General features: G+C 41.3%; 3 protein-coding genes, 2 long non-coding RNA genes and 1 pseudogene across 13 annotated transcripts; 4 read left to right on the top strand and 2 right to left on the bottom strand.

Moving 5' to 3' along the window:
- Nucleotides 1–11,837: 11,837 nt before the first annotated feature.
- Nucleotides 11,838–47,952, bottom strand: PARP9 (poly(ADP-ribose) polymerase family member 9). Of its 7 annotated transcripts, none has more exons than XM_036443825.2 (11): nt 47,832–47,952; nt 44,052–44,154; nt 43,101–43,239; nt 40,208–41,055; nt 36,875–37,096; nt 35,132–35,350; nt 31,475–31,535; nt 23,912–24,283; nt 20,445–20,581; nt 19,652–19,826; nt 11,838–14,480 (listed from the first exon to the last, which is right to left on the bottom strand). In XM_036443825.2, the coding sequence occupies exons 2-11, from the start codon at nt 44,064–44,066 to the stop codon at nt 14,101–14,103; spliced, it is 2,568 nt and encodes an 855-aa protein (XP_036299718.1). In that variant the 5' UTR covers nt 44,067–44,154; nt 47,832–47,952; the 3' UTR covers nt 11,838–14,100. The 7 variants fall into 7 exon arrangements, with proteins under 7 accessions (XP_036299718.1, XP_036299723.1, XP_045439901.1 ...); XM_036443830.2 differs by having other exon boundaries at nt 43,206–43,239; XM_045583945.1 differs by lacking the exon at nt 47,832–47,952 and adding an exon at nt 47,573–47,684.
- LOC123652637 lies at nt 31,969–35,125 on the bottom strand. Its single transcript, XR_006742082.1, has 2 exons — nt 33,438–35,125; nt 31,969–33,370 (listed from the first exon to the last, which is right to left on the bottom strand). It is a non-coding gene; the product is annotated as an uncharacterized LOC123652637 (long non-coding RNA).
- On the top strand, nt 47,751–57,162 carry DTX3L (deltex E3 ubiquitin ligase 3L). Of its 2 annotated transcripts, none has more exons than XR_004988994.2 (5): nt 47,751–47,939; nt 49,144–49,349; nt 52,386–53,864; nt 54,240–54,568; nt 54,805–54,941. XR_004988994.2 is itself a non-coding variant. In XM_036443838.2 (5 exons), the coding sequence occupies exons 1-5, from the start codon at nt 47,765–47,767 to the stop codon at nt 55,698–55,700; spliced, it is 2,148 nt and encodes a 715-aa protein (XP_036299731.1). In that variant the 5' UTR covers nt 47,751–47,764; the 3' UTR covers nt 55,701–57,162. The 2 variants fall into 2 exon arrangements, 1 of the variants encoding a protein (XP_036299731.1); XM_036443838.2 differs by lacking the exon at nt 54,805–54,941 and adding an exon at nt 55,631–57,162 and having other exon boundaries at nt 54,240–54,457.
- A 5,185-nt stretch (nt 57,163–62,347) lies between these two features.
- Nucleotides 62,348–105,813, top strand: PARP15 (poly(ADP-ribose) polymerase family member 15). 2 transcript variants are annotated; one of them, XM_045583947.1, is made up of 12 exons: nt 62,348–62,552; nt 81,879–81,977; nt 86,316–86,552; nt 87,578–87,799; nt 88,075–88,153; nt 89,599–89,748; nt 93,660–93,722; nt 97,037–97,204; nt 98,807–99,016; nt 101,472–101,605; nt 104,923–105,097; nt 105,402–105,813. In XM_045583947.1, exons 1-12 carry the CDS (start codon nt 62,550–62,552, stop codon nt 105,689–105,691), a joined length of 1,830 nt encoding a protein of 609 aa, XP_045439903.1. In that variant the 5' UTR covers nt 62,348–62,549; the 3' UTR covers nt 105,692–105,813. The 2 variants fall into 2 exon arrangements, with proteins under 2 accessions (XP_045439903.1, XP_045439902.1); XM_045583946.1 differs by lacking the exon at nt 62,348–62,552 and having other exon boundaries at nt 81,231–81,977.
- On the top strand, nt 67,373–67,709 carry LOC118722410 (annotated as a pseudogene).
- LOC123652638 lies at nt 69,934–79,852 on the top strand. Its single transcript, XR_006742083.1, has 3 exons — nt 69,934–70,930; nt 71,756–71,994; nt 79,580–79,852. It is a non-coding gene; the product is annotated as an uncharacterized LOC123652638 (long non-coding RNA).
- Nucleotides 105,814–121,896: the final 16,083 nt, after the last annotated feature.

Genomic DNA, 121,896 nt, shown 5'->3' with positions numbered 1-121,896 from the left:
GTACTAGCACATTGCATCTTTAACTTTATTTGAGATAGTAGGCAGAATTTAAAATGGCCTCATGGTCTTTGCCCCTCTGGTGTTGCTGTATATAATCCCTACCCCTGTAGTGCGGGTGGTACCTTTGACTTTAGCTACTAGAATGGGCAACAATGATGTAATGTCACTTCCATGATCCCATTTCACATGTAAGTATCTCAGCAGCCTGGAGCTGGCCCTGGAGAAGTAGCTGTCTGTTGTGGGCTGCCTACAGGGAGGGTCACATGGCAAAAAAACTGTGAATGCCCTCTAGGACTGAGTATAGCCTCCAGTAAGAAGCGAGGGCCCTCAGTCCTACAACCATAAGGATATGAATTCTGTCAACAACCTGAGAGAACTTGGCAGTATACTCTTCCCTTGTCAAACCTCCAAATGAAAAGATGGCTTGACTTACACCTTGATTGCAGCCTTGTGAGAGCCTGAACGAGGACCTAGCTAAGTTGTACCTGGACTTCTGACCTGAAGAAATTGTGAGATAATAAATACAGGGTGTCCCCCCAAAATGTAAACTCACTTAAAATAATTATAAAGGCAGTGTTTTTTAAAAATACGTTTCATTTTCAAACTGTGATAGAAATCAGCTGTTCACACTTTTGGGGGACACACTATGTTTTAGAACACTAGGTTTCTAGTAATTTGTTACACAATAATATAAAACGAATATATTAGATATTACTGGATTATTTCACAAAGTGATTGTACCAGTTTATACTCCATAAGCAGTATATAAGATTCTTTTTTCTAAACATTCTTGGAAACATTTGGAAATAGCTGACTTTATTTTTGCCAATCTGATGCATGCGAAAATAAATAACTATGTAATAATTACACACTAATTAAGGACTAATTAAGCAAATAATGTGTGAGAAAAATATAACAACATTTTGTTTTTTCTGTACTACCTTTTAAAGAAGAATGTAAAAACAGTAGAACTAATTAAACATATAACCTATATTAAAGAATGCAATATGTTTCTATCCTATGATATAGTGGAATGTTTTTAGTCTTCCTGTTTCCTTTTTCATTAATATTTCCCTGAATTGCCTGGAGCCTTTAGGACATCTCTACTTTCTCCTATGTAATGGTCATTACAGTCAAATATAATGTTTCTAACTCTCTATCCCTCTCTCTTCCTCTTTGTTTTGTCTACATTGCACTGATTCTTTTTTTAAAAATATATTTTATTGACTTTTTACAGAGAGGAAGAGAGAGGGATAGAGAGTTAGAAACATTGATGAGAGAGAATCATCCATCAGCTGTCTCTTGCACATCCCCTACTGGGGATGTGCCCACAACCAAGGCACATGCCCTTGACCGGAATCGAACCCGGGACCTTTCAGTTTGCAGGCTGATGCTCTCTCCACTGAGCCAAACCGGTTTCAGCTGCACTGATTCTTATTGTTGGTATAAATGGTGTCAAGATAAATATTCTCTCAACAACCATGTTTGAGCATAGAATACTTACGATTTTATTCAGAGTTTCAAACTTGGAATTCATTTCCAACTCTCCAAAATGTCCACCCATTTTGTATCTACTGACTTATTTGGTAAACCAACTGCTTGTCAATCAGTTCCTTTGCATCTATAAATTAATCATGCAGGCTCTCTCCCATCATTTTTAAAGCACTCTGAAGCACATTGTAAGTCATATTAAGTTAAACTCTCTTACCTGGGGAAAACGGCTTTAAGGAATAAAGGTAATTTTCCCTAGCCAGTGTGGCAAAGCGTCAGCCTGTGGACTGAAGGGTCACAGGCTTGACTCCTGGTCAAGGGCAAATACTTCAGTTGCAGGTTACCCAGCCCCGGTGGATGTTTCTGTCTGTCTCCCTTCTAAACTCTCTAGAAATCAATGGAAAATAATCCTTGTGCAAGGATGAAAGAAAGAAAGAAAGAAAGAAAGAAAGAAAGAAAGAAAGAAAGAAAGAAAGAAAGAAAGTAGGTAATTTGGCTCTGGCTGGGTGGCTCAGTTGGTTGGAACATCGTCCTGTACACCAAAAGATTGCAGGCTTGATTCCCGATTGCAGCACATTCCTAGGTTGTGGGTTTGATTCCCCTGTCAGGGTGTGTAGGGGAGGCAACTGATCAATGTTTGTCTCTCACATCAATGTTACTCTCTCCCTCCCCTCTTTCTAAAATCAATGAAAACATATCTTCCGGTGAGGATTTAAAAAGAAGAAGAAAGGTAATTTGAACTTGTGAAACTGAAGTTAGAGTCCAGCTAAGGTCTCAGTTTTAATAAAGAAGTTCAGAAAGTTATTTTTTTAAACTAAACTTACTGGGTGACATTAGTTAATAAAATTATATAGGTTTCAGGGGTACAATGCTATAATACATCATTTGTATATTCTATTGTGTGTTCACCACCCCAAGTCAAGTCACCTTTCATCACCATTTATCCCCTCTTTACCCTCTCCTCACAAAGTTCTCTTTAATGTGGCTGCCTTTTTCTAGGGATTTTTTCTTTATAAGTTTCAAAAAAGTCTTACAAAAAATTAGTCTTTTTTTTTTCCCTGTTAAAGTTTTTGTCACAATCCACATATAGCATTGAATAACTCAGATGCAGTTAGTTGTTCCTTTTCCAGACTCCTTATGGCATCTTCAAAGATTATTAGACTGTTTTTGGAGAATCAACAAGCATATTTCTGTTTCACTGTAATCTTTCTCTCCATTCTCATCTTCTACATATTTCCAAGTTGGAGCAAGACATTCTTCTTGTGCCACACTTTGAAATATGATTTTATGGCAGGCCAACATTTTAACATCTTTTCCATGGCTGGCAGCAGTGATAGCCATCTTGTAGGCTATTTAAGAAATTTAAGAAAGCTATCTCCTTCCATTTGTATAAAGTAAAAAAATCATTAAGTGCTTCTGAAAGATTAGGGCAGGGCTAACTCCTCGAAATGGAAAGGCGGGACTCCTGATCCTCCATTTTGTGTAACTGGACCCTAGCCCTCACCCAACCAATCAGGGTCAGCCAAAGCAGTGACATCACCACCCCTATAAAACCCTTTGATCTGCTGAAGCTCGCGCTCTTCCCCCACTCCAATGTCGGTGTAAGTGGGACAGAGCCCATGCTGGCATGGAACAGGCTTTCTGCTATTGCGTCAGACTCGGCTCCCTCGTGGTCCTTGGGGATCACGAAATCTGGGCGTAACACTTCTTCACATTGTGAGGAAACTAAAATGACCAAAATTTCCTTATGAAAACCTCCATATCACAGTAATCAATCACACCCTGTAGAGAGCGCCTGGGAAGGTACATGGGCATTTCTTTAGTTATTGTCAGCTGAATCCAGTGGCATCTGGCAAAGCCACATCCTGGAAACATGCTTTGCCAAAAGGCAGGAGTGTTGTCAGCTTGACCTTCAGCCCAGGTGCCAGGGGGTGGGTTTTGTCATTTAAATCCAGCCAAGCAGCAGGAATGAATATGACTTGGGCCCACCCAAGAATGCACATAATCTCCTTTGTCTTGACTTTTATAATAGTAAAACTTTGTTTTTTTGCTATATAAAATAAACATGCTGTATTGGCTGGTGTCATGGTCTCTGTCCCTGTCCCTGTCAGAGGGTACTCATCTTACCCGGCCCCAGCTCTTCCCTTCTATCTCTGTGTCTGTCTCTTTCTTTCATTTTCTCAATCCCCAGCTGCCCCTGCTCTGGAACTGAACGGCTCTCTCTCTAGCCGTGCTGGACTCAGAAAAGAAATATTTACAACACCCCTCTTTTTTTAAAAAATATATTTTATTGATTTTTTTACAGAGAGAAAGAGAGAGAGAAGGATAGAGAGTTAGAAACATGGATGAGAGAGAATCATCGATCAGCTGCCTCTTGCACACCCCCCACTGGGGATGTGCCCGCAACCAAGGTACATGCCCTTGACTGGAATCAAACCCGGGACCTTTCAGTCCGCAGGCTGATGCTCTATCCACTGAGCCAAACTGGTTTGGCAACACCCCTCTTTTAATAGAGTTCTGTGTAAGGCATTTACCAGGTGAGATATTTTCACTTTCTTTGGTAAGAATTTTATAAACTGAATAGAATTTTTCAAAGTTAACATTTGCATTGAAAGCAGATAAGTGAGTCAAATCTACTTGGTCTTTGGACAAGATATGGTTTCATTTACATCTAAATAGATATCAAGAAGACAATTATAACTCAAATTTTTAAGTCAAATTACCTTATAAACTAGGGGAACACTTTTTTTGAATCAGGAAATGTAACTTTAGTTCCATGGAACAATCAAAGGTGTGATATAATAATGCATGTTGGTTCATATAATATTCCTAAGATAATTCAGCAGCCACTGTTTTTCAACTGAGCATGGGTGTCTTGGGGGGAAACTAAAAGACTTTTGATTGATTTTGAAGTACTTGTCTGTCTCATTCCAGACTTATAAATTTCAATCTCCATATGTGCTTTCACACCCCCTTCTCGACCATACCCAATCCAAAATTCTTCTCTGCATATTGTGCAGTATGCTCTATTTTTGTTCTTTATCTTCCTAATCTACAATACTAAAAGCATAATATGCTCATTAGACCAGATGTCCTTCCAGAAGATGCCAGGGCTATGAGGGAAGCCTGGGTCCCAGGTGCCTGGAAGGCCTACTCTTGCATGAATTTCATATACCAGGCCTCTACTCCAGTTATATTGTCCTCTGTCTGTTATTAATATTACACAGTTGTCTCTCTTTTAGTGATGTCTGGGTCATGCTGTTGGTATTATAAACATTCTCATTTTTGTTATCTTAACTCAATACATGGACACCATACAGTGTTAAAAATTCACCTTCCACAAGCAAAACCAAAGATAGATGCTAATGTTTATTATTACAATGTATTTAAATTGCATACTTAGTTGCTATCCCTCAGAATGATGCAACAATGGGTGATTATTATGAACTGCAAATCATGATTATCAATGTCAAAGGTCAGGAAAAAAACAATGACGGTGACTATACAAGTCAAATAATCTATGATATATCCATTCAACACTAAAAACAGTGTTGGCCCCTAGCTGGTTTGGCTCAATGGATAGAGCATCAGCTTGTGGGCTGAAGAGTCCCAGGTTCGATTCCAGCCAAGGACACAAGCCTGGGTTGCGGGCATGATCCCCAGTAGGGGGCATGCAGGAGGCAGCCAATCAGTGATTCTCTCTTATCATTGATGTTTCTATCTCTCCCTCTTCCTTCCTCTCTAAAATCAATAGAATATATTTAAAAACAGTGTTGCTTTTAGCCTCTATTTTGGGGGGCAGTCGTGGATTTTTATAGTTCCCCTTCCCCCACCTCCCACCCCCATCACAGAAGACCAGGAATTTGTGTGTGTGTGTGTGTGTGTGTGTGTGTGTGTGTGTCCTGGGAGAGTTCTCTGGAACTCTGAAAGAATTTTGGTGCTAAAATCTGTCAGGCAAATCAGGATAGTTAGTCACTTTTCCACTTGCAGTGGCCAGATGTATCCCCTTCATCTACCCAGTATACCCTTCCCCTACCTGCTGTGAGTGCTGGCTGATAACTCTCAGCTGCACCCTTCTCTGAAGAATTGCAGGCCTAACAGGGGCCAGCTTGCTAGAAGGCTCCCTGACTGCTTCTCTGGAGGCATGGGCCCTCAGCACTGGCTGCTGAGGGGGTTGTGAATCAGGGCCAGAGAGAGGCCTTAAGAGAGAAGCAGGGACTGACCTGTTGCCACTGTGGCAGCTTTTGATCAGCACTTGCCTCTTTCTTTCTCTCCCAGTATGGCCAGCAGCCACATTTCCATTTCTCTGCAGGCCTCCACTTGGGCTGCTGATCAGCCTAGCCTTTCTCATCAGGCCCCATCGATAGGCCCAGAGATGCTGACTGGCATAGAAACCAACCAATCAGAACCAAATTGGCTGGCAGGGGAGGGTAGTTGGGGATGAGATCAGACGTGCAGGAGAGGGCAGTTGGGGTGAGATCAGGTTGGCAGGGGAGGGCAGTTGGGGTGAATCAGGCAGGCAGAGGCAGTTGGGGGCGAGATCAGGCCGCAGGGGTGAACATCTGGCCTCCCCTGCCAGCCTAATCACATTTCCTGTGATTAGGCTGGCAGGGGAGGCCAGTTAGGGGTGATCAGGTAGGCAGGCAGAGGTAGTTAGGGATGATCAGGAGCCAGTGGTCCCAGGTTCCAAGAGGGATGTCCAACTGCTGGTTTAGGTCCAATCCCAAAGAGATTCCACAGGGCCTAAAACGGCAGTTGGACATTCCCCAAGGTCAAGGAGTACCCAATTGGAGAGGGTGCAGGCTGGGCTGAGGGAACCCTCCCATCTGTGCATGAATTTCATGCATCAGGCCACTGGTTAATAAATAAAAATATTAGACTAAACTCTGTTTTCACAACTGTAAACCTACTTTTTGAGATATATATTCAAGATACATAAATTCTCAAGTTTCCTTATTAACACAGGTCTGTTTAGAAGCTTTCTGTTCCATTTAGTTGGTCTGTTTATCTACCTATGTACTAAAAACACATTTAATATTTTTAAAAATATATTTTATTGATTTTTTGCAGAGAGGAAGGGAGAGAGATAGAGAGCTAGAAACGTCGATGAGAGAGAAACATCGACCAGCTGCCTCTTGCACACCCCCTACCAGGGATGTGCCCACAACCAATGTACATGCCCTTGACTGGAATTGAACCTGGGACCTTGCAGTCTGAAGACTTATGCTCTACCATTGAGCCAAACCGGTTTTGGCCTAATAACACGTTTAAATACTGTAGTTGTATAATAACTCATGCTATAATGTAGTCAAATCACCTCCACTTTGTTTTCCTTCTTTAAAACTGGTTTGGCTCTTTTCGGGCCTTTTCAATTTGTATAAATTTTATAATTACTCTATCAATTTTTATGAAGAAACTCTGGAATGATTTTTAAATTGTATTGAATTGATAAGATCAATATTTTGGAGAATAATCATCTTTATTATATTGAGTCTTCCTCTGAGTGGGAATATAGTATATCTCACCATTTATTTAGGTCTTCTGTAATGTCTTGCTGTGACATTTTGTAATTTTTTTTTTTATGAATTTCTACAGGTCTTTTGTTAAATTTATTTCTAGTTACCTTACTTTTTTTTGCTGTTGCTATGGTAATGGTAAGAAGAAGTCATTACATCTACTGTTTTTCATGCATAAGAGATTGATTTATGTGTAACTTCTATTTAGAACTTTTGAGAATGTTTTTAGTAATTTTAATCATTTGTCTCGAGATTTTCTTGAATTTTCCTTAGGCATTATATTTCCTGTGATTAATAACATTTTCCCCTAATTTTTTAGGGAATCATTTTAATGTTTTAGATGCTTGTTCTAGGTTTTTGGTAGACATCATTTTATGAATTGTTTAGCAAATGGGTTTTCTCTATGTATTGAAATGAGCATACCCTTTAATATAACAGTTAACCCTGAACGTAAGTTTGAACTGCATGGGTCCACTTATGTGCACATTTTAAAAATAAATACCTATAATGTATTCCATTTGCAGTTGGGATTTTGCAGATGTGGAGGGCCATCTATATGCATTGACCTACACCATTGTATATAGGGGAATTGAGCAGCCATGGATTTGGGTGTCCGTTGGGAATCATGTTACAGTGTATAGGGATTTTCAACTGTGCCGGGAAGCTGGTATATCTAACCCTGGAATTGTTCAAGGGTCAACTATGTTTATATGGTGAACTACTTTAATAGATTTTCTAAAGTTAAATTATCTTTGCATTTCTGACAGAAACCCAAATTGACCATGATTTATTTATTTATACAAAGCTGAATTATATTTGTTAATATTTTGATTAGGATTTGGGCATTGATTTACATAAATGTCATTAGTAAAATCAATTTAACCTGTTGAATTTACTGGTTTATTTGGTAGGGAAATTTTCAATTACTAATTCAACTTATACATAATTAAAAATTCAGATTTTCTATTTTTTCAGTCAATTTTGGTAGGTTATAGTTTGCTAAGAAAATCTAAATTTTTATCTAATTTTCAACTTATTAACATAAAATTATTTCTAGTACTACCTTTAGATCTCTAATATATTCTAATTATATCCTATTTTTATTTCTCTACTTCTTTATTTATACCTTTTCTTATTTTTTCTTGATCAGTTTTACCAAAGACTTGTCTATTTTTCAAATCTTTACAAAGAAATAGCTATTCATTTTATTCTATGTTGTATTTTTTTTCTATTTCCTTATTTCTTGTGTTTATTTTTCAAATTTATTCTGATCTTTTTTTCTTAGCTTAATTTGGATGTTTACTGGTTAATTGCTACCTTTATTTTTTAATATAAGCTTTAAGGTTATGAATAATTTAAGAACTATTTTAGCTTTAATGTCTCAAACTGTATGTCTTTATTATAATTTATTTTGTTACATTTTTATGACCCATGAAGTGTAACTAATTTGTTACATTTTCATAACCCATGGAGTGTTATTTTGAAGTATATAGCTAATCCCCATACATTTATTTTTGAGCTATTCTTTTATTGATTTCTAAGTTAATAGCATCATGGATGATGGTCAGAGAACACAGTCCAATTGAAAAATATCTTTCAAATTGTTGAACTTAGAATACGGTTAGTATATATAACTGTTCAGAGTTTAATTGAGAATCTATATTCTCTAATTATTGGGTAGAGAGTTCTAATAAGTACCATTAGCTAAAAATTGTGTTATCCAAATTTTTTATAGTATTTTTATTTTTTAAACCACTGATATAGTTATTCATAGAGCTATGTTAAACTTCTGATAGTGGAGTTGTCAGTTTTGCCTACAATGCTGTCAGTTTTTGCTTTATATAGTTTGGAGCTATGTTATTAATAGCATACAGAAGCATTATTATTATTAGAAATCATTTGTAGCCTTATCCAGTTTGGCTCAGTGAATAGAGCATTGGCCTGAGGACTGAAGGGTTCCAGGTTCGATTCGGTCAGGGGCACGTACCTTGGTTGTGGGCACATCACCAGTGGGGGGTGTGCAGGAGGCAGCTGATTGATGTTTCTCTCTCATTGATGTTTCTAACTCTCCCTCTCCCTTCCTCTCTGTAAAAAATCAATAAAATATTTTTTAAAAAGAAGTCATTTGTATTCCTAATAACACTATATATATATATATATATATATATATATATATATATATATATATATATATAATGTTATTGATTTCAGAGCAGAAGGGAGAGGGAGAAACACCAATGATGAGAGAGAGTAATTGATTGTCTGCCTCTTGCACACACCACATTGGGGATCAAGCCCGCAACCAGGGCATATTCCCTGACCGGGAACTGAACCATGACTGCCAGGTTCATAGTTCAATGCTCAACTACTCAGCCATGCGGCCCAGGCTCCTAATAAAACTTTTTAACTAACAGTCTATTTTGTTGTTATTAATAAAGGTACACCAGCTTTCTTTCGGCATTTGGTAATTACATTTTTCTATCTTTTTATTTTAAATATTTATGTATTTTAATGCTTCTTATATCTCCTCTAAACAGTATGGTTGTAGTTGGATTCCAATATCCAGTCTAACAGTCTGTGATTTAACTAGAAATTTTAGTCCAAATTACACGTATTATGGCCACATATATTTGGAATTACATCTAACCTGTTGTGCTATTTATCTCAGTTATTTTCCTGATTCTACTATCTGCCTTCCTTGCTTTTCTAGATGTTTTTATATGTTTACTAGAGGCCCGGTGCACAAAATCTGTGCACAGGTAGGGTCCCTAGGCCTGGCCGGCCATCATGGCCAATCTATGGGGTAATCAGTGGGTTGATCAGGGGGCCCCCCGCTTGTACCCATCTTGGTCTGGTGCTGCCTGCTCACCTGTTCCACCACCCCACCACAGGCCCACTCTTGTTGGGGCTCATCAAGGCCAGCAGTCCTTTTACTGCCACCCTTTGCCAGTGCTGTGTCACTGATGCCCACCATGTTCCATGCCGCCCCCTGGTGGTCAGTGCATGTCTAACTCCCAATCAGGCAAACTCCCACCATGGGGACAATTTACATATTAGCCTTTTATTATATAGGATTTTTAAAACTAGAGGCCTAGTGCATGAAATTCGTGCACGGTTGTGGTCTCTAGGCCTAGCCTGTGATTGAATTGTGAGCATATGTTGTGGAAGGGCAGGTCCCTGCTGACTTCTGGGCCCTGGGCCCCTAGGGGCTCCCCTCTGCCTGAGTCATGGTGCCCAAGTCCCTAGGTGGAGATGTGGTGAGCCTGGCTGGATGGCATGGACTGGGGCACGGCGTGAGCCTCTGGGCTACCCAGTGGCACTGTATGGATGCCAGGCGGGTATATGCTCTCTTCCTGCTGGCCTCGCAGACCGGCTCCTGCTTGAACCCACGGCGAGCCCAACTGGCCCCTGTGGTGTGGGTGTGGGATGGGCTCCTTGTGGGCACCTGGCACCTGAACCCTGGCATCCCATGGGAGGAGAGCAGGGGGAGTGAGTGAGCTTGGCAGACATCCTGCATTCTCACCGCACCTCCGTCCCCATCACCCCACCCCCAGGTAGCAAGTGAGAAGTCACATTGCAGTGCAGATGCCTGCTATGTTCCACGCCACCCCCTGGTGATGAGTGTATGTCATAGTGAGCGGTCTAACTCCTGGTCCTGGTCGAACTCCCGCCTGAGGGGACAATTTGCATATTAGGCTTTTATTATATAGGATTCCTTTTTAAAAAGTCCTTGCTGGAAGGTATGTTTTCATTGATTTTATAATGAGAAAGGGACAGAGTGAGAGAAAGGTCAAAGTGAGAAACATCTATTGGTTATTTCCAGTACTCGCCAGGACCAGGGATGGGACCCGCAGCCTGGGCATGTGCCTTGACTGAGAACTGAACCCAAAACTAGATTCCTGTTTTTGGGTCTACTATTTAGAAGTGAGATACTTTATTTCTCTTCTTATAGTATCTGTCCTTAAAAATTTTAATCTTTGTAAGAAACTTTAATCTCTTGAACAACACAATAACTTTAAACCCCTTTAACTGTAGTCATCCCTCCACCATTTTTACATGCTTCATTTTTCAATATTTTATTTCAATCTTATTTTATTCCCCAAACTAGACATTCCTATTACTGCTGTTTTATGAAGACAATGACTGTTTACATGTATTCATATTTACAATTTCTTTGCTCATCATGTCTTCTTGTAGCTTAGATTTTTGTTTCTTGCCCTCTTCCTCCTAAAGAATATCCTTTAAATTTTAAGTTTCTTAAATGAGAGTCTATTTTTGGTAAATTCAGTTTTGTTTTGTTTTATTGTCTGAGTGTCTTTATTAAAAAATAAAGGCAAAATAAAAGTTTAGCTAAATATTGAACTCTAGGTTAACAGTTAATTGTTATACTAATGTCTTAAAGTTTCCATTATTAATGTTTTTTTAAAGTGTATTAGTTTACTATTAATGTTATAACAAATAACCACAACTTAGTGACTTAAAAGAGCACATATTTATTGCCTCAGAGTTATGTCAGTCAGAAGTCAGCTATGGGCCACACTGGACTAAAATCAAAGTGTTGGCAAGGCTTCATTCATTTTCCAGGAACCTTTGAGTCAACTTCCTTGCTCACTCAGGTATAGGCAGAATTCAATTCCATGCAGTTAAAGGACAGTTATTGGTTTCCTTATGGTCTGTCAGCTGTAGCTGCCTTCCCTGCTAGTAGCTTCTTTCTGGTCCTTGTACATAACTCCCTACATCTCAGAACCAGCACAGGACATCAAATCCTTCTCCTGCTGCTATCTCTTTGAAACAGCTAGGAAAGGTTCTCTACTGTTGGAGATATATCGATATGTGATTAAATTGGGCCCATCTGAATAATCTGGCTAATCTTCCCGTCCGAAGGGTAACCTTAATCACATGTGCAAAATTCCTTCTGCCATGTAAGATAACACATTCAGATTCCGATCACAGTGTGGATATCTTTGCAATGGGCAGGGGGAGGACATCATTCTGCCTACTATAGACATGCACTGTCAATCTAATTGTCATTCCTTTGTAGATGATTTGGCTGTTCTCTCAAGTGTCTTTTAAGATCACTTCTTTGGAGGTGTGCAGTTTCACTGTTTCTTGGTATGGATTTTCTTTTGTGCTTATTCTTGTGAATATTGCCTCTCCTCCATTCTCTTCTGAAACCCATATTAAACATATACTAGTTATTTCAAAGCTGTCCTATTATCCTCAGATCTGTGCCATAGGCCGAATCCATAGACATATAAATATCTCAGCCTCATGTCCAAGCCCTATCTCTGCAGATTCAATATTGGGTTAGTAATAAGTTTGACCTTGACCAGAATCGAACCTGGGGACCTTTCAGTCCATAGGCTGATGCTCTATACACTGAGCCAAGTCAGCTAGGGCCCTGAGGCCATCCTTAATGCAGACTGTGACACTGTCCACCCTTTAGAGGAGAGATCTGAGAAAGATGTCCAATCAGGCCCTGTAAGTAGAGGTGGAGCTGTTTAGGCAGGAAATTTGGGGGTTCCAAGTACCTATTAGGTGGTTTAGGAGTGAGCTATGCAATGACCCTGTGGATCCCTCGCTTTGTGGAGGTGGGCACGGCTGAGGAAGGCCATAGTAGGGCCCTCTTGTCCATATCCAAGGGCAGTACCATGTGATACAATAAGCATTTTCGTTTAAGAGAAATGAATGCTGGCTACAATAAGATGAGAAGGAAATGTGTTCATGTAAGAAGTTGAGGATGTGAGAATCAGAAAAGTTTGGAAGTATAGAGAAATATGGGTTTCAGAATAGGCAAGAGTTGCATGGCGAAATTAGCTGGCCTCTACATTGCAGAACTGAAGCTAAATTTGGGCAGCCACAGAGGATTCAGCCTTTATAAGAACTCCTAGAGGTATGGGGCATGAAATTCATGTACTCAGGGTCTGGTGGGGGTGTGTCTTAGCCCTGCCTGTACCCTCTCACAGTCCGAGACCCCTCAGGGATGTCCAACTGACAACTTAGGCATGAAGAGCAGGCCTAAGCCATCAGTTGGACACGCTTAGCACTGCCACAGAGGTGGCAGAGGTTCCCACCGTCGCCACTACACTTGCCAGCTGTGATTCTGGCTCAAGACTTCTGCCTGAGTGGCACTCCCCCTGTGGAAGTGCACTGAGCACCATGGAGCAGCTCTTGCATTGAACATCTGTCCCTGGTGGTTAGTGTGCATCATAGTGACTGGCCGTTCTGCCGTTTGGTCAATTTGCATATTAGCCTTTTATTATATAGGATTCTCTCTGAATAAATACTCTTCTACTCTGCTCCCTATCTGCTGCATCCCTTACTTACCTGACTCTTACAACATTTTCAGGTCTCTCCTTTAGTTTCCAACCCATGGTCCCTCTCCCTCTTATATTTTCCCAAAGAATTGTAATTTCTCATTCCAATTATACTAATTAAGTTGTCTATAGCTGCCTTTCTAATTAGCCAGGCTGAAAGCGGTATGAAGACATTTGTCTTGTCCATATCCCCAGGCCTCATAAAGTGACTGAAACACATCTGGTAGTCAAAAATATTTGGTAAATTAATAATTTGGCCTACTGGTACTTGAGTTGCATTGCTTGATATGGCTGAATCCACACAGGTTATCAGCAGAATATCAGCCTTTCAATGTCCTCCCACTTCAAATAATTTCACTTAACATGTGATTTTTTCAAAGCAAAGGTGATTTATTTTGTTATCTAAAGCACTGTATAAGATTATCTAGAAAATATAAAATCATCCTGCTTTCCTAATATGTTACACTATCACCACTTTAGAAAATGGATTATATCTTAGAAAAGTCTCTTCATTGCATGCAAAACATTTTTCTGATGCCTATAGTAAAGGAGGTGAAAGAACAACTTGAAGGAAAGGGATCATGGTATATATCTATCCCAGCCCCAGGAGATAAAGACTAAGATGCTAGTAGTATGCAACTGGCCCCTTCAATAACTCAACTAGTCCATACAGACAACACACTTAACACATTCAAACCACGCTTTGAGTCATTGATGGTCACGATTGACTAGTTTCTCAAAGCAAGGCCATGCCAGTTGTTAAAATTCTATAGAGATTAATCAACAGGGCTACCACTTGAGTGTTCCCTCCAAGTCAACTGTGGATATGACTTCATTGGTTTGGATAAGTAATCCTGTGACCATACAGGCTCTTGGATGCAAGTCCACAAATATTGGGGCATAGCCTGCACACTATTAAAAATAACAAAGGTTTCTGGGCTGGAGACACTGTCAACTACACTGTCATGTCTATCTGTGCCTCCAGGAATCAATGGTGGTGGAACAATATTTGTCTGATCACCCAGAGAGAAGGAGCCTGTGAGTACTTCAGCCTCAAACACGTAGGTCAGCTTATCTGAAGCTGATGTTTTCTTGGCCTGATATAGTAAGTTTCTGAGGTTCTTGGTGAAATATATGCCAGCTCCATACTTTGGGTCTGAAAAAAGAAAAAAAAATATATAAACGGTAATTATGATCTGCAGAAACATATTGTCTATTTGGGTACTAATACATATTCGCTGTCTAGTCCTCCAAACCAAATAATCACTACTTTTTGGTTCCAAGTCCCTGTGTCTGTAGCAAAGATATCCAAAGTTGTTCCCTCACGACAAATTATTGTCGATGCCCTGGCTGGTATAGCTCAGTGGACAAGGCGTTGACCTGCAGACTAAAGGGTCCCAGGTTCTATTTTCGGTCAGGGCACAGTCTCAGGTTATGGCTTGATTCCCAGTGGGGACATGCAGAGGCAGCCGATCGATGATTCTCTCTTATCTCTGATGTTTCCATCTCTCTCTCCCTCTCCCTTCCTCTCTGATAGCAATAATAATAATAAAAAAGACAAATTATCACTGATATCATCAATATAATAATAGCTTACATTTAAATATAGCTTCCTTCTTTCCTTCTGTCCCTTCCCACCTTCCTCCCCCACCTTCCTCTTCTTTCTTTACATTTACTTGGGACTTAACCAAACACCGTGTCAGGTTCTAGAGCAGCAATGAACAATAGAAATGCAATGTAAGCCACACAAATAATATTAATTCTCTAGTAGCCACATTAAAAAAGGTAAAAAGAAACAGGTGAAATTAATTTAATAATAAATGTATTTAACCTATTATATTCAAACTAGAGGCCCGGTGCACAAATCCATGCACCAGTGGGGTCCTTCGGCATGGCCTGTGGATTGGTCTGAAAATGGCAGGGCAACACCACCTGCTGCTCCTGCTCATCCCAGCCCTGCTGCACCTGCCGAAGGCTCCGCCCAATCAGTCCAGATTGGGAGAGGCTTGTGCTGCTCCAGTAGCACTCACCAGACATGAGCCCTGCCTCTAGCACCTGTTGGTCAGCTGAGTGGTGCTCCCCCTGTGGGAGTGCACTTACCACCACTGGGCAGCTCCTGCGTTGAGTGGCTGCCCCCTGGTGGTCAGTGTGTGTGATAGCCACTGGTTGACTGGTGGTTCCAGGCGTTTAGTCATAACAGTCCTTTAGGCTCATATATATATATATATATATATATATATATATATATATATATATATAAAATCATTCCAACATGTAATCAATATCAAATTTATTAAGGAGACATTTTATATATTTTTTAAAATTTGGTAGTGGTCTTTAAAAACAGTGCATATTTCATACTTACTGTGTACTTCAATTCATATTAAACACATTTCAGATGTTCAACCACATGTGACTGGCTCATGGCTACCATATTGGACCATACAGCTTTAGAGCTTCAAAAATGACTAAGACATGATCCCTATTCTCAAAAGTTCACAATGGGAACTCCCCACATAAAATATAGTACAATTTCATGTGGCAAGCAAGTATTTTGAGATAAATATCAAAGATTTCTTTCCTGTGAGTTTCTTCTGGCTCTTTGTTCCTCCATCCATTGGATTCTTGCTACTTATACAGGGGCAAAATATATAAAGCTTAGAATATATTTGAATATATATGATACATATCATATATAATATATAATTATTTTTAATTAAAGCAGAAAATATGGTCTTGAAAGTATGGCCTTGATAGTTAGGTTTTCTGAGTGAGGAAAAGAGTTTTTTGAACCAAAAGGATAAAAGCCTGAAGGATTCAGAGCATGTATTTTTATACCACCTATAACAGAAAAGAGAACAATACAAGATATTCTAAGAGCAGATTTTTTCATTTACGATAAATGTAAGTTCTTTCTTCTACCTTATGGGAAGAGAAGAATCAGGGAGGACATAACTAGAACTCACTTCCCTGTCACACTCTCTCAAGAATGCCCTGGGAGTCAAGATGTTGAAAACCAACAGAAACCTCAGAAAAACTAGGGGGACTTCTAGAAGAGAAGGGACCATTGCATGACTCCGCTGTTTTCAGCCCCCTCATCCAGCCTGGCCCCCGAGTGGAAAGTATCTACCCAGGGAAGATTTCCAGAAGGAAATACCACACATTTCATCTTGGAGGATGTGCACGCTCCAACACTTTCCATGCTGTAGGAGGAACACAAACATGGCCTGGAAAGGAATTCCCTTGACATGAAAAACAGAGTGCCCTGTGTAGACACTACCTAAGAGCAAAGGGGACTGGAAATTTAAGTAAAGGAAGGTGCTCATGACCAAAGGTGTTTTTATCTAGTAGGACACTGACAGGCAGAGGACAGATGGGGCCATGAACGAAACCACCCTCCTTTCAATGCTTGTCCCATCATGGAGAACACTCTCAGAAGAGGAGAAGTAAAGGCAAAACCTTGCAGGAACTGAGCCTAAACTCCAAAGGGACTAAGGATACCCTGAAAACGACTGAGTTCATCTATCAAGATGGAGTTTTCCACATCTGTGGACTTGGGAGCAAAAAGGCAGGTGAAGTTCAATTATACAGCCATAAAGAAAACCATACCTGAATTTTGTAGGATTAAACTTGTCTACTTGTGAGAGTCATAGAGGCTGTAACAAAGGAATGGAGGGAGAAGGAAGCAATTCACTGGGTCTGCAGGAGTTCGGGTAAGTGTCAACCAGGAGATGCCATTTGAGCTATGTCTTAAAGAATAGGAATTTGCAGGGCTGAAAGGATGAAGAGGGAAGACATTCCACATGTAAAGGCACAAAGGCATGAGGGCATACAGCATATTCAGGAAACTCTAAGAAGTTCATGACTAGAGTGTTGGGGAACAGAGTGTTATGAGGCTGGTGAAATAACGTGGGGCTGGAGCCTTTAATACTTTGCTAAGGAGTCTGAGTTTTATCTTCTAGGTAACTAGGAATGTAGATGCTAAACATGCATATAATTTTTTAGCACGATAATTCTGGAAGAGAAAAGGACAGGTTAGCTGAAACCAGTTTGGCTCAGTGGACAGAGGATTGGCCTGCGGAATGAAGGGTCCCGGGTTCGATTCCAGTCAAGGGTCTTGGATGCGGGCATATCCCCAGTGGTGGGTGTGCAGGAGGCAGCTGAATGATGACTCTCTCTCATTGATGTTTCTAGCTCTCTGTCCCTCTCTCTTCCTCTCTGTAAAAAAATCAATTAAAAAAAAATATATAAAATATATTTTATTGATTTTTTACAGAGAGGAAGGGAGAGAGATAGCTAGAAACATCGATGAGAGAGAAACATCGACCAGCTGCCTCCTGCACACCCCCTACCGGGGATGTGCCCGCAACCAATGTACATGCCCTTGACCGGAATCGAACCTGGGACCTTTCAGTCCGCAGACCGACGCTCTACCACCGAGCCAAACCGGTTTCGGCTCAATAAAAAAAAAAAAAAAAAAAAAAAAAAAAAAAAAAAAAAAAAATGACAGGTTAGACAGGTGTTTTGAGGCAAAGGTAGAACCTGGTAATCATCTAGGCTTATGGGAAGGTAAACTAAGGCAGCAGGAATAGAGAAGTGAGGCTGTGCTGAGAATTTTATTGATATGTCACCAGAACTCTGTGATTGCCTAGATATAAGAGAGAAAGAAAGGAATGGAGGATGATACAGTTTCTACCTTAGAAGACCTCATAGATGATGATGGTGTCAGCCAGGTTAGGGAGTATCAGAAAGCGGGTGTGTGTGTGTGTGGTTGGTAATAGCCTATGTCTTGGGGGAAAATATGGCCAAGAAAAGAGTTCAGCTGGAGTTGGCTATGGGATCATGGGTAGAAATGTCCAAAGATAGTTTGAAATATGGACCTGAAGGTCAGGAGAGAGATAGGTTACAGATGGAGAGGTAATTAGCCATATCTGCCACAGGAATGAAGAGGGCACTCGCTGGATTTGGAAAATAGAAAGATAATGATGATCTTAGAGTAGTTTGAGTAGAAGGTGCTGATTGTGTGTGGAGGGGCGGGAAGAGTGGGGTGCAAAGAAGCCAGTTACCGTGGTTTAGGAGCAAAAGAAGTTGTGAGTTTTTAAGACTGCTAATGAAAGGACCATACTGATCAACAATTTCCTGATTGCACTGGAAGATTTCTTGGAGGGCATTCATTGATCAATTTTTACCTCCAGGAGTTGAGGTATGCTCTATTTTCCCCCTAGGTACTGCTTATATTCTCTCTGGGGCAAAGAGATTTAAAAACTCTTTGCTGTCCAGAAATCAAGGCTCATGCTACATATTTTGAAGGGTAAAGATGAAGAGCTCTTATGGACGAGGCAAAATCAAGCTGCATTGCTAGGTATCTCCCACAATAATTACAAAACTTCTTGGCCTCCTTTGAATAGAACTAACGGGGACACTATAGCAATGAAGTATGTTGTTGTTTTGTTAATCTTTACCCAAGGATATTTTTTCCATTGCTTTTCAGAGAGAGTGGAAGGGCAGGAAGAAGGGGGAGAGAAACAGAGAAACATCAATGTGAGAGAGACACATCAATTGGCTGCCTCCCACACGTGCCCCGACCGGGTATATATACTTGACCTGGAATCGAACCCGAGACCCTTTGGTGCATGGGTTGACACTCTTAACTGCTGAGCCATACCAGCCATGGCTGTATGAAATATTGTTGTACAACTGAAGAGAGACATGGAAGCCACACATAGAACTCTTATAGCTGAGAGGGATCTTAAGATGTTAGTCACTTCACCTGCCAGATGAAATTGAATTCATTCACCAGATATCAGGCTATAGGAAGTGAAGAGGATGGAAGAGAAAAGACCAACTTTATTAAGTTCAGGAAAATGCCCTTTTAATCAAGGGATTAGAATGGTTAGGTAGTGATAATAATTTGCTTGACATAAGTGGGGCAGGAGGGAGTGGGGGGAAGACGGGGGGGGGGGAAGAAAGAGAAAGTATAGCTCCAGGGTACTCTGTATATAAGACACATAAACACAGAAAGGAGAGAACCTGAACTGTACATCTTACTGCTAATACTTTCATCAACATTAAACCCGCCAGCAATAAAATATATGAAGGAGAATAAAAATAAGGACCCTTTCAAAAAAATGTATGAAGGAAAATAAAAATAAGAACCCTTCAACAAAATATATGAAGGAAAATAAAAATAATGACTTAGCCACTAAATCCTAGTTGCAAATGATCCCCTCACCACAGCAACAAATGCTATTTGTGGAGAGTCCTCCGCTGATGTCTGCTCACCAATTCCCCCCACAGTAACTCCAATAATGATGGGCTGACACCTACCGCAGGGCATGGAGTACATTCTTTGGAAGCCAACTCTGCATGCCACTTCGCAGAATTGCTGTGGGACTTGCTGAAACAACCGGTGGCTCACAGGCTTCCCAGGCATTCTCTCTTCCATCATTTTCTTCTTTCTTTGGAAGGCAGCCATGAGAAGCACGTTGTCTATCTTCTCTACCTGGAATCCAAGGGAACGAAAATCTGAAGAGAGACTGGAGATCTGCTACTTAAATGGCCTGATGCACTGCTTCAAAAATAAAGGCACTTAATGTGCATATAGCTTTGCAAACAATTTGATTTTCATTTCAAGTTACACAGGGGTCTCTCCTGGCCCCAACCCTCTCCTAACTTGATTTCTATCTCTTCAAAATTCCCTGTCCCTTCATTGATAAATTCATTTAATAAAAATGCACTCAGCAGTCCCTTTAATGAAATGGTCAACAATGTATTTACAGTCTTTGCCCTCTTAAAGGTCATAGTTTGGTGAGATAAAAATAGGTACAAAAATATAATAGTGCAGTGTGTTAAGTTCTAATCCAGTCCTTTTATTTTGCATCAACATAGGCAGCTTTTAATTGGATCTTGATCTATGCTTCTGTATATCCTGACATCATTTCTGCCTCTTATATCATGGTATCTTCCCATCTCTAGCCTCCTCTCCATCTTATTTCTGGGATTCCTGGTCAACAGCCATTAGCAGGTGTTGGGTTTTTTTGTTTTTTTGTGTTTTTTTTTGGCTATAGAAAAAATGGATTAATAGCAAGGCAAGTCAAATCTTTCATTTAATTACGTATACCTTTATAACCCAAAAACCACAGTTTTCAAACTTTTTCTTTTGATCCTGAATTTCTGGAGTTGAAAGCTTTAGACATTTCAGAAACTTATTTTCTTTCATTTCATCTTGGTGTATTGGTTGCTGATCAGTCCATTGTCCTAAAAATGAGTAACACGAGGCAATAGGTTTATAAAGAAATATTATGAAACAAATTAATTTGAAGGAATAGACTAGTCAGTTTAAATTGTATGCCACATATTTTTAAGAAAAGCAAGGAGAACTACAATACTGTGAGATATCATAAAATAATAGAGAGGATTAATAAATTTGTCCTCAGATGATTTGGATTATGAGGTTGAGGAGATGAGGAAAAAAAAGCATTAATACATACTCCCCTCATCAATGCTAGAGTGATGATATATAACTGTGTTGTTCATAGAAAATGTTTGTACTTCCAGTCAAGATGCCCATCAACAAAAAAAGAGGCATAAGAAAACATCCTATCTAATAAAGAGGAAATATGCAAATGCCATCGCTCAGTCACAAAGATGGCTGCACCCACAGCTGAGGCCAAGTTCCCAAAAGGAGCCTTAAAGAGCAATCAGCAGGGACCTGAGGCTATGCCCTCCCCACCCCCATTGGGCTTGACAGGGGACCTCAGGCTGTGCCCCCCACCCAGCAGAGCTTGATGGGGGACCTCAAGGTGCACCCCAGTGCTGGGTCAGGGGAACTCAGACCACACACCCAACCAGTGGGGCTTGATGGGGGACCTGAGGCTGCGTGCCCCCTCCCCCCCCACCTGGAGGGGCTTGACAGGGGACCTCAGGCTGTGCCCCCCACCTGGCAGGGCCTGATGGAGAACCTCAAGGCACGCCGCCCCCCTGCCCCCATCCTGGCATCGGGCCAGGGGACCTGAGGCTACACCCCCTGCCCAGCAGGGCTTGACAAGGGTGGGACTGGCCAGGTCTGGCTCTAGCCCAATTGATGGTGGTGGTGGGGTGGCTGGATTTGGGTCTCATGTGATTTTGAGGTGCATGTGGGTGGGCGGGGACTTGACTCTGGGTCCTGTGGTGAGCCCTATGACAAAAGGTTTTCATATACATTTTACTAATTTTCTTTCATCTCTGACACTTCTATTATAGTGAAAGGACAAATAGCAATATTAAATTATTTCCTCTATTAATCCCCTTTTAAGGTGCACAAATTTCAAGCACTGGGTCACTAGTTAAGAGATAATAAAAATTGATATGTTGTTTATATAACACAGCAAGGTTTTCAAAGATTTCGTATCTCTACCTCATATGATCATTATACCTCCACCACTGAAATAATCAACACAATTTTACAAATAAGGAAATTAAAACCTAGAGACTTATATAATTTGCCCAATATCACACAGCTAATAAGTAAGGAGATCCAAGTTATAAATTTGGCTTTCCCCACTGCTTTCTGGCAGAATATTTGGTATATACATCATTCATATGCCACTTCCAAGCAAGAGCAAAATTTGGAGATTAAGACTAAACTGTGTCATGTATTTCCTCCCTTTCTTCTTTAACTTACTTATTCCCTCCCCCCTTTTTTTTAAGTTCAAGGGACTACCTGTTATTGTCCAAATAAGCTCCTTATTGGACTAAATGCACAGGTGGACAAAATAGAAATTCCCCAACAGGCTTACTTTTCCCCCTGTTTGAGTTTGACTTTACTAGTAGACCACGTATACTAAAATAACCTAGTGCCCAGCACATTTCTAATGGAGTGGGCCAAATTTAAAAAAAGCAGATGATACATCCAGAGAAACTTGCTAGAGGGTCAAGTTGTAAATCTGGAAGACAGGAAGGACAAAACACCCAAGCAAAGGAACTCCAAAGCCAGGAAATCTCAAAGGAAGAGACTCTAAGTTAAATCTGGAGAGCAATAGCTCACATTGATGAAGTATAGTATTAAGTCCAGCTGACTTGAGTTCAGCAAATATTTATTGAATTATGATTACATGCCAGGCACTGGCGATTCAAAATTTATAAACTCTTGCTACCAGAAAAGTTTGCCAGGAAGGATTAAAAGAGCAACACAATAGAGAGGTGATGCCTAACTTCTATCATTTAAATTTTATTCTGATGGATAGTTGGTATTCTCTGTAGTAAGAGCTTGTTTCAGATTTATCCATTTTGTTAATGATGATCTTAACCTTATTAAGAGAGGATGAGTCTGTATAAGCCTCTGAAGTGTAGTCATCAGCTACTAAAAATGTCACCTTGCAGCAGATCAAGGAACTTATATGGCTAAATTGCCAGTAGCTGGAGGAGGGCTCAACCTTACAAATGCAGTTAAAGTGATGCTATAACCTTTACAGGACATCAATATTTCTTTGTCTCTTGTTCTCTTGAGAGGTATCAGTGTCAGTTTACATATTCACAAGCATTACATTTTAAAAGCTAATAGAAATCATAATCTTGGGTCTCATTCTTGCATATGATTTTTGTCCATGTTTTTGGACACTGAGTTTTCCGTGGAATGTGGCTACAACATTTACTGCAAACTCCCCCTCATCTTGACCATTTCTGCCTAAATAATTTTTATAAACACACGGTGAAAATAAGGTGTCCTTTAAATTCCTGCATCTGAGTTGCTGTACTAAGTCCATTCTCCACATTACAACCAGTGATCTTTCTGAAATACAAGTCTGGTTAGGGTGCCTCTCCTAGGTGCTCCCAGAGCACTTTCACCCTCTTTCCTAAATAACCTTGCTTGCTTCTCAGAATCCCCAATTAGATTCTTAGTGAAAACAATGTCCATTTATCACTGTATCCTCAGCACCTAGAACAATGCTTGGTACATATCACAGATGCAATATTCATCAGCTGAATAAGTGAATGAAATAACCACACCACACCTTAGGTGGTATTTCCAATGGTATAATTTCCTAGTTAGCTCTAGGACTATGTTAAAAGGATCTCTATAGACCCCAATTCCCCATCATCTTGATGGATTTTTGCTCCACAAAATGGGTGCTGTTTGCATATACTTAATAGTACCAATTAATAATTTATTTTAGTGAGAAGGCTCAAAGTAAGTAATTTTAGGGTTCCTAAGGTTGCCAGCAACAGATACATGTAATAAAATTCAATTTTAAAAAATCAAGTGGAATGTGTCTACATTTGAATGCTCCATCTACAGAATTAGAGATGTGCTTTCCCCCCCACTGCCTAGGAGTGGGTTACCCTTGGCTTTCCATGTAACTTCCTCTTAGGTAATCAAGTCATGATAAGTAAATCCAAGTGTGAGTGTGTGTTTATTTACTTATAATTAACCTTGCTGGTAGAAACAGAGCCCCAAAATGGTTATACAAGTTTATGGCCTAGCACAGAACCTGCATAGTTTGCTCTCCTTCTCTCTTCTGTTTTCTTATCCACACACAGACAGACATAATCATACCCAAAAGGACAGCAGGGAGAGCTGACTTTCCAACTAAATAGAAAGTTACTCACCTGACAAGCTACAAAGGGCTCGCTCCTTTTTTTTTGCTATTTCCTCTTGAACTTCACACAGCATTAGTTCAATGTTCATAACTACCTTAATGAGGTCAGCCTGGGCTCCTTGAATCTCTAAAGTTGCCTTTCCCGGACTGATAATCTCTGAGATAGAGACTCTTTCCTGAAGCTGAGACAAAATGTCATGTTCCTTTTTTCCAAGGAAGAGGATATGATTATTCTCAATGATGTGCTTATCCTGGAGGGTCAGCATTCTTTGGATCCATTCTTGGGCCTCACATATTTTTTCCCGGTTCAATCCCATCAGATTGACAGCAGGAGATTTAGCTTTCAGCTCCTTTTCTGGGTTCCCTCTGATCTCCTGGGGGACTGAAAAGACTATCATAAACAACCACAGAAGACAGGTGAGTTTTAAACCAGAGCAGAACAATACACCATGGCCAGTATTTGCCCCAGGATATTGTCACTGTAGCAGCTTCAATTAAGTACTATCTCTGAGAGCTCTGTTGGGTATAAAGGAAATCTAGATGTATAGTTTACAGTTTCCCTGAGTTGGGTTTATCAACCCCTGCCCCTTCTATGTTGCATTTACCAATTCACAGATGAGTTCACCTTGTAATCTCACTCTGGATGTTGACCAACTATTATTTCCTGCTGAATGGGATTTTCCTCCACCTCTTACTAATCCCAGGTTTAAAAATCAAACATCTCAGGCTGAAACCGGTTTGGCTCAGTGGATAGAGCGTCAGGCTGCAGACTGAAAGGTCCCAGGTTCGATTCCGGTCAGGGGCATGTACCAAGAGGCAGCTGATCGATGTTCCTAACTCTCTATCCCTCTCTCTTCCTCTCTGTAAAATATCAATAAAATATATATATTTTTAAAATCAAACATCTCAGAAGCAACAGAGCTTAAAGAGTAAAATTCTTTTTAAAAAACGTATTTCTGATTATAAAAAGAATAGCTGTTTATTATTGAAAAGTTGAAAAATTATCAAAGTATAATGAAATAAGGAAATACCCATAATTCCACTACCTGTGATTCTCATTTACATCTTATCTGTGTGTGACAGGACATTTCACCCCTCCACAAGCACCGGGAGCTTAGCAGCTCCTGCTGCTGGACACAGTATATCCCAGCAAAAAAAAAAAAGAAACAGAATTTGATTCCATCCCACCCACGTATACCTCTCTCTGCAACCCCCTCCACAAGGAGTAAAGATATATATCAAGTAGAAGAATCTCTGATGGATTAGGGTGGCTCTGAACCCAAATTCCAAAAAGAAAGAGGGGGAGGGAGGGTGGACCAGTTGAGAGAGAATTCATAGATGAAGCAGCACCTAAAATATATAAAGAATTCCCTTAAATCATTACTAAAAAGAAACAACCCAATAGCCAGCTGGGCAAAAGAATTCGCAGAAAAGAAAACACAAACGGTCCATATATGTGTGAAAAGATGTTTCTCTTCATTGGTAACCAGGGACATGAAAAATTACCCACCATGTTGGCAAAAATTCATAAGTCTGACAATCTCCAATGTTGGGAAGGACACAGAGCAACTGGAACTCCTAGGTATTTATGATAGATGTAAAATTGGAGCAACCACTCCTATAATTATATTATTTAGAAAAACTTTGGCACATGTGTATCAGGGGATGTGTACAATAAAGTTCACATTCTTGTTTGTAACAGGCAAGAACTGGAAAATATCCAGGCCCTTCAACATGGAATATTACTATAGCAATGAAAAGTAGTGAATTTAGCTACATGGACGAATCTCAGTAACGTTTTGATGGGAAAAAGGTAAGTTGAGCACTTGCTATATTCTAGGCATTATTCTAAGAGCTTTATATATTTTATTCAATCCTTACAACCCAATGAGATACTATTAGTATTAATAGTAGCCCCGTCTTACAAATGAAGACACTAACTATAGTTATTAAGAAACTTGCCACCCTAGCTGGGTTGGCTCGGTGGATAGAGCATTGGCTTGTGGACTAAAGGGTCCCAGGTTCAATTCTGGTCAAGGGCACATGCCTGAGTTGTGGGCTGGATCCCCAGTGCGGGCGTGTACAGGAGGCAGCCAATCAATGATTCTCTCTCATCACTGATGTTTCTATCTTTCTCTCCCTCTTCCTTCCTCTCTGAAATCAATACATTAAAAAAAAGAAAAAGAAACTTGCCAATGGTTTTAGGACTAGTCCGTGGTGGCCTGGGAGCTAGTATGTGTGGGCAGTCTGATTCCAGTGCTCACACAATTCTGCCTCCCAGTAAGTGATCTCAGGACAATAGTGGCAATTAACGTATTTTGCCTAATGTAGCAGTTGGGTGGTATTAGGAACAATGGAAAAGTATCAGGACAGACTTCAAAGTCGGGAGTGAAGGAGGGGAGAGGGAAGATGGCCCCCTCTGAATAAAAGTCAGTCAAAGTTTTATATATACAACACTAAGAACTGTGAGTTGTATGGGAGGGGAGTGGTGAGTGTTTCTTAAATTGGAGGCATACTTTTTTTTTTTTTTTTTTTTTTTTTTTAAACTCTTGTTCTGCTTGGGAGCTTACATTACTTTTTAGGAGAAAACAAAAACATGTGTTGATATTTCTTTAATCCATCATCATCAAGAAAGAAGAATTGGCCCTGACTGATTTGGCTCAGTGGATAGAGCGTTGGCCTGAGGACTCAAGGGTCCTGGGTTGATTGCGGTCGAGGGCATGTACTTTGGTTGCGGGCACATACCCAGTGGGGAGTGTGCAGGAGGAGCTGATTGATGTTTCTAGCTCTCTATCCCTCTCACTTTCTCTCTGTAAAAAAATCGATAAAATAGGAGGAACCAAGATGGCGGCCTAGGTAAGCACCTAAGCTGCCACCTCACACAATAATTAAAAAAACAAAACAAAATCAGAACGGATATAATTCAAAAAGACAGAAAAGCTGGCGGAGTGGGAAATCTACAACTAGAAAGAAGGAGAGAGGCTCACGGATTTGATTGGGAGCCACAAAGCGCTGAGGTAGGGTGACACTCGTGCACAGAGAGGAAGGGTGGCTGAATGCCTGGCTGGCAGGAAGGGAAAGGAAGTCCCCGATTGCACTGAACCCTTTCCGACTGTACTGAACCCCAACCCTGGCCAAAACCCTGTGGACCTAGGCTCATATGGGTGGACTCTGTAGAGAGAGGCACCCAGAGACCCAGAGACTCAGAGACTGGGACACCAGGGAGCCGGGAGCCACAGTGGGCAGGGTCTACGGTTGCGCGCGAGTGAGTACGAGCAGAGAGGTCTGACCCTGGAGACTGCCGCAGCCTCTCCATAGCAGAAAGAGTCAGAAGCTCCAGACTACAGAAACCCAACCCAATTCCGGGTGAGCCCCCTGAGGCACCCATGCTCTTGCTTGGGGAATCTGGGACAGTCAGGCGGAAACTCAGGGGACCCTCGGAAGGCAGATGTCAGGCAGAAACTCAGGCGAGTGCACAAGGGCAGGGCTGACTGGAAGCCAAGACTGTCAGACTCCGTCCCATCCAAACTGAGCACAGAGGATATTGCAGTTTTGCAAGTAGGATCCTATAAGACTGTCTCCAATACAGAAGGTATCCCGGAGAAGACATAGCTGATACTCACATTCAATTGGCCTGAAGGTCAATTCCTCCCAGGGATACCAACAACAATAAAGACTTACTACAAAAAGGCTGTACACACAGTCCCACAAGGGGGAGCACCAAGAGTGTCTACCTCAGGTAACTGGGGAGGCTAACCCACTGGCCCATATAGGACACCAAACACACAAAGCCATCCTACCAACTCTGGGAAGCAGTGAAAATGCTTCCCAGGAAATAGATCTCAAATGAAAGAGATGGAGGATATAGAGTTCAAAACCATGGTTATAAGGTTTTTCAAGAATTTCCTAGAAAAGGCTGATAAATTTAATGAGACCCAACTAAAAATTAAACATAAACTGACTGAAATGGAAAATATTATGTAGAGATCCAACAGCAGAATGGAGGAAAATATGAATCAGGTCAAATATTTGGAATACGAAGAGCCAAAAGACACTCCTCTAGAGAAGCAAGAAGAAAAGAGAATCCAGAAAGTTGAAGATAGTGTAAAGAGCCTCTGGGACAACTTCAAGCATACCAACATTAGAATTATGGGGGTGCCAGAAAAAGAGAGAGTGCAAGATACTGAAAACCTATTTGTAGAAATAATATCAGAAAACTTCCCCCACTGGTGAAAGAAACAGACTTACAAGTACAGGAAGCATATAGAACCCCAAACAAGAGGAATCCAAAGAGGACTACACCAAGACACATCATAATTAAAATGCCAAGAGCAAAAGACAAAGAGAGAATCTTACAAGCAGCAAGAGAAAAGCAGTTGGTTACCTATAAGGGAGCACCCATACGACTATCAGCTGATTTCTCAACAGAAACCCTGCAGGCCAGAAGGGAGTGGCAAGAAATATTCAAAATGTTGAATAGCGAGAACCTATAACCAAGATTACTGTATCCAGCAAAGTTATCATTCAGAATTAAAGGGCAGATAATAAAAGGCTAAAGGAGTTTATCACCACCAACCAGTATTATATGAATTGCTAAAGGGGGTTATTTAGGAAGACAAAGGAGAAGAAAAAGGTGAAGATAAAAATTATGATCAACAAATTCATATATATTAACAAGTGAATCAAAAAAGCTAAAGGAGTTCATCACTGCCAAAACAGAATCTAGGAAGAGGAAGAAGATAAAGTTAAAAATTATGAACAACAAATAAGTAACTATCAACAAGTGAATCTAAAAACCAAGAGAATTAGCCGAAGCCGGTTTGGCTCAGTGGTAGAGCGTCGGTCTGTGGACTGAGGGGTCCCAGGTTCGATTCCAGGCAAGGGCATGTACCTTGGTTGCAGGCACATCCCCGGTGGGGGGTGTGCAAGAGGCAGCTGGTCAATGTTTCTCTCTCATCGACGTTTCTAGCTCTCTATCTCTCTCCCTCCCTCTCTGTAAAAAAATCAATAAAATATGTTTTTAAAAAATTAAAAAATAAAAACCAAGAGAATTAAAAAACCTGATGAACAATATTAACTGTTGAATATAATAGAATCAGAGGTATGGAAGGGGAGTGGACTGACGATTCTCAGGGAAAAAGGGAGTGGGGGGGTGCAGGAAGAGACTGAACAAAAACTGTGCACCTATGGATGAGGACAATGGGAAGTGGGGAAAGGGCAGAGGGTGGGGTGGGAACCTGGTGGAGGGGAGCAATGGAGAGAAAAAAATAGGAACATTTGTAATAATCTGAACAATAAAGATTTATTTAAAAAAATGATTCTCTCTCATCATTGATATTCTATCTCTCCATCTCCCTTCTCTGAAATCAATAAAAATATATTTTTAAAAAAAGAAGAAAAAAAGAAAAAGAAATGTAAGACAGAGAGAGTTAAACATTCTCTAGCCTCCAATAATCAGGATTGGTTTAGTTCATTGATCCCCAAACCCGGTTCCACATCAAAATTGATTAGGGGGCATTGAAAAATACACATGCTTGGCTCAGACCCAGAGTTTCTGAATCAGAATCTGTAGAGTTAGAGCTTACTAGTATACATATGCTTGTTGGTGTGTTTGTTTTTTAAAGTTCCCATCATGATCCTAATGATTACTTAGGTTTGGATAGCATTGGGTTAATCCACTTATTGTTATCTGTTATTACTGAGATGTGTTTTTTATAATTATTAAAGAGTAACCCCATTTAGATGTTTGCTTATTCAGAGCAGAAAGAGTGCTGGCTAAGTCAGTTTGTGAAGGGCAGAACTTTTTTTTTTTAGAGAAAAATTATAGACAGTATTTGTAAATGAACTATCCACACTTTGAATTACCTAAGGCAACTTTGCCTCACTCTGCTCATATCATAAAACTGGACTGAACAAGAGCATGGTCAGGTATAGAGCAGGTTGGTATCTAAGCAGGAGCACAATGAGATATATTTGGCTTCTTTATTCTTCTTCTCCTCCCCTTTATTAATTTAGATGATCAAGAATAGAATGAGCTTCCTGGTACTGGCACAAGCCATTACACTCAATTAATATTTGACAAAAGAGGCAAGAGGATACAATGCAGCCAAAACAGCTTCTTTAATAAATGGTGCTTGGAAATTTGGTCAGACACATGCAAAAAAATGAAACTAGATCACTAACTTATACCATACACGAAATGGCTAAAGGACTTGAATGTAAGCAATATCTTTGTAGATACATGTTGTAGCAATATCTTTACAGACACAACTCCTAGGGCAAGAGAGACTAAAAAGAAAATAAACAAATGGGACTATATCAAAACAAAAAGCTTCTGCACAAAGCAACAAGAAAGCCCACTGCATGGGAGGATATATTTGTCAATGTTATCTCTGATAAGGGTTTAATCCCCAACATTTATAGGGAACTCATACAACTTAACAAAAAGAAGATAAACAATACAATTTAAAAAATGGGCAAAGGACCTAAATAGACACTTTCCCGAAGAGGACATTCATAAAGCCAAAAGACACATGAAAACATGCTCAAAGTCACTAATCATCAAAGAGATGCAAATCAAAACAATAACCACCTCACACCTGTCAGAATGGCTATCATCAACAAATCAACAAATGACAAGTGCTGGAAAGGATGTGGAGGAAAAGGAACACTCGTGCAGTGCTGGTGGGAATGCAGACTGGTGCAACCACTGTGGAAAACAGTATGGCGTTTCTTCAAAAATTTAAAAATGGAACTGCCATTTGACCCAGTAAAACCACTTCTAGGAACATATCACAAGAAAATAGAAATACCAGTCAGAAATGATATATGTACCCCTGTGTTCATAGCAGCACAATTTACAATAGCAAGGATTTGGAAACAGTCTAAATGCCCATCAGCAGATGAGTAGATTAGAAAACTATGGTACATCTACACAATAGAATAGTATGCTTCTATAAAAAAGAAGGAATTCTTACCATTTGCAGCAGCATGGATGGAACTGGAGAGCATTATGCTAAGTGAAATAAGCCAGGCAGTGAAAGAAAAATACCACATGATCTCACTCATTTATGGATAATAGAGAACATTATAACCTGATGTATAAAAAGATAGATACAGAGAAGCATCGAACAGACTGTCAAATTACAGTGGGAAGGCTGGGGAGTGTTGGTGGGGGGGAGGTAAGAGATCAACAGAAAGACTTGTATGCATGCATATACGCATAACTAATGGACACAGACACAGGGGTAGAGGGTGGGGTGAGAGTATGTGCTGGGGGTAGGGGAGGCTGGAGGAAGGTCAATGGGGCAAAAAAAGGAGACATGTATTACTATTTGTAATACTTTAAACAATAAAATAAAATTTAAAAAATTTTTTAAGGGGACACATACATTCAGACCATATCAAATTGTTTTAATATGTGTTACATCCACAAGTTTGTTCATTTAAGACACTTAAAGGATATACAATAAAAAGTATTTTTAAAAAGTACAAAAAAAAAGAGAGAAAAAAAAAGAATAGAATGAGCCTGGATGGGAGATGCTGCTTCCAGGTCCATGAAGTTCTTACTCACCACTGTAATTGTTGGGAAGCTGGTGCTTGGACTTAACCTTCTCCATTGCAGTGCTGAAAGCCTATAAGCAGCAAAACAGAGCAGAGCAGGGATTTTGGTCATTGTCATCAAAATCCCTCCCTCTACCTGTACACACCACACCTGACCTCATCCACTCTGTGAGTTCCCACTTCCACTGCCACAAACCTAAAGCAGCCTGTAGGAAAATCTTGGGGACTAACAAGTGCAGCGCCACAGTCTGTTAGAACATGGCCGAGAACCAAGTAGAGGAAAAATGGAAAGAAAACCATCAGGCAGAAGCTCTTATAGTTAATAAAAAATTGATTTTAAAAAAGATACACACACATTGCTTTTTCTGTTGATCGGATTAAATGATCAATTCCTATACAATGCTTACTATTGTATCTGGCACATAGAAGACATTTGTCTGTTTTAAAGAAACTCATCTCTCCTAGAGTTTGGAATTACCATATCCAGTGTCTTCCTTTTTTTTAAAGTTGATACAATTGGCAGTAATTACTTCATAAAAAAGATGGTAAAAATTTCTTAATCTCTAAGCCATTTTTCTTCATAAATTATATTTGCAGCTTCTATTTCCAGAGCCAAAGGCCTTCTATCTTATCATATTTTATATCTGGAGAGGTCCTTATGGGAAACTTCCCTGTACTCCCTTGTCCAAGAACTTGGAAATAAAATAAATGAGATAAATTATCTACTGATGAATAGATTAAGAATAGCTGCCATACACAAAATAGATAAAAATCAGCTCTCTCTCAAAGTCCCTTTAAATGTCAGTATGTGTTTCAGGATGAGAAATCAATTTGGCAAGGCTTTTGAGTTAAATTGGAAAGAAATCTATAACTTAACCAGCAGCAATAACTTAGAGGAATGTGTGGATACCAGGCAGATGGTCTGCAAGAAGTTTGGAAAAGTGGAATTTGGAAGTCTTTCCAGCTCTGTCCACAATTGACCAATGCCTAAATGGAAGAGTGCCACTACTGTGTTCCTTATTCTGTGACATACTGCCTGGCACAAGGTAGATACACAATAAATATTTGTTAAATAACCATATGAACGACTACCATTACCTTTTACAGATACTCAGCTCCAACCAGTAGTCTTTGTCACCATGAAATACTGGTGAACACAAGTATTTCAGTCAGCAGTGATACTCACTGAATGTAAGCATCACCCTATTGTGAGTTTAGTGTAGGTTGGTCTTCCTGCATCAGGTCAACTCTGAATGTCTGACAAATCCATTTTCTGAAATGTAGGGACTTGCCCCTGTAGGTAAGGCCCCTGTGAGAAATGTGTAAGTTGCCCTCTGATCTTTCTGAACACACACCCCTCACTGAGAGATGTATTTATCAGAAGGCCAGAGGGTATACATATGTGTGCACACACATCATGCCTCCACATGGATGTAATGTATTGTTGATATTGAAACAAACCTGAAGGGGTGGTCCATGTTAGGGTGTAGTGTCAGTTACTATGTAAGATCATCCTCTCCTTTGAGTTATAGAACTGAGAGATGTGTCATCTCTCCATTTATTTTTTTCCTGTTTTTCTTTAGTGGTTCAGAACACAGGCTTTTGGGGCAGACAGACCAGGTTGGAATCTTGGTTTGGCCATTTGACTAGCTGTGCGTAGTTTTCATTTGTAAAATGGAGATGACAATAGTGGTCTCACCACAGGTTTACGGGGTGAGAATGGAATGCGACAGCTTCTTAGCACCGTACTTGGCTGATGCAAAACACGGCAGCTATTTTTATTATTAGCCCTCAGACTGTGACTAGTCTTTCTGCTTTTGTTGGAACTGCCATGTACATTTTTATTGTAGGTTGGGAAGAATGAACTTTTCTAGACATGGTTCATTCTTCTTGTAGGGATATGGTACTTCATGAATAGTTCAGAGATATAACCAGGGCACAATCATAGTCCTCTGCTTGTAGGGATATGGTACTTCATGAATAGTTCAGAGATATAACCAGGGCACAATCATAGTCCTCTGCTTGGGGGGAACTGGTGAATTTCATTTGAAGGACAGGCTGATTCATTTTGTCAAGAAGGCAGGCTACCTCACAGAGTAATTGGCCACCATGTTCTATGGATGAGTCGCAGAGATATGCTGGCGCCGGCTGATACTGGCTTACAAGAGCCCATTGTTCAGGTACCCTCTCACCTCCACCATCAGTGGTGCCACATTGATCATTTGAAGTCAGCAGGGGAAATCAGCAGACACTACAAACCTCCTTGTGTCTAGTCAGGCAGCAAAAGGAATAAGAACCTTTACACTTGTTCAAGGAAAGAGCAAGCTGGAACCAATACGTCTGTTTTCTTGTACAAGGAGAAAAAGTGGCAACATCCCACATAGAGACAGGCTGGGGGTGGGAAAGAGGACTAATGTTCAGAGCCACGCTCTGGGCTAGGCCCTCAGAAGGTCCTTTATACCCAGAACCCACATACATCCCTGGAAAATCACACTAGCACTTTGATGCTGCTGTCGACAGAATCAGAAACCTATGTCTTCAAAACCTAGTGTAAGGTGCTGTACCTTATCTCGTTTCTTTTTTAGTCTTTCTTAACATCATGAAAGTCCTTCTGGAAAATGCCAGCTAAGTGGGAATAAAGCAAAGAGATAGTACTCTAAGGGCAGAACAGTACCACAATATATACTAATTATGCTGAATATGTCAGTGACCTATTCACATGTGAGAAACTCAGCTGATCTGGCCACTCAAAAACAAAGAGCTGAGATGAAGTGAAATCAAAAGGCACTCAGACACACAGACACAGTCCCCTACACCACAGCTGATTTCTCTCTGAAGCCACCTTTAGGTGAATTAAGAAACAATAGGATGAATTTGAGGACAGTACTTGGACATGGCAAAAGTAGTCAGATACACCCTTGCTGTTAAAAAATTAATCTAATTGGAAAAAAGATAACAAACAATTCACTTAATTTAGTATTCAGTTCAGAACTCAGTGAACCTTATCCCACTACAGCTAATATAACAATTAACTTTCAAAGAGGACTTACTGTACATGAGGTAGTGTTTTAAGTGTTTTACATGTTTTAACTCCTCGAGTTCTCACAACTGCTCCTGAAGATGGTGATTATTACCCCCATATTAACGCTAAGGACTTGCCCAAGGATGTTGATGGAAGAGGAAAAGACAAAGAATTTGTTTTAAATATTTCAATGACAGTTTGATAGCTGAGTGGAAATGAGAGAGGGTTGGTGATGTGGATCTGAAGTTGGCTCAGAAGATTGGACTCCGCAGAAGTTATGGCAGAAATGTAAGGATAGTTGTGTGCTTGGAAGAAGAAAGAAGAAAGGGGAGCATAGGATCCTACACTGGAATTAGGAATTTGCTTACCTTTAAGGACCAAAGGGAAGAATAAGTGCCAACGAAGAAAAAAAGTGAAGCAAGACAGTGGGTTAAACATAGTTTCTCTAATGGCATTCTAATGTCTCATACTAATACAGGAAGGTCTGAGGTGGACAATTTACGAAAGTTAAATTTCACCAAGTCAGAAAAATCACCATGCCATACAGCTTAGCCCCGTGTCTTACATGATTACTAAACAGATTTGAATGAATGAATGAATGAATGAATGAATTAACTGTAAGACATTTCTAAGATATTAACTTACCTTGTGTATGTCCCAGTCTGTAGGAAAGATCACAAAGTTTATACTCAGTTGTTTTTCAGGATAATGTTTGGCAAACTCTAAAACTTCGTCAAACATAATCTGTGCTACTCTATTGTTGTTAATACCAATGCCTCCAGTCCCAAGAGCAGGAAAGGAAATGGAAGTTATATGTAGGTCTAGGCATTTTTCCAAACACTTCTTCACTGCACATTTCAATCTCTGTAGCAAAAACACAATTTTAAGGTCAGCCTTCAAGTCAAAACTTACCCCTTGATCCTGTACATATTTAACAATGCTAATCTCCACTCTCCCCCAGGGTCATGTCCATGCCTCCTCAGAGAGCAGAAAAGGTCCCACTCCATTGGGAACCCATTATAGCTATAAGGTTAAATGATGATAAATGAAAAGGCTGAACAAATTGAAGTGATGGACTGGTCCTTTTTGTGCTATTCAGGACCTTTGGGCACCATGATTTCTCCCAGCTTATGTAGTCTTGTTGACCTGCCCAGGTCAGAGAGCCACCCATCAGTTTATCCCCACTCATCTGTCACTTCCAGGTCAACATAAAGAGCTCTTGAAGTTTAATAAAGGAGATAGAGGTTAAAATGAATACGCAGCATTTATTCAAAGTCTTTTAAGGTCTGCCATGTATTTCTCCTAGTATACTTGGCAGATTTAAACTTTCTATCAATGTTTCAACATCCAAATGAATACTAATACAGGAAGGTTGTCTAAATACTAATACAGGAAAACTGAGAAATAGAGATGATAGGGATTACAGGGCCCTCTAGCCAAGAAAGAACCAGAAATGGTGACAAAACAAAGACAAAGAAAGGCAGATGGGAAGACACCACAGGAAATAGATCTGACTAGAATGGTGCTAGAAGGGAAATCCAGGTCCTCCTGGAACTTAACAGTTGGAAGGAAACAGAGAGAGGCAGACTCCCAGGCCCACTTAGGAAAAGGTCTACAGGGTACAGTGTGGTGAGGTGAATGGTGTGCAGACGGATGTTTCTATGCCTATTTGAGGTAAACTCACTTACATTTAGACATGTGTTACGTAATATTTTAGATTAAACTTTTTTTAAAATATATTTTATTGATTTTGTACAGAGAGGAAGGGAGAGAGATAGAGAGTTAGAAACATCGATGAGAGAGAGTCATCGATCAGCTGCCTCTTGCACACCCCGTACTGGAGACATGCCCGCAACCAAGATAGATGCCCCCGACGGGAATCGAACCCAGGACCCTTCAGTCCCCAAGCCGACGCTCTATCCATTGAGCCAAACTGGTTTCGACTAGATTAAACTTCTTAAGATAACTTATTAAGACAACAACAGCCCTAGCCGATTTGACTCAGTGGATAGAGCGTTGGCCCGTGGACTGAAGAGCCTTAGGTTTGATTCAGTTCGAAGCACATACCTAGGTTGCAGGTTTGATCCCTGCTGTGGTTAGGGTGTGTGTGAGAGGCAACCAATTGATGTGTCTCTCTCACATCAATGTTTCTCTCTCCCCCTCCCTTCCACTCTCTCTAAAAATCAATGGAAAAATATCCTCGGGTGAAGATTAACAACAACAACAAAAAACAACAACAAAATTATTCAGTATTTCAAATTTTCACAGGTGTAATAGAAAATGGGGATTATACAACCTGATAATATTTCATTAATGTAATGATTCGATAGAAATTCGACAAAGACTTTCAAGCTACAAAACAAAAAGATAAATTTACTTTGAGCTTACCTGATCTGAGTAATATGTTGAAAACCACAACACATGGAATACATACTGACAGGCCAATTTAAATCCTTTTGTGACCAGTACTAACTGGGAATTTTGAGATGTCTGCTGCTTTTTTTTGAGAAATTCCACTTCTATTTCTTGTCCTGCTTGTTGTAGAATTGATCGCGATACAGGACCACTTTCAAACTTCCAATTAAATACAGAATTAACAATTACATCTGTCTGAAAAAGGAAAAAATGGACAGGATTCCTTTTCAAATTACTTTTTGTCAAATGACTAATTTTAGTCTTTAATTCCCTGAAGAGTTTTGAAAAATATTTCTGAAGACCCTAAGTCCACAAAGTATCATTTAATAATGGACAGAATCTCTTTATCTCCAAAGAATAATCATATGATTAGTCTGTTTATCCTATTCAGTAATTAGGCAAAGTGTGTGAATGATACAATTTTTAGTGCAAACATCTATCATCCCCTTGCTGGTGTATCCTTCCCATATTTCCAGATTCTGCACATTCCCTGTGATTTATTTTAAGCTTTATCAATGAGTGGTTTCATTCCTTGCCCCACTGTCATCTCTTTTTTCTATTTTTGTGTGAATTTTCTGTTTTGTTTTACACAGAGTGGAAATGAAATTTCTCAGGAAATTTTCGCCTATTTTGTTTAAAGGTGAGTAGTACATAGTTAAAGAAAGTACAAATGAGACAAAAAAGTCTTCAGTGAAAAGTAGGCCTCCATCTTGGTGGGGTCCTCATATCCGCTACTCACACACTTATCCTATAAATTTTTCATCTGTCCTTTCAGAAATGGATTGTACAGCCTGGCTGGCATGGCTCAGAGGTTGAGCATCGACCTATGAACCAGGAGGCCAAGGCACACGCCAGGGTTACGAACTCTATCCCTAGTGTGGGGTACACAGGAGGCAGCTGATCAATGGTTCTCTCTCATCATCGATATTTATATCTCTTTCTTCCTCTCCTTTCCTCTCTGTTAAAAAAAAGAAATAGATTGTATATTCACTTGGGCTGTATTTTAAGTAATATCACCTAGTTAGCTCTAAGAACTGTACTAACAGAGTTGTATCCTTTTTCCCCCTCATGCTCACTTCCCCTTATATCACCCTGATGGTTTTGGCTCCCTTTGGGGGTAACTTAGGTATTTCTCATGGATGTTAATGAATGCATCACTTTGAAAGTATTGATACAATCAGAATTTGCAATTTGGGGATACTGCTTCCTTTTGGAATTTCAAGGTTCCTAATGTTTTTGGCAATAGATAAATACAATAAAACTTTAGTTAAATGGAAAGTTATTTAACAAGGATGTGTCCACTTTAATTTTAAATTGACATATTAATGACATCAAGTAAATACAGTGGAACCTCAGTTCTTCAACTTAATTCATTCCAGAAGACTGCTCAAGAAGCAATTTGTTTGAAAACTGAATAATTTTTTCCAATAGAAATAATGTAAATTAATCTGTTCCAGACGCCCAAATGATTTCGTGTTATCCTTTCTTATATACAGTACATGTCTAAGCTCTATTGTTGTTCTCATAACTTTCTTTTCACTTTGCTGCTATCACTAACCTTCTTAGAACCCATGAGACTTACTGTACATAACCTATATGATAAAAGGCTAATATGCAAGTCAACCAACGGTGGAATGACGGGTCACTATGATGCTCACTGACCACCAGGGGGCAGATGCTCAATGCAGGAACTGCCCCCAGTGGTCAGTGCGCTCCCACAGTGGGAGCTCCACTCAGCCATGGCTGGTGAACGAAGTGGCGGTGGCTAAAGCCTCTCGCTCCACTGCAGCAGTGCTAAGGATGTGCGACTGACAGCTTAGGCCCGCTCCCCACAGGACATCCCCTGAGGGCTCATAGACTGTGAGAGGGTGCAGGCCAGGCTGAGGGACCCCCCAAGTGCATGAATTTTGTGCACTAGGCCTCTAGTTTAATAAGCAGCAACAAAAACAAAAAACACACATAATAATCACAGTTCAATTTCCTGAGATGTTAATAACTCAAGGTTTAGCAGTAAACTGACTCATACTCATGCAATCTCTTCTTTGTCACCTGACAAATGTGTGACTGAAAATACATGTATCAGCATGAGAGAGTTTTAGAAACGAAGTTTTGTTTGACAACCAAGACATTTTTCATGAACAAGTTGTTCTAGAATCGAATTGTTCAAGAACTGAGGTTTGGCTGTATTGCATTTTGTGGGCATCCCCTCAATCTCTTGTCTTGCAGGCAGTATATGGTATTTTTTCATGTAGGAATAAGTCTGTTTGATTGCAGCCACAGGAGAGTCTAAAATGTGACATTATTGATCCAGAAAAGAAAAAGAATTCTGTTGCAGATCCTGCTACCCATTTCCTCCTTTACTTACTCATCAATATTTTGCTCAACACCTAGAAGCAGGCCCAGACTGGGGTTCGGGGCTACAGAGTTGAACAAGCCATGATCCCCATCCTCAAGATACTCTCCGCCTAACAGGGGAGCTGCACTAACCCAGAAATACTTAAGTTCACTGCTACCCTGACTCCCTCCCCTTCCTTCCAGAGCCCTCTCCTTTGTGCCCAAGGAATCCTGGCTAAATGCTAAGTCATACTTTGTATCATCCATGGCCCATGGCACAGAACCATATACTCAGAATACAACTTATAGCCCCCCCTGGTCCAGCCCATTATTCTCTATCTATTATTCTCCTTGTCTCTCTAATCAAGTCATTCTAACAACCAGGCCACACCTCCTGCCAATTCATATCTATAACAACTTGAGATCAGATCCGAAATACACATCTTCTGAAGTAATCTTTCTTGGTCCACCACACTCTTTTGTCACAAATTGACCTACTCTTAAATATTATGAATTCACTGTATTAATGAATACATTGTTTACTATGGGAAGGTGGCTTCAGAAATGTTCAGATGGTTTGTCTCACAATGAGATTTTTCAAAGAGATTTTTTTTTTTTAACATAAAAAGAGTAGAACAGATCTTAAGTTCCTTGGAATCAAAAATTGTTTTATTTCCTCATGGTGCCTAAGAATAATAGCAATAATAGTTATAAATATTTGTCATGTGCCAAAATTTATTCTAAGCATTTTATGTGTATTAATTTCAATTCTAAGATATAAGTCTTATTATTATCCTCATTTTTCAGGTGAGAAAATTGAGGATCAAAAGATAAACTAGATTCATGTCACCCTGCTAGTAAATGGCTAGTATTCAAATCCAGATGGTCTGTCCTAAAGTCCATACTCTTATAGATAATAAACAATTCAGTGATCCCCTTTGGCAGTGCAAGAATAGAGGAACAAAGACTTACCTGCTGTAGTTCAATGTGTCCTTGGACAATCTGGAGAGTCACTCTGTTCACAACCATCGTATTGAAAGGAAGGATGGCTCCCTGACTCACTGAGGACCCCAGCTCGTTACTCCCTAGAATGTATTCTGAAGCAGTTTTAAAGGAAGCAACAGTGGGGTCCTCATTGCTTACCAAATGAATTTCTCTTAAATTACTGGCCGGTGGCCTCGTTTGGAAATAAAGCTTGATAGTTTCCACAATGATCCTTGTACACAAATCCAGAGGGAATCGGAAAATCCCAGAGCTGAGGGCTGGAATTGCTACTGTCTCAGGGGATGAATAGTCAGAGGTGAAACAATTCAGAATACTTCTTATGGCTTTTTGCAGATCAGCTTTACATCTCACTGCATCCCTCTCCTCCCACCGAGGCCCAACGGCATGGATAATGAACTTGCAGGGAAGTTTCCCTGGTCCTGTGATAGCAACCTCACCAGTTGGTATTTTACCATATTTGGAAATAAACATATCACTCTCCTCTTGGATTTGTTGGCCGCCAGCTTTCACCAGGGCCTGCGCCAGGCCTCCTCCATGTCTAAGTTCTTCATTGGCTGCATTCACCACAACATCAATAGCATGTCTGGTGAGGTCATCCTTCCAGACAGATAGCTCTAGTCCCGCTGTCAGCCTTTTTCTGAAGACTTGGTGAGGCACACTGTTACTTTCCCGGGCTGGAGAGACCAGGGTAGAGACACAGCCAAATTTATTCCGGAGGACTTCACACAGCAGACTTTCATTATTTTGTAAAAATTTGAAGTCATTGTGATTAATGGGTATTTGCCAACTACAGTTTTCTCCAAGAATGTCAGTCTCTGGAATAGGAGAGATTAAAACAAAACAAAACAAAACAAATCAAGAAATGGGTAAAAGTTCCTTTGAAAAGAATGTAATTCCACTTCACATCAGAAAACTAAGTGTCCCATATACAAAAGAGAGAAGAACTTCCTCTATCCCTCTCCCTGATTATCTTTCTCACCTAGATATGTAATTAGATCAAGAATGTCCAAGATTTTTCAATGGTAAATCATCCATGAAGAACTTACTATAGTGTCTGGCATACAGTAAATACTCCATAAGTGGTAGTTATACTCCCATGATACAATGATGGTGGTGAGAAAACTATGTGTATGGGAGCTCATGAATTTTTAAACCTGCATTAAAATGGCGAGTTTGGGAAGAACTACACTTAAGGCACAAATATAGGAAAGGATTCAATTATGAGTCAAAAATAAGTGGAGGCTTTATTGGTAACTTGTTTGCTTAATCTTAGTGCCTTAGTCTGGGCTCTCTTACTAGCAGAAGCAGACTCTGAGGTAAAGGTTTGAATGTAAGTTTATTTGGCAGCTGATCCTAGAAAATACCAGGAGTATGAGATGGGAGGGCAGAGTGGGAAAGTAAGACATAAAAGTGAAGGAAATGAGTGAAGGATGTGTTGTGAAGCAAATTAAGCAGTAATACCACCAGAAGGGAAAGGAGCTGGGATATTCATCCAACCTCGTATCAGTCATTGGTCAAGGATGCTCTGTGGGGGGCATGGGCCAGCAAATGGGCGGAACATCATATTCTAGTTTCATGGAACAATTTTGGTGGAATTGAAACTGACTGACTAAAAATTACTGTATGTGGCAGATAAATTGTGCTGTTCAGATCCCCACTCAATGTGGTTATGAAGGAGGGAACATGGTTAGCTGACAGCCTCCAGTTGTTAGCCCTCAGGGTCCATCTTAGCTTTCAGCTAGGGTCACACTATTCCCAAGGTGGCCCCCATCAGTGGCTGATCACAGCCATTTATGTCCAATGTGGGACTCCCCTAAAGGGACATCTCAGGCTGCAGTTTGATGGCTCTGTCTGCCCAATCTGGCTTCATCTCTTTTCCTTTCCCTGAACCTTTTGCATTCCTAACTCCATCTCAGTTTCTGCTTCTTTGAGGACCTAACCTGTGACTGCATTTCATGGGATCTAAGATGTCATTATTAAATGCCACTGAGTAAGGAAAAACAATGCCAATTAACACGTGGCACATTACCGGTTGATAGAGTAGTTTCTTTTTTTTTTTAAAAAAATATTTTTTTTATTGATTTTAAACAGAGAGGAATTGAGAGGGATAGAGAGTTAGAAACGTCGATGAGAGAGAAACATCGACCAGCTGCCTCTTGCACCCCCCCCACTGGGGACATGTCCACAACCAAGGTACATGCCCTTGACTGGAATCGAACCCGGGACCTTTCAGTCCGCAGTCCGACGCTCTATCCACTGAGCCAAACCGGTTTCGGCTGATAGAGTAGTTTCATTTAACAGATGTGAAAAACTGTGTGTCCTAAAATAGGTAAAATTAGTTATATTTTACTTCAGCTATATTTCTCATCTCAGCTACCTAGAAAGACCTATGATGGCTTCAATAAAAGCAGCAGCATGCATATATGCATAACCCACGGACACAGACAATAGTGTGGAGTGGGGCGGGGGCTGGGTGGAGGGGGGCAAAAAGAGGATACCTGTAGTACCATCAACAGTTAAAAAAAATAAAAAGTTAAATAAACAAATAGAAGAAGTAGCATGCGCTAGCCAGATTCAATTAGCCTGCACTTTGGTAGAAAATCTCAAGTGGGCCACCCTTAGGATTAACCTGTCTCTGACAGCCCTTACTGAGCAAGGGACCATCAGTTGGTTGCCTCTTCTGATCAATTCCTCGGGCTGTGGTCAGAAGAGTCTTACATTACTGTATGTGGCAGATAATGTGCAAAGAAGGGGATCAATGGGAGCCCTAAGAGAAGGTGCCTGCTGACGCACACTGCCCCTGAAGCAGTCCCCCAACTGAGGCACGGTCCGGGGGGCCACAGGTCCTGCAATTACACACCTGAACACTTGCAGGGAAGACAGTCTCCTTCTGCACTCCCCTTTCTCCACTGAGCACAGATATGAGTAAAGGCTTTCGGAAGCCAGTCTGTGAGTGAGATCCTACCTGATTTCTCATTGTAAGCTGCTGCTCCAGCATCCTGTGAAAAAAATGATGGGAGTGGTTTTAAAAAAATTAAAACCAAATGACTACAGATCACTGATAACAGATACAGCCTAAAAATCACAAAGCAACAGGTACTCTGCAAAAAGCCCTGGGTTTGAGGGGAGGGGGGACACCTAGAGGTCGGTCAATTTGTTTAATCTGTGTGCCTGATATACTTGAAATACTAACTATTCTAGCAAACACTGATCCTACCTCACTTCCTAGAGGCCAATCAATGCACTTCCAATTTAGGATAAGATGAAGGGTTAGAGATTAACACATAAAAAGGTCCAAAGGTCACAGCCCAAATTACCAAAACTTTCAGATAGGCCTCCAATTTCCAAAGGCTCTTGGGTTATTCTGTATAGAACAGAAGACATGGAGACATGAGCTCATCAGCTACACCTTCCCAGCTACCAGTAAGGGCCCACTTTCAGTTGCTTATTTCATGACCCAAGCCTGAAAGTAGAATTTTACGTTTGAACATTTTCTCCATTTCTTTGTTTTTATTCTTCCTCTATAATCCTCCTCCCCCATCCCACCATTCAGCAAAAGCAGAATTGCTAAATGAGTATATAGAATCAAAATGACACTGAGATGTCACTTTTACAAATCATCCATCCTCAGGCTGCCTCTGTTGATTAGATTAGCATATTCTGGATTCCCTTTGTCTCACATGGTACAAGGAGAAACTTTAATTGGGCTATTAATACCAAAATGAAGACCCAGATTTCTTGCTATTATGGAACTATTCATGTGCTGTTCAAAGTCCAGGTTTTATATATGTTTATATATAAGTGCCTTTACCTTAGAAAACTCCATCCTCTAGGACCCTGGGGTCTTCAAATGTTTGTACCCTGTTTTGTTTTTCCAAGCATAGACTGCTGTCCCCAAATATGATGATCCACTTCTAGGAATGAATACAAAGGATGCAGTAAGTACCGACCAGAGAGTCTTAGGGAATTTGGTAAGAACGCACCATAGGAAAACTAAACATGATGATTTCTGGTCATGAGTAGGTTTTAGTTTTACTAGTGAAAAAGCACTATTGTTTTGCTGCCATAGTTACTGTTTACCTTCTATCCTTTGGCTTCAGGTTCCAATTGAAACCATAAAGGCAGTTCAGAGAAGGGAAAGGGACATGTGGGCTACAGCAGGGAGAACTTTATGGAGGTGAGACTAGAACAAGACCTTGAAGGATGGAACAGGTTTTTACAACTAGAAGAGGAGAATGATACCAAGTGGTAAGACTGAGCACATCGTTAAAAAATAAAATAAAATAAAATAAAATAAAAAAAAAATGAGGAAAAACCAGCCTTTTGTGTGAACATGAAGAACCCTGGAGAGTGTTTGAAGAAAGGGTTATAGTTTTGCCTGTCAAGGGTATGTGTACTGAATTTGTGACAAATTCTTGATCTAATAAGGGGAATATCTGGATAAAAATCAGAGACTCTGAAAAAACTATTTTAATGATTTTCTATCTAATAGGTGGAAATGAAAATGCTTAATGACACAGTAGCCTACACTTGTTGTCCAGAGTTGGCAGCAGGCCTGTGAAATGATTTATAATGCCTTTGCAATAGAAAAAAAATTTGTGCAGCTATCTACAGCATCAGAGCACTATTCTTCTTCCATGTCAGGAAAAACAGCAAGTTCAGTCCAATCGTCAAGTCCCAGGAAAGATGCATTTGTGCCTCCAGAGGGCACTGCTGTTTTCATAAAAGAAGTAAGTCTTTGCTTTCGATAGTGTTGTTCTTGTTTGTTTGTTTTTCCCCCTTTAGGTAAGGCTTTAAAGGCGTAGAGATACACTTGAGGGGGGTGTGTGGGCGTATATATGTCCAAAGAAATCAGGAGCAGGGAGCATTTTGCCCATAAAACAGTCTCTTCAATTTTAATAATAACACCAATAGCAACTTTCCATCACTGGTTCCTACCGAGTTCTGTTCTCTGCACGGGAACATGAAGAAATGGACCCCTCCTCTAGCCAACTGCCTGCTCAGCCCACTGCAGTGGGTTCCTGCCTCACCCCCAGTCCTCCTCTGCTCATCAGTGTCCTCCGTGCGGTTAACCTCAATAGACTCTCTTCTATATTTCATTGTGTCCCAAAACTCTGCTTTCACAGCAGAAGCGAACCATCTTCACTTGGTTCTTCTGTTACCTTTCACTTTACCTTTACAGGATTCACCTTCCTACCCTCACCCGACTCCCTCCAAAGTCCATGCTTTCTCTCCTCGACTCCACAGTTCAATCAATGCTATACTATTTATCCCCTCGAAATCTAGAATCTTCTCTTCTGTCCCATAAACAACCCATCAATTAGGTCTAAACACCTAAGTCCTTGCGCTCCTATCCTTCTTACCCACTGACCACTTCCCTTCAGGGCCTCGGGGCCTCTTGCCTGAGCTATGTCAGCAAAGTCTCTTTAAAAATTTAAATGTATTTAATTTTACATCTTAGTGTTTGAATCGGTATTATGTTTCCTGGTTCAAATTTAGAAGTGTGAAAGGCTCCCTCCTACCCCTAACTGCAGAATCATAAAGTCTATGCAGTTGTAATTCTGATAGTACTGCCGAATTGCTTTCCATAAACACTGACCCATGCTGAAACCGGTTTGGCTCAGTGGACAGAGCGTCAGCCTGCGGACTGAAAAGTCCCAGGTTCGATTCCGGTCAAGGGCAAGTACCTTGGTTGCAGGCACATCCCCAGTGGGGGGTGTGCAAGAAGCAGCTGATCAATGTTCTCTCTCATCGATGTTTCTAGCTCTCTATCCCTCTCTCTTCCTCTCTGTAAAAAATCAATAAAATATATATTTTTTAAAAAAGACTGACCCATTTCCAGTATTACCAGCCATATGTAAAAACTTCATCTCTGGATTCTCTGCCTTCATTCATCCCTGCTTGCAAAAGTGTCCTCCACATGGTTGTCAACACCATCTTTCCAAAATGCACATCTGACAACCCTTCTGTTTCTTCCCACTGATCTTTAAGACTTTTCATCTGCTCACAACTCTCCCCTTTCTTCCCACTGATCTTTTCAAGACATTTTACCTGCTCACAACCCTTACGGTTCTTCCCACTGATCTTCATGCCTTTCACTGTCTAGCCCCGTGTTGTATGTCCAGAGTGGGCCGTTAGCCACAGGCAGCTCTTGAGCTCCTGAAGTGTGGCTAGTCCCACCTGAGATGTGTGAGATAAACACTGGATCACAAAGACTTAGAATGACAGAAAGTATGTAAAATATCTAATAAGCCAGTCAGATAAAGACAAGCAGAACATCATCTCACTCATACGTAGAATCTAAAGGACAAAATAAACATGAACAAAATAAATCCAGGGACATAGAAACATGGAACTGACAATGGTGAAGGCCTGGTGGGGAGGAGGGGACAGGCTAGAATGGTTCCGTGAGGGGGGGAAAAAAAAGGGTACATCTGTATAACTTCCAACAATAAAGGGAAATTTTGAAAACGTTTTTAACACTGATCACATGCTGGGTGATCAATTTAGGATATATATGATTACATTTAGGACCTATTGAGTTAAAGAACATCATTAAAATTGATTTCACTTGTTTATGAAAAATATGGCTCATAACATTTTAAACATTAAAATTAGATATTAATATTTGGTTCCATTTGCATGTGTAGGGACAGCACTGATCTAGCCCCTTCCTCCATCATGCCCCTCAGCCATCTCCTCTCCTCCAAGGCCCCAGTGCTCTCTGTGCCTCAGATGCCCCACCATCCCCTCACCCCACCCCCACCCCCACCTCTCTCTCTCTAAGATTTTGCTTCAAGTTCCCTCTCCGAAGCCTTCCAGAGGTTTGCTTCCCCAGTCCTCCTCCCTCGCCGAGCCCGAGTGCACTCTCATCTTTATTCTCAGAGGCACCCGGTTCAGGCAGCGGGCCCGGCCCAGGAAGGAGGGCGGAAATCAGGAAGCGCTTCGTCCGTCTGAGGGATCCAGGCGGAGGGAGGTGACTGGTGCTAAGTCATAGCGCAAGTGGAACCACTTCAGATTTTTTTTTTTTTTTTTAATGCGTGTATTAACCTGAATTCGGGACGGGACTGGCACATTAGCTGCACACAACAGTACTGGCAACGACAGTGAGAGTTGGGAGGCATCACAAGCTCAGGAGAAACTTCCTTTGACTTCAGCACCTGGCGGGTCTCACCCTCACAAGGGCGGCCTGCCCCCCCCCCCCCCCGCCTCCTATTTTCCCCCTCCGGCCCCCGCTTTCCCCCCGCCCGAGCCCGAGCCCGCAGGAGGGGACGCGGCCGTCGGTCCCGCCGCCCGCCGCCCACCCCCGGGGCCGGGACGGGAGCTACTCACCTCGTGGCGGCAGGAGCGAAGGCTGCAGGGGGAGGAGAGGAGCGCCGTTCGGGGAACCGGGAGGCACTTCGAGGGAAAGCGAAACTGAAACTTTGCGCCGGGCGGTGCGGGGGCGGGACGCACCCCCGCCTCAGCCTCAGTCCCGGCCCGCCGCGCCCGGAGCCGCCGCGCAGCCCGCGGACCCCCGCAGCCATGGCCTCGCCTCCCGGGCCGCCCTCCCCGCTGCTGGTGCGGGTGTCCGAGCCCGGCCTCAACTTACGTCGGAAGCTGCAGGGCTACTTCCAGAGCCGGCAGTCGGGCGGCGGGGAGTGCGAGATCCAAAGCCTGGGCTCCGGCGCCTACCGGGTGGAGTTCCTGGAAAGGGCAGGTGAGCTTCGGGCCTGGGGCCGGGGCCGGGGGGGGGGGGGGGGGGGGGGGGGAGGAATGTGTGTGTGTGTGTGTGTGTGTGTGTGTGTGTGTGTGTGTGTGTAAAGGCCTTAGGCCGTCCCTGGGGCAGGTGAGGTGCAGGCCGGGGGGGGGGGGGGCGGGGGGGAGGTGTGTGTGTGTGTGTGTGTGTGTGTGTGTGTAAAGGCCTCGAAAAGGCGGTCTCTGGGGCAGGTTAGCTGCAGGCCTGGGGCGGGGGGGGGGGGGGGGGGAGAGGTGTGTGTGTGTGTGTGTGTGTGTGTGTGTGTGTGTGTGTGTGTGTGTGTAAAGGCCTTGCAAAGGCTCCCTGGGGCAGGTGAGCTGCGAGCCCGTCCCTGGGGCCCAGCCTCACCGGTTCCAGGCAGACCCAGAGCCAGCTCACTAGGGAAAGGACTGGAGAAAGCTTGGCACCGCCTGGGGGAGAGGTGGTGGTGGGGACACAGGACCTGGGGTCTCTTCCTGCCAAGAGACTCAGCCCACGGGAGGATGGAGCCCACGGTCGCTGAGCTGGCCTGGCTGCACCTTATCATGGACACCTTCCAGCATCCTGGCCCTGACTCATCTTTCTCAGCTCTAACACCTTTCTGTCCCCCACAGGTCTGTCTCTCCTGGCTATTTAGTTATTCCACCTGTATGCTTTAAATAATTATTCCATTGACTTATTTTTGAGGATGACAAATGATGCCCGCCATAGAAAAGAGGGGGGGAAAAAGGAATAAAGAACAACACCTGGAGATAAGCAATGTGAACATTTTGGTATATTTCTTCCAGCCTTTTCCTGTAAATGGCAGTACACACGTGAATATTTACAAAATTCTGAGTCTGCACTGCCGACTCCCTGGGCTGTTGTTGTTTTCCAATCCACTCTTTATGAGCATTATCCCATCTGATTGAAAAAGGAAACCGAAACAGTTTCAGAGACATGACTTGTCACAAGTTGTCAGTGTTTTACTGCCCTTGAGCTTTTATTTGTGCAAGAAAATTGAAGCTGCCCGAGTGAGAGTTTTGAATAGTTCCCTCACATTCCCTAACATAAACACCCTCCCAGCATGCGGGGAGCAGCCCTCACTGGGAGGGTGCTTGGGCAGGGTACAGATGCCTGAATAGAGGATTATTTGAAATCACTCCCTTGTTTTTGTGTATGTGTGTGTTTAATGTCTCCACTGAAGCTAAGCAGAGAGTGTTGGAACAAAAAGAGCACAAAATTGTGGTTGATGACAAACGTGTGACCATTTCCCTGGAACCCACTGAAAATCCATTAGAGAAGAATGGAATGTCTCAAGTGCAAACACAATCACAAGAAGGGGCAAGGTCTGGTGAGAAGCATCCAAATGAAGAACAGAGTCCTAATTCTGTGGATTCCTGTGTCCAAAAGGTGAGTATTGAAAGGAGGTATGTGTGTATTTGCCACTTCCTCTCCAGTCACCATATATTACATTATTGTCTCACAACCATTGGCTGAGGACTCACTATGAGCCAGACACTGTTTCAGGTACTGGGACCCAGAGGACAAGTCCCTGCTTGGGGGGGTGGGGGGGGGTTGGGGGGAGGAAGGCACTACATAAAAGGACAATAAGCAAGTAAACCAAATAAGACAATTTTACACAGTAATATATGCCAGGGCGAGGAAGGAGAAGGAGGTCTTGCTACTTCTGACCAGGAGTCAGAGACAAAGTCTGAGGTGACATTTGGCCTGTGACTTGAATGAGAAGGAGCTAGCCGGGCCAAGAATCATTTGACAAATCCATAGCAACTGCCTACTGTGTGCCAGGCACTGTCACAGAAGCTGGGGACACAGCCAGCTACATAGCAGACCCTGCCCTCAGGGACCTTACATTCTAATGAGGGATACAGATCCTAAGAGTAAACAAATCCTCCTCCTATATAATAAAAGCCTGATATGCAAATTGACTACACAGTAGAATGAGCAGTCTCTATGATGCACACTGACCATTAGGGGGCAAACGCTCAACACAGGAGCTGCCCCCCAGCCCATAGGCCCCAGACCAGCCAAGGCAGGTGCCAGTGGGGCCCTCCCCACCCCCAATTACCCCGCAGATCAGAGCTGATCGCAGGCCAGGCATCGGGACCCTACCCGTGCACAAATTCTAGTGAGGGATACAGATCCTAATAGTAAACACATCCTCCTCTATAATAAAAGGCTAATATGCAAATTGTCCCCTCAGGGGTTTGACTGCCTGTTATGATGTGTGCTGACCACCAGGGGGCAGTGTGGAACAAACAAAGGCCCCAGGAAGCAGCCAGAAGGCCCGGATCAGCCCTGATCACCAGTCAGGCCTGGGCACCCTACCTGTGCTCAAATTTCACGCACCAGGCCTCTAGTAGATTTATAATAAAACTAGAGGCCCAGTGCACAAAATTCATGCAGAGGGGAGGGTGTCCCTGAGCCTGGCCTGTGCCCTCTCACAATCTGGGACCCCTTGGGTAGTGTCCCTAGGCCTGGCAATGATCAGGGCCTATCGGGGCTTTACTTCCCCTGGCTGCTGGGAGCTGGTGCCCTACCCCCCCCCCCCCACCCCCTGCTGCTGCCACAGCTAGGCATCTGTGAGGTGCTGCCTCCTCCCTCCCCTGCCACCAGTCACCTCCCTCTGTGGGCGACAGGCATGGGATGCAATTGCTTGGCTGGCCTGGGCCTCCCTCTATGGGGAGATTTCTGGCTGGCCCTGCACACCCACCATAGCATCACTGGCCGGTGGCCTGGGCCTCCCTCTGTGGGATCCCCAGACTGCAGGGCCCCCAGATGGATCACCTTCAGAGGGAGGCCCTGCCCACCCACTGCAGTGCCACCAGCTGGGTAGCCTGGGCCTCCCTCTTTGGGGCTATCGCTCACCCAGCTGGGCTCTGCAATCAATCGCGGTACAGAGGGTAGCACGGGCCTGCCTCTTTTGGGTGCTCACTGAGCCCCTCCTACCTCTCAAATCAATTGCCTCGCCTGCGCCTCCCCCTACGGGGTGATTATGGCCCCCCCCAGACTAATCGCATCACACCTCCTTGGCTGGTCTGGCGCTGGTGCGTGTCATAGTGTGGTCATCCAGAAGGTGGTCCAGGTGGTCTGCTGTTTGGTCGGTTCGGTCGATTTGCATATTACACTTTTATTATTATAGATGTCTGACAGTGATGGTGCTAGGAAGAAGAATAAAGCAGGGTAAATGATAGTGTGACAAGACCACTATTTTGGGATATCTGGAAAAACCTCTTGAATGAGGTAACATCTGAATAAAGACATGCATGGAGTAAGGGAGCTAGCTGAGTGGATATTGGGGGAAAGAATGTTCTAAGTAGAGGGGAGCACAAGAGCAAAGGAAAGATGGGAGCTTACATCCTGAGCCCAAAGCTTCAAGAGAGGAGGCCAGTGGGCTAGCGGGCAGTGAACAAGGAATAAGAGAGGAACTTGGAGAGATAACCAGAAGTCAGGTTTTTGGGGATGGAAGTAAGGACTTTGGATTTTCACTTAAATGTAAGGGGATTCATCAGATGGTTTTGAGCCAGGGGAGTGGAGTGATCTGATTTATGTCTCTAAAGGATCACTTTGGCTGCTGTGTGGTTCCCTAATTTTAGAAAGGGACTGGAGTGGAAGGTCAGAGCCCAATCAGGAGGAGTTGCTGTAGGCCAAGTGCAAGATGAGAATGGCTTGGGCTTCGGTGGTTCTAATCAAGCTGTAAGAAGTGGCTGGATTCAATAAACATTTTGAAGGAAGATCCAAAAAGAGGATGTTACATGCAGAGGAAATAACATGTGCAAAGACCTTGAGGAGGGGGGGGACATTAGAAATCTTTTTTTATTCCATTGAGTTTGCCTATATATTTTTTAGCCTAATTTGTTGTGCTTGCCTTATACTTGAGCTACTAAAGGCTCAGGTTTAGAGGACTCAGCAACATTGCATGCACTTAGGTGTTTAGTTAAAAAAAAAAAAAAGGAGGGGGGCTGAAGACTAGAAAAAACAGAGGAAAAAAACATCCTCCTCAGATTTATGGGTTCCTTCCTGGCTTACAGACTCTTTTGTGAGAACCACGGCAGCTTGCTTGAAAAGACAAAGTGCCTTCCCTCCATCAAACAGAGAGTGGCATATCCAGATTGCTTGTCCACAGAGCCTTTACAATATGCTCATGTCCAGGCTCTACATTTACACCAGAATCTCTGGAGATGTGCATAGGCCTTGGCTTTTTTGCCCCCCTCTCTTTTAACTTCCCAGGTGGTTCTAATGTGCAGACAGGCCGAGAACCTCGCTCTGGGCTATAGGGTGCTCCATCCTCTGTGAAAAGGATTTGAAACAACAAATCTTCTAAGGGAGGACATAGTAGTTATTTCTCTAGTCTTTAGACATTCTCCTTAGGCGAGACTGTAGGCCTGGATGTCTGAAAGATTTCATTTGCTCCTTTTAAATTTTCAGATCTTCCTTACTGTCACAGCTGACCTGAACTGTAACCTGTTCTCTAAAGAGCAGAGGGAACACATAACCACTCTCTTCCCCAATGTCAAAAGAAAGGAGGGCCACGATGGAATTGAGACGGTGCGTGGTGACTTCAGAGATATTGAAAAAATACATGACTTCTTGAGCGAGCAACTCCTAAAAAGTGAGCAGAAACAGGAATCAGCCCCTTTGGCAACAGAGAGGGAGCCACTCCATCAGCAGGACCAGGGGGACAGCTGTGTTTCTCCCACTGAACCAAGAGCGAAGTCAGAAGGAAAAAGCAGTTGTTTCAAAGTTCCCTTGCATTTATTTAAATACTTCACAGATACCTCCTCTGAAAAAATAAACTCGCTAAAGAAAAAATATGGTATAGAAATAAAAATCCAAGAGAGTTCTCCGAATGAGGTCTCATTAAACTTCATCTCAAGTCCATCTGGTGACCTCAGAGCAGCTAAAGATACTTTTGTCAGAGAATTTCAGGAAAGCATAGGCAATATGGAGCAGAAATGTGTTGCATTAGCAGACAAGAAGCAGGCAAATAAATTCAAGCAGGGATTTTCTCACCAACTTAATGACATTTCAGCTGCCGGACATTTTCTTGCCCCTCAAATCTCTGAAAGTCGGGTCAAGGTACCTGTGAAAATAATAACTCCGACGTGGATGAAGAATGGAATTGAGGTTGACACAGCTCACTACAAGCTTTTAGAAGCTGAATTATTCCAGGAGATATCAGAGATTGAAAAAAAGTACAACATTCAAAGTAAGATTTTGGGGAAAGGTCATAAAACCTGCCTTCTATTTGAACCTAAGGACAAGGAGTTAGATCTGTCTGTGCATGCTTATGCAAATTTCATTGATGCCTATCAGCATGTTTCTTGTCAGCTGATGAGAGAAGTTGTTTCACTGAAATCTTTGGGCGACGAGAGAAAGGTCTTCTATGCGATCAAGTTTGATGATAACCTTAGAAAAAGACATCCAGGTGTAGACTTTGTGGTAAATCAAGCATCAGTTACCTTTTTTGGATTGCCGAATCACGTAGCAAAGGCTAAACAATATGTCTTACAGACATTAGCTGGAGAGAAATCGAATAAGGATCATGAAACACCCATGGACGTTGATAGTAATGATTCAGAAACATTTTTACCAACATCCCAGCCCTCTGCCAGTTCTGGGGCATCAGGAATGAACAAGGAAGAGGATATCTGTAGCATCTGTTTGGAGTCCATTAAGAACAAGCTAGTTCTATCAAAGTGCAAGCACGAATTCTGCACCCCTTGTATCAACAGCTACATGACATATAAGCCAGTCTGCCCTTTGTGCCAGACTGTTTATGGTGTCCTAAAAGGGAATCAGCCAGAGGGAACGATGTCTGTCCGTTACACGAGAGATTCACTTCCAGGTTACGAAACCTGTGGCTCCATCGTGATTGATTATAATATGAGAGGAGGCACACAAACAGTAAGTGTTTCTGAGATCCCTGTGTTTCTTTCCACTGTGCTAGGATTACGCTGTTGCCAATTAGTGGGTTTCCCAGGGATTTATTTCTATGGTTATATTTCTAAGGCTTTAAGTAGTGATGAAGTTAACAGTGTTAGCTTAGAACTTACCTTTTGCGTCTGTTAAGGGGGAGGAAGGGTGGATGGTGATTATGTGTTAGGGTGGATGGTATTCCCAGCATGAATTTAGGGAAAGAGGATAAATATGAATTATTGGGAATATGAGATTATTTTTATACTTTTTTTTTTTTAATTTACTCTATCTGCAAATGAACACATCTATCCTGTATAGTAAAATTTAGACTCCTGAGTGTGACATTGTTCTGTCTTCACACAGGAAGAGCACCCACGCCCAGGAATGAATTATTCTGGAACACATCGAACTGCATTCTTGCCTGATAACAAGGAAGGAAAGGAGGTTTTGACACTGCTTCAAAGGGCCTTTGACCAAAAGCTAATTTTCACAGTGGGGGATTCTCGAGTTACAGGAGCGACAAATGTCACTACATGGAATGATATCCACCACAAAACCTCCAAGAGTGGGGGACCAGCAAAGTGAGAAGTTTTGAAATACAGGGATTGCTAAACAGAATTTAGAGGTTGTAAGCTATGGCAATTTGAGGATATGGCTGTAAGGGACTGTTTGTAGCAGTGGGATTGGATACAGTCTTTTTTAAAAAGATATATATTTTATTGATATTTTACAGAGAGGAAGGGAGAGGGATAGAGAGCTAGAAACATCAATGAGAGAGAAACATCGATCAGCTGCCTCTTGTACTCCTTCTATTGGGGATGTGCCCACAACCAAGGTACTTGCCCTTGACCAAAATCGAACCCTGGATCTTTCAGTCTGCAGGCCGACGCTCCATCCACTGAGCCAAACCAGTTAGAGACTGGATACTGTCTTTTGAGAGATGTTAATTTTAAAGCCAGACGATCAGTTCCCATCACCTTCTAACTGTATGATAGTTATTATACAGTTATTAAATTTTGTATCAAAAGGCAAGGGTCTTCAGAATCCAAGATCAATGATATCTCAGATGACTTGATTTGTGGTTTCCTGTTTTTTGAAGGGTAGATCCTAGGAATGTTATTTGCCTTTTTTAAAGATTGTCCTTCTACCCTCTCCTCCCATCGGTCCATAGAGGTCCCTAATTTATTTGGATGATAGTACTCAAGAAAAGCTCTTATTTAATGTTGTGAAAGTTGTATTGTAGGCAACCCAGTTGTTCTTAGTAATTTCAGATAGAGTATCTGTGATCCTTAATATTCAAAAGGGTTCTAAGGTTTTGCAAATTCTCCAAATTTGAAAATTCTGCTGTAGCATATACCACATATATATAATAAAAATATATATGTGGTATATGCTAAATAAAATATATAATAAATATATAAATAAAAATATAAAAATATATACTATACTAAATTTTTATATATAACATGTTTTAATACATTTTATATATTTATTTTTTATATAGAGTATAACTTTATTAGAGTCACTGCTTACCACAAATTGAAAATGAAAAGTCTTATTGGGAGGCAGATCCTAGACAGACAGCGAGGCTCACTCACTAGCTGAATGAGTCACATCTGCACACTTACAAGTGATTATAATTATCCGCCTCCAGGATTGCTTGTTAATGTTTGCAACACAATGCTAATGCCAGGGACCTGCTGTACAGAATCTTTAAAACCATGTGTGAAACTAAGGGGCCTTTCCTTTTGCAGCTATGGCTATCCTGATCCTGATTATCTGAAACGCGTCAAGAAGGAGCTGAAAGATAAAGGAATTGAGTAAGAAGACTGATAGAAGGATATTTGAGCCAAGCGCTCCAAAGAACAGTTGAAAAGGCAGAGTAAATACCAATCTAAATTTCAATGAAGAAACAACCTTTAAAAATACTCACCTCAAGGAGATTCGTGTAAGAGTAAGAATCTGATAGTCTGTCATTTCTGAATTGTCACTTTTTATGGAAGATAAAAGCCCCAAAGATCTACCAGTATGTGATTTTTGCTGCAGAGGTATTGTGCCTCATTCTTGTGTCATTGGTGGGGGGAATGGAGTACTTTGTGCTCTTCAGTTGAAATATTAGCTGCCAGTTGATCCTTTTTAAATTACCATCTCTGGGTGGTCCTTTAGTTTTTGTTGGTTGGTTGGTTAGCCCTTTAAGTACCCCAAAGGTAAAGTCCTAGTGTGAATGGTGGAGGGGAGATTCTTTGGTTAAGGAAAATTAATACACATTTCCCTCCCTGATGGCCAGAAAAATGGCCAGGAGTAAAGATTGGGCAACATTTGCTAATAAATAATATAAGGCTATTATTTTTCATGCTATAGAGCTTGCTATATACAGTTGGTGCATAATATATTTTTGCTGCCTGCCTCAGGATTCTGATACCCCAGCAGAGGGATATATACGCTCTCCAAATTTTTAGCAGAGGCAGGAGTAAGAAGCCATTTCTGAAGTCCTCACCACTGATTTGGAAAACTGAGTTTCTTATCTGGTTATCACATCTCAGCCTCTCTCTGAAAATGATGAACAAGATGTCTTTCTCTTTTCTTAAAGATACACACACACACACACACACACACACACACATTTATTTGTTGTGGACTTATTTTGTCCCCTTTATAAGATCTTTATATCTGTAGGGTTGATACTATTAGTATCCCTATTTTATAACAGAAAACTGATGAAAAGAAAGGCTACCTTGACAAAGGTCACATAGTTAATAAGTAGAAGAGCTGGGATTTGAAGGAGATAGTTTGTCTGCAAGGCTTCTATACCCCAGAGCTATACTGCCTCCCATAGAGGGACTTCTCCATGGAGTGACTGAGGAGTTCCTGTTAGTCTGGGCTTCTCTCAAAAATGCATCCTACACATTGCTCACAGCACCTTTCCTCCATAGAAGTCCTATTTGAAGAACTTAAAAATGCAGAATCTTTTCTTTTAGAGAGTTGAAGAAGCTTAAACTAAAAGATAGGCCTTTAAAAATATTAGATGATACATTGAATTTTTGATTATTCATTAAAGTCTTAACCATTGAGAGTAGTTATTTTGTATCTATTAAACTTTTAGCTAAATTTGCAAAAAACACACACAAAAGTTTGGTTCCTGCTTAGGTCTAGATCCTTGATTACAATGTAGTGTGTGCATTGGCATTTTAACAGTGTGAGTTGTTGGTGAGCTTAGATTGTTGCTTTTGCTCTGTGTGAGGTATTATCAGCTGTATCTGCTTCAAATAAAGTTACATATTAGGAACAGATGGTCTGTGTTCTTTCCTTACTCTTTCTTTTTCCTTAGGACCTAAGGCTTAGGTTGATATTCTGGTGGTTTCCTACAACACATACCGTGTACAGCAAAAGTACTTTGACTTCATTGCTGCCATTTTCAGCTGTGAAAAACCACATTTTTAAATAGTTTTTCTCTTTAACACAGAGTACTACGAAGGTAAGAGTAGGCTGCAGTTTCATCTCTTTTCTCCTTCTTCCCACAACCCCTACCCCTTGGATTCAACTAATTCGCTAGAGTGACTCTCAGAACTCAGGAAACCAATTTACTCCCTAAATTATCTGTGAATTACAAAAGGATAAAACTCAGAAACAACCGACCAGATGGAAGAGTTGCTCAGGGCAAGCTATGTAGAAAAGAGCAAGGGCTTCCATGACCTCTGAACATTCCATTCTACCAGCACCTTCACTTGATCCCCAACCCAGAAGCTCTCTGAACCCTGTCCTTTTGGAAGCTTTATTACATAGACATAGTTGATTAAATCATCAACCATTGGTGATTTAACTTCATTTCCAGCACCTCTCTCCTCCCCAGATGTCAGGAGTGGGACTGAAAGTTCCAACCCTCTAATCATGTGGTTGGCTCCTCTGGTAACCAAACCCCATTTTTAGTCACCTTGGTGGGGAGCATAAGACATTTTTGGGGGCTAGCAATCTGAATTTGTTCCAGTAACCTGCCTTCTACTGCACACTTTTGCTAGCCGATAGTGAACTCCATGTGTGAAAGAATGTAGGAGACTAGCAGCTGGACTCTGTACCTAGTTAATCAGTGTCCCTAATGCACATTCCTGAAGTCACTGCCCCTTCCTTAATTATCTGGTCTTGCAAGACCTATTTACCTAAATACTTCCAATTGACAAGGGCCATAAACCAAGGATGTAACAGCTTAACTAGAGGGAGGTCACTGGCACCATCCAGAATGGGCATTAGAAACAATCTAAATTAACCATTCTTCGAGGGGGGTTGGGCGAGTCCACTACAGAAGCTTGGTAGTTAGGAAACAAACTCAGAAATATATAAGGAGAAAATCTCATTGTCTAAATTGTTCAGAATCTGGATCTTTGAGTTCCCTGAACCAGGAGCACTGCTTTGAATAAGGGCTTTTCCTGAACCTCCGAGTGTCCAACTGTCTTCTTCCACGCCAATTCCATAACAACCTCATTAACATAAAATACATCTTTATGGGCTCTCAGCTTTTGGGAAATTCTAAGGATCTTAGGAGGTCTGCCACAAACTGGAACAAATACCAAATACATATTCCCTATTATAAATCACAACATCACAGGTGGTATCAAAGCAATCATTGGCAGAAAAATCAAACCTTTGTGCTACTTCTTAAATTTATCTTGGGGTGTAGTGCTGGTTTTGCTTTGATTGCCATATGGGAGTTGGGTACCATTGTCTTTTCTATTGGTTGGGTTCTAAGTCCTCCAAAACAGAGCCTTACACAAAAATCAAGATGTTAGCAACTTGTTTGGGAAGTGCAAACCCAGGTGAGTGAAGAAAGGATAAACAAAAAGGGAAGTGAGGCGAACTAAGATGTTATACAGTACAATGCCATGGATTATCATTCCAACCACTGCTTCACACAGAGCTTTGAAAAGACAGAGCAGGTCACTCTGAAAGGGCAGAGCAGGACTGACTCCATTTTGTACTGTGTCCTCCATCTTGTGTACCGTATTTTTCGGACCATAAGACGCTCCGGACCATAAGACGCACCAGTTTTTAGAGAAGGGAAATGAAGAAAAAAAGATTCTGAAACAAATAGTGTTCTAAAATATTTTATGTGCATTAAAACCCAACATCACAGTCATAAACACATGTAATCAACCCTGTAAAGTAAACAGCAGCATTTAGAATCATTTTAGAGCCGGGCAAGCACACAGAGACCACACAGAGCCGGGCAAGTAAAAAAACTTTTTTTTTAAAGTATATGTGTAGGTTATATTTGGACCATAAGACGCAGGGACTTCCCCCCCCCCCCCCATTTCTGGGGGGAAAAAAGTGCATCTTATGGTCCAAAAAATACGGTAACTATGTCCCCAACAGGACCCCTTTCCGAGAAAAAAACACAGAATGTGACAGTTACCCAACCCATCCTTAAATGAGCCAATAGAGACGCAGAGGGAAGTAACCTGGTGTAACTGGACACTGGCCCTCACCCCACCAATCGGAACCAGCCAACTCAGTGGTCCGAGCATCACCCCACCACCCAACCTGAAACCCTATAAAAAAGCTGTACTTTCAGAACTCGGGGCTCTTTCCATCCTGCCGCTGTGTCGGTAGAGGCGGAGAGACTGGGCTTGAGCTTGAATAAAGGCTCTTTGCTTTTGCATTGGACTCCGCTCCCTGGTGGTCTTTGGGGATCTTGAAATCTGGGCATAACAATTCCACAGTTTTATTTGCTTGGCATAGGAGTTGAAAAGGCCTGCAGAAATGGTGATTTTATAGAGGAGGAACCTTAGTTCCTGGGAAAACAGGCAATATAAAATATGTTACAGTAATAGTACATTGATATATAATCTTATTGGCACCTTTGGCTTTTCCCTCTTGTCCTACATGTCCATCATCACTTGTCCTGCCTCTCCACTTCAAATCTCACTACCCTATTGGCATTTTCATAGTTCTTTTACCAGAATGATTACTTATATAAAACTCTGTCCCCATCTCTTTTCCTCCTCCAACTGCAAACTACCTTTTGAGAAAAATAGCTCATCTCATTACTCCTCTGATAATATGCCATTAGTGATTCTCCAATGCCCAGAACAGTGCTTGTGAAACTTGATCTTGTGTCAGAATCATTGGAGGGCTCAATAAAATGCAGATTGCTAAGGCCCATCCCCAGAGTTTCTGACCAGTAGGTATGAAGTTGCAGCCATGAATGTGCATTTCTAAAAGTTTCAACTGCTGTTGCTGCTGGTGGTGGTTTTCAGTCCACAATTTTGACGGCCATTGGCCTAGAAACTCCCCAGCATGGCATCAGGGTTTCTCAGTCCGCTTTCCTCTGGCCCTGAGAGCACACTTTCTCTTTCCACTAAAAGCTGTGTTTCCCTGTCTGGAGCTGAAACTCAGAAGATGTCTCACTGGAGCGGAGTGGTATAGACCAGCACAGGTCAGAGAAGACTGGCACAGAAAAAAGCAGATGAGGAAAAGAGCAGAGCTATTTAGCTGGAGAGAGGTCTGACCCAAGGGCCACCTCACACCCCTGCTGTATCACAATGAGCTGTTTTGCATTAAATAGAGTTTCCTTCTTACTGCACCCCAAATTGGTACCACCAACCATCTGTTGACAATGCAGATGTGATGTCAAGATTTACTTACCGAGGTTTCTTGTGGTGATGTTGAGCATTCACTTCTAAGTACTGCAGCAATCCCATTCTCATGCCCTCTGATTACTGGCTGGGTTCGGTAAAAGGCGGTACCAGCAAGAGATTGGAGGCTCAGGGAAGAGAGTGGTTGGGGGACTCACTCCCTTGCTGTCTCCCAAAATCCATGTTTCTCTTGCAATGTCTTGCTCCTATAGGTATGGCTCTTCCCAGTCTTAGTATATACCTCCTCCTTGCCTTTTTAGCCTAGATGGTAAGGAGAAGCAGATTGGGAGGTGTTTCGCCATTTCTCTTTACTTTTTGGCCACATCCTTCTATATGATCCCTTCATCGAACTCTCCTCAATTACCTATTTTGAGTGCACCATCTGTATTCTGCCACGATACAGCAGGTAAATGTGTATTAGTCTGCTCTTTTGCTTTCTTCTCCTTGCTTTCAGGCTTGCCCCAGAGAAAAATGAATCTGCATCCAATTCATCTTTATAATCTTAACACAATGCCAGGCATATAAAGGGCTTTCGATACACGTTGGTGGAGTTAAATAATGTCTTGTTAGGCTAGACCTGATTCTGAAAGGGCAGGATAGGACCTACTCCATTTTGTTCTGTATCCTCCATCTTGTGTAACTATGTTCCCGACATGACCCCTTTCTGAGAAAAACCACAAGAATGTTCCAGTTACCTAACCCACCCTTAGGAATGCAGGGGGAAGTATCCTACCATCTGAGCAACTGGACCCTAGCCCTCACTCAACCAACCGGAATCAGCCAACTCAGAGGTCCGAGCATCACCTCACCACCCAACCCAAGCCCTATAAAACTGATGTACTTTTGGAACTCGGGGCTCTCTGCATCTTGCTGCTGCATCGGTAGGGGCGGAGAGACCAGGCTCGAGCTTGAATAAAAGGCTCTTTATTTTTGCATTGGACTCGGCTCCCTGGTGGTCTTTGGGGAATCTTGAAATCTGGGCATAACAACTCCAGCCCCTCTCAGTGCGTATGAAAAGGACTTAGGATATTTTTCTGAAGATGTGTGGGGAGACAAAGCAGGAGAGGTTAGGAATAGGATGCCCAGGATAAAGGGGAACTAATATAGATTATTTTTTTTAACCAGACAGCAGGGTTTTTTTGTGTTTTTTTTTTGAGGTGCACGCCCAGTGCCTGAGGTCCGGCTCTCTCCAACTTCCCTCTGGCTTCTCCCAGACCTTCACATTCTGGGCAGTCAATGTCTTGCCCTCACACTCAACTAAGAGTAAGGCACTGATGTTCTAGAGTAGGGGTGTCGAACTCAATCAGAGAAGGGGCCAAAATCTAAAATCCAGCCTAAATCGTGGGCCGAATGGTTTACTGAACAGTCATAAACTGTCATTGTGATGGAAACGCAGCGGAGTGCAGTGATGACAGCGCGGTGCGGGCCACATTGCAAGGCCTGGCGGGACGGATTTGGCCCGCGGGCCTTGTGTTTGACACATGTGTTCTAGAGCAAAAAATCAACCAACCAACCAACCAACCAAACAGACAAAAAACCAACCCACAAAAACAACACACACACACACAAAATTAAACAAAAACAAACAAAAAGCAGGACAAGAATATCATGAAGTAGTTATGCTGATGCCCACTGTACAGATGCCACTAAGAGTTTACTCCACTAAGAAACGATAGAGCCCAGGATTTAGACTCAGAATTTGTCTGACAGCAGCATCTGTCCCAAAATGATGACATAAATCCGAGGCAGCTTTTTGTCTGTTACCTCAAGATTGCAACAGAAGGCAGAAGCAGTTTTCAGAGAAATGAAAATGAAACATCTAGGCACTAGCCTGTTGGGTGGGGCAGATGGAGCTGAGGATGGCTGCACTCAGCCCCCAGCTGCTGGCGTGAGAGTCCTGGGGCTCTGGGACCCCATCCCCCCGAAGAACTTGCACACCAAGTTGCAGGAGGACTTCCAGAGCCTGAAGAGATCTGGAGGCCGGAGCCTGAGGTCAGCCAGGAGCCGGGCAGCCCGCCCCGCTTCCTGGCTCTCTTCTGCTGTGAGGATGGTGAGGGGTGCCTTGGGGGAGGGGAGTGAGGAGGGGGGTGATATGGACCCCACGCCTGGCGCTGGCACAGGCACAGCAGGACTGCCCAGAGACCCCATGTACTTCAGAACCCTCTTTTCTGGGGGTTTTCCATGCTAAGTTGCTTGGAAGAGAGTGCGGGGCATCTTCTTCCTCCCAAAGTTTTAAAAAAGCTCCTTATAAATTAGGAATATTGGTCCTTTATCTCTGGAATAAATTATGAATATTTCCTTCCAGTGTGTCCTTTGTCTGTTGAGCTTGCTTATGGTGGCCTTTTTTCCCTACGCAAATTTTTATTTTTTATTTTTATGTTGTAAAATGTACTGACCTTTCGCTTTACAGTATCTGGACTTCAGCCATATTTTAAAAGTTTCCCCCCACACCCAGGTTATCTATCATCCATGCCATCTCTTTTCATATTTTTTATATTTAGATCGCTGATAAATTTGGAATTTATTCTTGTCTATGGTTTGAGGAATAGATCTAATTTAATTTTTTTTTTTTCTTTTTTTTTTTTTTTTTTTTTTTTTTTTTTTTTTTTTTTTTTTTTTTTTTTTTCTGAATGGGTATCCAGTTGTCCCAAGAACCAATTCTATGAATCCATTTAAATCACTTCCTGTAGATCTTCCACTTTGTTTCATTAGTTAACTTTACTAAAAAGATTAGCATTGCCTCAATATTTGAGATGTCACTATTTCATTTGCTACATTTTTTTTTTAATGTCATTTGGCTGTTTCTGGAACTTCTGTTCCACTGACCTGTTTATTCCTCTGTTGCAGAGACTTCATTATATATTTTAATGTCAGGGCTAGTCCCCCTACTGAGCTCTTCATCCTCGGTGTTTTCTTAACTATTCCTATGGTTTTATCTTTTTTATGAACTTTAATATTAACTTATAACTTAGTTTTAATTTTAATAAATCTTTATTGTTCATATTATTACAAATGTTCCTCATTTTTTCTCTCCTCCATTGCTTCCCTTCACCATGTTCCCACCCCACCCTTTGCCCTTTCCACCCCCCTCATTGTCCTCATCCATAGGTGCACAGTTTATGTTCACTCTCTTTCTGCACCCTCCCACTCCCCTTTTCCCCCGAGAATCATCAGTGCACTCCCCTTTCATACCTCTGATTCTATTATATTCATCAGTTTATATTGTTTATCAGATTTTTTAATTCCCTTGGTTTTTAGATTCACTTGTTGATAGTTACGTATTGTTGTTCATAATTTTTATCTTTATTTTCTTCCTCTTTCTAAAGAACCCCCTTCAGCAATTCATATAATTCTGGTTTGGCAGTGATGAACTCCTTTAGCTTTTTTTTTTTTTTTATTTGTGAAACTCTTTAACTGGCCTTCGATTCTGAGTGACAGCTTTGCTGGGTAGAGTAATTTTAACTATAGGTTCTAGCTATTCATCACTTTGAATATTTCTTGCCATTCCCATCTGGCCTGCATGGTTTCTGTTGAGAAATCAGCTGACAATTGTATGGGTGCTCCTTTATAGATAACTACCTGCTTTTCTCTTGCTGCTTTTAAGATTCTCTCTTTGTCTTTTGCCCTTGGGATTTTAATTATGATGTGTCTTGGTGTGGTCCTCTTTGGATTCCTTTTGTTTGGGGTTCTGTGTGCTTCCTGGACTTGTATTTCTTTCACCAGGTGGGAGAAGCTTTCTGTCACTGTTTCTTCCAGTATGTTTTCTGTATCTTGCTCTCTCTCATCTTCTGGGATCCCCATAATTCCGATGTTGGTTCGCTTGAAGTTGTCCCATAGGTTTCTTACACTATTTTCAACTTTCTGGATTCTCTTGTCTTCTTGCTTCTGTGGAGGAGTGTCCTCTGGCTCTTTGTGTTCCAAATCTTTTGACTTGATTCTTACGATCTTCCATTCTGTTTTTAGGACTCTGTAAAATATTTTTTTTTATTTCAGAGAATGTATTCTTTATTTCTAGTTGATCCCTTTTCATATTCTCATAGGTCTTGTTTATTTTATCAGCCTTTTCTAGGAAATTCTTAAAAATCTTATAACTGTGGTTTTGAACTCTATATCCAGTTGCTTGTTGTCCTCCATTTCTTTCGTTTGTGATCTGTTTCTTTGTCTTGGCATTTTCGCTGCTTCCCTGAGTTGGTAGGGTGGCTTTGTGTGCTAAGGTGTCCTATATGGTTCAGTGGGTCAGCCTCCCAGTTACTTGTGGTGGACACTCTTGGTGTACCCCTTTGTGGACTGTGTGTACAGCCTTATTGTAGTTAAGTCTTGATTGTTGTTGATATCACTGGGAGGAACTGACTTCCAGGCCAATTGGCTGTGAGGATCAGCTGTGTCTATGCCGGGAATCAGCCTTATTAGACTAGACTTGGAAAATTGCAAAAGCCTCTGTGCTTAGCTTAGATGGGGCAGAGTTTCAGGGTGGAGCCTACAGCCTTGGCTTCCTGTCAACCCCACCCTATGAGGTTCCTGAGTCTCAGTGTTCCTCAGTGTCCTTTAGTACTTGCTGCAAGCACCTCTGAGAGAAAGGTGCCCTCAAGTTTCGCCTGCTACCAGACAGTCTAGTCTCTCCCCCAATGAGCCAGGAACTGGAGTTCAGTGCAGTTGGAAGTGGGGTTGGAAATGGGGTTGGAAGTGGGGGTCAGAGCAGTCTGGAGCTTTTGTCTCCTTCCAGCTAGGGCAATCCAGCGGCACAGTCAACAGTCAGTCCTATGCACACATTCACGTGCACGCCTCTAGAGCTCTGCCTTTTGCCACTCCCCTGAGTTTCCACCTTACAGCCTAGATTCCCTCTTTTGAGCCTGGGTCCCCAGGATCTCGCCCAGAACTGGGGTTCAGTGCAGTCGGAACTGGGGTTCAGCACAGTCCAGAGCTTTTATCTCCTTCCTGCTAGGGAATGCCAGCTAGGCTCTCAACCGCTCCCTCCTCTTAGAATCTGTCTTCTCCCCATGTGCGCACCGTGTCTCGGTACCTTAGGCTTTTACAGCTCCTCTGATTTTCCTTCTGGTTTTCTCTTTCCTTCTAGTTGTAGAATTTCAAGTCAGTCAACTTTCCTGTAGTTTTGGATAATGTCCATTGTGTATTTTAGTTGTATTTTTTGAAATTGTTGTGTGAGGCTGCAGTTAGGTGTTTACCTATGCCGCCATCTTGGTTTCCGAGTCTAACTTATAACTTGATATAAGATCAGTGTCAAAATTGGGGTTGCATTAAATTTATATATTACATTACAGAGAGTTATCATCTTGAGATGGTGTTGAGATGTTGTAACCAAGAACAAAGGAGGCCATTTCATTTGCTCAAGTCTACTCATTCCATTTTTAGAAATGTAGAAATCTACTGCCCTGGCTGAGGAGAGGGTCCTATACTCCATTATATTAATCTATCAACCTGCCTTTCTTGAGTATCTGCTATGTTGTAGATATCTTTTTATTTTTATTGTTTTAGTGTTTTATGTGATTCTATTTAAATTGTTATCTGTACATCTTGTTTCATTATTTGAAAATTTTTTACCTTGGTACAATTAGCTAAACAGATATAGCATTTCATTCTACTACTTTTGGGGTGTCTACAGTTATCAGTTTTAACCTATCAAGGGTTAATATTGTGTTTGGGTATTTATTGTGAAGTATGAATTGATATCTAATTCATAAAACTAACATTCCAACAATACTTATTAAATTATGATTCATCTCTCCACATTCTTATTCCTCTTAATACTTCATAGATTACACTTAAAAATATATATGTTATTGATTTTTTACAGAGAGGAAGGGAGAGGGATAGAGAGTGAGAAACATCCATGAGAGAGAAACACCAGCTTCCTTCTGCACATATCCCACTGGGATGTGCTCGCAACCAAGGTACATGCCCTTGACCAACCAGAATTGAACCCAGGACCTTTCAGTCTGCAGACTGATGCTCTATCCACTCAGTCAAACCGGTTAGGGCAGATTACACTTTTTGATAAGTTAAATATTATTTCTGGAATTTTTATTGTACTCTTATCTATTCTTAATTTGGAACTATTTAGTTTTGTACTTATTGTTTAAAATGCATTTTTAAAAGACTATTTTTAGAGCAGTTTTAGATTCACAGCAAAGTTGATCAGAGGACACAGAGAGTTCCCATATACCCACTTTATTTATTTATTTATTATTTTTAAAAATATGTTTTCATTTATTTTTAGAGAAAGAGGGAAGAAGAGAGATAGAGAAAGAAACACCAATGAGAGAGAAACATCATCAATTTGTTGCCTTCTGCAGACCCCTTAAAGGGGATTGAGCCTGAAACCTGGGCCTGTGCACTGATCTGGAATGGAATCAGGGACCTCTTGATTCATGCGCCAATGTTTACCATTGAGCCACACTGGCTGAGCCCACGTAAAATTTTTATTTTTTAATTTTTTTTCAGAGAGGAAGGGAGAGGGAGAGAGAGAGAAACATCAATGATGAGAGAGAATCATTGATCGACTTCCTCCTGCATGCCACACACTAGAGACTGAGTCTGTAACTCGGGCATGTTTCCTGACCAGAATCAAACTGTGACCTGCTGGTTCATAGGTTGATGCTCATGCACTGAGTCATGCTGGCCAGTTAGGCCCACATTTATTTTTTAGGGCAGTTTTAAGTTCACAGTAAAATTGTCCACGATGAAAAATGGAAGTCCCCTGTTCTCCCTATAATGTCTATAAATATCTGTTCATCCTCCATCTTCTTAGTGAACAGGCAGTGTTTTATTTTAACATTAAAAATATTTTTATTGATTTTAGAAAGGGAGAGGGAGAGAAACATTAATGATAAAAGAGAATCATTGGGTGCTCGTGGTGGTGGCAGCAGGCACACTCTCAACATGCAGAACGACGCTGTGAGTTTGTGGACCTGTATGTGCCGCTGAAATGTTCCACCAGCAACCACATCATCGGTTCCAAGAACCACACGTCCATTCAGATGAACTTGGCTGAGGTTGAGTAGGTGATAGGCAGGTTCAATGGCCAGATTAAAACCTATGCTATCTGTGGGGCTATCCGCAGGATGGGTGAGTCAGATGACTCCATTCTCTGAATGGCCAAGGCCGATGGCATTGTCTCAAAGAACTTCTGACTGAACTGACTGAAGAGCTGAACTGACTAAAATTTGCCATAAATAAATATTGGAAACATAAAAGAGAAAGAGAGAGAGAGAGAGAGAGAGAGAGAGAGAGAGAGAGAGAGAGAGAGAGAGAGAATGAATCATTGATCAGCTGCCTCTTGCATACCCTGCTGTGGGGATGGAGCCTGCAACTCAGGAATCAAACTGTAACCTCCTGGTTCATAGGTTGAAGCTCAACCACTGAACTACACTAACTGGACAATACCAACTTAAAAAAAATCTTTATTGTTCAGATTATTACAGAGTTTCCTCTTTTTCCCCCCATAGCTCCCCTCCATCAGGTTCCTACCCCACTCTCTGCCCTTATCCCATCTCCACTGTCCTCATTCATAGGTATAAGATCTTTGTCCAATCTCTTCCCACACCCCTCAGACTCCCTTCCCCCTGAGAATTGTCAGTCTCCTCCCTTTCTATATTCCTGATTCCATTATATTCACCAGTTTATTCTGTTCATCATATTTTTTATTCATTTGATTTTTATACTCTCTTGTTGATATGTATTTCTTGTCAGTTTGTTGTTCATAATTTTTATCTTTTACCTTTTTCTTCTTCTTCCTCTTCTTAAAGATACCCTTCAGCATTTCATATAATACTGGTTTGGTGGTGATGAACTCCTTTAGCTTTTCCTTTATCTGACCTGCAATTCTAAATAATAGCTTTGATCGTAGGTTCTTGTTATTCATCACTTTAAATATTTCTTTTCACTCTGGCTTGCATAGTTTCCGTTGAGAAATAAGCTGACAATTGTATGGGTACTCCCTTGGAGGCAACTAACTGTTTCTCTCTTGCTGCTTTTAAGATTCTCTCTTTGTCTTTTGCCCTTGGGATTTTAATTATGATGTATCTTGGTGTGGTCCTCTTTGGACTCCTTGTTTGGGGTTCTCTGTGCTTCCTGGACTTGTATGTGTATTTCTTTCACCAGGTGGGGGAAGTTTTCTGTCATTATTTATGCAAATAGATTTTTAATATCTTGCTCTCTCTCTTCTTCTAGCACTCCCATAATTCAGATGTTGGTACACTTGAAGTTGTCCTATAGGCTCCTTATACTATCTCCATGTTTTTGGATTCATTTTTCTTTTTGCTTTTCCAGTTGGATGTTTTTTGCTTCTTTGTATTTCAAATTTTGACTTGATTAGGGATCCTCTAATCTACTGTTGAATCTCTGTATATTATTCTTTATTTCAGTCAGTGTATGCTTAATTTCTGACTGGTCCTTTTCCTTTTTCTTGGCATTTTCACTAAGATCCTTGAAGGTCTCACTAAGTTCCTCAGAGGTTTCTAGAAGATTCTTGAGTAATCTTATAACTGTGGTTTTGAACTCTATATCCAGTAGCTAGCTTTCTTCCATTTCTTTCATTTGTGACATGTTTTTTTTTTTTTTTTTTTGTTTGTTTTTTTGTCTCTGCATTTTGGCTGCTCCTCTATGTTTGTTTCTATGTATAGGATAGGTGCTAAGTCTCCTTGAGTTGATAGAGTGGCCTTGTGTGGAAGGTGTCATCTAAGGCCCAGTAGCTTGGCCTCCCCAATAATCTGAGTGGACACTCTTGGTGCACCCCTTTGTGGGCTGTGTGCACAGTCTTGGTGTAGTTGAGCCTTGATTGGGCTCAGTGGGAGGAATTGACTGCTAGGCCAATTGGCTGTGAGGACCAGCTGTGTCTACAATGGAAGAGCTACTGTGTAGGAGATACCCTTATGGGATAGGACTTGCTTCAGTGGGGTTTTGGTGCTCACTGAGTCTTCCCCTTGAGTATGTCACTTATGGATGTGAAGAGTTGCAATCTGGTATGGTAATCATACTGACCACTGGGTACACTGGGTTTTGGATCTCCAAGGAGGTGCAAAGTCAGCTACTGGGGGGGTCCACCCAGCAGTAGCTACAGAAAGATCTGCAGATTCCTCCTCTCTGTATTGGGTTAGGAAGTGTCCAGATGAGGCCCAGCTGCAAAGCAAGGCAGGCAGCTGCTGCCAGCCTTGGGCCTTCTTTTGATAGCTTTGGGGTTCCTTGACCCAGCTGCTGCCTATTTGACAGGTTTGCTGCCTATTGAAAGGACAGGCCATTCATATGCAAAAGCTGCTGTGCATAGCGTGGGTGGGGTTGTAAATTGGGTGGTGTGGGATCTCGAAATCATCAAGGCAGAGCAAACAGTAAGGGCTGCCAGTCAACTCTGCACTGGGGAGATCCCAGGGCAGAAACAATGACCCCTGCAAGCACCTCTGAGAGAAAGCTGCCCTTGTCTTCCTGTTCCTATGCCAGACAGTCCAGTTTCACCCTGTATGTGTCCGGGTCCCCCAGAGTCTTGCCCGGAACTGGAGTTCAGAGCAAGAGGGAGCTTGTATCTTCCTCCTGATTAAAAAAGCAGTGCACCTGGGTGCCAGCCCATTCCTCGTCTCCACCTCAGTGCCTCCTACTAGTCTTAATGCGCTTTCTTCACCTGTCTGGTTGTAGTACTTCCACTCAACCAGATTTCCTGTGGTTCTGGACGATAGTTGTTCTGTCTTTTAGTTGTAATTTTGATGTTGTTGTGAGAGGCAGCAAGTACAGTTGTTTACTGATGCTGCCTTCTTGGTTCTCCAATCTAGGCAGCACTTTTTGCACTTTGCTTAGCTTTGTAGATTGCCCTTTCATCATGCAGAAATAGGAACTCCTTTCTTTTCGGTAACAAGTTGTAGCTGTATTATTTAGGTCAGTGGATGAACACCATCATTTACTGTCATATCTGTTACTTTCATTTTCCTGTGATTGGGTGAGTATAAATCTGTCTTTACAAAGACTAATATTTAACTTCACATGATCATTTAGCTGAAGAGTCGCTATTTTTTTTTTAATAAGGCAATGAGTGAAATCTATTTTTAAAAAGTATTTAAAAACATCAGCAAGTAATATAAAGAACAGGGCCTTTCAAATCTCAAACCAGATATAAAAACTAACATTTTAAGTGTTTTTGTCTCCCTAAAAATTGCTGAGTTGGAAGTCCTCAGTATAAAAGTAATCCTTTTCAGAAGAATGAGTAAAGTGATGAAATGGAAGTTGATGAAACAGATGAATTTTAAAAAGACCCTTTGCAAGCCTCCCTGCTGGTTCCATTTTATAATATCCAAGATGCCGTGACTGAGAATGGGCTACCCTTGCTTTCGGAGTTTATTTGTGGCCTGTGAGAAGCCAATGGTGACTTCAGGGTGGAAATAATATCTGATACTAAAGTTGCTGTTGTCACTTTTCTCAAAAATACTGGTAAGACAGACAATGGCTTTTAACCCTTCTTTGAAAATTGTGGTTGTATTCTATTTTGAGGTTACAGGCATCCCCCAATGGGTCTTTAAAAGTTGTGCGCTAACTCCCAGTGAGAGAACTACAAGGGAATATATAATATTATTTCTGGTACTTCTAATAGCAAACATTTATCAAGTGCTTAGTCTATGCTAAGCATTAAGTTAAGTTTCTATGTACTTTATCTCATAACATATAGCACTATGAGATAGATACTACTATTATTGTCCTCATTGTAAAGTGAAGAAATCTGGGATTAGAGAGGATTAAATGACTTGTTCACAGTCATGCAGCTAGGAAGTATTTGAATAAAAATTTCAAATTAGACATTCTGACATCTGAGTGTATTGTCTTAAACACTGTGCATGTACCTTCAACTTTCCAGTGAGTTTTAATAGTTACAGGATATTATCTTTATGAGAATTACACATGCAAATAGAGATGGAAATGTGGTGAAATTAGTAGAGGGGACCAAGAGAAATTAGGTCTAGGAAACAATATTGTATTACAGTCATTATTACTGTTATCAGCTTACAATGTGACTGCATATACTTGATTTCACTTGAAAAGGTAACTGCTGATCCATGTTTTTATAATAATCTCAAATGGAGTTCACTGTTAATGTTGGCTGTGCATTCAGGGTAGGCAATGTGGGATAAGTAGAAGTTGACACTGAAATTTAACTTTACATAGAATTTAGTCATGGCTTTTAAATAAAATTACTTTTAAAAAATCTGTTTTCTTCTAATATGAAATGAAATTACAGTACCAACTGATTTTTATTTGTAGATGGCTGGACATTTGTTAATGTTTGTGACAGACACCATAGAGCTCAGCAACTTCAGATTTTCCCAAGACTTATGGAATGTGCAAGACCCATTAAGGGTTGAAAATCTGCCACCTTGTGTTGATAATAATTACATAACAACTTTCTTTGATAACCAATCCTCCAAATGGAGAAAGAGCGACCAATGTTCAATATTTACCAGAGGAGAGTTCAGCCTTGGTTGAGTTTTCTGACTACAAAGGTAATAAATTTCTCTTCTTTGTTTACAGTTATTATTAACCATTTCATGCACAAATGAAATCAGACTAAGGGCCATATAGGTGACTGGGAAATACATCAAAGCTACCACATACCTACTGAAATATGTTATGAATTAACTCAAGGCTCTGTGGTGATCTAGGCAAAATAATTTTATTTTAATTTAAATTATTTTTGAGTGTGTGCAGTAGCACAAAAAACTTCCTTTGGCCCTTCTTTTTCTACCCTGTTTCCCCGAAAATAAGACGGTGTGTTATATTACTTTTTGCTCCCAAAGATGTGCTAGGTCTTATTTTCAGGGAATGTCTTATTTTTCCATGAAGAAGAATACAGTACACATTTATTGTTAAATGAAAATAAAGGAAATTTATTACCTGTATAGGGTACGGTAGTACGGTAGTTGTCAACACAAACCAGACAAACTGTGAATCCTACAGTATCAAGAATTTATTCATTTATTCAATGACAATCATATCATCTTCTGGAACATCATCTTAATAATTCAATTCCTGAATTTCTTGGTGAATTTCTTGTGACTCCATTTCTTTCAGAATCAGTGGACCAAATCTCTCATGTTTAGCCTAGGGGGACCTTATTTTCAGGGGATGCCTTATATTTCACTCAGAAGGAAACCTGTAAGTAGGCCTTATTTCAGAGGATGTCTTATTTTGGGGGAAACACGGTATAACTTCATTTCTTTGCTTCCCTTTACAGCAAAATTTCTCAATTGAGTTTGTAATTACCCACACCCATTTTCTCTCATGTCACTCTTTTCATTTGTTTTGATGAATATTATTCTTTATTTTTTATTACAGTTTACATTCAATATTATTTTTTATTAGTTTCAGGTGTACAGCACAATGGTCAGACAATCATACACTTCACCAAGTGCTCTCTCCACCCCCTGATATTTCCAGTACCCACCTATCACCATACATAGTTATTACAGTATTATTAACTATATTCCTAATACTTCACATTCCCGTGACTATTCTGTAATTACCCAGTCCTCCAACCCTTTACCCTTGGGCAAACATCAGTCTGTTCTCTGTATCTATGAATCTCTTTCAATTTTGTTTGTTTATTTTGTTCTTTAGATTTCACACATAAGTAAAATCATATGGTATTTTTCTTTCTCTAATTGACTTATTTCACTTAGCATAATATTCTCTGGGTCCAACCATGCTGTTGCAAATGATAAGATTTATTTATTTTTTTAATTTTTTTTATGGCTGAGGAACATTCCATTGTATATATGTATCACAGCTTTATTATCCATTCATTTATTGATGGGAACTTGGGTTGCTTCCATATCGTGGCTATCTATATATATAAAGAGGTAATATTCAAAATGAGGTCAGGACTCTGTAACGGTCACGACCAGCTCAGGAGGAGGGGCTTGGGGCAGCCCCGAGCCTAAGAGAACAACACGCAGGCACAGCCTGGAGTCTAATAGATCAACATAGAAGAGGGCCTGCTCCGAGCCTCTGCACTGCAGCTGAGGACAGGCTCCCAGCGGACACACACACACACACACACACACACACACACACACGGCGCCTGCTTTGAGCCTCTGCGGCCATCAGAAGGGCATCCTCTGAAGGCTCCCAAACTGTGAGAGGGGACAGGACTGTGAGGGACTCCACCCACCCACCAGTGCTCAAATTTTATGCACTGGGCCTCTAGACCAGCATTTTTCAACCGCTGTTCCGCAGCACACTAGTGTGCCGTGAGATGTTGCCTGGTGTGCCGTAGGTGCAGACAAGACAAGAATTTTATAATTTTTCACTATTTTGTTTACTTAATATTTCATAATAAAGTAATTATAAAATACTTTCTTTGTGTTTATTTGATTCCTATTCAAGAGAATTACTTTATATATAGTCAATATAGGCACAGAGTTAAATTTTTTAACATTTTCTAATGGTGGTGTGCCTCGTGATTTTTTTCATGAAACAAGTGTGCCTTTGCCCAAAAAAGGTTGAAAAACACTGCTCTAGACTATAATAATCCTATCTAATAAAAGAGTGATATGCAAATTGGCCATCACTCTAACACACAAGATGGCTGCCCCCATGTGGACACAAGATGGCCACCACAGGATGGCCAGCAGGGGGTGGCAGTTAGGGGGTGACCAGGCCAGCAGGGGAGGGCAGTTGGGAGCAACTGGGCTGGCAGGAGAGCAGTTAGGCATCAATCAGGCTGGCAGGGGAGTGGTAAGGAGGTGATCAGGCTGGCAGGCAGAATCAATTAGGGGCAATCAGCCAGGCAGCCAGGCAGGCAAACGGTTGGGAACCATCAGTCCTGGATTGTAAGAGGAATGTGTGACTGCCTGTTTAAATGGGCAATCGGACATCTTTCAAGGGGTCCCAGATTGGAGAGGGTGCAGGCTGGGCTGGGGGACACCCCTCTCCTCCCCGCCCCACCCCCATGCACGAATTTTATGCACTGGACCTCTAGTTTATAATAATAAAAGCATCATATGCTAATTAGACTGAATAGCTGAACGACCTTCCGGACATTCTTCTAGATGATCTCTGGATGAAGCCAAGGCTTTGAGGGTTGAGCCCCTTGTACAAATTTTGTGCATTGGGCCTCTAGTCTATATATATAAAAGCCTAAGCAACTGTCTGACCATCTGACCATCTGCCTGGTAGCTATAATGTGTAATGATCACCAGGGGGCCGAACTTTAGTGACTTTGCAGCTGTAGTTCTCAGATGACACACCTTGAGCCAGAGGGGAGGGAGCCTGATTCCAGGGGGTATCACCTGAGAACCATCCTCTCACAACCCAGGACCCCTTGGGGGATGTTGGAGAGCTGGTTGGCCCAATCCCCACAGGCCAGGCTGAGGGACCCCACTGGTGCAAAAATTCATGCACTGGGCTTCTAGTTGTAAATAATGCTGCAATGAACATAGGGGTGCATATTTTTTTTTGAATTAATGTTTTGGATTTCTTTGACTATGTACTTAGAAGGGGAATCACTGGTTCACAAGGCAGTTTCATTTTTAACTTCCTGAGGACCCTCCACAGTGTTTTCTTTAGTGGCTGCACCAATCTGTATTCCCACCAGCAGTGTACTGGGGTTCCCTTTTTCCCACATCCTCACCAATGCTTGTTTGTTGACTTATTGATGACTAGAGGCCTGGTGCATGAAATTTGTGTATGTGGGGCAGGGTCCCTCAGCCAGCCTGCACTCTCTCTAATCCAGAACCCCTCAGGGGATTTCCAACTGCCACTTTAAGCCCAATACTACATTGAGCCTAACTGGCAGTTGGACATCCCTCTTGCAATCTGGAACCGCTGGCTCCTAATCACTCACCTGCCTGCCTGATTGCCCCTAACTTCTCTGCCTGCCTGCTTGCCTGATCACCCCTAACCACCTCTGCCTGCCATCCTGATGCCCCTACCTGTTCCCCTTCCTGCCTGATCACACCTAACTGCCTCTGCCTGCCTGATCACCTCTAACCACCTCTGCCTGCCTGCCTGATTGCCCCTAACTGCTCTCTCCTGCCAACCTGATTGCCCCTAAGTGCTCTCCCCTGCTGACCTGATTGCCGCTAACTGCCTCTGTCTGAGCCCCCACCACTGTGGCTTTGTCCAGAAGGACATCTGGAAGATGTCCAGTCTATCTGGTCTAATTAGCATATTACCCTTTTATTTGTATAGATAGCCATTCTGACAGGTGTGATTTATTATTTTTTTTTTATTTTTTTAATTTGCATTTCTCCGATTATTAGTGACCTTGAGTATCTTTTCTCATTCTTTCTTAAATTAATTCAAGAGAGGCTTTTACTTCTTTCATTCCACCCAAACTGCTCTTGTTGTGGTCACCAATGACCACCAGGTTGCTAAAACTCATTAGCCATTTTTCAGTCTTCATTTTACTTGATCTCTTAGTACTTGGGACTTTTTGGTTTAGGACAGTGGTCGGCAAACCGTGGCTCGTGAGCCACATGCGGCTCTTTGGCCCCTTGAGTGTGGCTCTTCCATAAAATACCACGGCCTGGGTGAGTCTATTTTGAAGAAGTGGCATTAGAAGAAGTTTAAGTTTAAAAAATTTAGCTCTCAAAAGGAATTTCAATCATTGTACTGTTGATATTTGGCTCTGTTGACTAATGAGTTTGCTGGCCACTGTTTTAGTAGTATTTGACTTAATCACCCTCTCCTCCTGGATGCACTTTCTTTACTTGTTGTTAGGACAACACACCTTGGTTGTTATTATTCTTACCCCAATAGCTGCTCATTCTCTTTATTCATGCATTCACCTTCTTTTCTATAGTTCTTATTATAGGATTCAGTGCTCTTCTCCCTTTTGTCTATACATAGTTTTATTGAGGCCTAATGGCTGTAAATACTACCTATTTATATGTAATGTGACCATGATTCCCAATTTATATTTCACCAACACTAAAGAACTCAAATGTCCACATTCATTGCCTAGGCAATGCCTTCACTTGGTTGCTTAAAAGCATATGATGCAACTGTTACTTGTCCAAAACAAAACTCCCAACCTTGTCACCCCACCCCACCCCACCAACCTGCATTATCCACAGGCTTTCTCATCTCAGTTGAAAGCAACTTCATTCTCCTAGTTGTTAAGGCCAAAACCTGGAAGTCAAGCTGACTACTTTCTTTCTCTCATAGCCCATAGCCAGTCTGTTATGAAATTCTGTTCACTCCACCTTCAAGATGTATTCAGAATCTGATCACTTCTCAAAGAGCACATTAAGAATTTGGAAAATTGAATGAATCATTTTAAATGCAGTAACAATCTCCTGAAGTACAATACTTATGCCACAAAGTAGTTTATATTTTGGGTAATATGACCAAATATGTACCATTTAAAATTATTTTATTTTTATTTATTTCAGAGAGTAAGGGAGAGGGAAAAAGAGGTAGAAACATCAATGACGAGAAAGAATCATTGATCAACTGCCTCCTGCATGCTCCACACTGACCTCAGTTTTCCCTAATATTAACATCTTGCATTATTGTATTGTAGTATATTTGTTTTAACTGATGAAAAAGCATTGATACATTATTGTTAACTAAAGTCCAATACATGAGTGTTCACTCTAATGTAAAAACATTCAAATCTATAAAGAATTTTTGTGAGTTTATTTGAGCCAAATGTTGACAAGTGCCAGAAAGCAGAATCTTAACTGATTGGGATAATGCTCCTGAGAATGGTGGTTTTTAATTTTGTTTTATACTTTACATCAAAAGAGGATATCTAAGTGGGTTACATGAAATCCATTGGTGATAGCTTAAGGAGGTGGGAAAAAGCAAAGCAGGGAAACCTCTGGGATTGGATAAAAAGTAAAATGAAGTGGGTGCACGATAGTTATCAGTCAGCAATTATCATCATATCAATAAGGAATTTATGGTCTTAATCCTGGTGCCCGGGTATATTTGGTTGTGCCCCAAGGGGGTCTGGAAAAAAAGGAAGTAACAAATTACCCTAACATTTCAAGGATATGTTATAGTAGATGCAAAAAGACAGGCTCAGATAAGTAAAAGTTAACCTTGTCAGGGAAGATACCGGCTAGGAGGTGACTACCCACCATAACTGCTTTTAGTTAAAGTTTAACTTTACACCATCCTTTGTGGGTACTTTAAGAGTTTGCAAGACTGCCTTGCAGGCTTTCCCTGAGCTTGTGAGGTTAGAATGTGGCTCCTTTTGTCCACAGTTCTATGGGTTTTAACTAATGCATGTTACTAGTGAGTGACTACAATTACAGTTTCATACAGAATAATTTCAGAGTCTTAAATATCCCCTGTGCTCCACCTATTCCTTTCTCCCTCCTCCAATCTCCTGGCAGCCACTGATATCTGTGTAGTCTCTATGTACTGTTTCCATAGTTTTGCCTTTTTCAGAATGTCATATAGTTGGAATCATGCAAAATGTAGCCTTTCAGAGTGGCGCTTTTACTTTAGCAATAGGCATTTGTGTTCCTCCCTGTCTTTTTGTAACTTGATAGCTCATTTCTTTTTATCTCTGAATAACATTCTATTTTACGCAAGTACCACAATTTATTAGACATTCATTTATTGAAAGACATCTTGGTTGTTTCCAAGTTATGGCTATTATGAATAAAGCTCTTTTGCTGCTGTCAGCATTTATGTGTAGGTTTTGTGTGGATATAAGTTTTCATCTCATTTGGGTAAATATCAAGGAGAGCAAATGCTGGACCATATGGCAAAAGCATATTTAGTTTTATAAGAATCTGCCAGACTGTCTTCCAAGATGGCTGCATCATTTTGCATTCCCACCAGCAATGAATGATAGTTCTCTTTGCTTTGTATCCCTGCCAGCATTTGGTGACCTTTCCCCTCATCAAACACAGTTACATCACTTTTAGTTTATACTGAATTTGCTGTCAGCCAAAATCCCTTAGATAATTTTACATGACTTCATGGGTTAGTCACATTCTCTTTCTTCTAAAGTTAATCTTTAGACTTCCCTAAGTGTTCTTCCTTCCAATTGGTGCCTCTTCCAGATGCCCTAGGATATCTTATTTATTAGGTGCACTTATAACTGCTGTAAGTCTTGCTGTGAAGGACTTTGGGAGACTGAAGTTCTGAAAACTGGAGGTGTCTGGGAGTTTACATTCATCTCCCAACCAGGAGGGCCCATAGACAATAACTGACTGGTATGGAGGTACAAGAACCCAGCTTTCTTGTCTCAACTATGACATAATTTTATATTCTCCAGAACTCCTTGAAGGGTCACACAGAAGCCAGGCTTAACCTAAACCACATTATCTATCTTCTCTCACTTCTTACAGGTTTCTCCCAAGGATACAAGTTTAATAAATCACTTGCATATTCCCATCCTAGGCTCTGCTTCTAGAGCAGCAGTTCTCAACCTGTGGGTCAAACAACCCTTTCACAGGGGTTGCCTAAGACCATGGGAAAACACAGATATTTACATTATGGTTCATAACAGTAGCAAAATTAGTTATGAAGTAGCAACAAAAATAATTTTATGGTTTGCGGTCACTACAACATGAGGAATTGTATTAAAGGGTCATGGTATTAGGAAGGTTGAGAATCACTGTTCTAGAGAATCTGACATTATTTTGACTTCTTTTGATTACAGCACACAATTGTTTTTAATATTTTTGACTATTATAACTCTTCTTTTAAAGTGGCATTGGCTTAACTTCTAATAGGTTATTTTGATTGTTCATGCATTATTGTTTGTATCTATTGAATCTCTCAGGGCCACATTGTTTTATTTTTACTTTAAAAAAAATTTTAGGGCCAGATTTTTTTCCAGAAAAAAAAATCACCTCTCCAATATTATATTGAATGTCAGAGGGAAAACCAGATTAATTTTATAAAACTTCACTGCAAACTAACCATGAATGGAATAGATTTATTTCATTAGGTGAGGTTTAACTCCACTTCATTCCTTTATGCCACATCTTTCATTGAACTGCTTGACAGTGGTACTATTTTAGAGAGTAGACATACTGTATTTCAGAGTCTCATTAGTGTCAGGATTTCTTCTTGTGCCAAAGATTTTGTCTGAATGATATCTACCTTTTATTTTTTTAGTGGTCGACCCCTACTTGATCAAAAAGCTTTTCTTCAAAGAGAGGCCCATTGTCTGTGTTTCTCTGTTATGAGTCTTGGGACACAATCTTACTTGGAAGGAAAGAACCATTCAGAAAGCTGCCAGCACCATTCCTGGTGGCTCTGGATCCTTTCATAAGGATGAAGCTTGCAGAGAAAGTGTCACCTGATTGGAATGAAAATTATAAAAGGGGAAGGGGCCGCTGTGAGGTAACATGGCCCCAAGTCAGCTGAATAAGACTGGAGGTAGCACACAAGACCTGGAATGGAAAAGTTTCTAAACAATTTTCTCATATTATTTCTAAATATCAAGTCACCAAAACGAATGTGAAGCCAATGGTATGGGAGGACATAAAAAGCCAGCAGAGAGAATAATAGGATTTTGATTGATATGTCAAGGAAATGGTCATAATAATAGGTTGTTTGGAGGGTGTAAAAAGAATTGTAACACAACTAACAATACCAGCCAAAACATTGTGACAGAGAATGTGGCTGGTTCTGCTGAAAGGTTCTCTAGTCTTCACATCAGTGCCTGTGAAAGAGTCCATACCCAAGGAATTCTGAATGTGAGAGATCATGGTTCATGCTTTCACCTGACATGCCACGTTGCACGAAGGAGAGTACGTATAAGTGAAGAATGGCATTCTGGAGAAAGTGAAAAGGATTGTTCAAGAAGCTCATTCCCAGTCCTTCTGGAGTTTTCTGTTTGTTTCACAAAGTAGAGTGCGAATAATTCTCTAAGACTATTGTAAGCAAAGAAAATTCATATCCTTTTTGAGTTAGATCAGACATGGAAAATACATTTCATTTCATGTGTTATTGCTGATCAAATGGTAGTTGTTGCCTGAGCTCCGTGTTGAGAAAGATTCTGAGACTGTATCTGGATTGATTGAAAAAGAGTGCTGTTACCAATGAATAATGTCTGTCACAGGTATGTGTGTGTGTGTGTGTGTGTGTGTGTGTGTGTGTGACATGTGGCATGTTTTTACCATTGAGCTCCTCTCTCTCTCTCTTTTTTTTTTTAAAAAAAAAATATATTTTATTGATTTTTTACAGAGAGGAAGGGAGAGAGAGAGCTAGAAATGTCGATGAGAGAGAAACATCGACCAGATGCCTCTTGCACACCCCCTACCGGGGATGTGCCCACAACCAATGTACATGCCCTTGACCGGAATCGAACCTGGGACCTTTCAGTCCGCAGACCGACGCTTTACCACTAAGCCAAACCGGTTTCGGCTGAGCTCCTCTTTTGTGAAGAGCAGATTTAAGTATTGTGTTTTTCTTTCATTAGCTAGTAGTCTGACTTTGAGCAAGTGACTTCATGTCTTTGCACACTCTTTTCCTTTAAGAAGAATGACGTTTCTGTCCTGGATAATCTGTGTTGACTCTTTAAATCCTAAAATTATATGACTGATTACTGGTCAAACTAAGGCATTGTTTTGGGAAACTGCAGGGTGTGTCTTACTTTGGGTTCCCCCAGATGAGGACTTGAGACAGAAGCAAGTGATTTAAAAATATATGTTTTTATTGATTTCAGAAAGGAAGGAAGAGGGAGAGAGATAAAAGCCTCTGTGATGGGAATCATTGATTAGCTGCCTCCGGCACACCCCACACTGGGAATCAAGCCTGCAACTCCGACATGTGCCCTGACTGGGAATCAAACCATAACCTCCTGGTTCATAGGTCGACACTCAACCACTGCGTCTTATGGGCTGGGCTCAATTGCAAGTAATTAAAATAGGAAAGTAAAGAACCCTGTAGGGTGTGTTATCAAATCAGTTACTACTTATACCCACTGGGGAAATCAAAGTGATCCCTATCTGGGAGACAAGATTACTTGAATAGTTTTACACCAGCTCCTGTCAATCGTTAATGAGGGCTTGAGGGTGAGGGAGGGCAGCTTAATTTACTTCCTCTCTGCTACACTGGCAAGCAAAACAGATGTTGGCACTACATACAGGAAGTCCTCAGGCAGAAAATACAGTTGCCAATATGAATAAGGCACCCTTAAGTGGTAAGTCAGGGGAAATGGAAAGGGTCTGCTAGACTAGGATTCTTGGGATAATAAGTAAAAGAACTCATTAGAAGTTAGGGTATTAAATACAGTTGATACTCAAACATTGTGATAATAAATTACTTGCTTTTGAATCTAATTATGAGTTGAGTTAGAGAAGTCTATGAAATCTATAAGTTATTTTTTATTTAAATACCTATGAAGAAAGTCTTTAGACAGCATTGTCTGGTAATGTGTTTTACATGTGTTTTACTGTTTTCTTCACAGTCAAAATACCATGACAACCCAAATCAAAAGGTAGCCTCAACCAATACCCAAGAAGGTCTGAAACTCGTGCTGATAAGTGGAGATGTTTCATGTTTCTGTGTAAGTGGTTCTATTTAGTAAATCTATAAAGGAACAATGGGGTCCAATGAACTGGTTCTGTGATTTAAGGTTAACAATTAAGATTGTATAAGTTTGAGAAGTTAAACCCACCTGGAGTTCATGCAGTGTTATACTTACCATTTCCAATATTCTTCCACCTGTACTCATATGGGGAGATCCAAGTTTAACCACAAACCAGGTTGTGCAAACCTACCTCTTTTATTTCTCTACTAGAGTCCCATGCACAAAATTTGTGAACTTGCTGTGTGTGTGTGTGTGTGTGTGTGTGTGTGTGTGTGTGGAGGGGGTGGGGGTGTCCCTCAGCCTGGCCTGAATCCTCTGGCAGCATAGTCAGGGAACCTGAGATCGATCATCCCACGGAGGGAGACCCCACCCACCTGACGCAGCCTGCCAGTCAGTGGCCTGGGCCTCCCTCTCTAGGGCAATTGATCATGGAGCCCTCCCCCACCCCCCATCTCCTTTCCCATCAATTGCTCTGCAGAGGGTGGCCTGGGCCTTCCTCTGTGGGGAAATTATGGAGCAATGGCGCCTGCCCCCAATCGCATTGCACCTGTCTTGGCTGGCCTGGTGCCAGTGTGTGTCATAGCATGGTTGTCTGGAAGGTCATTTTGCTATTTGGCGGTTCAATCAATTTGCATATTATGGTTTTAGTATCTTATATAATAAAAAGAGGTAATATCAAATTGACCATCACTCCAACACACAAGATGGCAGCCCCCATGTGGACATAAGATGGCCACCACAAGATGGCCAGCAGGGGAGGGCAGTTGGGAGGAACCAGGCCTGCAAGGGAGAACAGTTGGAGGTGATCAGGCCTGCAGAGAAAGGCAGTTAGGGGTGACCAGGCCAGCAGAGGAGGGCAATTTGGAGCAACGAGGCCTGCAGGGGAGGACAGTTGGGGGGACCCATGCCTGCAGGGGAGGGCAGTTGGGAGGGACCAGGCCTGCAGGGGAGAGAAGTTGGGGGCAACCAGGCCAGCAGGGGAGGCAGTTGGGCTGACCAGGCCTGAAGGGGAGGGCAGCTAGGGGCAATCGGGCCAGCAGGGGAGCAGTTAGGCATTGATCAGGCTGGCAGGGGAGTGGCACATGTGTCAAACACAAGGCCCGCGGGCCAAATCCGTCCCGCCAGGCCTTGCAATGTGGCCCGCACCGCGCTGTCATCACTGCACTCCACTGCGTTCCCATCACAATGACAGTTTATGACTGTTCAGTAAACCATTCGGCCCGCAATTTAGGCTGGATTTTAGATTTTGGCCCCTTCTCTGATTGAGTTCGACACCCCTAGGTTAGGGAGTGATCAGGCAGCAGGTAGAAGTGGTTAGGGGCAATTAGGCAGGCAGGCAGGCAGGCAAGCGGTTGGGAGCCAGCAGTCCTGCATTGTGAGAAGGTTGTCCAACTGTCTGTTTAGACCCGATTCCACCAGTGGGATCAGGACTAAACGGGCAGTCGGACATCTCTCAAGGGGTACCAGATTGGAGGGGTGTAGGCTGGGCTGAGGGACACAGATACACCCCTGTGCACAAATTTAAAGCACCAGGCCTCTAGTTATAGATAACTTATCTTGACTTACTCTCAACCCAACTCTATTTTATTCTCCTGTTCAATCAGCATCAATGGGGAAGACATATGTATATCATGCTATAATATCACCCTTCACAAACACACCCTGTTGCTTCTGCCAGAGCACTTTCTGAGGCATGGGAGGAATGAGGAGGGAGAAAAGTTACCAGTACAGGTACTAAATGCTCAGCTCGGCTCTTGCCTGCCCCTGTCCTCCTATTGCTTCCTTTTCCTTGGAATCATCAATTAGCAGGCCTTGTGTCCTCTCTATAATTGACGTCCATGAAACAATCCTAACTGCAATTCAGAACCATCTGAAAAACTTAAAATATCAATGCCCAAGCCCCATCCTTAGAGATCCTGATTTTAGTTGGTCAGTTATATGGTCTAAATGTTAGAGGTTTTTGAAAGCATTCTTAGTGATTCTAAGATGTAGCTAGGGCTGAGAACTATTATTGATTTGAAGTCTTCATAATTCTATAGCCACCACCATTTTGACACTTGATATTTACCTTCAGATGGCACGTGTTCAAGACTAATGAGTAGAGAATATTTCTTACAAATTTAGACTCTTATGGATTATAAACCACGGGAATTAATTTTTTCATTTTTATTTTTTGCTTTTGCTGCAGCTAATGAGGTGGAAGAGGCAAGGCAGCCAGCTACTTCATGTTCTCTAGAATAAATGCAGCCTGTAGACCCCTTTGTCATATGGGTTCAGGACTTTGATCTACAGGTTAAAAAGTTTAATCTTATTATAACCAGACTTGACCTGATATTAATCAAACTCAAGAAACTCATTTGTAAAATGGAATTGTAATTATTTAATTTACAACAAGAAAGGTAATTGCCGTCGCTACTGATAATAGTGAGCTCTGTAGATGACTATTATGAGACTGCTTGATGAATATAATCAGACTAGAAAGAAACTGAATGACACAAAAGCACACTAAATTTCTTTGTCTCTCTAGGAATTGGCATAGTGCAGTGGTTATTCAGACCAATTGTAAAGCCAGTACTGGCAGGGTTAAGATACTACCCCAGCACTGATCTCGGTCTTTCCACTATTGGTCTATTGATTGTTAAATTCTTGTCAAATCATGCCAGGGTACCTATTCTCACCCATGGATGATGCTGTATAAACTTTGGAGTCCTCTTAAACTCTTTCTTCTCTGAATTCCTTTCACTCTCAAGTGAGTTTCAAAGCCTCCTTGCACAGGTGTCTTGTACATACCCATTTCTTTTCATCCCCTTGGTACTGGCCTTGCCATCTTGCCTTTAGTCTTTCACCCTCCAATCTATCCGCTACATTGCTGTTTGATGCATATTCCTAAAACATTGTTATATCAGATACTCCACACTGCCTATAGGATAAAGTTCAGAAAAAGCTGGCTTTTCAGAGTCCTCCATCATCTGGCTCTAAGTCTGTTCCCAGCCCTATCTCTCACCATTGAGACAGTTTTTTAACTAAATGGGCCAACCTTCTGACCTTCCTCAATTTCATGAACTTTCTTAGATAGTTACCTACTTAGAATGCTTTCCTGTGTTCTTTCTACCTGTCTTAGTTCTAGCCATTATCCTCTCTGTAAAGACTTTACTAAACAATCCAATCTAAATGATACCTATCCTTTTTTGGAATGTCTATAGCTATTAATAATTGTATATTATTATAAAGGTGTTTTTTTTTTAAAAACTGATTTGGACATTAAGCCCATTTTACCTTTTACATGTTAATATATTGATTCAGTAAGTAGAGAGTGAGGCTGTAAGTGGGAGTGAGAAGAAAGTGGGCTGGATCTAATTTTTTCTTTGTTTGTTTGTTTGTTATTTTTGAAGGCTCACTCACTCTTGTCCCTGCAAAGACCTTCTTGGGTCCAGAGATCAGTTTATATTAACTTCATTTAAGATTGTGGTGGACCTATAAGTGCTGATTGTTAACTTGTGAAATAGAACTATTATTGGTCCCAAGGCACAAACACCTTTTCATTTACAATGAGGAAGAGCTCCCCAAGGGACTGGAATCCTCAAAATCCATATGATCAGTGTTCTCCCTCCAAATTTGAGCAAAAATAAATAAATAAACAAATAAATAAATAAATAAATAAAATTCAAAAAAAATTGAAATAAATGAAATTAGGTGAACTGAATATATAATATCTATTGGCATCAGGCCATGACCCCATCTCACCAAAGAGATGGTCTTGGCACAGATCACAGATATCAGAGAACTGAGTACTGTAGGACAGGCTGACCTTCACTTCTGTGAACTTCCTTTGTCTAGCCTTTAAGGCTGGTCAGAAACCCCCTTTCAGATGGACCCATTCTTTCTTTACGTATACTAATGAAATCAAAACAATTATTCTCAGTTCCTGCCTGCCTAAAAGCAATTATTTCTTCCTCAGTCTCTCTCAAATTTTCTGTGTGCTTCTCTTTCTGCCACTGCCTTTCATTTATTTTATTATTATTATTTTTAATCTCTGGGTGTTTCAGTCATTTTCATAGCTCTAGGCTGACTCATAATTTTTTGACTTGATGGTAGTGGGTATGTATTTCCTTAATTTTTAAATTTTGGGGCTCACTTGATTATAGTGTCTAAGTGCTAACAACAGATTGTAAGCTCCCTGAGAATAGGGCTGATAGGCCAGTGTGAGATGCAAAGCATAGCTTGTGCAGTACCCCACAATACTTAGCAGGTCAAAGGTGCTCAGTAGTTATTTATTGATCCAACCTCTCACAAATTGTTGCTGTTTTCACTAAGGCCGATGTCATTGTCAACACTGTACCCGCGGATCTTCAGCTTGGAAGGGGATCACTCTCTCAGTCTCTTTTGTGTAAAGCTGGTCCCATGCTCCAGACAGAGTTAAATGCCACCAGGCAGGAAACAGAGGAGAAAGTGGGTAGCATATTCATGACAAGTGGCTGCAATCTGAACTACAAAGCTGTGCTCCATGTTGTGGCTCCAGACTGGAATAATGGAGCACGATCTTCTTTGCAGGTAAAAAAAAGTCCTTAGTTCTCCATTTCATTTGGTAGCATTGCTAATCTTCTGACATGGTATAGTTTTGTGGTTCTCAACCAAACCGAATTTATCTCATAGGGAAACATTTGGCCTGTTACAGCTGCTATTGGTAGCTAGGGGTAGAGGCCAGGACTGCTGCTAAATCCCCTACAAGGCATATGCCAGTCTCCACAACAAATAATTATCTGGTCCAGGTTGAGAAACCCTAACATGTATTTAGCCCTGTTTATTTATTGAAATCTTTATTACCTTTCGTGAAGAGTCCATCACAACTTTCAGTTATTTCAGAAAAAATTGACCTTTAAAAGGAATAGCAATTATTGGGATTCTCCAGAAATGGTGTCTGAAGATTATTGTAGATTAGCATAATAATCCTTCAGTATAACTAAGAAATGCAGCCATATTTGTGGTGTAGAATGAAGAAGGGTCAGTGCCCTTCTTTTGATGATATAATTTTCACCTCTATTCCTAATTTAACTCCCCTAACCTTTTTTTTTCAGAATATAAAGTAATATGTGTACCTTGCAGAAAATACACAGAAAGCACAAAAATATAATAAAAATCATAATCCAGCCACACAGAGATAACTTTGATTAACATTTTACTATATTATCTTCTATTTTATGCATATTTATTTTTAGTTAATATATTCTTCTATTTTTAATCCTGCTTATTTTTTTTTACATAACATAAACACTTGCCCATGTTATTTAAAACTTTTCATAAACATCAATTTTAATTGCAACGAGATACTCATAACATTTCCATACTGTTGGGACCCTCTCTCCTGCATGAGTCTGAATCTCTGTAAAAGTCTTCCTGCATGAGTTTGAATCTCTGTAAAAGTCCTCTCCCTCTTCTTGGTTTCTCATTCTGCCTCCATAAGCCCTGACAAAACCTAAGATAACAGAGAGGGCTTGGTCAGGGTTGCTGTAACCACAGTTTTTCTGTTTTCTACCAGCTTGAGCCCTAACTTATATAATGAATTTTGTACATTTCAGATAATGGCAAATATAATCAAGAACTGTTTGATGACTGTAGAACGGCTATCTTTCTCATCAATTACATTTCCCATGATTGGAACAGGAAATCTGGGGTTTCCCAAAGCTGTATTTGCTGAACTAATCCTTTCAGAAGTGTCCAAATTTAGTACCAGGGCATGGCTGAAAACCTTACAAAAAGTTTACTTTCTGGTACATCTTGATGATGATGAAAGCCGTAAGGTATGGTTACATATCTCTTCTGGTCTTTCTGGCAAGCTAAGTGCAATCTGATGGTTTTTTTTTTAGATGTACAAATAACAGCACTTTCTTCTTCAGCACTGGTATTGAGGAAATTCCTAAATTGAATCATAACCCTTTGATTAAAAAGTCTCTGAAATAAGAAAATCTATTGAGAACGATTGTTCCTGTTTGATGATTCTCCATGTTCCAAAGAATTGGGTTAATATTTCTACAAAGCATTGATGTGGTCAGTAACTGTGTTTCTTTCTCTCTAGGCATTTTTAAATAAATTCACTAGATGGTGGAGTGGAAATCTCAACAAGGAAAGGATTATCATGGTTGGAAATACCCAAGGTCTGGCTGGTTAATTTGTTCTACTGGGGCAATGTTTCCCTTTGCTTAGTAACTCTTTGGTGTTGTTGAAGTCCCATAGAAAGAGACAAATTCCTGTGAAGAACAAATCAGTAATGGAGAAAGTGTCAGTGTGTTCTAAAGAATAGATCATATTGTTGTGAATGAAATAACTGGTAATGAGGCCAGAATTTCTAAGATCCTATATAGTAAAAGGCTAATAGGCAAATTGACTGAACAGTGGAACAACTAGTCACTATGACCTGCACTGACCACCAGGAGGCAGACGCTCAGTACAGGTGGTCAGTGCGCTCCCACGGAAGGAGTACCACTCAGCCAGAAGCCGGGCTCACAACTGGTGAGCGCAGCCAAGTCTGAGGAACCCCCTAAGTGCATGAATTTCCTGCCCCTGGCCTCTAGTATAATAAAAGATAACTGAAATTTGCATGGCACATTAAACTTTACTGATTGCTTTCATAAGTATTATATTATTTAAACTTATACCATGGCCCCATGGGCAGGTGGTTGGTTCTGTTGCCATTGTATAAATGTGGAAACGGAGGTCATTAGTAGAAATGGCACTTCTAAGTTGTAGAGCCTCGGAGTGTAGAGTGGACAGTCATATGTCAACATGTTAAATGGCATATCACTGTGATTTCCCCAGAGCAGCCTTGCTATTGTTATTCCAGTGGGATATGAAGGGGAGGAAGAGCTCCATGTTGATTAGTGAGCTGTTGTTTAACATTGGACAAATGACCTAGCCACTCTGACCATTTTTCCTTTTTGTAAAATGGTAATAAAAGGATCGCCTAAAGTACAAACTTTTAGTTCTAAGATGAATAAATTCTGGAGACCTAATTTATAGCATGGGGAATACAGTTAATAATAATGTATCAAATACTTGAAATTTGCTAAGAGAGTGGATCTCAAGGGTTCTCACTACACTCACACACACACACACACACACACACAGCAACTGTGTGAGAATGGGTGTGTTAATCAGCTCAATTGTGGCATCATTTCACAATGAAAACTGACAATACACACCTTAAATATATACAATTTTTGTTTGTCAACCATACATCAATAAAGTTAAAAAAAAGAATCTCCACGAAATGTCAGCATGAAATGAGAGTGCACTTTGCTCTCTCACCTTCTTTCTCTCTCATGACATCACAGCAACTTTTGCAGACAAATAGATGGTCAAGCAGATGTTTCTGCCTCATCCTATTTAACTGAGAAAATGTAGATATTCCTATTGCTACAAAACATTGTTTTCTGATTTCCTTTTAAAAACAACAACAACAACAAAAACACCCAGCAGCTTAATAGACTAGGAGACATGGCAATGTTTGGATTTATTTCAAGGGGAAAAGAAGAAAGGAGAGACCCTTCATGTTTTTCCTACAGGAGCCAGCTGCTCCTTCACCCATCTCCTTTCTTTTCAGGTATCTTTGGGTCTGTCACTTGCCCTTGGCCCACAGTGTATGAAATGAAAATTGGTGCAATTACTTTCCAGGTTGCTATTGGAGATATTACAAAAGAAAGTGCAGATGTTATTGTAAACTCAACAACAAGGATGTTTAACCTGAAATCAGGTACCTCATTTAAATTATATTCTTGATTGCAAACATTAATAAAACCAATTTCTGGAAGGGAAATGGTGGCTAATGTTGCCCTGAGTAGACAAAGAGGTGTGTTGTAAATATACAGGCCCTGGAATCAGAAAGACTTGGCTTTCAATCCAGGCTATGCCAGTTACCATCCTGTGGCCTTGGGCAAATCACTCAACCTCTCTGAGCCTGACTTTCTTTGCTGTCTAATGCCTACTACCAAAGAAGCATAAATGGGGTATAAGTGATGTAAAGGTAGGGTGTATCTGATACATTATACCTAGTGTCAGCTCTCATCCTTTCTTAGCTCTGAACTATCAAAATTCCACACTTACAATTTAATCAGCTTTAAGTTCTTCTATTTCTATTTCCCTTTTTATGTTGATACTCATATCTCACCTCCTATAACTGCTCTCTATAGTATACTGACCCAAATGAAATTCAACCTCTTTTTCTTAATTTTTCTTAAAATATTTGACCAGCCCCTTTGATATAACACTTTTGAGCATGCCCTCTCTACATGTCTATTTATTTACAACTTATATACATTACTCATATGCTGATACATCTTGTATATTATAAAACACTAATCTTTAAATTAAAAGGGCAAGATAAAACATAGGATGGCTGGCTGGGTAGGAAGAGATCTTGTATCCTACCTCATACAAAGAACTTGTATCCTAACTAATAAAAGAGTAATATGCAAATTAACCAGCACTCTGCTACACTCACAAGGCACACCACCAGCCACGTCCACTAGCCAATCAGAGCAAGTATGCAAATAAACCCAACCAAAATGGCTGCAGCCACAGAGAGCAGAAGGGAGGCTTGGGTTTCCCAGGCAACAGAGGAATCCAAGGTTTCTACCTGCCCTTGCCAGCATAAGCCTTCACTCCAGGCTACAAAGTTTCAATTGTAGAAGGTAAATAAATTCCAGATACCAGGGCCTTTGCTTGGGTTGCCAGGGGGCATGGCTGGCCTGCAAACCACCACAGACCTCTCACTCAGGACACCCCATGCCCCAAGGGAAACCTCACCCTGATCTGGGACACCCTTCAGGGAAAACCAGCTGGCCACACCCATGCACCAGGCCTCTATCCTATCTAATAAAAGAGTAATGTGCAGATTGACCATCACTCCAACACACAACAGCTGCCCCTTGTGGTCAAAGATGGTTGCCCCCATGTGGACACAAGATGGCCACCACAATGTGGCCAGCAGGGGAGGGCAGTTGGGAGGCACCAAGCCTGCAAGGGAGGGCAATTGAGAGGGACCAGGCCTGTAAGGAAGGACAGTTGGAGGCAATGAACCCTGCAAGGGAGGGCAGTTAGGGATGATCAGGCAGGCAGAAGAGGGAAGTTGGGAGCAAACTGGCTGGCAGGGGAGCAGTTAGACATCAATCAGGGTATCATGGGAGTGGTTAGGGGGTGATCAGGCTGGCAGGCAGAAGTGGTTAAGAGCAATCAAGAAGACATGCAGGTGAACAGTTGTGAGTCAGCAGTCCTGGATTGTAAGAGGAATGTCCGTCTGCCAGATAGCCCCCAACTGCATAAACTGGCAGTCGGACATCCCTCGAGGGGTCCCAGATTGGGGAGGGTGCAGGCTGGGTTGAGGGACCCCTCACACCCCCCCCCCCCCCCGCCCTGTGCATGAATTTCATGCACCTGGCCTCTAGTGCATATAGATAGATAGATAGATAGATAGATAGATAGATAGATAGATATATGTATGCATAATCCATCGACATAGACAATAGCATACTAAAGGCCTGGGGTGGGGGACCAGGGCAAGCTAGAAGGGGTCAATGGGGAAAAATTTGGACATTTGCAATACTTTCAACAACAAAGATTTAACATTTAAAAAATATTTTCTAAATTGCAAAAATATTATGGAACTTACCATGCAGAAGTGAGTCTGTAGAATATCCATTCAAAAAAAATTTTTTTTAATTAATTCTCACCTGAGGATATTTTTCCATTGATCTTTTAGAGAGAGTGGAAGAGAGAGGGAAAAACAGAGAGAAACATTGATGTGAGAGAAACACGTCAATTGGTTACCTCCTGCGGGTGCCCTGACCAGAGGGGAGGAGCCTGCAGCCAAGGTACATCCCTTGACTGGGATCCTTTGGTCTAAAAGGCTGACACTCTATCTCCTGAGCCAAACAGGCTAGGGCTTCATTCAATTTTTATAAAACTATAAAGAACATTCAATTATTTAAAACACAGTAAATTAAATATATGCATTTATTTTTGCTCCCTCTTGAAACCCTGACAGAGCAAATGTAAAGGAATTAAAAGGGTATGAACCCACAGAGAAAGAGAGTTGGAGGGAAAACAACAGTAACAGAGATAGCAACATATTTTCAGAAGCAGCTAGCCAGTGAAGGCAGCTGACAGAATGGAGAAAATAGTACCTGCGGGAGAGAACCACAGCCCCTAGAAACACAGGAACTTGAGGCAGCAGGAACCTGGGAAGGCAGGGGATGAAAAGAGGAGAAAATGGAATTGGATGGAAATCTGAGACCTTTGATGCTATCCCCTATCCTGTGCAGCAGTAACTTCCCTTGCTCTTTCCTAGCCAGAGTTGGGAGGTGTAATTTTTTTTAGAGACACTGAACCAGGGAGCTTTGCAGACTTAGCACACTGGGAACAGGTGAGATGAGGACGGGGAGCTAGACTGAAAACATGGTTTCAGTGAGGTGTCTGTAGTGAACAGTGAGTGCCCAGCCCCTATCCCAGTGGGGCTCTCTGAGCAGCAGATGGGTTTATACCCCCTAGACAGGAGATGGGAGTATCCTTCTGGGGTGAACCTGATCACCCTAAAATCCAGTAGTTACTGCCTGCTCACCTTATTCTGAAGCCTATCAGTCAGCAAGCCTCCTGCACAAGGAGCTTCCAAAATCACTCTTACAGTCCGCGTTGGTGGTATAGTGGTGAGCATAGCTGCCTTCCAAAATCACTCTTACATATGGAGCGACAAATATCGCCTATTTGAGAAAAACCTCCACCATTGCAAAGTCAGAGGCCAAAACAAACTGAAAAAAGGAGATTTAAAAAAAGAGATAATTCATAATCAAGTAGATATGTGTACATAGGTAGGTAGGTAGGTAGGTAGATAGATTGGTAATAGATCTTCATGATGATGCAATAACTAACATTTATTTATACTTTGTGTGTGCCAGATTCTGTATTAAGTAATTCTCATCCGTTATCTCTTTCAATGTTCAATGTAGGAAAAGTACTATGCCAGCCTTTGTGTAACAGGTCAGGAACTGACTGGTGACATGTTAGCTAGTAAGTTGTGGACTCAACTCCAACCCAGTGTGCCAAAATGCAAAGTCCATGTTTTCAACCACTGAACCCAGTTGTCCTTAAATGTGACCAAGGTGGTGGGGCTGCAGCCTTGATCAGAAGATTCATTGGACTGAAGCCAGCCAACTATCTGTAATTGCGAAAATCCCAGTCAAACAAAATTAAATAACAAAATCAAAGAAGTTAAGTAAATTGCTCAGGATTATGATAGTTTTTAGATCCATGCTTCTCATTCGTCTCAGAACTTTTCTCTTTATATTTTTATTCAATTTTGTAAAGTAGTAAGCATAAAATGCAAAAAAAAAGAAAACTTAAATAACTGCAGAAATATCCCAGTACAAATAGAGACGGTAAAGCTGCAGACACTGGAGACTTTCCGCTGTTGGGCAGTGCCCTCCTCCTGTGGATCAGATTGTTTATTCACCTGCCATTGAATGAAGGCAGCTATAGAAAGGTGATTTTCTAAGGAGGGGAACGTCAATGGATTATGCAAAGGGTGAGCTGAATAAAAGCCTAATGTGCAAAAGCTATAACTACCTATTGAATATTAACAGATGGTTTATATCATTAATATGTCTTCTGTAGGGGTGTCAAAAGCAATTTTAGAAGGTGCTGGACCAGCTGTGGAAGATGAATGTGCTGCACTAGGTATGATGTCATGTTGCTGTTGCCTACAACCTATAGAAATTTAAGGGGCTGAGACTATGGTGAGAGGATCCGTGGGTGGAGTAAATGATGAGTGCTTTGGAAGACGGTGGGCTCACTGGGAGAGGAGACAGGTGGTATATGATGTGGGGACTGTCGGGGAGAGGTCCTCTCTCCCACCATCCCACCTGTCTCTTCCTGAAAATTAAAAAGAACCCAGGCCTGGGACCTAACCCAGGCTCTGCCTTCTACTCAGGGATCCTCCCTGAGCTTTGTTTCTCTTCTTTCACCCATAAGACAGTTCTACTGATGAGGAGTATGACAATGGCTATCCCACATGTGGTTGTGAGGATGAGAAGGAAAAATGAATGTAAAGAAAGTTTTGTAAGCTGTAAAGTGCTATATAAATGACCTTTTACTTACCCCAGTCTTATTCTACTTCACATAGCACAGCATGAACCTGAGTTTTACTCCTTTTATGAATAAACTAGAGGCCCAGTGCATGAAATTCATGCACGGGGGGTGAAGGGGGAGGGTCGCTTCAGCCCAGCCTGCACCCTCTCCAACCTGGGACCTTTTGGGGGATGTCCAACAGCTGAAATTGGGCCTAAATCAGCAGATATCCCTCTCATAATCCTGGACCACTGGATCCTAATCCATCACCTGCCTGCTTGCCTGGTTGCCATTAACTGCCCATTTCTCCCACTGGTCTGATTGCCCCTCACTACCTTGGTGTGCTGGCCTGGTCACCCTTACTGCCCCCCACTGCCGGCCAGATAGCCCCCAACTGCCCCCGCCCTGCTGGCCTGGTCATTCCTAACTGCCCCCCTACCCCCCCACTGACCTCGTTGCCTCTTACTTCCCCCAACCCCCCCGCAAGTCTGGTTGACTGTCACTGCCCCTCCCACCCCCCACTGGCCTGGTCACCCATCACTGCTCCCCCTGCTGCCCTGGTCACCCCTCACACCTCACCTCCCCAGGCCTTGTTGCCCCACACAGCCTGCTTGTTCAGTTGTTTGGTTATCCCTCACTAACCCCCCTGTCGGCCTGGATAGGCAGCCATTTTGTGAGGACATGAAGCTTAATTTGCATATCACCTCTTCATTATATAGGTTAAGTGAGCCTGTGTGGGTCTGAGGGGTTTTATGACACCAACCAATTATCCACTTCTGACACTACCTACCTAAGTTAGTACCAGATCCCACAGGTTAAAGGTCTCAGTCCCACAAAATTGCCCAAGCCCTTCTCCCACCCACCCACCCCTCCTTCAAATGCCAGTTTTAAGTCTCAGGGGCCACCTGTACTTCTGACTGGCTGGCTATAAATTCAGAGGTTACAAATAACCCCTTCTCAGGTTCAACAATTTACTAGAATTATTCATAGAACTCTGTAAAAACACTTTTCTTACCTTTCCCAGTTTATTGTAAAGGGTACAACTCAGGGACAGCCAAGTGAAAGAAATGTGTCAAATGACAAAACTAAAACAATTTGATGATGAGTGTGAGGTCCTTTATTTAAGAAAACAACCTGTGGAGGGGCGTGCAGTGCCTTACAAGTATGGAGCACTCTTCCTGAGGGACTGTGGGCAAGAGCAAATTTTCTAGAGGATTGGAAGTGGGAGCATGGGAACAGTGTGTGATTGGCTGGGGTTGTATATTGGACTTTAGTTAGAAAGATCAGGGAACAAGGAAATAAATATAGTGCTTAGAGTTGGTTCAGAGTTGGTGTTTGGGGATTAGCTGTCTGAATATACTATGTTTCTGACCAAGTGGAGCATTTACAGGAAAAGGAGGGTTTGGTTTGAGAGTTCAGTTTGCTGATGTGGCACACCAGGCAGGAGTGTACATGAAATTTTTATATTTATTTATTTATTTATTTATTTACTTATTTATTCATCTATTTATTTATTTTTATGCCAGCATGGGACAGGGTATGGGGAAAGAGGCACAGAGCGGTTAGGGGTGATCAGGCTGGCAGGGGGGCAGTTAGGGGCAATCAGGCAGGCAGGCAGGCAAGTGAGCGTTTAGGAGCCCGTGGTCCAGAATTGTGAGAGGGATCAGGCCTAAACCCACAATCAAACATTCCCCAAAGGGTCCTGGATTGGAGAGGGTGCAGGCCGGGCTGAGTGGACCCTCCCCCTCCCATGCACGAATTTCATGCCCTGGGCCTCTAGTTAATGTATAATAGATACTCTTATCACTCAGGGGATTCGAAGGGCTCCAGGAACTCTGAACCAGGAGCCAGGAATGAAATATTTATTTTTTTATTATAGCATGGTGAAGAACCTATAAGAGTGAGCATAAACTGTTCATCCTTCAAAACCAGGACTGAACCTCGGCAGAATAGACAGTCAGCTCTGAGTATGATTTGGAGAAGTCATTTGACAGCACATTCTCACAACTGACCTATTGTCATGCCTGAAACTCCCACCTTAATAGCTCTCCTCTGATTAAGACATTTTCTCTGGAGTGAATAAATTCCTGGAGAGAGATCAGAGGATGGTACTATTGGTCCCAACTGGAGGACATCAGCAGGGATTTATTTGTGTGCTGCAAGAGCTAGCTGTAGCTTGGAAGGCAGAAGCAGAGCATGAAGCTGGCCTGACAGCTGGAAAAGTCTAAGGATGATACCTGGGAGAGGAGAGCGGGTGGACACCTGAGGGGCAGCAGGGAGTGCCTGCGTGATGGAAGCTCACCAGAAGGGTGGGGTGGGCAGGGACCAGTTCTCCTCCTGCGTTTTCCTGGAGCCTTGCTTTGCTCAGAGAGCAAAAAGGCAGTGCCTTAAAACAAGCCCTGCTAATTTCCATGTGCTTACGAGCTCCGTGGGTTCTGAGGGAGGGGAAGTTTTCATGCTTTCACACCTCCACACCACACAGTCCACTACTTTCACCTCCTTGAAAAGTGAATCTGGCTGAATGAGGCATAAATTACTCCTCTGGACAGTAGAGAGGGAGTTGAGAGCTCTGGACACTGACTGCTTAGATTCAAATCCTGGGCAGTCTTCGGCTGCTGACCTTAACCACCGCTGGCTGCTGTTAAATTTGTGAAATGGAGAAAACAGAACCTATGTCACAGGCTTTGAGGAGTGAGTGAATGAACTCAGGTGCAAAATATTCAATAATGAATAACCCGGATTGTAAAGGAAATGAGCCTGTCCCAGTCCCAGAGAATGAAATCAGCTTGATCGAGGGAGGTTGCCCTTGGTCAGGAATCTTCAGGGCTTTTTCCTTTGTCAGCTATTTTCATTTCTCAAAAATCAGCGCTGCTTCCCATAACTAATGTTCTGTGTGTGTTTCCTTTCCCCCCCCCCCCCCCCAGCGACACAGCCTCACAGAGATTTTATAGTTACACAAGGTGGATTCCTATCATGCCATATAATAATTCATGTCCTGGGAGGAAAAGATGTCAGGAAATCAGTTTCCAGTGTTCTGAAAGAGTGTGAACAGAGGAAGTACACGTCTATTGCCCTTCCTGCCATTGGAACAGGTTTGTAGCCTCTCATCGCCAAAGATTCAGAATTACTCAGATTCCTTTAGACAACCTCACTTTTAATAAACTCAATGCTGAGTGCAGAAAGCGATAGTGAGGTAAATCAGAAAGTGGGCAGGCAACCTGTCAGCCCCTTCTAGGGTCCTGAGCCCCTTTTACCAATCCTTTTCCTTATTTTAGGTTTCCTAAGCATCTTTCCATGTTTGGCCCATCAAGGTTTTCCTACTGTTCATTTGTGCCCCCCCCCCCCTTTGGGGGACTCATTTGTTCTCATTATATCAATGACCATTTCAGCACTGACTCCCAAATCAGCATTTCTAACCTTCTCCAGAATCTTCTCTGGGAGATTTCTCTGTCACCAGAAACAATGATATTACAATCCAAACTCATCATCATCTCTTGAGTTATTTCATTTTCTAGTTTCCTCCTTCTGTGGTGCCATGAATTCCCAGCTGTCCTACCACGCTTGCTTCTTTGTGTCCCAGACCCCTGTAGTCAGCGGGTCCTGTTAAATCTTCTTCCAGAGGGTGGTTCAGCTTCAGCCTTCTTTTTCGTTTCCAAACCCATAAGACCACTCCCAGCTGATTTACTGCTGTGTTTTCCAATTGGGTCCTCATTTGTGGAGTCATTAGATTGAAATGCAGTTACCCAGGCCCCGTGCAAGGCACTCGGCATAAAGCCACGACTAAGATACAGTCTCTGCCCTTAACCAACAAGCTCAGATTCATCCTGCTCACAGTTTCTAGGAACACTTTCCTCACCATCTCTATCATATCATACAATCATTTGCTCCTAGTTGAAGATGATGTTAATAGCTCACTCACTCCCTGATTCATTCACACCTGATTGCTCATGCTTTTAAAGAAGTCCTGAGAGGGGTTATATGATTTAATAAAACTTCAAACGTAAGGTCACCATGGGCGAAGACCACTGTTACTTCTCGCTTTGTTTTCCCTGGGCGCTGGGTGTTGGAGTGGCTGCGAGCATTTTTAGAAAACAGCTTAAAAAGTTGACTTAGGAATACATTTTCAGCATTTAAATTTTTATACTTGGTTGCGATTTCTTTTATGATTCTAAATATTCACTTTTATCATAATTTTCTGTTTGGAATTTTATGTTCTTCTGAGATGTATACATTTCAAAACTTACAATGTATGTGAACCCAGCCTTGACAATGAATCCCCCATTGATAGATAAGAACTTAAAATATAAAAGCACAAGGTCACACAGCTAGAAGGCAACCTAACTAAGTTCAAACCTAGGCAGCTTAGCCTGTACATTTCAACTATTCTTTTTTTTTTTTACACTACCTTTTATTTTTTTTTACCGCTATGCTCTTAATTACTATAGTCTTGCTAACATATTCTTATCTCTAATATCTACTATCTTCTATTATCACTCTAATTTTATAGCTGAGTAAACTGAAGTTTAGAGGTGATGTGGGCTGAGTTGTATCTCCCACAACTATGAGATCAGTTTCTGGCTATAGGGTGTTGCTTTCTTCTTTCTTAGCATCAGGAACTACATTTGCCAGATCTGATCACATGACCAACACCAGCTGAAACTACTTTTGTCACTTAATTTTTTTTTTCTCTCCAGGAAATGCTGGGAAAAACCCAATCAGAGTTGCTGATGACATAATCAATGCTATTGTAGACTTCACATGTGAACATTCTACTCCATCATTAAAAAAAGTTAAAGTTGTCATCTTTGTAACTGAGCTGCTGAATGTATTCTATGTCAGCATGAAGAAAAGAGAAGGAATAGCAACATCACCTACCTTTCAGTCCACATTTTCCAAGGCTGCATGTAAGATGTTCTTTTAAAAATCATGTGGTTATCTGTAATATCACTTAGAAAGTGTTTAAATGCAAATGTTCATTATTTCTATCAGTTTTAGGGCTTTACAGAAAACCTCCTATAATACTTGGGAAAAGTATAGGAACTATGGAGCACAATCTCTCTGTCAACCGATTATTCTTCTGAGGGACAAAATCATGCCTGAGAAACTGGAAAAACAAATGAGCAGAAAGAGAAGAAAAGGGCTGAGAGATCAGAAAGAGGGGAACAGACTTTGAAAATCCAAGCCAATGATCTCATGTTCTTCCTTTTTGTTTGGTATTGACCATCAGTGCCTCTTGAAGCTATGAACTAGCTGGTCAATACTGATTTATTGATCATCCACCTCTAGACAAGTTAGCCTGTGATCAGAGCAGATGTTAGAAAAGAGACGCCAGGGCCATCTGGTTTTACTACATCATGAGCAAATAAATTCCTGCTGTGAAAGTATCTATATCGACCTGCTCCTCTGATGTAACCTTCTCCCATTTCATGACTTCTATATTGCTGTTAAAATAACTAGAAACCCAGCCTCCTCTTGCAATCACTGTTTTTACCCCCCTTTTTTTTTTTGAGCACTTACCCAGAAAGCACTGAGTTTTACTGGCAATGAGGCCAGCAGCCTTCCTAAACTGAGAATTGTTGTCTACCAGCAAGAATTTAATTTCTCCCTCCACTTACTTCCTGATAACTATTCTCCTCAATGTGCTGAAACACACAGTACATGTAAGAGCTCCATGCACACACACAAAATAAAGAGAAATACTAGTTGGATTTGGCAGTAGCAAGTAATAGAAAATCCACTTTAAACTAGCTTAAGCAAAAAATGGAATTCATTGACTCACCTGTCTATAAAGTCCAGACATACTCAGGCCCAGTCTGACTCAGTTGCTCATTTGATATCATCTGGACTCTGACTTTCTTTATCACTCATTCTCTTCTTCACTTGTAGAGAGGAGACTGAGGCAGGCACACAAGGAAAGGTATAGGAGGGCATTTGTCTTCAACACCAGGAATGGGAAAGGAGAGAGAGATTTATCTTTTAAAAGGTATTTATAGGGAAAGAGCCCAAGAAAGTGCCCAGTACTCTTTAAAAAAGGTGGCTCACATGTTATTTTTTTATGAAGCATGAGGCTGTAGAAAAGACCAAGCACAATCACTTTTTAAATAAGAACAATAACCATGTGTTTGTTTAGAAAGGCTTTAATGCCTCTTACTTTAAACTTGTAACAATGCCATAAGGTGGTAGAGAGAGCAGATCTTATTATCTCCAGTTTGTAGATGAGAAAATGAAGATTTACATGGCTGGTCACAGGTTGAGGCTTATGGGGTCTTCTGACTCTAAGTGCTGGTGGTTTTCTGCTCTGTAAGCTCATGGCGTGAAAGGAAGGGAGGGCCTAAAGAAACACTCACCTTTCTTTCCAGTCTTGCCTGCTGCATTCAGAAAAACAAAGAGCAGGTCCAAGAGAACTCTAACCCCTCTGACTACAAATGATTAGGCCAAAAGATCTGGAAGGGGTGGACAGTGAGGGAAAGAAAAGAACTGAATTTGCAGAAACTACACACCCTACCAGAAAAACTCTTTGAAAATGGAATTTGAAAGATCTCCCAGATTAGGTTTAGATGCTTCTCTTTGTCACTAGGATTTCATTCCCTGAATGGACTTGGAAAACAGGATGGAAGTTCCCTAGATCCCTCTCCCAGGCCTGGCATATTTTTCACTAAAAATGGCTAAATTGTGGCTTTGTTTGTAAGGAGAAATCCTTTGGTTTTAATCTGTGGTATTGTGGCATTTTCTTTTCTAATACAATCTGCCCATATTTCTACTAGTCATACCATCTCAGGACGCTGATGTCTATGTAGCTCAGTGTGTTTAAAGTTTGTGCAAGCTGTTGGAAAGCAAAGGGAAACTTTGAGCTTGTGAGATTATGTGAAAGCATTCAGTAAGCACTTGAGTTATTTCCTTTAGGTGGTGTTTACTTAGCAAGGAAGATGGGATACAGAACAATGTGTTTTAAACATCTTTAGCAAGATAATTGTGGTGAAAAGAAAAATAATAAAGAGCCACACTAAATAGAACTTAGAAAAGTAAAAACACCAATAAATTAGCTTTCATGTTTACATATTAGCTTCTTATGGAATTAATTCCATAGAAATTTCTGGGAAAATAATCATTTCAAGCTCAAGTGAATCTAAGTTTATCTGAGTATTTTAGCTAAACCATTAATTAACCTATGTGGTATTAGTGTCAGAACTGTTCACTTCATCTGTGTTTACCAAATTTAGGATCGTAGAGTTATAGCTTCCTCCCATCCCAAAGACTAGAATTAGATGAATGAATGAGAAGAAAGAGCATTAGAAATGCCTAGGTTTTCAGAGATCCCTGGTAATGAATGTCATGTTTCTCCAAATGCTAACTTTCCAGATAATATTCCTGAATACTCGTCTGACATGAATCAGCAGCTGTTTCGTGTGATCCAGCTACAACCTGGACAGCCAGAATATGACACTGTGAAGAATAGATTCTCTCAGACTTGTTTTTCCTACAGAATAGAGAAGGTAATATTGTATTTTAAAAATGATTTCTCTTAAATATTGAAGAACTAACATGAAAGCTATCTTTTTATATAAGATTCTTTTTAAATATCCTATATTTTAACTAGAGGCCTGAAATTGTATGAAATTCATGCATGTGTGTGTGGGGTTCCTCAGCCTGCCTTTACCGTCTCCAATCCAGGACCCCTTTAGGCATCAGGCCTACACCGGCAGTCGGACATGCCTCTAGCAATCTGGGACCACTGGCTCCTAACCACTCACCTGCCTGCCTACCTGATCACCCCTACCCACTCTGCCTGCCTGTGGGATTGCCCCTAACCACTCTGCCTGCCTGCCTGATTGCCCCTAACCATTCTGCCTGCCTGCCTGATCACCCCTAACCACGTCTGCCTGCCTGCCTGATTGCTCCCAACTGCTCTATTCTGCTGGCCTTACTGCTCCAACTGCTCTCTCCTGCTGGCCTGATCACCTCCTAACTGCTCCCCTGCTTGCCTGATCGCCCTTAACCGCTTCTGCCTTGTTCCCCACCACCATGGCTTTGTCCAGAAGATGTCCGGTTTAATTAGCATATTACCCTTTTATTAGTATAGATTGGACTCACTCAAGTTCCATAAACTTCAAATCTCATGATTCATGCATTAACAATAACGAAGGAGACCCCCAAAAGTTATATGTATATGTTGGGATACTTTCTCTTACAATTAAAAAAACACACTGAAACTGGTTAAAAAAAAGAAATGTATTGGAACTTAATGGAAAGTCCAGAAGTAGGACGGCATGTGGAGCAGTTTGATCCAGTGGTTCGATGATGACTTGGATCCAGTTTCTCTGGATTTGTGGTTCACAGTGTCAGCCTCGTTTGAAGGCAGGATTCCCTTCATGATTATAGGACGGCTGCTGGTGTCAACCAGAGAGTCTCAGCTTCTCCCATTCGCATACTTCAGATGAGACACTGTGTCCTGTCACACAATTAATAGATAAGAATACCAGGCTTTGTGTTGAGTGGGACGCTCAAACCAGTATGGGTTGGGGAAGTTACCATATACTGATTGCCTTGGACCTGGGCTATTGGAACCCATCATGAGATTTATTTAACCCAATTGGGTTTCATTTTAGAACTATAAGGAGGGTCAACTCCACCCAAATCAGAAGTTTCTCCACAATGGGGATGAAGTGGAATGGATGACCAGAGATTCTACAATGTCCATTCATTATGCTGCATAAAAATATTAGCCAGTAAAGTGTAGGAGTTTATTAGAAGGTCCTTATCAGACCATAGGTATCAGAGCAGGGTGCAACAGCCCAGTAACTTAAAATCTAGCTGGTTCTTCCATAAAATTGTATACTTAACTACCTTACAGCAATTATGAAATTGTGCTTTGGTAACTTTGCACATGCCTGATTCCCCTGTTTGGCTGCGGACTTTGTACGGTAAGAATCACCTCCTATTCATCTTTGCATTCCCAGTATTTAGTATATTGTGGGACATAATACCTATCGAAGGAATGAGTAAAAATTCCTGAGAAAGAAGGAGAATCAGAAAGAGAGATTGTAGAAGGGACAGATTTAAAGGAGGAGATGCTTCATTATGTTTAAAGCTGTTGGGAGTACTAGAACCTCGCTTTAATTTGTTTACCCAATTTCTGCAACATTATTGGCTCTTACACTTCTATTATACCCATTTTAAAAAACATTAACTTTGAATTAATTCCATAACTTACCTTCTGTCCTGCTAAATAAATTCATTACTAATTCATTGTCTCCAACCTTAGCTGAACCTTCAGGTGCCTGGAATCCCCCCTTGCTTTCTCCAGTCAACCCCCTCATCCATTTCCTATTCCAAACCTTCATCATGAGGCTTCCATCACACTCAGCAGAATAACTTTCCCTCCTGCTTTTATCACTTGGTTTCCTCTCAATATCTGCTTACAGTTGTGCACTCCCTTCTTCTTCAACCCTTCTTCTGCCTTTCTTTCCAGAACACCATTTGCTCAGATTTCCTACTCTCCCCCGAGATGTAGATTATCTGGATTTTTTTTCTGATGCTTTCATACTCCGTGTATGTTCTCCTAATCCATCCTTTATCATAGCGAGGGGTAGTGGTTTGTTTGCTTGTCTTTCTCTCCCTCTAGACTGAAAGTATTTTGAAGGTAGAGACCCAACACAGTGCTTCATTCACATTAGATGTTCAATAGATGATTAGTGAATTAAATTCATTCTCTAGAAGGAATGAGAGCCAATAGAGAATGATTTTCTGGAAAAAAAATAAATTGAAGGACAAAGTTCCAAAGAGAGTGTGGTTCATGGTTTGAAATGCTGTTGATATCTCTGGAAAGAAATAGTCATTAAAATAGGCAGTTATGAGGTGATTTGTGACCATAATTGGAGCAATGCAGGAAGAATTATGATTGGGAGATCTGAAGGAATTATGGAAATAATTATTAAATGATTACAAATTTTTGAGTAGGCATTTGAATGTCAATAAATTTCTAGGGATTTCAGGTAAACATTTTAATATAAATTTAAGTTCTTTTATGTAAAAGTATTCAATAGATAACAATAATAAGCAGTATTAAAACATACAGATGCGTTTAGCCTACCCTTTTTCTGAAGGCAAAAAGCTACTGTTAAACAAAACTTTAAACTTCCACCGCTGCAAGTCTTTTGGAAAAAAAAAAAAAAAAAAGGGTTGTTTGAGTCATTGCTACCAAGAAAAATGACCAGGTCCTGAGGCCTGAAGTCTATACTCCTGCAGCAGTGCCAAGTGGAAAAGATTGCATGCCTGCCTTCCTGGAGTCAGCAAGCATTTTGCATCAAGTAGGGCAAAGAAGAGTACTAGTTTGAAAGAATTTACATTGGCTGGGGTAGAGAAAGAGTGTGGGGAAAGATGAAGCAGGGCTAGTTCTGGGATAGGCACAGAGTTGGTCAGGCAGAAGTGTTTGCTCATTCAGACTCCTGGTGGGCAACTATCTGGAAAATTAATGTGTAAACAAGAAGCTGAGGAGGCTCCTGGGGTTTGATGGTGCCTGGCTATTCTCTCATTTAGATAATCTTAGCAACAACTGCCTAGAAGTTGGTTCACCGCCCAACATATACTCAGGAATGAGAGCAATCTTGTTAGCTGTTTGGTCTTCCACTCTCCAACCCACTGTAGTTCAGTGTAGAACATCTCAGAATTTTTCTTTTGTCATTACCCACTCTGAATTTGCTGGTTTTTGCATTTTCCTTCTCCTCCTTCTCTCTATTGCTTAAAGACCACAGCAGACACTGTACTGAGCTTTATGGTCATATCCAGATGTTTTGCTCTTTGTCATTTGTAGATTGAGAGGATACAGAATGAATTTCTCTGGCAGAGCTACCAGGTAAAGAAAAATCACATGGACATCAAGAATGGCCATATAGATAATGAGAAAATCCTCTTCCACGGGACAGATGCACACTCAGTGCCACATGTCAATCAGCACGGCTTCAATCGCAGTTATGCTGGGAAGAATGGTAAGGAAGCAAGTAATCTGACTGATCAGAATGAGGTGAATGGATGTTCTAGTGTTGACTATTCATACCCAAGCATTGTAGCCATAGATGGCAGCCATACTGTTATTGTCAGGATAGAGCTCATTCTGTTTCACCCAAAAGGAAACTGGCAAACTTTCCAGGACAGATGAAGGGAATTTTAGAAATGTGGCTGTGGTGACCAATAACTGCATTCAAATTTTATTTACTTTTTAGGTTTGGGCATGGTTCTGCATACTGTGATAATTTTATGTTCTTATGAAGGCTTTTGTCTTTCTCTCTGCAGCTGTAGCCTATGGAAAAGGAACTTATTTTGCTGTTGATGCCAGTTATTCTGCTAATGATAGATACGCCAGACCAGATAGCACTGGGAGGAAACATATTTATGTTGTACGAGTACTTACAGGAGTCTATACACTTGGACGTGAAGGAATAATTACGCCTCCACCAAAGAACCCTTACAATTCTACAGATCTCTTTGACTCTGTCACAGATGATATACACCATCCAAAGTTATTTGTGGTATTCTTTGATAATCAAGCTTACCCTGAATATCTCATAACTTTCAGATGTTAAAACATAGGATTAAAAAAACAACAACACATACACACAAGAAAACCGCAGAGGTGATTTGGTCATCTATTTATGAGAACAATTTATAGAATTTTTGTCTTTGCCTATGGTTTGTTTAAACATATTTTAAAAATCTCTATGCTAGGTGCTATAATGCTAAAAAAATAAAAAAAATAAAAAAGGAGAGGGGGGCCCTTTTAAATGCATATTGCACTTTCTAGCATATCTTTCTTCTGAGCATATTGATGGGTAGAAGCTGAAAAATATAAATGACACAATTATAGCTACAACTACAGACACCAAAACTATAGGAAACAAAGAGAACATTTCTTTTTCTTCTATTGGAAAAGAATTAAGATGAATCATCCTAAAGCCAAGTTGTCATTGTTCTTATTAGACTATGTTAAAACACCAAACTGTGTTGAGCTAAACCATACTATTAAATGAATAGGCTGCTATTGTGCATCTGTAACAGTTGTGCCTCCTTAAGAAACTTATTAGCAAAAGAGTGACCGAATCAAAGAATATTATGTCAAATTTGTTGTGAAACAAATCAGGTAAAAATGCATTGTATTGCTATCTAATGCTACATAACAAATTATTACCAAACTTAGTGTCCCTGTGGGTAAAGAATTCAGGCATGGCTTAACTGAGTTGTTCTAACTTAAGGTTTGTCATGAAGTTGCAGTGAAGATGAAGGCAGGGGATGCAGTCATTTGAAGGATTTGCTGGGGCTGGATGATCTGCTTCCAAGGGGAATCACTCTAATAGCTGGCAAGTGTTTTGCTGGTTGTTGGCAGGAGTCCTCATTTCCTCTCCACCTTGGCCTCTCTGCAGGCTGCTTTAGTGTCCTCATGACATGGCAGCTGACTTATTCCACAACTCAGGAAAGAGAAGGCAGAAGCCACAATATCTTTTATGGTCTAGCCTCTGAAATCATACTCCATCCTTCCTATAATATCCTACAATTCCATGAATCAGGTTCTTCAATGTGGGAGATTTTAAACAAGGCATGGCCATCAGTAGGCAAGGATCATTGGGGACCATCTTGGCAGTCATATGAATACGTGAATGAATGACAAGTTGATAAAATGTTAGCAGTGAAAAGGGCACTAGCGATCATCTAGTCCCACTGTCTCCTCGTCTTTCTCCCTTCACCATCTCCTAGGGCAAAAAGCCCTCTGGCTCTTCTTGACCACTTCTAGCGCACAGCATCTTGAGAGAACCTACTAGTATTCCATTTCAGGACAGCTCTAAGTATCGAAAAACTCTTGCTTATACTGAGTTGAAATCTATTCTTCAAAGTCTATTACCTGCTGATCACTGTCCTACCTACACTGACACAGAACATATTTCATTTCTTTTATAGATGGTGGCGCTTTAGATTCAAATTCTTAAAATATTTAGTAGTGGATTTATCCTGAAACATTGCTTTTTAAGAGTTGCTGACATTTAAGAAGTATTTATGTTATCATAAATAAAGCACATGCACATTAAGGAGTAAAGAAATGCATTAAAAAAATTCAAACTCCATCACCCATAATTCCAATACTTTAAGGAAACCACTGCCAATATTCTTATGTACTCCCTTCTAGTTTCTTTATCCAGCTACAAGAAAGTAAAAATTGCACTTTATTCAATTAAAATAACTTTATTCAATTACCAATTATAAAATACTGTATCTACATTTTTCATTTAACATTCCAAATATTTGTCTCATGCTATTAATTTTTCTGTAAACAATCTAAATGGTTGAGTTCTGTACTATATGTGTATCATTTTCCCATTACGTGTCATTAAATCCATTATATGTCACTTCAGTTGTATTTTAATATATGTTTTTACATATATGACATGTCAAAATGTGGTGGTTACATCTCTAGATAAATATATGATTGGAATATGAGTTGCAAAATAATAAAATCTACCTTCATTAACATTGCTCCCTAGATTTCTTGAAGGAAATATAGTCCCAGAGAACAAAACCATGTTAAATAATGCTCTGTTAACTACCTAAGCAAAACACTTGCCAGCTATTAGAGTTGGTAGACCTGGACTTAGTCCTGACCCAAGAACTAATGCATTGCTTGTATAAACTTGGACACGTCATTTAAACTCTCAGAGCCTCAGTTCTTCATTTTAAAAAGTAAGATAATGATTCCTGCCTTCCTAGTTTCCAGCGTTAAGTAAGATAACAGCAAAATTATATTGAGAAAAACTTTTGCCTTCTTGCTACAGAGAGAGCAAGACGGATCACCAATAACTCTCCCAATCCCAGTGTAGAATTCTAATAAGTCAGGTTGGAGCATGGAACAGCTCCTTTTCCTTAGGTAAGGTAGACTCTTACGATGTAAACTGCTGTCTCCTGTCTCCTCTGGTACTGTTATTCAAGGACTCCCCAATTTATTTTGCTGTATTCCTACTTCAGCAGTAAAACACAGAAGTCTTGAATATAAAAATAAAAATATCCTTGGGTGAGGGTTAACAGCAACAACATGATATTGATTTTTAGAGAGAGAGTAGAAGGGAGAGTAGGGGAAGGAGAGTGAAAGAGAAACATTGATGTGCCTCCTGCACAGTCCCAACTGTAGCCAGGGATTGAATTTGCAACCCTTTGATGCTCAGGCCGACACTCTAACCATTGAGCAACACCAGCCAAGTCTATACCCCCGGATTTTTATGGAGGCTTCATCACATAGGCAGGATCAATAATTAAGTCACTTCCAATCCCTCTTTTCTTTCTGGAGAATAGAGTATGGGGCTGAAAGTTATATATTAAAAAAAGTAATAGTTAACCTCCATCAGATTGGAATCTGGAGGGCCTGTAGGGGGAACTCTTATTCCTATGTTAGTCAAAAAACTAAATAAGAACTCTGGTTATCACAACAGCCTTCTTTTACCATCCATATAAGAACTTCCTTTTTATTTGTGGTGATGAGATTGCCATGTCTGCATGTTCTGGGTTGCAGTTCTCTCTTTTTCCTAGAGGAATATCTAGTTTCTAACTGTGACTTGGTCTCCTTGATGACCAACCCCCACCCAGAAGTTCATTAAGAGTTACCTCATTAGAACAAAATACATTACCACACCCAGGAAATTCCAAGTTATTTAAGAACTCTTGTGTCAGGCACTGAGGTCAAATTTTAAAACAAAAATTGCTCCTAATGTTGTTATCGCTTGGGAAATTACAAGGTTTTAGGAACTGTGTGCCAGGAACAAGGAGCAGAGACCAATATATACAAGATGCCCCCCAAAATTTACTTAAGAGCTGATAGCACAATTGATGTTTCTTTCTTTTCAGATTTAACCCATTGGAATTAGTAATTATTCAAAGTGTGTATATAGTGGGGTTTTTTGTGTGTTTTTTTTGATACCCTGTATTTTCCATTATCTCAGATGAATCTTGGTTTTCACCACAACTATTAGTAAACATATAAAGGGAATCTTGTAATTAGAGTGAATAACAATGTTGAAAGATGTTGCTTCATTTCCCTCATTGTTTATATTATTTTTGTAACCACCAGAATGTAAATATTCTCCTACTTTATTTTCCTGATCTTGTTAAGAAAGGCATTTTAAATACAGTAATTTATTTCTCTGAAGCCCTTTATTACCTAACTGTTGTCCTTATTACCTAAAATTACAATTCTATAGCTAAGGCTCATCAAATAAATAACGTTTACTTTTGAGAGGAGTTAGCTTGACATGCAGGCAGATAGGGCAGGGGTCCAGTAGAAAACAAAGGCAGGTGGAAAGTCGGCAGGGACAGACACGGCAATGAGCAAGCCTAACCTCAGACACCAACCATGCAGAAATATCAATGTGTAGACTCAGAGTGGGAGGTATGTGAAACCAGGGAAGGGCTGCAACAACAAGGTGAGTTCAAGCATAAGAAGAGGGGAAGTCCAGGTTTGTTGCTGGGCAAGAACAATTGAGGGAATCAATCAGGTGGCCCCATGGGTAGATATAGGGTAGGCTTGTAACAATATATATAATCCCCTACCACATGTGTCAAACACAAGGCCCGCGGGCCAAATCCGTCCCGCCAGGCTTTGCAATGTGGCCCACACCGCGCTGTCATCACTGCACTCCGCTGTGTTTCCATCACAATGACAGTTTATGACTGTTCAGTAAACCATTTGGCCCGCGATTTAGGCTGGATTTTAGATTTTGGCCCCTTCTCTGATTGAGTTCGACACTTGAAGGCTTCAGTGACAACCCATTATTGGACCCCCTTCACGAGCAGAGAGTCTGAATCTACTTGCAATAAATTTTCCATGCTTTTGCTTAAATCTTCTGGTCTTTGATTTCATTCTTCAGCTTCGTTAGACACAATCCTGGGGAAAAACTTCAGCTCACCATTCAGGTATCACTTTCACAAAATCTCATTTCCTTGGGTTCATCTTTCTATCATGCTCTCTTATTGCGGTATACAAAGACCCAAAGGACTACTATTATACAGGGAAGGGCTTGAGGTTCACGAAACCACATAAACAAATAATAACTATAAGTTATTTTCTTTGATTGTTCTTTGCTTGCCAGGCAATCCAGGGATTTGGGATCATAACTATTTTTCTATCAATAATCAATATAAGACCAACATATTAATAAGGAAAAGGTGGGTGTGCAAATCAGAATGAAAGACAATAAAAATTTAAGATGTAAAAACAATAAAAAATGTGAAATAAAAACAAAAAATAAATAAAATTAGTTTTAGAATGTTGAAAGGTGGCATCACTTAGTATTTTCCTAGAGTTGGTAGACCTGGACTTAGTCCTGACCCAAGAACTAATGCATTGCTTGTATAAACTTGGACACGTCATTTAAACTCTCAGAGCCTCAGTTCTTCATTTTAAAAAGTAAGATAATGATTCCTGCCTTCCTAGTTTCCAGGGTTAAGTAAGATAACACCAAAATTATATTGAGAAAAACGTTTGCCTTCTTGCTACAGAGAGAGCAAGATGGATCACCAATAACTCTCCTGGAGCCATCCAAGGAAATTCGGCCAGGGTCCTCATTCTTGCTGCGTCTGCTAAAACTGCCATGGTCTGATCCGGAAATATGGCCTCAGCATGGGTAGCCAGTGTTTCTGTCAGTACTCGAGGACATAGGCATCATTAAGCTGGACTAAGAGAATTTTTATGTATGGGGCATTCAAGACATCTACCTTATGACAGAAGGCTATCTTTTTGTACATGAAAACAACAACCCTTCAAATATATCCTATATAATAAAACACTAATATGCAAATCGATCTGATGGTGGAATGATCGATGAAATGACCGGTTGCTATGATGCCCACTGACCACCAGGGGGCAGGCGCTCAATACAGGAGCTGCCCCCTGGTGGTCAGTGCGCTGCCACAAGGGAAGTGCCACTCAGTCAGAAGCTGGGCTCATGGCTGGCAAGTGCAATGGCGGTGGTGGGAGCCTCTTCCCCCTCTGCTGTAGGAGGGTGGCAAGGAGTGAGGGGTCCTGGACTGTGAGAACTCTGCACTGTGAGAGGGATGTCTGACTGCTGGCTTAGTCCTGATCCCTAGGGAGGATAATCCAGCATGTGGACATCCCCTGAGGGGTCCCGGACTACAAGAGGGTCCAGGCTGGGCTGAGGGACCCTGCTCCAGTGCATGGATTTCATGCAACAGGACCCTAGTGTGTGTATATAAATATATGTGTGTGTGTGTGTGTGTGTGTGTGTGTGTGTATATATATATATATATATATATAGCACAAACTATCGAGGCAAAGATAAATTCATTTAACTTCATTAACATTTTTAAAATTGGGTTCAGGATTAAGATTGAACATATGCATCTAATTTTGCTTCCTCCCCAAATCCTAGGAAAGTAATTTAAAAGGATACACAAGTCCTTAAGAATGGTGAGAATAGGATATGATAGCAAACACATTTTAGAAGCTAGAAAGCAGATGGATCTGTGATAATGACTACAGATAGCTCAACTTTAAGCTAGAAAGTGAGAAGAAAGCCAAGAACCAAACTGCTTTGCCCTCAAAAGGCTCAGGAACTGACAACATGTGTGCCTGTGGGGCTAACAGTGAAGCAGGGAGGAAGGGCAGGTGCTAAAAGGAGAGGAAGAAAACCATTTAAGAACATTTAAACCCCTAGATACTCTCTCCACCCTCCTTGCCCAGGACAACCCCTCACCTACCCCAGTGGAAATCTGGAGGCTATTTTCTGTAGAAGGAAAATAGAGGATTTCTAGGCAGAATACCAGGCACAGGTGAGATTTTGGGTGCTGTAGCAAAAAGAGAAGAGTATATTAAAACCTAAATCCTGAGATGATCCTTCCCAAAACCCCCTTTCCCATTTTGCTCCCCAAACAGTAACAGCCAGATTTTTACTCTCCAAACAAAGAGACTGGAAATTGCGACTAGGGACCTGTCCAGATCAAGAGGAAATTTTACTTAAAGATACTGACAACAGAGGTTCCCCAATACAGACCACCGAAGCACCTACAGTGAAAAACTAAATAAGCCCCATTCACTAGTTCAGAGCTTCCAAATGTTTGGAATTCCGAGAACAGACAACCAAAGTTTACCAGACATTCAAGGGAAGCCTCTAACTCAGAACATAAAGGTTAAACAAAAACTACTATTGGAAAGAAATTTCTATAAGAAAGGAACATTTAAGAAGAAAACAAGGGGAATTAAAATTAAAAAGTATAACAGCAGAAATGGGGGGGAAAGATAAAATTGAGGAAATTTCAGAAAGTAGAGTAAAAATTAAAAAGAAAGGTAGAAACAAAGATAAAATTAGAAGTCCAGTTCAAAGGACCTAATGTTTAACTGATAGTAATTCCAGAAACAAAGAGATCAGAAAGAAGAGAATTTATCAATGAAATCACTCAAGAAAACATCTCCAAACTAAATGACATGAGTTTCCAGATGAATGCCTTAGTGCTCAGTATAATAGGAAAAGAAGAAGAAGAAGAAGAAGAAGAAGAAGAAGAAGAAGAAGAAGCAGCAGCAGCAGCAGCAGCAATCCCAGGATATACCATGAGGAAATTTCAGAAACACTGAGAACAAAATTTTAGAGGGAAGAAAATAAAGAAAGAATGAAGAATCAGAATGGTTTCAGATTTCTTATCATCAACACTGGAAGCTAAAGAAAAATGGAGCAAATGTTTTAAAATTTCCAATAGAAAGGGATTTCTAGCTTTCAGTATTGGCAAGAGCTTTCTGTATTTTCTAAAAGAAATAAAAGAAATTCTATATTTACATGTGTTTGAATATGAATAGCTTTGGAAAGATACATAAGAAGCAATAATATAAAAATTATAAGTGCACATATCCTTGACCTAGCAATCCCACTGCTAGGAATTTGTCATAGAGATAAAAGTGAAGAATGATCTATGTGCATGCTATTTGTTGCAGCATCATAGTATCTTTTGCATTGTTTTCCCTGTAAACAAGGCAACTAGCTAGCTAGATGCAGTGGAAGGAGACTCTGCTGCATACTTTCCTACTTTGAATTTCACAAGTGTTATTGCCTGTTTAAAAACAAACACTATCCCTTAATCTTTTAAAGCTTCTGTATAATAATTTTGAAAACTAATCAATACAGTAAGAAAGACCTTGGAAGATGATATTTGCAAAGCATATAACCAGTAAAGAACTAGTATCCAGGAAATATAAATGAACTTCCATGAATCAACAGAAAATGCAAGAATCCCCATAAAAAAGATGGACAAGACCATGAAAAATCAATTCGCAGAAAAGGAAACTGGCGTCCCTCAGGTTCCCTGTCTGTAGCCTTGGCTGAACGACTGGGACACTGGTCCTTTAGCCCCGGCTACTGACCTCAGGTATCCAGCATGGGTAATAAAAAATCTAAACCTGATCCAAGCGCACCTTTAGGGTGCCTGCTCACTAATCTGGCTAAGGTAGGCCTGTCCCAGGAGCATGGCCTTAGTATGAATTGGACAACGAGTCAAAATGGCCTGAGAACGGGACTTTGATTTTAACACCCTTACTGACCTCAGTAATTTCTGCCAGCAAACCGGGAAGTGGCCCGAGATTCCACATTTCCAGGCCTTATCTGCACTCCCACCCCACTCTATCCAGGCCCTTTCCCCACAGCTCCCGCCTCCCCGCCTTCCGCTCCCTCTCTTCCCCCATCCTCCACCTCTTCCTCCTTCTTGGCTGTGCTGCCCCTTTCCTGCTGTGCTGCCATCGCTGCCTCAGGCTGTGAGCCGAGCAGAGCCAGCCAGGCAGCGTGAGAGCCACCCTGCTGGCCACTCCAAACAGCTAGAGATTTCTGTTTGTAGGGATTTTGGTTTGCTCTTCCCTTGTGTATTGTGAGAATAAACAAGTCATCTTTTCTATCAAAGAATAGTTTAGGCAGCTGCATGTTGGCTGCATGGCTTGCCACTCCCATGGGGGCCGCCATCTTGAAACAGCAAAGGCCAACCCCTCTTTTTGAGTAAAGTTAAGTTTAAAAAAAAAGCCTGAAAATTGCCGAAACCAGTTTGGCTCAGTGGTAGAGCGCCGACGTGAGGACTGAAAGATCCCCAGGTTCGATTCCGGTCAGGGGCACATACCTTGGTTGCGGGCACATCCCCGGTGGGGGGTGTGCAAGAGGCAGCTGGTCAATGTTTCTCTCTCAATGACGTTTCTAGCTCTCTATCTCTCTCCCTTACTCTCTGTAAAAAATCAATAAAATATATTTAAAAAAAAAAAAAAGCCTGAAAATGGTCCTCAGTCCCCAGTCCAAGATCAAGTGAACATGACCTTTAAGGAATTTTATTTTTATTTTTATTATATTTATGGCTTTTTAATGACAGAAACAAAAAATATCTAAAACTGAAGCTTCTGGAAGAACCATTTGTTCTTGCTGATCTTGTACCTCTCTTCAAACTTGTCTTTGGCCTCCCGTTGGGCCTTGTGTTTTAGAGCGAGGTCTCTGAAAACATCCTTGTTGACAACAGCTTTGCCCAAGGGGATGTCCACATAGTACTGTGTGGGCATGAGGCGATTAGTTACAAACTTTCAGAGAAGACTTGATCTTTGACCTCTCTTGGCAATTTTCTTCTTGCCCATGGCAGCTGTCACTTTTCTCACCGAGGAGGCCCAGAAGATCTGTCTCCAACAACCCTTACAGGTCTTCTCTACCCATAGACTACTAGCAGTGTTTCCCAAACTTTTGACATATGTGTACCCCTTCTATAATTTTCATAATGCTGAGTACCCCTCGTACTCATGAGAACGTAGAATTAGGCGCAGCTAAGCACAGTGCAATGCATATCCCCACCAAACTCTTCCCGTACCCCTGGGGGTACGCGTACCACACTTTGGGAAACACTGGACTACAGGATCTTCTGTCCCAATGATCCTTATCTCCCCTTGTCCCTTCTGCCATGCAGGAACTCCATCTCCTATTCCTTGAGAACCCTGACATCTCCCTAGCCCAATCCCCAGCCCTGAACCTAGCCACTCTCCTCCGCTCTGCCTCCACCCAACCTGTGGCAACGCACGCTTGTCCCAAGGTTGTAGAGGCTCACACTCAACTTCGGGCGGGATTTTCAGATTTTCCTCTCTCTAATCCTGACTTAAACTACATATAACCTACCACCCACAATCATCGAGTAAGATCGAGAGGACCAACTGCCTCCTTAAGGACCATCTAACTAAAGTCTCCAGAAATTCGCAGCTCCTGGCTGGACCTACTGCCCATGGCCCTGACCAGAATCCAGGCTACACCAAGGAAGCCTTTTGAACTCCTATATGGGAGACCCTTCTTGTTCAACCATTGTCTCCCTATTGACCCTTCACTCCTGGCTTATCTTCCATACCTGCCCTTGCTTAGGCAACTGCTCCTGGAACATGCTGACAGGTTTCTGCCCAAGGCCAGAACCAGCCGATCAAGACTCCCAAGGACCAGCCCTCCAGCCAGGGGATTCAGTCTTCCTCAAGAAACTTATCCCCAGGTTATACTTCAGCTCCATGTTGTGGGGTCGAACCCTGGATTCAAAATAAGACCACTGGAGGCTGATAATTTATTTTAAAAAAGCAAACAAGAATTTACTGAACTGGCCAGGGCAGCCGCAAGAGTACCACACGCAGGTGGACCCTACATGACTGCGAGGCTTTAGGGGCAGGTAGTTATTTTTAAAAGTTCTGAGAAGGAAAACCCCCATTCTACAACAAACTGTTGTTTGGAATTTTCTGCTGTTCTTTCTAGATAAAATGTTGCTTTCTAGTTTGCTTTAGCCCGTTTGAAGAATGATGAAGATAAACTTAGCTGTCTGACCTTGCAGGCCAGAGACCAGATATACCCACAGTCTCAATACCATGCCAGGTGCATTTCTTTTAATTGGATAGAACATCATTGTTTTTGAGGCCAGCATCGAGATAACCACTAAGTGTACATAGGGTTGGCTCTTTAATGAAAAAGAAAGTTCCGCCTGTAACCTTGCCCAGAACTTGAACTCATCCTCCCTAAGCCCATTGCACGATGAACAAAGCAAGTAAGTGAAGGTCGAAGTCAGAATAGTAGAGTTAAAATTCAAACAGTAGTTTTTACCCAAGTATGATTGCTACCATATTTCACTCCAGGCTTAGAAAAGCAGCAAAACCAGACAATTGATGCTGTGGCAGCCTCAGGATCAGCTTTTACCTCCCAAGTGACTCAACAGGATCGCTCTTGAGAGTTCACCAACCAGTCCCTTGGGGAAATCATGCTGTTGCACCCCTCGACCAGCATGGAAAACACTTCCTGTTTTTCTCTCGCTTACCACATGGCTCCTCCCATCATTAAGCCCACTGGTATCTATTCCTTTAATTTTGCTCTTTGGCCTCTGTCTTATGCGCTGTTTCACTAGTTTTTTGTTTTTGTTTTGTTTTTCAGAACAGAATGCAGACGTTCACCAAACAGAAGGTGGGAGAGATCTATCTGGCCTTGAATTCAGAACCTAGAGACACATATGTCACCAGAATCCTTGAGACCCTGGGTAGATGTCCCTGATGATGCCCCCTCTCAGCAGGAAGTAGCTACAGAAAACAAACCTTCACTCCCTGACCTTGCCCAGATTCAAATTTTTTTAATATCACCAAAAGCCTGGAATGATAGATCTTCCCTTCCCCCAACTGGTGGGCAGAGTATGACGTTATCTGAGTCTGCCACCGGGACATCCCTGGAACATTAAACTAGCAATCAGTGCATGTCGAATACCTTGGGCCCCACCCCTTCCTGTTCCTCCCCTCAAAAGGTGTGTTCACCACTGCACATGTTGCTGTCTCCCCAGAATGAGAGGCAGTCCGGCTGGGTCCTTCTCCTCTTTCTCCTCTAATCCTGGTTTTCTACTCTCCTCTGTAATGAATCTTGCTCATTAGTGTGGAATAAACTTCCTCCTTTAAAATGTCTTGGTCCCTGACTCCCGTTTCCTGTGCCTCAAAAAACTTACAGTATTAGCTAACATTATAGCAGTAATCATATTGCAATATATAAATGTATCAAATTAACCCATTGTACACCTGAATTATAACTCAATTTTTAAAAAAGATTTTTATTAAATATAAGAAGGTAAAAATCAACATGTTTAAGGTGAAATGAACCTGTTTCTGAGTATGATGGATTAGCTAGTAACTGACCCATGCTCACACCTCAAGCAACCAGGAAATAGAAGCAAAATAGAGAAGTCATTTTTGTAAGGCAGAGGAGAGCTGCTGAATCAACAAGAACTGCAGACACCCTCCACAGAGGAAGAAACTTGGGGAGGGAGATATGGCTTCTGTAGCCACTTTACCAAGGTCATTTGCTGATTTTGGACATGGGCCAGAGGCTTATCATTCCAGACTGATGGGTGGAGCTATTGGAGGGGATTCGGAAGGTCTATGAGGTTCTAGGGCTGCAAGAGGCTGGAGTTTCAAAATAGAAACAGAAAGCCTCTGAAAGAAGAACAGAGCCTTCAGAAATCTTGTGAAACACAGATTAGAATTACTGGATTTAACAGCAGGATTTCTGCTAAAAGTTCAGAAGAGACAGGAGTAAAATCAAAGTAGACTGAGCCTTACCAGGGCTGCAGTCAGCCTCAACTCAGCATGGTTCATTATTGGATTCAGGTGACCAGCCTCAATGAACAAGAAGAAGCTTTATATGAAAATTTTATAAAATTAAAATGTAATGTAATTTCAAATTTAAATTAATGTAATTTTTACTTTATATGGGAACATAAATGAACAAAAACATCAAATAGTATTCCTGATTGAAAAGGGGTCCTGAGAAGAATTTGTTCTAGCAGTCATTAAAAATGTACTGATAACCAATTTGAGACCCTTGGCATACAAGAATATCAATAATGGGAATATTAAAAAAGACCTACATTTTCCATCATATTGTCCAAAAGATTGCAGGTGAATTAAATATTAAATACTTAAAAATCAAAAGAAATGCACTCCCACATATGTGAATAGACTATCACAAGGGGAAATCACTTTCCCACTCTTGATGGAATAGAAATAAAAAAGATGGACAGATTCATTACTTAGATAGTTTTACCTCTGATGCAATGAATACCAATAAAGCTGAGATTTAAAAATTTAGAAGGATGGAGAAAGTGTTTGCATATAAACACAAAAATTCAATAACTTAAAAGTATAAATAATTAAAAGAGTTCATACAAGAAGAAACATGATTTTAAATCATGACTTTTTAAACTTTTGATCAAACTTGTCAGTAAAATAACTGCGAATTAAACCTACTTGGAAGTTTTATTCTGTACCTTCCCCCCCCCCCCCAAAAAAAAAAGAATTAGAAAAAGTTTTAAAAAGTGATAAAATCACCAGCCTGCAAGGGTCTAGAAAGCACACATGCTCACACATTCATGATAGCAATGTAAAGGGAGCCAGCCTTTCTGCAGGGCAAAATGGTACTTTATCGAAAAAAATCATAACTATGCCTAATCCTGACCTAAAACTTATCCTGAGGAAATAATATTTAATAAAAAAGATATTATACAACATTTATTTTATGCCAGTAAAACACTGGAAGAAAGCTAAGATCCCAACATTATAGAAATATAGAAGCTAACTGTGGTATACCAAAATGTTTAGTGCATTCTAATGATACATTAAACATCATTAAAGTAAAAATTATAGAGAGAATAGGAAACATTTAGTTAAATCACATTCCAGGAAAGGAAGAAATACCAAATTGTGTGTACACACCCATAGTAACTATAAAACGACCATGAATATGTATGGGCAGAGATATAGAGAATGTTTCTAGTTGGACTAAAAGCAACAATACTTGTAGTGAATCAATCTGTAAAAGGTGTTAAAATTATGTTTTTAGAGAATTTAATATTGCTATAATGAGAGCAGGATTTTCTTTGCAGGGCATAAGACTGGATCTATCCTATTCTATATATTAAAAAGGTGATATGCAAATTGACCTTCATACCCACACAGGATGGCTGCCTATGACCAGGTCAGCAGGGGGGATGACCAAACGACTGAACAAGGAGGCTGTGTGGGGCGACTAGGCCAGGTGGGGATTGGGTCTAAACCGGCAGTCAGACATCCCCCAAGGGGTCCTGGATTGGAGAGGGTGCAGGCTGGGCTGAGGAGACCCACCCCTCATGCATGAATTTTGTGCACCCGGGTCTCTAGAATAATAATAAAAGACTAATATGCAAGTTGCCCCTCAGGAGTTCAACCAGGAGACTGAGAGTATGATGACTCACTATGACTCCTGGTCTAGGAGTGTGTGCAAGACACCTAGAAAAGCTAAGTTATTCGGTATAACAAAGTCAGAAAAATTTGGGATAGGGTCCTGGGAGCATGGGGAAGGTAAAGAGGAGAAGGTGGATCTTAGGACAAGGGGGTGCAAACCCAGATGTCTAGAGGGGATGGAAGTTAAAGTAAATGAGTGCAGTGGGCCAGATGGAAATTTTAGTGACTAGAAGCCAGGAGTCAGCAGGTCCTGGCTCCAATTGATCACTGATATGTGATGAAATAAGCCAGCCAAATATTGGCAAACCATCTGATTTTTTCCCAAGAGAAGCTGGAAATCTCACACAGTTAAAATGTGAGCATCTAATTCAAATTTGAAAAGCTAATCTCAAGACAGGCTTCAGTTGGTGACCAAGTCTAACTTCTGACCTAGAGAGTGGGGAGGAACTCTCCTTGTTAAAATGGGATGAGCAGGATGTTTAGCGAGTGCCCTGGAGGAAATGGTTCCTGTAGGAAATGGCTGATAAATTCCTAGAAATATTTATGTATGACCTGGGAGTTGATTCCAAGACTGAGATGTAATTAGTGAACTTTCAGTGAATATGTTAATGATGATTTGATGGGGGGGGGGGGGGGGAAAGGAGGGGAGGGTGGTATCTTTAGCATCAAAGCAGGGTGGAAACAGGAGCCAAGAAGACGATTTCAATGTGAACTTTCTCTGGAAAAATATAGTCCCCTTAAAAGAGATATATTGGAGAGGCCTCTGGACCTTCCTACAGTGCATTGGATGGGAATGTGGGGCTCTTTTATTGGATATTAGTGGAGAATAATTCACACAGGATAGTGAACTTGGGGACTTAGATTAATGGATAGCCTATAATAAGCCCTCAGTACATTTTGGCTTTTGTAATTAGCTATCATTTTCTGGAATACATCCGGAAACACAGATCCCTGGTCCAGGATGCACATTTGCCAAGAAAGAAACAAAAGAAGCTCAGACGCTTTTCAGCTCTAAAGGAAAAGGTTTGGTACATGTATTGGTTTTAAAACACTTCTACAAATTCTTAAACACTCCTCCCAAGAAGTGGAGTCTGATTCTCCTCTCTTTGAATGTGGGCTGGACTTAGTGACTCACCTCTAATTAATAACATATTGGAGAAAAGACACTGATAACTTCTGAGGGCTAAGTCACAAAAAATGATCCAGCTTCCTTTCTCTCTCTCTCTCTCTCTCTCTCTCTCTCTCTCTCTCTCTCTCTCTCTCTCTCTCTCCATCTTTTAATAACTGAGCTGCCATGCTGGAAGACCATGTGGTGAGCCCACGTGCTGATAGAGAAGCCAGAGGAGCCTTGGCTGTTCTAGCTACCTGCCCCCTCCTGCTCCTCATCCCCTGTTGCTTGACTTGTCCCAGTCTGGGCACCAGATGTGAGTAAAATAGCCCTTGAGATGACTCCAGTCTCAGCCACAATTGGACCACAAACACTTGAGGGAGATTGCCTAAGTGAGCCCAGTCAAGCCCCCAAATCTTGAAAGATAATATGGTAATGAGTGATTGCTGTTTTCTTATGCCACTAAATTTTGGGGAAGCTTGTTAAGAAGTAAAAGATAAGCTGGAATAATGTATTCAGCTCTTACTGTGTCAAGAATTTTTTTAGAGGAGATCCAAGATGGTGGCATAGGTAAACATCTAAACTACTGCGGGGTACAACAATTTCAAAACTACAACTAAAAGACACGAAGTTTATCATCCAGAACCATGGGAAAGCTGGCTGAGTAGAAGTTCTACAACTAGATGGAAAGAGGAAAGAGCATTCAGGACACAAGTGCTGAAAAACTGAGGTACGGGGGCGCACGCTCACGATATGGGCTGACAGTGGGTCCCGGCTGGTGGTGAGTGTTACAAGCTCCTGATCTCTCTGAAATCCAGTTTCTGGGGAGAAGCTGGACTGTCTGCTATCGGATCAGAAAGCAAGGGTGGCTTGCTTGCAGAGCTGCGCGTAAGAGTAATTGTTTGCTGTGCTGGGGTGAGAGACACAGGGACATGGTTGAGAAGGCTCACTGCCAGCCATTGCTGTTTGCTACGCCCTAGGCTAGTGACGCCCTGAGACTCTGCCCTGCACAGTCTACAAACACACCTAAGCTCCAAGCAGTGGCTTTTGCATATGAATGGCCTTTTCTATTGCAGTTTAACTTAGCAAACTTCCAACCCAGTGCAGACAGCTACAAAGCCTCCAAGCTCCAAGCAGGGAGGAGAGGACTGTGGTTCTCGCTGTAGCTCTTGCCTGGTGGCCTCAGACAGTAGCTGAACTGCACCCCATTGAAGATCCAGAAGCCAGTGTACCTAGTGGTCAGTGTGAGACACCAGATTTCAACTCCTTACATCCATAAGTGACACATTCGGAAGGCAGACTCAGTGAGCACCAAAGCCCCATTGAAATAAGGCCTGTACCATAAGCATGTCTCCAGAGCAGCAGTTCTTCCATTATAGACACAGCGGGTCCTCATAGCCAATTGGTCT

The sequence above is a fragment of the Pipistrellus kuhlii genome, unplaced genomic scaffold, assembly GCF_014108245.1.
Source record: "Pipistrellus kuhlii isolate mPipKuh1 unplaced genomic scaffold, mPipKuh1.p scaffold_m20_p_2, whole genome shotgun sequence".
Taxonomy (NCBI): Eukaryota; Metazoa; Chordata; class Mammalia; order Chiroptera; family Vespertilionidae; genus Pipistrellus; species Pipistrellus kuhlii.
Note: the sequence above shows the minus strand (reverse complement) of the source record. Positions and strands in the feature narration are given on the sequence as shown.

Excerpts from the sequence above, each read along its gene's own strand:
- PARP9 (XM_036443825.2), bottom strand. Across the intron at positions 19,827-20,444 it reads GTGGTTTTTGGGTTATAAAG|GTAGAGAAGATAGACAACGT; the intron begins GTATACGTAATT and ends CTTGGATTCCAG. Across the intron at positions 14,481-19,651 it reads AATGTACTCCATGCCCTGCG|ACCCAAAGTATGGAGCTGGC; the intron begins GTAGGTGTCAGC and ends TTCTTTTTTCAG.
- DTX3L (XM_036443838.2), top strand. The coding sequence starts at position 47,765 with ATGGCCTCGCCTCCCGGGCCGCCCTCCCCGCTGCTGGTGCGGGTGTCC. Across the intron at positions 47,940-49,143 it reads GGAGTTCCTGGAAAGGGCAG|CTAAGCAGAGAGTGTTGGAA; the intron begins GTGAGCTTCGGG and ends TCTCCACTGAAG. Across the intron at positions 54,458-55,630 it reads AAGAGTGGGGGACCAGCAAA|CTATGGCTATCCTGATCCTG; the intron begins GTGAGAAGTTTT and ends TTCCTTTTGCAG.
- PARP15 (XM_045583946.1), top strand. The coding sequence starts at position 81,810 with ATGAAGAAAGTCTTTAGACAGCATTGTCTGGTAATGTGTTTTACATGT. Across the intron at positions 93,723-97,036 it reads AGATGAATGTGCTGCACTAG|CGACACAGCCTCACAGAGAT; the intron begins GTATGATGTCAT and ends CCCCCCCCCCAG. Across the intron at positions 101,606-104,922 it reads TTTCCTACAGAATAGAGAAG|ATTGAGAGGATACAGAATGA; the intron begins GTAATATTGTAT and ends TGTCATTTGTAG.